At 41.9% G+C, this 119,198-nt stretch overlaps 2 protein-coding genes across 3 annotated transcripts; one reads left to right on the forward strand and one right to left on the reverse strand.

Moving 5' to 3' along the window:
• The first annotated feature begins 3,948 nt into the window (after nucleotides 1–3,948).
• On the forward strand, nucleotides 3,949–21,521 carry itpka (inositol-trisphosphate 3-kinase A). The gene is made up of 7 exons (XM_023828238.2): nucleotides 3,949–4,837; nucleotides 15,271–15,367; nucleotides 15,554–15,767; nucleotides 17,598–17,802; nucleotides 18,011–18,112; nucleotides 18,205–18,276; nucleotides 19,655–21,521. Exons 1-7 carry the CDS (start codon nucleotides 4,169–4,171, stop codon nucleotides 19,856–19,858), a joined length of 1,563 nt encoding a protein of 520 aa, XP_023684006.1. The 5' UTR covers nucleotides 3,949–4,168; the 3' UTR covers nucleotides 19,859–21,521.
• Nucleotides 21,522–25,948: 4,427 nt separating this feature from the next.
• Nucleotides 25,949–86,371, reverse strand: ltk (leukocyte receptor tyrosine kinase). Of its 2 annotated transcripts, none has more exons than XM_023828237.1 (29): nucleotides 86,067–86,371; nucleotides 63,899–63,997; nucleotides 61,393–61,539; nucleotides 60,958–61,183; nucleotides 59,400–59,539; nucleotides 59,141–59,269; nucleotides 54,815–54,961; nucleotides 54,100–54,200; nucleotides 53,729–53,886; nucleotides 52,913–53,007; nucleotides 49,043–49,141; nucleotides 48,428–48,602; nucleotides 47,653–47,803; nucleotides 46,625–46,756; nucleotides 45,990–46,146; nucleotides 44,168–44,350; nucleotides 43,136–43,234; nucleotides 42,540–42,692; nucleotides 42,098–42,208; nucleotides 36,645–36,831; nucleotides 35,383–35,473; nucleotides 35,071–35,135; nucleotides 34,635–34,764; nucleotides 34,146–34,243; nucleotides 33,491–33,583; nucleotides 31,863–31,964; nucleotides 31,246–31,380; nucleotides 30,870–30,960; nucleotides 25,949–27,380 (listed from the first exon to the last, which is right to left on the reverse strand). In XM_023828237.1, exons 1-29 carry the CDS (start codon nucleotides 86,119–86,121, stop codon nucleotides 26,430–26,432), a joined length of 4,500 nt encoding a protein of 1,499 aa, XP_023684005.1. In that variant the 5' UTR covers nucleotides 86,122–86,371; the 3' UTR covers nucleotides 25,949–26,429. The 2 variants fall into 2 exon arrangements, with proteins under 2 accessions (XP_023684005.1, XP_023684004.1); XM_023828236.1 differs by having other exon boundaries at nucleotides 61,393–61,542.
• Nucleotides 86,372–119,198: the final 32,827 nt, after the last annotated feature.

Genomic DNA, 119,198 nt, shown 5'->3' on the forward strand with positions numbered 1-119,198 from the left:
TGCTTATAGGTAGACAGGAATTGACGTTTCTTTAAGAGCGTTAAAGGCAAGGTCAGTGTTCTCTGAGGTGAGCTGCTGACATTTGCAGTGGTTTCTGCCTTCTCATGAACTTTCAAATCCTTCCCAAGGATGAAGGATGATTAACCTGCTGTCTTGTCGGACTAACTCGTCTGTTATATGTATGTCTTCTTTTAAGGCTCCCAAGTCATGCAAAAGACCATATAGGACAGATTGGTGTTTTCACTACATCCAACAGCATTGTCTTCTGGGATAAGCTATTTGAAATGCAGTGTGAATATATAACAAATTATTAGTAATGCTTTGTAGATTCGGTTTTACCAGCCTTAACATTTTTTACCTTAAAAATGCTCCTGTTGTTTGTATTCATCTGTGGTTTGCATGCCAATACTATGTACGCAACGCCTGTTGTCTTGCTTTGGTCCACTAGGGGGAACTATGAATATGACATCGAGAGACAGGAGTTTACCTCCGTTCCATAGGGACATTTAAAACGAGTATGTAATGAATGTATGTACTTTGCACCATCTGAAGAATCAGTGACGTGTCAGGTAAACCAGCCACCTTGGCAGGCCTGTCGTCGTAGCAGCCAAGCCTGTTTGTGGGAATCTGTGGTCTTCTCTGAAAAGCTGGTGATTCCTGCTGCTGTCAGGATGCTTGTGATAAGTGAAAGGCAAAGAGGCGGCATTTCAGTTCAGGGGAGGGTCACTCTTTCAAAGAATTTCAACTTAAACTGCAGATCCTTGTCTTGCCCCAAATTTGCTTACATCCTTCCATTGAGGTCATAGCAATAAATATTTAACGAGCGGGAACGTGAAGTAGGTATTAAACTGCATGTATATTCCATTAAGACCCCCTCTCAGCAACACTACAATGTCACAAACATCCTGCATTACGAACGATACACATATTATTCATATCGCACACTTCTGTCCTTGGATTGGCTGCTTGGAACAGCTACCATTTTAGTTATCAGACATCTATGTGCATGCCATAACAGAGAAACTAATTACCAGCAGTCGTTACTCTTGGGAACACAGTTTAAAATGGCAGATAGTACAATAGCAGACTTAGGCCGACAAACCAGTTTGGAGTATGATGCATGGTTACCGAAATAATGCTGTTGCCTGACATAGTGTGTAATATGTATGCCTTTGGCCGCCTGCCGTGGATGATTCAGTAGCTACACTCATCACCAGGCAAGAAGTACGGCACAAGGGTGTGGTAGCTGAAACAACAGAACAAGTGGAAAAAATTAATCGTAGATGTGCTGCTGTACTCAACCTTCTCACTCTCTTTTTGGGTATTTATTCATAAGTAAACATAAAGAAAAAATCTATTTTAACAATGCCATTTTAGTTGGTTCATATCTGTAAATATGTTATTTAAACACGCTAACAAGTATAATTTAGGCACATATCCATCCATCCATTTCCTGTAACCTCTTGTCCCATTCAAGGTGGCGGGGGGTCCAGAGCCTATCCCAGATGCTACTGGTGCAAGGCAGCTATGTACACATGACTTTTAATATTTAAAAATTTGCCAGGTCAAAAGAAGTTGACTGAAAGGTACTTTTGCGGTCAGGTTTGCGTGAAGAATATGTTAAATATGCAAATGTAGTGTTTGACAGGATGATTTTAACAGAAATTTTGGCACTACTCAACTACAAATGCAGTGATAAATCTTTAGTACACCCCCGCCCCCCCCCCACCCCCCACCCACCCAGTCAGGCAGAGTAATTAAACATTTCAGGAAGATACTGGGAGGCCCCCACAGAACAGATCAGGCAGTCGTTGAAATGTTTTCAGACAAACCTGGGCGATCTGGTGACAACAGTTAGAATCATTCAATTTAACACCGGACTGCGTCCACATGTTGCCCTGACTTGTCATTTCTGGACAAAAGCGACCTTTTCAGTTCACCTTTCCAGGATATCTGTTGACAGCAGTCGTTCACACCCTTCCGCATGGCTCGCTAGCTTTGTTGACAAAGGGGCAGAGTCATGGGCAGGACCTACCTGCTATGGAAAATCCATCTTCGCTGACACACTGCAAACACTTGACCTTTACCTGGGAGCTACTAAACTCCTTTAGCCTTGTTCACATGCTCATTTCAGTGTTTTGTATATTTTTTTCTCAAACACAGGCCATCCCATTACACACACTTGTACATACCATCATGTCTTCAAAGTAATGCTTAATAAATCAGTTTAATTATGTGTAATTTTTAACATATTCTCTATTTTTTATCTTAACTTTCTGTAATCGTTGTTTATGCACAGTGACGGAGCTGTTTTGCCACAATATCATTTTACTGCCATATGGGGCATCGTTAAAGATTTTGGGCCCCTTGACAGCATATCATTTCGGGCCCCCAATTCAGACCAATCCAGTTATGTTCCAAATTTTTAGGGACCCTTGGAATCATCCGAACTTCCCCCTCCCATAACAGCACCTCTTATTGCCATTCCATGTGACAAATAAAAAAAAAATTGCATCTAGAATCTAATTAAGTTTAATAAATAAAGGTGCCATTTTAACAAATAAGATCTAACTTCATCAGAAATATTTTCACAAAATGCTTGAAATATAGCTGTATGTATTCCAGAATTATTGGCCAATCTTAGAGTTTCCATTTAGAATTAGTGATCACCATTTACAGTATCTCATAGCTTTTCATTCAACAACACCCACTTGGGAGGGGCAAGAACGGTACTCTCCCTCTGTGGTGTGTGTGCTGGTGTATTTCTAGCCCGTGGGATGTGTCTGATGATTGTTCCATGCCTGAGGGAGAGCGGTATTTCCTCACTTCCACATGAAGCCCCACGGGGGCCCAGCTACGCAGCCACGGCTGGGTGGTGGTGGGGGTGGGGGTGGTTGTCAAGCACCACCCAAGGAAATGAAATTTGGTCCGGCTGACGTGGTACTGCTGGGATCACACAAACCCCTCTCTCCCCAGCCCAAGGACCCCACCCAAGGCTGCCCTGTTTTTAAGCTTGGCATTTGTTGAGCCTTGACATGGTTATTATTTGCTGATAAAATGCTTTTATTGAGGCGTGTAAGAAGGACTGAACCCGGTCAACAACATTCCTGCTCGAGATCGGGAATGAGAGAATAGATAATGGAAATAGATGGCTGAGATGAAGCAGAATCCCCCAGTTATGTGTCTGACTCAGAATACAGACAGAAGATGGGATCCTCTCACGCAAAGTCCCACTAATGACTACAGCACTGATTTGTGTGGCTGTAAAGAAATCCTGCAATGTCCTGCACCATCACAACTGAATATTTATGTTACCAGCAACCACAAGCACACTAAACAACATTCAGATGTTTTTTAGAATATAACTTGAGTTGTAAATATATTTTAATGTACATTGTTCCATGCAAAGGTGTTCATATTTTTGAGGACTGTAGCCTAAGTCAAGAGAGAGGTTTTTCATAAAGTAAACACGTAGATCAAGTGTAGATGATTAATTAACATTTGGTTGCACCATTAACACTGGGAGTATTCGTGAGAATATGCAAAAGTGGAAATGGCCTTTGTAGACTATAGCCATGGATTGGCCAAGTCTGTAGAAACTGTCCATAATGAAGAATGAAGTTTAAAGTAGTACAATGAACCACTGATCAATGTCACTGTAGCTGAGGCGAAGTTGAGATGAGCGACATTTATGGAAGCCGTTTCCATATCCCATCATTTTTCCCTGAACCATAAAAGAGAAGTTTAGCGAAGTCGATGATGCTGACGTCGCAAATAAGAAAAAAAAAATGGAATCACAGGTGGTCAAAAAAATCGATAAACTGAGAATATCTAAGTATAAACGACTATTGTTAGAAATATCAGCCGAGTTGGATTCCTCTGTTCTCCGATAAATAATGGGTGGTTATTAACCGTGAGTCACCGGGCTAAGCCGTGCCTTTTCCCCAAACCCTGTTTACACACTCTTATGATTTTCAGGATCGGTGGTAATTTAGGGCTGGCTCAAACATCGTGAAGTGCTAGACCAAGCCGAGAAAGAAGCCCAAGAGGAGTTTGCGGCGACCCAACAGGTCCGTGCGCTAAAACCGAAAGAAAGACACCGAGTGAGAGAGAAAAGAAAAGGCGCTATATAAATAAGGAAGACACCCCACGCACAGCGAATCGCGCTATGCTACACACACTCGGAGCGAGGAGAGGAGCTCCGAAAGCCAGCGGGGGAGATGACAATGAATCGGACGTGAGAAATTCTCTGAAAGACGGGGAAAGTGAAAGGGAAGGCGGGCGTTTGGACAGCGCGTCCGATCGAGTTCGCTTTACTGCCGAAACTGAAGCGATCGTGGAGAACCATGCAGTAAAAGCGGGAGTCGCGGTGCAGGTCCGGACGTCGCTCTCTCCCGTCGCAGCCGATAAAAGCCGCCCTCGACACCAACGAGGCGATCAGGTCAAGCAGATGTCCAAAGAACGGCAGAGACTGGCCAGGGAGAAGAGAGCTAGTCGAAAGTCACCCGAGATCAGCAACGGAGTCAGTCCGACTACAGAACTAGCAAACCCCATGGTGGAAACGGCCACAATCGCTTCAAATGAAGACCTAAACTGTAGGGTAGGTTGTGTTCCGCAGGTGACCATAACTCCAGAGGAGGGTGATGGTCCTCGGGAGTTCCAAGAAGATGACTGGAATGATCTCGATGGTCCTCTTCGGCGAAAACAGTCCAATTCCTCAGTGTCATCTGCCGGCTCCTCCACGGTTCTCGAGGAGTCTGAAGATGACATTCTTAGTGACAACGAGACCAAAAGCAAAGGCATCGTCACTTTAGAGCCGGTGGAGGACTCGACCACGGTAAGTTTTCATGTCGTTAACCATATTCATGTTTTCAAATGTATTTTTTGTGAGATTTAGGTCCAGAAGGTCCACACATATAAAACAGGCCCTATATAATACCATTAAAGAACATTTTACCGAAGTTCTAAATTCTAGGACTGCATGCATCTCTCACTGTACTAATTTTCATGAACGTAAGGCAACAAGCCAGTTTGTTACTAACATTGTTTCATCGTGAACAAATACAACCATAATGGAATATTCCGCTTTGGATCTGTGTATTCGAACCATGTTGTAGATCACACTAGATCCGACTACACGGTGCAACTTCAGCCAGTGAACAGGTTGTTCTTATTCGAAGCACAACTTGGAAATCAAGTGAAGGACGTTTTGGACGTTTAGACCAAGTGTGTATAGAAAATGGATGAATGGATCCTAGAAGCAGTTATGAATTCAATAAAATTTACATCATGTGAGGAAAGCTGAATATACTTCGAAACCACGTTTGTTTCCACTTTGAGTTAGATTGTTTTTTTAGAATAGACCCCCTACAGACCTTCAGAATTACCTCTCGTCTTATTTAATGGTTTTGGCAAGTCGCGTTCTCACCATAACTGTCAGATGTGGTCATGCTGGTGCAATGTTGAAATCAGTGTTTTATTTTCTCGCAAACCAGCACTGAAAATTGTCGTTGCCTCTAAATTAGTTTGTTAGTCTTTCAGAACATTCGTTGTATCATATAATAAGGACATCACCTTTTATCCGAGTAATCTTCGAATATTCATAAGTTATTGTCAGGGATTTGATAGTTTCTGTTTTTCTGAATAATTTTTACTTTTCTCAGAAGAGTAATTAAATAAATGACCCAATTATTTTGCCACATTGCCGAACAATTTGAGACTGTTCACACTGCTGACGTTGTATATCATATGTTAGACGTAAATGAATGTTTTATTTCCAAATATTAATATTTATGTTCTAAATTAATCAACAATTCAGTGACAGTTATTAGTCTTGAACAATTAACTCGGGCACGAGTGACTGTTTTCTTACGATAAACTGATCATTGAATTTCGTTAACTGGAAGGGTGAGACGGGAGGGCCTCTATACTTAACGTTGTTCCAGATTGCATAACAGCTTGCAAAGAAAGTTTTTATTTATTTACTTATTTTATTTTATAAAAAGTCAAAATATTATATGTGTGTTATGAATATATTGTTACTATATAGTTTACAGTTAAATGTAAAGTTTTAAAATGTATCTAATTCCCCGAGATACAAGAAATAACATGGAGAACTCATATAATTAAGGACTAAATAATTATATTAAGGACCAATATGAATCTAAATCAAATGAGGCAGAGTTATCTGAAGAATCAATCGCTACCCAGGCAATCAGCCTGCGGTTTCTGGAAAGCCCGATTTGCATACCGTCATGTCTGGTTACTGTGTTTTACAATGTTACCAAAACAGTTAACGTTTTTGCTGGGCTCTACGAAATGCACATTAGGTTTGTTATTATACAATTTTAACTTATCTTATCGTGGTGGCTCAGTGAGTAACAAATCCCGTGGGTCATGGCTTCGATTAACACCCCCAGGTCTGCGAGCCTGTGTAGTTTTCATGTTCTCTATGTGACTTCGTAGGCGAGTCGTGAACGGCTGCCCTGTGAGACGCTGGCTTCCTGTCAGTGGTGCCCCCTGTCTTGTGCTCTTTGCTTCCTGAAATAGGCTCCAGCTTTACTGCAATGCTGAACTGAATAAGTGGTTATCCAAATGACGTGAATGGTATTTCTTGAATAGTTGGCCTTTCCCCCCAAAGGATCTCCTTTCTGTTTGTTTTCGTCTAAGAGATACTGTATGGTGTTGTTCCACAAAACTGGGGTGATGTGTCAATTCATGCAAGGCACGCTGAAGGGCTCGTAGATTTGCTCCTTTTAAAACATACTGTTGGACTGCCAGAGGAAATGCAGAAAAAATATTAAAAAGTATTTCCCTAAAAACGAAATAATATACATTAAAATGATTTATTAAGAGGACTAGTAGGAGTCTAGATCAGCATTCGCAAACAGGCACACTTAACTTTAGAGTTTTGTGTGTTATCCAGTAAAACCAAATACTTTTTTGGCTATGCTTATTTGCTTATTGATAAAAATGAAATGTCTTTAAAACATAATAGAGCATAGCAGGCATTAATGTAAAAAATTAGGCAGCAGTGGTTGAGTAGCTGAATGTCATACAGATATAAGACAAAAACACAATATGAAGCTGATATTGAAATGACGCAGGGCTGCAGTTTTTGGTAGTGGTTGGCTAATGTGCTGTCAGGTTTTCCGAAGTTGTTTAGAGCAGGGAGCAAAAATGTGGACTGTCTGGCAGGGAGCTAGGAGGGAGCAAAAATGTGGATTGTTGGGCAGGGAGCTGGGAGGGAGGAAAAATATGGACTGTCGTACAGGGAGTTTGGAGGGAGCAAAAATGTGGACTGTCTGGCAGGGAGCTGGGAAGGAGTGAAAACATAGACTGTCTGGCAGGGAGCTGGGGTGGACTGTTGGGCAGGGAGCTGGGAGGGAGCAAAAATATGGATTGTCATGCAGGGAATTGGGAGTGGGCAAAAATGTGGACTGTCTGACAGGGAGCTGGGAGGGAGCAGAAATGTGTACTGTCTGGCAGGGTGCTGGGAGGGAGCAAAAATGTGGAATTTTGGGCAGGGAGCTGGGAGGGAGCAAAAATATGGACTGTCATGCAGGGAGTTGGGAAGGAGCAAAAACATGGACTGTCTGGGAGGGAGCAAAAATGTGGACTGTCTGGCAGGGAGCTGGGAAGGAGCAAAAACATGGACTGTCTGGGAGGGAGCAAAATGAGGACTGTCTGGGAGGGAGCAGGGAGGGAGCAAAAATGTGGAACTGCTGAGGGCTCCCAAGGACTGGATTGGGAAACACTGGTATAGGAACTGCACAGGAAAAGTCTCCACTGGAAACCTGAGCTTCTTCTTCTTCTGAGTTCAGCTTGAAGCCGCATTCTGCTCTCATTATGACTATGTCATCCTGGCATTCCCGGCTGCACGTGCCCATTGTTGTTATGAGCATGAAGTCACCCTGTTTATGCATTGTCAGTTCATTGTCTGTTCAAAAGGTTCCCAGGCATTGCAGAATGAAAATGGACACTGAATGAGAGGAGGCGGTCAACAACTATTTTTCCCCGAGGGCCAATTTCCATCAGCCTGCGAAAAAATAAAAAATAAAAATGAGCAGTGTGGGTTTGCACTATCCAATGATTATGATCAATTGGTCCAGATTAAATTGTATTCTGTCCTGGATGTGGACCATAGTCTGCCAGTTGGGGGCTGCTGTTGTAGACAGATGTTTAGAGTTTAACAAGGCAACATACAGTAGCAGCCTTCTGCTGAAAACAAGTTTGACCCTGGAAGACTAAAAGGTCGCTGTCTGAGCTCTGAGCGATACAAGCCCAAAACATCTGGTTCTCTGAAAGGTGTCTAAGGTCAATATGTTACAAAGATGTTAATGTCTGGGCATCAGGCACCAGCCTGACAAGGGTTAACCGTGAGGTACAAATTTATGGTGTGCAGGCAGTCCTTGGATTTTTGTAAATGCAGTTTACTTCTAAAGGTGACTTGATGCTTTGTGCTTCCTGTATTTTCCATTTAATTTGTCGCAAACTACAAAGCTTCTGGCTCTAGACAGATCTTGTCCAGTGAGTCATTCGGAAATGAGCCAGAACGGCCCTGTTTTTCCATGGAACTTCATTTCTCTGTCGGCGGCTCAGGTCCTCTTAAACCCTGCTCTGTGTCTTAAAGGGAGAGAGTGAGAGGAATAGGAGGAAGAGGTGTGTGTGTGTGTGTGTCCGTGTGTGTGTGTGAGCGGCTTTACCTATCCTTATGGGGACATAATGTCCCCATAATGTGATAAATATCCGTTTTTTTTCCCTTATGGGGTCGGTTTCCTGGTTCCCATAAGGGAAAACTCTATTTTATAAAAATCGGTGACTGCTATGAAAAAACTAAAAATGCAAAAACTCTTGTATTTTGTTAGGTTACTTATGGTTATGGTTAGGGCAGGGTGGGGGTTAAGGTTGTCATAGTTAGCGTTAGCATTTTTCCCATTGAAATGAATGAGCGGTCCCCATAAGGATATGTTTACCCTACACGTGCGTGCTTGTGTGTGTGTGTGTGTCCGTGTGTGTGTGCGTGCTTGTGTGTATGTGGTGGGCACACAGATGACTGCACTTGAGTACCCACTGTTGACTTACCTTGTGCTTTCTCCACACCCCCCCCCCAAACTCCCAAACTGGTGCTTCATACTCTTTTTTTGGGATCCTTAAAAAAATTGTATTTGGAAGATTTTTAAGTCATATGAGCACTGACCAGTGTTTTTACATTTTTCTCTGTAAAAGTACAATAAAAAATTGTGACGGTAAAACAGCAAAGTCTTATATATGGTGCTGATTTCTATGAGTTCTGTTTCTGCAGAAGATTTGATGGACTCGATGTTGATTGTTTTAGCCTGGCCTCGGAGGTGATGGCCTACTTAAGGCTGGGACGTCAGGCTAACATTTTCCACCTGCCTGGCAGGCCTTTAGTCAAGCTGTTCTATAAAAGGGCAGAAAAGATAAATATATCCAGCCATGGAAAGTAGAAAAAAAAAGTCACAAAGTCGCTTTCTGGTTAGCCTTAATCTGTACATTATTAAATTCTTTAGCTTGCTTTCTTACATGTTATATTTAAATGTATATAAGTATGAATCTAAAATGCATACACCTATATGTCCATACATATATATACACACACACACACACTCACACACACACATACTTATGTATTTACTTTTATTATTTTGGCATTTGTTTTCCATTCCCAGTTATATGTAATCTGGTCCAGAACATGCACTGCAAGCTGTGAATTCTGATAACTGATTGGTGGCTCCTGTCTCCACTGACTATTCACCGTCATTTCTCTGGAATGAAATATGCGTATGTTTTGTTTCCTGGCATTTTATTCACGTTACTGCATTTTGTGAAATCTGGAAAACAGCTTTGATCATTGATTGAATGACTTGTCAACTGAATGCCGTGGTCCGTTGAAGAACAAGGGCGATGGACTTGTCAGATTTCCCCTGACAGATACTGATCTGCCTTGTAGGGTTAAACAATACAACAGTCAGCATTTGGCAGAAAGGGTTTCCTCTTGTTTTTCTAGCCAGTCAGATTGCTAAAGATTGACATTAGCTTGAGTGAATTACTTCCTCCTGTCAGCTTTCTGTTCTAGGGATCCTCTGTTTATTACCACACAATTTCATCACGTGTATGGGAATTTTTTTTCCCTATGCTAATTCTTTTGTATGGTCTTTTTCAAAGCCCTAGCATTTAATGTTTGGTTGCTCTTCCTGAGTTTTTATGGCAGCATTGTGGCTCAGCCACATGCATTTGTTAACACTCAGCATTAAATATTAATGGCACGGTCAGAAATGTGATACACGCTTTGATTGATCAGCATCTGAATCACTTGAGCAGGAGATGCTAATGTAGCGAAATGTTTTTTTGGCCACTCAGATGTTTCATCCGAATGATGCAAAAGGCTTTCAATTCTCCTTTCTCTTCCCAGCAATTAGCAAATATTCTAGGCAGAGCATCAGACAGGGAAAATTGCCCTTTCGTTTGTGAAAAGCGTAACTGGTATGCCAGATATTTTTGAGATATAAAGACACTGGGTGTTTGTTTACTGCGGATTCCAGAAACCACAGTTGTAAATTATGCTGGATTTTTCTGATAAGCATAGTGAGCAGCGTTGCACTGGTAGAGCTCTGGACAGCCCTAGATTGTACAATTTTGCAAGGCAGAGGTTGTGAGCATTAATTCTCTGAAGACATTTAGATGTTTAAGGCAGTCAGAGTATAATCTTAATTGCATAAATGAGGCCCTGTAAAAGAATAACAAAAACCAGGGACAGTTATCAGTTTGTGGAAAGCAGCAATCAGTCTTCAGGCTGTGCGCTAGTCCTGCTCTGTAAGCCGCGTGACAGGAGTTCATCCAGCAAAGGCCGTAAGCTGCCGGTATGGTTATATAAGCATGACGAGGGAGACATCATCCCAGTAATAACATTTGTGCTTTTTTCCATTAGCTCAGGGGGTAGCCTGTAATATTCTTATTTATTTGGGGTTTCTTGGCTGCCTTGCCTCTCCGTTCGACCGCAGAGTGTATTGGAAACGCAAGGCTGATGCTTCCTTGTGATCTATGACAAGTTTGCTCTGCTAGTGAAGTGTGAAAAGTCACTTGGATGACGACGCGGGGAACACCCACCAGAACGCTGAGCGTACATGCCCCGGCGCAGTTAAACACTTCATCCTTAGCTGATAAATCAAGCTTTTAATAAATCGAAATTAATTATTTGGGCGTTAATGATGTACCCTGGGATAATGTTCTCACTTTAAGACCTAAATGTATAGTGATTTAAGAGCGATTTATCAAGCCATGCAGTTAGTATTGTGCTGCTTATGCTCATCTGGAGTATAATTATCACTTTTTAAAGGATTAAATATGTACTGTAATCTTACAGTTTACTGTGTGTTTATACAAGTCACTGTTTCCTGGAAAAGACCCCCAGATCTTCTGCACAGCTTTCTGCCACTGTGTGATGGTGAAGACTGCTCTACAGAATGTATTCAAGTCAGTTAGAGCAGCTAAGGTTGGGGGGGGGGGGTTGTGGCCATGTTCTGATAGGATATAAATTGGTTGGACTAATTTAAAAGTTTTTCCTGTATCTCTGCCAGGAGAAAACAGGTGTAATTTGGATGTGGTTGGAGCTGCTTCTTGTATAACATGTTCATTAAAAAAAAAAATGATTTCACAGCTTGCAGAGGGATGTGCTGCTATAGCCACATTTTAAAACCACACATCTAAAAATGATGATTGAATTTCTCACCAAGCCAATTAGCTGTGCCGGCCAGGGCCAGCGTGGGGCTGAGCTGAAACAGAGTGAGATTATAAATTCATTTGGTGTGGTGGGTCTCTAGGGAAGAGAGAGACCTTTGTTGAAACATGGGGAACTGAAAATGAGCCGCAGTTGTTTATGAAACAGCCTGAAACTGTCACCGGTCGTGCGAAGTGTCAGGCAGTGGGCATTATGTAATTAATCTTGTGTGTTGGACAGGTAGCCATTCATGCCCCTCTCAGACTGGCGGAGGGAGAGCGGGCGAGCAGCATCGCCCGTGTTTGTCCTCGCGAGCCTCTTTGGGCGGCAGTGATAATGTGCGCTGACACGTGGGCAGATGAGTCTTGGGGTAGTTCCTTATCTGTCCCTTTGCGTGGGCGAAGGCTCCACACACAAGCTGCACAGAGGGCCCAGCTCTTACAATGCACATCAAGCCTGCTGCGCTGACATTTAGCTTTATGTGGCAAAAGCTGAGCCAGGCGAAAAAGTCAAAAAATGATCACGGGCCATAAAAAGTTGTCTAATTACGCGATCTGAGCAGTGTGGGCCAGCGCGTCCCGCATTTATGCAAGGATTGTGTATATCTCGATCGGCTGCTGCACCAGTAGCCTTTGCCTGTGACATTTGCAGTGTATCCCTACAGTGAAACCATTTTTGAGCTCATGCTTGCATTTCTTTTGGTTGCCTAGTGACAATGAGAGAACATGGCTAGAGAAGATCCAGTCCTCCTCCTACCAGCTTTCGCTTTGCCGAAAGGGCTTTGCACGGGGGGGCTCTTCTTCTGCTGAGCTACATGTTGTTCTGTGTGTAAAGTTTTGTGTGCGTGTGTATATTGCACACCCCACCTTTTCTACTTCGTAATATTTCACCCTGACAGCAGTGGTGTAGTGCAAGTATTTCACGTTGCGGTGGATGGTTCTGCTGGCTCGGCGGGTGTACCCCCTACCCGCAGTTCACCAGCTCGAATCCTGTGGCTGCAGAGTCATCATATCACCGTCTGGCCCCCGGGCGAAGCCCTGAACCCTGACTGAGCCCGATAATTTGCTGACCCCGTGCTTGGACCGGAACCTTCATCCTCACCATGTATCTCAGAAGGCAAGACTGTATATGTGATGAGCAAAGAACTCCTATGTATCTCTACATTTACTTAGAAGAACAGAAAATAACAGCATCTGAATGTTTAAGTAATGGGGGTGGACTTTTCATGCACTCCCTGTGTGGCGTGGGTGTCCTCCTGCAGTCCAAAGACTTTCATTTAGGTTCAGTGGTGTCTGTAAAATGCCTGAAGTGTATAATGTGCATGTGTGTATTTGCTATGCAATGGACCGGCATCCCCTCTAGGGTGTAGCCCAGCCAAGTGCCGTGTGCAGCCTGGGGTAGGTTAGAAGATGCCTGGATGGCTACTTTATGAGGATATAAGAGCACTGAAGTCTGCTCATGCTCCACACATGGAGGTAAATCATGAAAAGCAAACCCAATTGAACTATACCCTCCTCAGCCACTTCATTAGGTGCAGATGCTTGTTAGTGCAAACAGACTGGTTATCTAAACAACCGATGACGTGGCTGTAGGAATCGGAAAGGCTCAAGAGGTTCATTTGCCATGTGGCTGAGCATCTGAACGGCCGAGATGTATGACCCGAGCGACTCTGAACTTGATGTCATCATTGGGGACGGATTTCCAGCATCTCAGAAACGGCCGCCTTCCGGAGATATTCAAATGCTATGTTAAGCGTAAATTAGCAACAGTGCATGTGCAGAAAGACTTCTCTGAACACACAACTCGCTTATCCTCGAAGCAGTTATGGAGGCAAATGTTGCTCCTACCCAGTAGTTGCTTGGTATACCTAATAAACTGACCAGTGAATGTACTTTTGATTGACAGCTTCCTGCATTGAACCGAAGATCCTACCTGTGAATAAAATTGCAGCAGTATGCAATTATTCAGTTGTAATTATAATGAATCCATCTGTTTTTAGTAACCCATTAATTCATATTAGCATCGATGGAAACATTCTTTTCTGAAAAGCAGTTGGGAAGTGTTCTATGAAATAAAAAAATATCGGTCAAGTGCTAGTAATGGATGTTGCCAATTTGGACTGTCTGATCATACTGAAGATACTTTTGATGATTTTTACGCTGTTTTTGGCCATGCTCACATTCATGCAGGTGAATCACGTTTCCGAGGGGATGCCGAGGGAAGTGACGCGATACATGCCAATTAGTGACCTTGGTGGCAGCGTGGCCTCCCATTGTCCAGGCGGCGATAACTGATTGCACATCTTGAAGGCGTAACCTGTGGTACATTTAACGTTTTGAAAGCACAAACTGCGGTAAACTCACTGATGAAGGAGGAGGACATGACAGGCACAGTCGTGGGTATAGAAAACATTCTGATCGTAAGGGAGAACAGGTTACCGAGTTCCTAATGGCGATGAGCCTTAAGAGTTAGCCTGCCCGAGGATCTCTCTATGCACAGTTATGAGAAAGTGCTGGTATAGGCGAGATTCTGGCGATTTACTCACCGTGGTGCTGTTGCGGGTGCAGACTGATGGGATGTGTAAAAAAACGTGGGCAGCAGAGAGCCAGTGTTACTGTCTGGCTCAGTTTTGGAACACAGAAAAACTGAGAGCATCAGTTGCTACGAACAGATTACTAACCACTCAAGCATGCTTACAACTTCAGGGAACTGCTCGCTCTGTTTTGAGCAATGTTCAAAGTAACTGGAAGCTATGGAACTGCTGCAAATGAGATGTGCTGCTTATGTTTTCCAAATGACTGGCAAATCTTCCCATTTCACAGTCTCACTGATTCCCTGGAAGTGAGTTGCCGTTAATCTCCTCAAGCAGCAGGCAAGCAGGCATTGACTAACTGCAGTGTTGCCCTGACTTCCCCCGATTTGTAATAGCTGTCTAGCTGATATACTATAGGTCGCCCAGTTTCTGAAAAAAAAAACACACACACAAGCCTCTTCATAAGGTCATTGTCGTGGCAGGCTTCAGACACACCAGAGCTCACAGGAAACTCTTCTACGATGCTTGTTTGTCTGAATAGCGATTCCAAACCCTGCACTTGCTGCCTGCGGTGTGTTGTGTGATTCATCTGCTCGTAGTGTGAACCTGCATGTTTAAGCTGTGATCTACTGCATTGCCTCAATATTGGCCAACACACTGTCACGTTAGCCATCCGAGTCCAGCTATGAAATGGATGCGAGGCATTTTATTGTTTGTGTTTTTCATGCAATGCAAGTGGAACAGCAGTGAGGGTTTCTATAAGTGTCTTTAGTCAGAGTTTCCATGGAGGACTGGTTACTTATGCACGGCATGCAGTGGTATGTTGGGGCAATTCAACTTTGGCTCAGAAATCTGTGTACCTACAAAACACGCCCTTGGAGATGGGCCAGTCAATCTAGCATCTAGAAAAAAAACAGGCCTGCAACCCCCTTGGGCAATTTTTTCATGCTTCTTTGAGGCTTCCCTTGACTCAGCTTGCTTGTCCTGTTTCCTTCAGCAAAACAGATCCTGGTCGAAGATTAAGAGCCTCGTCCACTGGCCGTTCGTCTCGCACCGTAAGCGACTGTCCTGGATTCAGCTCGCTGGACACAAAGGTGAGGCCTCCTTCCTCGCTCTTCTATGATCACCTGAAGTCACAAAATGATGTGCATAAGTAAAAGGGTTCCCACTGACTCATGTTAAGGAGTTATTGTGTCTCCTGGCTGGACAATAAGTAGAAATGCCTCAGGCCTTTGCCTGCAGCTGTGCCCCCCTGCAATAATGTGCCCCGGACCCCACAGGCAGCTTCAAGGCTGGTGAGGAGGGCACCATTCTGAAGAAGTTCTCGGAGAACGAGAAGCTGTGCTTCGAGCGGCTGAGAGGGGAACGCCTACAAGACTTTGTGCCCAAATACCATGGCGTGACAGAGCGTGACGGCGAAGCCTACCTGCAGCTGACAGACCTGTTGTATGATTTCGACGGACCCAGTGTCATGGATTGCAAAATGGGCGTGAGGTATAATATGCGGTGGGGGTGTTCACACTGGAAAACTCGTGCATTAAAAATGCAGCACTCTGTGTAGATGGATTACCTTTACAAACAACTGGCAGGCCCCCACCAGCACTAACCGCACTGTTTTCCTGCAGAGTTCACATTGATCTAAGATAAGGGCCTTGGGGAACACCTACATAAATGGAGGGGGCCATTTAGCTGGGGAGGGTTTGAGTACAACCTCTTAAAGAGGAACTTTTAAAGGGGCCAGAATGCATGACTCAAACCATGAGTGCAGAGGAAGGTTTCAGCAGGGGTAACACCGCTAAACTCCCATCAGTCTGTCACCCCGGATATCTGAGAAGATGCAATGAATACGTTGTGGGGGTGCCTGCTCGATTTAACGAGGCAGACGGGGAGCTTGGAGGTGGGCAAGCTCGCTGTCATTTGCCCCCAGTGAATGATTCTGATTATCAGTGAGGCCAAGGGAACTGGCAGTTGTTTTTTTCTCTCGTAATCGAACACCTGTCCTCTCAGAGGCCTTGTGATTACTTCCTGCCCCCCGAGGGTAGGGCGGCATGGTAAACGGGTCTTGTTTTGCCGACTGCACAGCCATGTTTCCTGTGTGGAGGGAGAATGGGTTCAGGCAAGCATTCACACACACACAGACACACACACACAGACACATACACACACACACACTCTCTCTCACACACACACACACACACACACACAGAAACACGGTTGCAGTTACGGGGTGTCCCTTTAGACTTGTTTTCACGCCACACACACAAACAAACCCACACGTGTCACCACACACGTACGCTTATGCACACACAGGAAAAGAAATGTCAGCTTAAAGAAGGCTTCCCTCACGCTCCTGGTCTTTCACACACAGTCACACTGGGCACACACGCACACACGCACACACACAAACACACACACACCCATGTGTTTACATAGGCGGGCAGTAGGATATATGGAGAGAACTGCACACGGACGCACAGAGCAGCTTCTATTCATGCACACACTAACGCAAACTGGGTCCCCTGTTACGTTTCCTTCTTTGACATACAGGAAGCTGGTAGGGTTCAGTGGAGACAGTGAAACTGAAGAAAAACAAACAGTAGAGCGTTGCGTGTCTTTTGTAACAGGAAGGCTGTAACAGAGAGTCTGTGTGCGTGGCTGAAGTGAGGAGTTTAATTTAATGATACTTTATTGGTCCCACATGGGGTCATTCTCGTTTTGCCTATCCTAGCTTGCTCTCCATGATGCACATGTAGGTGAGAGCATGTTCGGCAGCAAAGGGCAGCCATCTGCAGCAGCACCCAGTGCACTGGGGGTTAAAGGCCTAGCTGAAGAGCCTATAGACATGTGACTATTCTGCCGAGGCCGGACTCCTACCTGCAGCCTTCCAGTCACCGGCACAGAGGCTTGGCCCGCTGAGCCACAAGTACGGAGGGAGCGATGGTGCACGGGCCGAGCAAATACAGCAAGCCAGCACACCCCGCGCGTTCACTTTGGCTCGGTTCTTAGAGCTCAACTCAAGCGGCGCTTCGCATTCTTGCAACCGGCTGCGACATGTTGGCACCCTCAGATCAAGTGGGTGGGACAGGGAGCCAAATGTTCTGTGGCGAAACACATTCAAAGTTAAAGGTCATTTAGGTCTATTTTGGTGTGGGGGGGGGGGGAAGCAAACTTCTCCACCCACCCTCATCTCACTCAATCCCGAACAACTGAAAACACCCTAAGCAGTGCATGGCTACATGCTAGTGTGGGGCAGGTATCTTGGGCATCCCTGAGTGCATGAGTTTGCCCTGATCTTTACCGGCTTTGGCTGACGTGGTCCTGCAGGACGTACCTGGAGGAGGAGCTGGTGCGAGCCCGGGAGAGGCCCAAGCTGCGCAAAGACATGTACGACAAGATGCTGGAGGTAGACAGCGACGCCCCCACGGCGGAGGAGCACCAGCAGAAGGCGGTCACCAAACCACGCTACATGCAGTGGCGGGAGACCTTGAGCTCCACCCACACGCTGGGTTTCCGCATCGAAGGCGTCAAGGTGAGGCCTGATGGACTGTGCTGATGTTGCAGAGTGAACAGAGGGTACAGTTGCACAACTGTCTCTAAGCTACGTAGCTCACAGCGTAGGCATGAAGAAAAATTCAGATGAACTTTAGAGATTTCAGTAGTGAGAATCACTTCGGTGCCTCGGTTGATAATACCTCTCAAAACTCAGCTGACCAAGACTGACTCAATGCCGCTTCTAGAAACCAGATGGTACCTGTAGTACAGACTTCAAGAAGACCCGGTTGAAGGAAGAGGTGATGCAGGTCTTCAATGATTTCGTGGCTGGGAACAAAAACATTATCGTAAGTTCCATTTTCACAAGAGTCACGTTGAGTCAGGATTTGTACCTTTTATCGTCACCTAAGAATTTGTGCCTTTTTTGTCACCCAATCAGAGGTCCTATCTCAGAAAACTGGAGCAGATACAAAGTGTTCTAGAGGATTCTAAATTCTTCACGCAGCATGAGGTAGGATGAAATATTGGAAGTCTTTCGTTTTACAGGCAGTACAGCTGTCATTGTCCCCAGCAGTTCTCTTTTCTAATTCGGGTGAAATCCTGTCGCCCTTTTCTGAGGCAATCTTCAGGATGGTAGTAAACAGAGTATGTCACTTCTCAGAATAACTGCAAAAATGAATTATATGAATCAGTCTTGGTAGCATTGTAGCCTTACACTTCTGGGCAAAGGGCTGATGTTTGCAAAATGACTTATGGTGAAGGGAAGGGTTTCGACTTTATGTGTGCCTCCTGGCATTTGAACCTGCGACCTCTGCACCGTTACTGTACTATATTTAAAACAACCAATCTATCAAAAATAAAACAAATAACCTTGTATTGAAATGGACCACAGGTGCATCTAATTATAATACACATTGATATCACATTGACTGGTGTAGAAGTCAATAATGTAATATCTTCCAGTAATGTAATAATATGCCAATAGTGAGATACATTTCTCAGTAATTAATGTAATAAAAGTCAATAATGTAATAATTGACCAATAATGTAATAGCTTATTACATTATTGGCAAAAAGTTATGACGTTATTGGTTCAGAAAATACACTGCCCGGCCAAAAATAAAGTCGCCATTTGAATTTATATCAGCAAATACTTAAGAGCCAATGACTGGATCATTATTAAAGTTCAGAAACGTTATGCAGCAATAAAGTAAAGTCAGCTGAGTTCCTGAATCTACTGCACGGTTACACCTCCATCCATCATAAATGGATTTTTTCTTCCCTGTTGGCATGGGTATATTTCAGGATAGGAATGCCGAGATTCATTGGGTTTGAATCAAAGAGTGGTTCAGGGAGCATGAGGAATCATTTTCACTCATGACTTGGTCACCACAGAGTTGTGACCTTAACCTCATTGAAGGTCTTCGGGATGTGCTGAAGGAGGCTTTATGGAGTGGTTCAACTCACTTGTCAGTACAGAAACTCTGTACTTAATGCAAATTAATGCAAATCTGGATGAAAATAAAGGGTGAGATGTTGCATAAGCTTGTGGAAACAATGCCATGAGAAATGTGCACCATAATCAAAGCTAAAGGCGGTCCAACTAAAAATTCAAATGGAGACTTTTTTTTTGGTTTGGCAGTGTATATGACATTATTTGCCAATTATTTCATTATCGACTTTTATTACATTAAGAATGGGAAAATTATGACCATATTGGTAGTTATTACATTATGGGCTTGTACAACTTCTCACTGGTCGCACAGTATGTTTTATGGACTGCTGTTGGCCTGGCGAGCTGCAGCCTTGACTTGGCGATGGCAAGGAATCTGCGTTAGTGTCAGACGGTAGCACATGTCTGACAGTCGTCCTTCCTCCACTCTGCCAAGGTCATCGGAAGCTCTCTGCTCTTCATCCACGATCGCACTGAGCGGGCTGAAGTGTGGCTCATTGACTTCGGCAAGACCACTGCGCTGCCAGAGGGAGAAAAACTAAACCACCGCATCCCATGGCAGGAGGGCAACCGTGAGGATGGCTACCTGTTGGGACTCGACAACCTGCTCCAGCTACTGACGTCTTTGATGGAACCATGACATCCAGCTATTGTCTATCCTTTTTATTATTTGGAGAAGAGTAGAGTTACTAGAAGGAAATAAGTCTTGGGTAGTGGTAGTTTTTTAAGGGCTGCAATTCACACATCCTGAAGGGAGACCATAGAGACATGTACTACATGGCCACTAGAGGGCACTATTTGCATTTTACGAAAGTTGTCAGATTGCATCTGTTGAACTTTAGGCCTCTTATTGCCAAATAGTCAATGTGTTTCCATCTGTTACTGGATAAAGATAATGCTGTCACAAAAGTGTTTATGACATTTAAAAGTTCCATACGAATTAGAGGTCAACTTTAAAATTTTATACAATACTCTCTAATTTTATTTTCCAAAGTGTATTTATATATTTTGGTTTGCAGGATAAAATCTGAAAGAGCTGTGTTCACAAGTAAAGCATTTAGCAACAGCACACTGCAGTAGTATATCTGTAATCATTAACAGCTGTCTGAATACACATGGTAGCTGTAACTGTGTAATAATGTGTCGAACCTGCAATTAACCAGCCTTGAAATTATTGGAACAAAAAAAACGATACGTGACCCTTGTACCTAAGAGGCCACTGTTTGAAAATGTTACCTTTGTGCCAGCTTTGCCCTCTAGAGAATAGACATGAAAATCTTTAAACGCTACGTTAATAACCGCACTGTAAAAGTAATTACGGGTAGCTGACTGAGTGCGAGGACACCCATGGGGGGACATGGGGGACCCAAAGCGAGTGGCCATTTCGGCAGCACTGCCCAATCAGGTGGCTCCAGAGCGGTCCAGGTGGTGCTGGCTTGTTTCCAAGACGACGTGTCTATTTTATGCCAAAAAGAGGTCTCTATTTTCAGGCAGCAAAAAAAACAACAAATCATGATATTGCATAATATTGTGAAAGATTATGACATTTACGGTGGATTGTAAAGGAGTGCCAATCTGCTCCAGTGTATATACTTGTTAAAATCAGATACTGTACATAAAGAATTTTATGTTTACAGCCTAGAACACTACATTTTACTTCCTTGTAACCTGTCTGATTGCTTCTTTACCAAAGACTCAGTTTCCAGTTTTGTACCATGTTTGTAAATATTTTAAGCTTTCCTTTAAAAAATAGATGCTGAAATAATTGACCTGTCGATCTTACAGATATTGAAGGGATTTTTTTTTAAATGACTGACTAAATATGTATTTATGGGGAAAGGGAAAATAATATATCACAATTTTCCTGCTTGTATCATCTCTGAAAAGCCGTACTTTGTGGAAACATTTATAGGCTAGACAAATATTTAATATATTTCGAATATACTTTCTGTGGCCTATAATGCCATGTAATATACAGATTCGATCATTGTTAGTGGTTGCCCAACTTCTATAATGAACCAGAAAGTGAATACAATCATGATATACCTATAAAACATTTTCAAAATGCCTTTTTACAGATGTTTTTAATACGGTTTATGGAATTTAAGGCTATTTGTATGTAACTTTTATTTCCCATCCCAATCTGTGTAACGAAGGGCTGCACACTTATGTTAGTAGGGTTATTGCTAGTTAACTGGTAAACACTAAATACTGTTGTACTGGCTTGACAATCATAGCAGGGACTCTGTGTCTTTATGTTTTGTTCTTCAACCTTTTCTGTAGTAAAAAACCATTTGAATTTATTTGTGCTCCTTGTTTTTTTATTTTGCATCATAAAAAATGTAACCAGTCATATTCCAGCAAATTTGATATCCTTAGTCACAATACTGCACTGAGATTGAATGCATAATTAATGAGGCATTTCAGTGAGGAAATATAATTAAAATGTACAGGTCATCATGAGATCATTTCAAATAATTTTATTTCCAAAATCAAATTTTTCTTTATATAACACGTTCGATAAACTTTTGTGCCAGTGCAAATGTTCAGAAATAGAACTGCATTTTAAACCAGCATACACTGCATTTTTGTTCACATCAATACAGAACTGGTTCAATGAATTGATGCCTAATCATACCGCCAGTGTTTTGAAACATTAAGCACATTTATAGCATATAGAAAACACTACTAGATTTTAACGAAACGTAAAGAAGCCAGTCTGTGTCAAAACCAGCAAAAATCTATGGTTGAACTGAAGACTTTCAGAATTGGTGAGTTATGTGACTTTTTTCATTAAACAAAAGTGACAAATGCTGACAACAGTAAAACGACCCTTACTGAACTGGAGATAAAATGTAGTTTTTAAAAAATGTCAATTTACTCCCCTTCTGGTCTAGTCCGTTCAGCCTGTATACTTTGTCCATCCCATGACGGCCAGATGTTTGCGTTTTACTAGATTGTATCGGCTCATACTGGGTTTTAGTGACCTTCCAGTGAGTGAAAACGAGCAGTGTTCAGGACACTGTTGGGCGGCAGGCTACATTCATCTTTTATGTCCCACTGACCGACTTTTATAATAAAAGTAAAAGAGGATAATTCAAATTGCTCCCAGGCAACTAGGAGAGCAGCTGTGAGCTTTGCTGCTTAAAGACAGAACACACAGCAGTTAAAAGACCAAATGGGAAATGACCTAATTACTGAAGTGCCCCAGTCTTTCCATTAGTCTGGCTTTATCTTGTGTTACAGAAGAAAGATGCTTGTACTGTAATCGCCAGAGTGTGAAATGGCACCATGGCACTTAAAATGAAGTATCGATTAGCGTTAACAACATTCTGCCTGGTGGGATAGCTAGACTATGAAAACATATTAAGAGCAAGGTCGCTCTGGATATAAAGACTTGTTTTACATTTTTGGACTCTTCAAATGGGATTTTTTTATTTTTACTCTTCCTCGCTAACAGACACCAGGTTTCATCTGAGAAGTTATAATTTTTGTAAACTGTTTAATCTACTGGCCCACCACTGAGTAAGGCAATACAAGGTGGATGGACAGAAGGATGGATGAATGGATCTACCACAGCGACAATGCTGGTCCTGGGCTCACCCAGATGGAACCTAGCCCCGCCCACTGAGTGTTCAAAGCAAGCGATACAGTATGATAAAATGATTGTGTCTGACAGGTATGTGTGTGTGTGGTTAGACCAATCGCAGGAAATGTGTTGCTGAGAGGCAAATAGCTTTTTATTTCTCTTTGTTAATTTGGTCTTAGTAATGCCACAGGTAATTTCCAAACTGATAAAAATATATACGGTAGGTGAGTCTGTAGTGTGATTTTGTCACCAAGTGAATTGTTCTGGGACAGGCCCACCTGATTTTCTACTGACCCACCCACGCTATGATCTCTGGCTCTGCTGTAGAGATAAATTGATGGATGAATGGATGGAGATTTAATTTTCCTTTCAACAGTTCCAATTACAATACAGAATATCTGCATCACTAAAATAACATGCACAGCCTCAGAAAAAAATGAGACCATTTTGTTTCACTCATTTGCGTCTGTGAATAATATATATTTTTCTGCAAACTGCAGCCTGGTTCTTCCCTGTTTCTCATTAATGAAGGGCTTCTTCCTTGCTTTATGGGACTTCAATCCTGCTTGTAGGAGCCTGAAACAAACTGTCCTAGCAGTGCACCTCACACCTGCACTTAATGTTTCCCATTCCTTTTGAAGGTCACTTGATTTCATCCTACGATTCATGAGAAACTGTCTGATAAGTTAACAGTCATCTCTGGCATTAGAATGTCGCTTCCGCCCTTTACCTGGCTGGTTTCTGGTCGTTCCCAGTGTCTCCTGCTTCACCTTATTCTTCTGTACTGCTGTCTGTTGAGCCTGGAAGCAACCTGCTGCTCAGCGTAGCCTTCTGCCAGCAGAACCACGATTAAACCAGGATTTAAAAATGCAGATATATTTAAAATGATAGAGTGGTCTCTTCATTTTTTCCGCAGCTGTATTTCATCAATAAAAAAAAACAATTACCAAGAAAGCATTATTTATTTTTTATTTTTTTTTAAATGTGTTTGGCAGACATCAAAGAAAGTACAAAGCAATGCTGAAGAGTATGTCAATTGTGAATCCTGCCCCCTGGTGAATAAACTGCAGTACTGTAGTACCCTACATCTCTTCCATAAGGCGAGTTTCAGAATCAATGGTGATCACTTCTGGGGCACAGATTACCAAAACCTGCAGAAATACACAATATAAATATCAGACAATAGGATGACTACAAGTGCACCACAAATAATGAGTACATTATGGGGTCTGGTGATTGGCTTATTTTTTTCTTGCTCTATAATATATATTTAGGATTATTGCTATGCTTTGGCTGCTTTCTGCAATTCAGAGTTTTCAAAAATTCTATATAAAATACTAATAAAACTAAACATATTAATGCTGGACAAACACAGACAATTATTATATCACAGAAAAGGGCAGCCATCAATGTTGGACATTCATGGTCAAAATAACACATGTAGAAAAAGTAATAAATCTACAGCAGTTTGTTTTACCACCACATAAATCCCCTTTTACACTGTATTCCTAAACCAAAAAACCCAACCTGCAGTCTCTACATCATCACTCCTCTGTCGATCCAATTCTTTAGACTTCTTAAATCAGTCACTAAATCAGGGTCCTTAAAATGTTTTAAAATGGGAGTAAGATGCATTGTCATCAGGCTGCACAGCTTCTCTGTGCCTTGATTGCACTGCTCTTATATTAGCAGGGAAACATATTACGGTTGTACCTGTCATAAATGATTACTAATCACACAAGCTCTGTTGGAAAACGGGGACTGTCGAAGTATATCTGCAACTTACACAATAATCACATAAAAACACAACAAATATGGAATATATTTAAGAAATAAAGAGTTTGTGTTATAAAAACTGTTCATAAAAGGGTATTAAAACACACCAATTGCCTCAAAATTTATCAAGCGTATTTATGGAAATATTTTATCAGAGCAATTGATGCGAAGACCCTATGTTGTAACCTAAAACAGACATTGGAATTTTCCTATATTAATAACAGGGGATGATAGTCAGGGCTACTTTGGGGTACTGATGAAAAATTCACACTTTATGGGAAATTCAGAGTTACAAGTACACCGGAACTTCATGTATTTGCAATGTGGGAGAAAACACGTAGTAAAGCAAGGAAATGCGCACATTGGTCAGGGGAATACACTACTCAGTCAGCCTCAGTTTAATGTCCAGACTTCAAACTGAATATCACAGGATCCGATTTTTAGAAATGTTCATACTGCCAAGTATATACTTCAGGTGCACGTAACACAACAAAGGAAAAGAAATGATTGTACTTATTCACAGAAGACGCCTTCTAAGAAGTCAGTCAGATCTTTTATCCCTGGATTTTATGCTGAGGTTAAATGAAATGATTCCCACTTGTAAACTCCCACAATCCTCCTGGGCATCTTCTCGTTACAGGCCTTTTCATCCTCCAACTGTGCAGTCTTCTATCCGCCCACATTCTTAAAACCTCCCCTTCATTATTTACAGGGAATTAAAGACATGCCCTCCACCACAACAGGCCAAGAAACAAAACAGAACATGCTATTTTTAAAACAGCACACAAATGACTGGTTAATCATTGAAGTTTTTAACTGTGTCTAAGCAAAACTCTTAAAAGTCAAGTGGTTTCACAACAGAAACTTGTAGGCCTTTCTATGCATATTTTCTTGGCAACAACATCCCTGGGGTCTTTCTCTTGTAACTTTCTGGTTTTACATGACGTGGTTGGCTGGCCTCATGCTGTACGAAGACTGTGGAGGAACCTCGCCCATGGACTCTGTTGGGGCTGGAGTCGTCAGTTCCTCCATTCCATTCGCTGCTGGGGTTTTAGTGGAGACTCCTCTGCAGGATACAGCAGTAGTCTTTCCTTCTGCTGCATATGATGACATGAGCTGCAAGCCAAACTGAAAGCCAACTCTGGAATTAGCCAGAACTTGCCATTTTAACTCGCTCATGGGAATATTACTTACACAAAAATGTTCCGAGGGCAGAAGGAAATTTTTTTTTTTTTCTGGGAAATAACCAATCAGATTGTAGAGGAGGTGGGTCCAAGCAACTAGAGGAGGCAGGACCAACCAATCCGATGTCATGGTCCTGCCTCCTGTAGTTGGACCCACCTCCTCTATAATCTGATTGGTTATTTCTATTTTTTCTTCTGCCCTCATAACATTTTTCTGTATGTAAAACTCCCACAAGCTAGTAAGACATGAGTCCTTCACTGCCTCGATCATGGCCAGACAACCTGCATTCTACTTGACCAACCATCAGAAGTTGCCTCCCATAGTGCAAAGAGATGCAGTTAGGCTCATAAGTATCTCTAAATTGCCTGTAGCGTATGACCGTGAGTGAGTGTGTGCTGACACGTGCCCCGTGATTGACGAGCATCCCATCCAGGCTGTACCCCAGCCTTGCTGCCTAAGCTGCCTGGGATAGGTTCCAGGCCCTCCCTGTGGTCCTGATCATGGTAAATGGATGGACAATGAATGGCATGACAATAGTTCTACAAAAATGGCAGAAAAAAGTAAGCGATGGCTGATAAATAAAGCGGCCGGGACCCATTGCAGCGTGAGGTGTTGGATGGATTCCAGTGTATCCCAGTATATTCAGTGTCATTCTGTGGCGTTAAACTGGAATGACGGTAAGGTCCTCAGAGAGGGAGAGGCCAGAGTCCCTATCGCGAGTAGGCTTCTCCGACTTGGTGTACCGCTTGATGTCTTCATGTCCATAACTGGCGTGGCGCTTCACATGAGGCTTGGAGATCCTTGATGCGGAGATACCTGACCAGGATATGGATGGACCAGGGTTTGAACTGGCTACTGGGACTCTGGTGACCACTAGGGGGAGGTTGTTAGCCTCATAGTTCTGGTCCTCGTAGGCATAGTTTACAGTGCCACATGGAAAACTCTGTAACTTGGCCAGCTCCGTGCCAACAGTGGAGTTGTTCTTGATTGGACTAGTGGTGGCAGCTGAGCTGGTGGCAGCATTGAGGCTGGAAGGAGGCAGTGATGAAGGGGAGGATGAGGAGGGGGAAGCCTGAGAACTGGTCGGGGATGAGCTTCCATTGCCATCAAATCCAGAGTCATCCCGTTCAGGGGCGGGGGTCGCTGATGGGCTGCTCGGGGTGCCAGACAGAGGCATGGACTGAGTCTGTGACAGAGCTGTTTTTCCCCGTCCAAAGCCATCCAGCCCCCAGGAACCGTAGGTAGGGTTCCAGAGGTTCTTGGTCTTGTTCTTAAACTTCTGGCCACCAGAGGAAGAAGCCGTGACAGGCAAGTGCTGGTCTGGGTGAAGCCAAGCTCCAGATCCGGCCCCTAGGGAAAGAACAGGCTCCACCCAGGTCACCTCCGATGCCCCCGCTTGTGAGTGTGCCTCAGGCTGCCATGGCAGAGCTTGCTGCAGAGACACAGGTCTGCGGTCTTGAGGGAGTGGAGGGATGGTCCAGGGCAGGGAGGGCTCTGGGGTCAACAGAGGAGTCAAGGCTGCAGATCCCTCTGTCTGGGGGACAGTATTGACCTCCTTCTCTGCTAGGGGCCCATACTCTACCGGAAGGGATGCATTGATGACGTCAGGGTCCTAGGAGATGGAAGGAAGAAACAGAATCCTGACATGTCACAGATCCATAAATCACTCATATCCTATTATCGGAACTACTCTATGACAAGACTAATAGGGGCATGTATTATATCTGACAGGCTTGAGGTGACACTGGGACCATGATTTAAAAGGTGCTGTAGTGCGTCATTCACTGGCAGTCAAGATTCCAGCTTACACTAATACGAACTGCTAACTTACCTGTTGGGCAACGCTTAACATTAAGTGCACCTTCATAATGCATTCACAGAACATTCAGTGCACCTTCATAATGCATTCATAGAACATTCATAAGTAGCATGCAAGTACACCTTAACGTCCAAACATCCCTTAACAGATTTAATATACATTAATAAAAAACATTACATGATTATACAATTATAATGTTTGTTATTATTATATAATATTTGTTATTAATGTACATTATAGCTGTTAAGGGATGCTAGGATGTTAAGGTATACATGCATGATGCTTATGAATACTTAATGAATACTTTATGAAGGTGTACTGAACGTTTTATGAATGCAATATAAAAGCATTATGAAGGTGCAGTTAATGTAAAGCGTTACCACATGTTATTATAACATACAGTGGCAGGCAGAATATAACAACTGCGGTGACAAATAATCACAGGGTTATATCTAAATTCATATGCTAAGACACACCACAAAATTAAAGGCAAAAATAATTAACCTTTGATCTGAATCTAATCTGCAGGATTGGCACTGCAGCCACCGGAAAGAACTGACACTGGTCCATTCGGACTAGTGTGGTGCTGAGGTATCACCAACACACGGCTGCACTCTGGTTCTCGTCCCTGAGATGGTTTGTTGTGTGGTGGGTGCTGCAAGGTGATGTCATGTGCTGCATGTGTGGTGGGTGCAGCAAGGTGATGTCATGTGCTGCATGTGTGGTGGGTGCAGCAAGGTGATGTCATGTGCTGCATGTGTGGTGGGTGCAGCAAGGTGATGTCATGCTCCTTGTCTAAACCTTACCTAAATCTAAAAAATTTTCATTCTTACAGCCACATTTGGAGGTTATGTCCCGATATAATTAATTCAGAAAACATGTGTTGAACATTTTTTTTTTTTAAAAGCCCATTTTATTTTATTTGATGTTTGAATGATTTTATATATCAGCTTACAGCAGCTTCAGGCTAATGATGAAAAATTAATGTGGTCCCAGCAGGCCAGTTTTTCAATGGCCTTCAGCCATCATTCATGCAGAGGAGGTTGACATACAACAAGTGATATCGAACAGTACACTTAAGCACTAACTGGGTACATTGGTGTTTTAATTCCTGCCCCGTTATCTTACAAACGGCCCAGTTCCCATAAAGTTTCACCAAGGTTCTTACCCAAAATCTATATCCATATGAAAAATGGAAAAATCACTGTGGACCTAAAATTGGCTTTTTGGGGTTCATGACAATCACGTCTTCCCACATCCAGCTACCAAGCGCTAATTAACACTGCACAGGTGGGAAAATGGAGGGAAATGGAGGGAAAATGGAGGGACTTCTGGAGTATAAGTGGTGTCTTTAGATCTGCTTAGTTCCCCAGCCTCCCAAGCTCTCGTGGCGGATAATTTATCTGTGTTTAGGCTATTCTCACCCGGTCTGAGAAACAGAGTGATGGATTTCCTCAAGGTCAACAGGATTTAACTTGAGCAACTGTTTTGTAGATGGTTTCACATATCACTAATTACTGACAAGTATCAACTGTTTCTCATTTACTTTGCTGTAATTAATGCTCTTGCTGTTGGATTAATTTCTTTATCCTTCTTTTTGCTTCATTTACACTTATGTTCTAGAATAAAACACAAAACAGGCAGCCTTACAAAATAACTGTTTGCATGTTTCTCACATGCTAATTCCCATTTGGACACTTGGCAGAAGAAATTTCTGCTGTAGTACTAATAATATTTGAAGTTTTACAGTATCTTTGATACATGTAACTGTTTTCAGTATGCCATTATTACTGTGTACAGACTGTCCCTGGGTTAAGAACATCCAAATTACGGACAACTCATACTTACGAATGGACTGCCATAAAGCCTATTATATTAAAAATAACAAACACAACAGTGCGTAATAACAAACACGACAGTGCGTAATAACAAACACGACAGTGCGTAATAACAAACACAACAGTGCGTAATAACAAATACACACATGACTCTATGACACTCATGAAAACATTGCATGGCTTCAGCAGTTCATCAGCTTGAGGTGCAGTACAATACCGTATGTAGTTACTGTATTATTATTGTATAATAATTATTATTATATACTGTACAAACTGGAGACTGACTGTATAAGAATTGCATTTAGGAACTTCACCTGTCATGTATGGTTTTGCAGTCTATATGGGACATAAATAAACTAGAATAGAAACTAAAACGAATCATTCTCACATAATAAAATGAACAGTGCACCTTCTCTTGCCTGTAGCATGGCTGTATGGGGGTTGGTGGGGATATGCTAAGACAGCCTACACATGCTTTGTGGAAGGCGAGTGTCCACGTGTCCCCCCACATACTGTGGGAGGGGGGGGGGGGGCTGTGGGAACTTGGGCTATAGGGGCTGCTGCTTGCCTGGTTCCCCCTATGAATAAAACCAGAGGTGCCTAAACATGGTGGCGCCGTCCAGGATGGCGGACTAGAATGTTACGCTTTTGGTCTCGTCGGATCAGCATGTCCAGATAGCAGCAGATATGAGAATCAGCACCTTCAAATCTGGGGCCAGGAGGCTTTTCCCCTTGGACAGAGGATTGCTTCTTTCAGGTGAGGGAGGAGAGATTTGCTCCCGAGCGAAGGTAAGAGGACATGTGAGACCGACGGGCAGATTGAGGAGGTCCATGGTGGTAAAATGAGAGTTAAGTCATCGGACGTGATTTAAGATTTACTGACCATCAGCATCTCTGATACTGGGGAAAAATAAGTCTGATCTGATCTTAACATACTGCCATCGTTGTCCTCTCCGGGAGAAGCAACATGCAAGATGCAATGAAGATGAAATCAAGTCTGCAGCAAAACTTCTGTTTTATAGACCACCTACTCCTTTCACTATTTTTGCATTCAGCCACCATAATGCTGTGCAGACATACTAAAGAGAAAAGGCACCACTGCCTCCCACACAATACGAAGGACCGTGGCTTTACCCAAGTCCAGTTTACCTCCCACTATAGAGTTTAGGATGAGGTATATTCCAGTGTCCTGATTGTTCCAAGTTGCATGATATTCCTCTGAGAGGCATAATCCATGTTTTACTGATTTTCCATACCATTGTTTCCTTATCTAATAATTATATACAGTATGCTTACCTTCCAGCTTACTATGCATGCACTACATGCAGATACCTCCATGTTCATACTGTGTTAATACTGTGTGTCTTGGTACACAGCAGCTTAATATGCTAGAAAAGCAAGAATCGTGTATGACAGGCACTCATTAGATGAACTGGGGGCTTACCTGAGTACAGTAGTTCACCCTCTCCAGAATGGTACTGAAGTTGGGCCTGTGCTCTGGACAGTGCTGCCAGCACTGGGTCATAATTCGGTATCTGTGCCACATGTCACACAACACACAGCTTTGAGCAGGAGCCTATAAATATCTCCATAGGCTTAAGAACAGCTCTGGGCCAAGAAAATGTGCTAAGCAGGTTACTTTCTCTGCAGAGGTCTTTATATCTGATGTATTACCAAGCAATTCCTCTTTCACATTATACTGTATAATATACATATAAGTCAGTATGGAAAATGATCCAATGTCTAACAGCAGTCTAAATAATAATAATAATAATAATAAAATAATTTTGTCACAATAACACATGTCTACAGAAACTCACACAGGCCCAGGGCAGTTTTTTGGGGGGTCCATCCTGCCTCCACTTGTCACAAACTCCAGCACTTCCTGGTTGGTCTTGCAAGGGTAGGGCATGTAACCTAAAGAAAAAATCTCCCACAACAGTACCCCAAATGACCTAAAGGGGGAGACAGAGGGAAGTAGGTCAAGTCTCCCTCCTGTATTATTCCACGAGGAGCCATATTGGTCCTCTGTGCTGGGGTTAGTTGTTACAGCCATCCACAGGCAAGTACTTTTTGAAGAAAAACATACAAAAATATGGAGCATACAGACCCACTCACTTTTTAAAGTTTATACGAAAATGCAAAAAAACCTGTTCATTGCAACATCTGTTATTTGAACTAGACTACAATTAACTAATGTGAAAGACATGATTTTATACAAGGGTGAATGAAAGAAACAGCCATGCAAATCTGATGTTCACTGGAATGATTTTGAAGTGTGTGCCTTTAGCAAGCCCTAAAGTTTGCATTACCCTGTATGAGGCTACTGCCCATGTAACAAATGTGCTGTAATAGAGGTACCCTACTGCTTTAATGGAAGAAGGAGGTGCAGGTGTGAGGTTCCTCAAAACCTCCTCGAAGCTGCCACTGACATTACCATGTATCAGTCTTGCAGGTGAAGATCCCTTCCAAAAAGGCCTCTGGCGGCATCCATTTCACAGGTAACATGGCATGGCCACCCTTCCGGTAATAGCTGGCCCTGAGATCACAGCAGAATGCGAGTTTGTAGGTACAGATTGCATCATTAGGACAGCCAGATCTGAGTGTATCAGCACTGATTCTGCGGATAGAGTGGATCCTTATACAGGTACATGGAGCTCTGGTTCATTGCACTTACACTAGTTACAGGGATTCCCTGAGCTGTTTACACATGAAATCACCTTGGGTTTTATTTTTTTTTATTATTTTATTTTTTCTGCCCTCTCTTTGGAGGACAACTTTATTTTAAATTAAAGCTAAAGTGTAAAGATCTTCAATTCCAGTGTGGCCACTCCAAACTCACCCGCCCTAGTACCATGATTATATATATATATAAAAAAAGGCAAGGAGGACACAGAAACAACAATCATAAGAATAACAGACATCAATCACCATGGGGAAGGGAAAAAAAAGGTAAATAGAAATAATAATAAGAATAATCATAAAGGTGGGATGGAGAAAACAAAGTGCAGGGGAATGCAGAGTACAAACATAACTCTTCCCAAAGTTCCCTGGATCACCCGCCAGGGCCCCTCTCCGGCGCAGCAGAACCAAGGACCACCTGGGCCATGGCCCACAAGAGGAGGCCGCCCACACTGGCCAGGGCCGCCTGCATCTCCCCCATGATGGATCTTCCACACGGTGGGCCCCCCACCCACGCAGGTCCAGAGACAGAGAGTTAGGGGAGGCCCCTCAGCCCCCATTGCATCCCTGTTCCATGTTAGTGCAAAGTGTGTATGTATATGTGTGAGAGAGTTGTGTGTTCATGTCTACAATGCATTAAAATTAGTGGGTGCAGTTCGGGTATGAGGGCCCCACCGCTGGCCAATGGCGAAGGTCCCCATCCCCCTCCCCGCACCCCAAGGCCCTAATGCAATATGGACCGTGTCAGCAGAGCAGTCGAGGAATGGGCACCCCCCACTGCTGGCAGATGGCAGAGCCCCACCTGCCTCAACCCACCTCCTCAGCCCTAGTGTCATGTGGTGTCTAACATGCAAGTAAAAATTGAGGGGCAGTGTCTCAGTGCACCTCCCCACTGCCCCTCAAAGCCCTAGTGCTGTGTGAAATGTGGTGTCGGGCCCAGGGGAGCAATAAGGGCGTGCCAGGAGTGCCCCCCCCCCCTCCCCCCGCACCAGGGCCAGATCCCCAACTAGCCCCGATTATTCCCAATCCCCGAGGGGGGGGTGGGGAATAATCCCCCCCCCCCCCGAGCACCCCGGCCAACCGGGGTGCTCAGGGGCACCTTGGATTTTAAATTCCATTCACAGAAGAGTAGCTCATTCATTGCTCCACAGAGCATGAACAGATCTAAGCATACTGATGCATTTAACTCCAAGCAGACTATCCAGCGAGGAAAACGCCTTTATGATGGCGATAACTTGCGCCATATGTTAGCCTGTTCTGACTCAGCATCCCCCCGTGCAGTTACTGCATGGTTCCTTCCAGCTTAGCTCTGTCATTGGCCTTATAATCCCAGCACAAAGAGGGAGGGAAGGCGAGCAGGAAATGCGAGGTCGCATCACACACCTGTATATATCCCGCGCCATGCCAAAGTCTCCGATCTTGGCCACCCTCCTGGGGCCAGAGCAGGTAAGGAGGCAGTTTCTGGCAGCAATGTCTCTGGAATAATCAGGAAGATTAACTCACTATCCCTCATTTCCATCCATCCATCAATCCATCCATCCATACATCTATCCATCTTCAAATTGCTTTCCCTGGTGAGGGGCATTGTTTTCCACATATTATACATGCTAAAATAAGAGGATCACTGATGCTTGGGAATGGGCTGCAAACACAGCCCCAGGTTCTCAGAAGCTATATCCGAGCTCATGCTGGCTCATCGAGCTTTGATATTATCTAATGCAGGCAGACTGTTTTGACAGGGTCATTGTGATCAGTACAGAGAGGGTGAAAGGCTTTATCTCTCCACCCTAAGCCCATCAAGGGCAATGTGAAATATTCAAAAGAAGACACTACACTCATCTGTCACTGGTTTGAAAAAGGGAGCAGAATAACCATGTCATTATTATGTCATTGCAACTTAGGAAAAAAGTTGCATGGCTTCAGAACTCTGGGATAGACATTTCCTGCTCAGACTTGCAGTAGTAACAATCCTGGCTGATATGCTAGTTATATTCAGACATGGGCAGTTTGGATAGGTGAACCTGCTGAAGGGCCCAACCTGTGGATGAAGTGGTTCTCTTCCAGATAGTGACAGCCAAAGGCAATGTCCCTGGCCATGTGCAGCAGCTCCAGCATGGACAGGGAGGAGACCTTGCCCTGGAACATGTGCAGACCGTTTGGAGAGTTACACACATATTCTACCACACACACAAGCACATGCAAACACACATACAGAGGATAACAGTGACATGCTAGCACACACAGCATCGCAATGCCAGACAGCAGCAATTAAAGTGGTGCACTTCTACACCACTTTTATGTTCCTTAAGGCCGACTGACCAGGGGCAGACTGTCTGGTAATGATGGCCAAAATGACACTTCATGAACCATTCGCTGTATTTTTTGACCCCACTAGATGGTGCTCTGCTCAAAGCATGCCCCTAAGCAAACCAAGAGCACCATCTAGTGGCGGCAGAAAATACAGCATATGGTTCATGAAACGTTGCTTTGGCCATCACGACTGTCTGGACCATGATGTTAAACTTACAGTCTTGGGCCGGTTCTGCCTGAGGAAGCTCTTCATGTCACCACCGGTCATGAGCTCCAGCAGGATGAAGCGTGGCAGGGTCTGCAGACTCACACCAATGCAGCTAACGATGTTCTGGTGGCTGAACTTACTGCAGCGGGGGGCAACGACATGCTAGTGAACATGGCGTTACCTTACATACTGCTTCATGCAGGTCAGCAAGCTACATGTTAAATACCTCCATGACGTGTCTGAGACTGTAATAGTAAGAAGTTTGTCAAGTCTTCCATAAAAATGCGAAATACAGTCCAAGGCTAATTGTGCTAATTGTCTATTGAAAAGAAAATGCTTACAATAGGACACACTAATCTGTACACTTATTCCCTTTGTCACATGTTTTGCAGCTGAAGATCCCTGCTTTTGAGTGCGGTTCCGATGGACTTTTTGGGTCACACACCTCATAATCAGCGCCTCCATCAAGAAGTCCATTTCATCCTGCTCTGAGCAAACCTCAGGAAGAGTCTGTTGAGCCACAGATTGCAGAATTCTATGAAGGCAGGTAACCCAGCCCCACGAGTACCAGCAACACCTTTCAACAATGTGTATTTAATGAATGCTTTGGACTTTCTAATGAATGTTTCTTTTATGAATAAGGTTATTATTATAGCCAGCGGTTTCAGGAACATTCCTCACACACATTCTTCTCTTTGCTGGGTAATGTATAAAAAAGCATTAATTCAACAGCTGTGTCATTGGCTGATCTACTGACCTTAATGGCAACTTGCATGGCTATATTGTCACCGCCAAGTCCCAGCAGCTGGCCTTCGTACACCTCACCAAAGGCACCGTGGCCCAGGGCCCTGTGTCCACAGAGGGAGGGAGGGGAGAGATGGGGTCAATGCAGGTCGCGGCACACTGATTAACACAGGATGCAGAGTAAGGATCCCGCAAGACTCATGCTACTGTACTGCCAAACATTAAAGTTGTCTAAGTACAAAAGGTGTTCGTAAAGAAGAAGAGCACAGACAAGGGGGCAAGTTCATTTACCTCCGCGACGTGGCAAAGCCAGGTCATGGAAAAGTACTGCATGGTGCTGAAAGCACCCCCCCCCCAACACACACACACACACACATACACACACATACACACAGGTTCATAATTATATCTTTGTGGGGACTCTCCATTCATTTCTATGGGGGAAACTCTAATCCCAACATGATGACCTTAACCTTTACCCAACCCTAAATGTGACCATAAGCAACCAGACAAAATCTGAGACTTTTAGCATTTTTACTTTTTTGATTGCATTTACAGATCAGTGTGGGGACCAGAAATATGGTCCTCAATGTCAAAATAACATATTTGTATCACATTGTGGGAGACATTTGGTCCCCATAATGTAATATAAACCTAATCCACAGACAGACAGACACACACACACACACACACACACAATACTGCAAACTTTGCACAACCTCTACTTGAGGAGCTTCTTTTTTCATATTTGTATCATATTGATATATTTTAAGTATATTTGTCTACTGCATTATATGTTTATATGTTTACGTTGCACTGTGTGATTTTTGGTATTGTGTCTTATTTTTGATTTGTATCAACTGTGCCCAGACGGAACATGCAAAGTAATTGTATGGTGTAACTGACTGTTTTAGCATGCATATGACAATAAACTTCTTAAACTTAAAAACGTAAACTTAATATATAAATCATAGATACTGGGTTCTAATTATTCATGTAATTATTAAAATTTTTAAACTATTTTCCACGCCCTGTCTAGTGTGTCCCTTGCATTGTGCCACGTGATGCCTGAGACAGTCCTGAATAAGTCACAGACAGTCAGATGGATATGTCCTTAAAGAGGTCAACAGTCTGTCTGACAAAATCAATATGGCTAAACAAATATTATAGCAAATGTTTTACTTTTTTGGAAGTTCCAGTTTTTATTTCATGCCTAAGGTCACCTTTCAGCACCTCCTGGCCGTCCAACTCCTCCTCGTCAGCAAGAAGAGTTACCTGAGCAGCGTGATGTTTTTGCGAGGCACCTCCTTCAGCTCACCCAGGGAGGCCACCTTGCCAGCGAAGCAGTAGTTGGGATTGTAGTCTGTCATGATGGTGGAGGTGCGGATCTTGCTCAGCTTGTATTCTGGACTCTGCAGACGCACTCTCATTCCTTGAAGCCGGTTCTTCTTTCGGTAATAGACTACAAAGTGAGATGTGGGAGTTACAAGATGTGTTGAGAAAAGGGGGGGCAGGACTGACTGTGCGACAGATTCGACCTGCTTCATTTGCTTTAAAATGACCTTGGAGAGCTAAGCTCATGCCCTGGTGCACAGGAACCTCCTAGTCTGCCCAGCTGAGACTTACATTTCACAGTGGCCTCCCATTAATACAGCAAAAATGAAGAGTGGCAGTGATGCTAAGATCAGCCAAAGATGTTATGACAGGATTCGCCAGTTCCAGTGCTGGAGGGGCAGTCTGCAACACAATTGCTGCTCAAACAAACCTACTAAATCTGACAATTAGCTGGTGAGCTGATTAAGATGTGTTTGAGCAGGGAAATTTGCAAACTGTGTTGCAGACTGGCCTTCCAGTACTGGAATTGGGGATCCCTGCTTTATGAGCTATACATGTACTTCATTCAGAGGCGGACATTTCAGGTCCAGAAAGTAAAAATCCAGACCAGGATTTTGTTTCAACCAACCAGTTGAGTACTCTGTGACTGTGACTCTTTATGCTCAACTGGTTGGTTGAAACAAAATCCTGGTCTGGATTTTTACTTTCTGGACCTGAAATGTCCACCCTCTGACTTCATTCCAGGTGAATCAGACGTGACAGGGAAGTGCATATGGAGGATGAGAAACATGACTGAAGGACAAGCAGGTTGCTGCTATTCTGAGCCTCATGTAAGGCAAGTTAGGGGTACATGCTAGAATAAGGCTGCAGATGACCTTCCTGAGTCCGCTAGCACAGTTCAACCTACATGTGGCCCTCTAAGCTAATTGCCTGGGGGGACTCACCCTCTTTGGAGGCTGGCCGCATCCCCAATGCAGGTTGGTAGTTTGCCTTGGGGGGGGCGATGCTTGGAGGTGAAAGATCCATGTTGCTGTTGGGCCTCGGGTGCAGACGGGGGAAGGGGAAGGGACTGATGCTCGACTGAGGAGCTTGCATAGACTACCAACCTGCATGGGGGAGAGCTCAGGTGGGGAGACACTGTTAAATGCCTGAGCACTCCTCCCTCTTGACCCTGTAGACCAGTGTTTCCAAATCCGGTCCTTGGGGACCCACAGCAGTCCACATTTTTGCTCCCTCCCAGCTCCCAGTAGAGGGCAGAAATGTGGACTCTTTGGCAGGGAGCTTGAAGGGATCAGAAATGTGGACCAGTTGTGGATCCCCAAAGACCAGATTGGGAAACTGCTGGAGACATCACAGTAATACCTGGCTTCTCTGGAGAATTAGGATGGTAGAACTTTGACAATAAGAACTTTATGCTAAGGCAAGCATACCAAAGCTGTTACTGATGAGCAAAGCCTCGTCCTATCAGAGCGTCTTTGCATGGTTTCCTCTGACTTTCACCATTTGAGACACACAGCTGAAATAACATGGGAAGACAAAGGAGCTGCTGCTGCATCGAAATCCATTCAGCCAGATGTGAGTCAAAGGGATCCTGAAGCTAGTTTATGTCTAGGGTCATTTAAGAGTGGCTTTGAAGCCAGAACTGTTTTTTTTTGCTCAGCTGATACACATATTTACTCTGGCTGAGGGAAAAAGTCTAGATGATATATTTCAAATGCATCTTCTGTTGTCCTGGAAAATGGGGATTAAATTTGGGAGCATGAGAGAGAGTCAGTCCAGCAGGGTGGGTAATTGCTGGAGTCGTCCACTTTTGATGGGGGATCCTGACTCAAGTCTCTGGAGGATGAAGACCCTAGGGCACAGGAGGGCAGGACACCTGGACTAAAGATAGATAATAGTGACCCATTGTCAGCAGTCAAGCGAGCACAATGGCAGGGATAAGGTGATTTTTTAAACTTTCACACTTCCAGGACATAGATCTTTCGACTGTCAAGCTAGGACATGACTCATGAACTGAAGACACAGTAGCCACTAAGCTAAGCTAACCTGCCTAATTTTTTGTCTGTTTTATAGCACAAACTATGTGCTCTGTCCAACATATGAGAATGTCTTAGCTCAAGAAAGCACATTCAGCTGTAGATTCCAAATAGACTGGATAGCTAGGCACACTGCAGAATCAGCTCTGGGGTTACTAGAAAATGATCTGACATCTTTACAGAGAAATTTTCATGCACATCAAAAGCCTAATCTACCTCCAGCCATTTTCTGTACCTGCTTGTCCTATGCATGGTTTGGAGGGGGGGGGGTCATGGAGGATATCCCAGAAGCTCCAGGCACAAGGGACAAGGGAATGTGTCCATGGGACACACCCGCACACCGTTCTCTCTCACACACCCGCACACCGTTCTCTCTCACACACCCGCACACCGTTCTCTCTCACACACCCGCACACCGTTCTCTTTCACACACCCGCACACCGTTCTCTCTCACACACCAGCACATCGTTCTCTCTCACACACCCGCACATCGTTCTCTCACACACACCCGCACACCGTTCTCTCTCACACACCCGCACACCGTTCTCTCTCACACACCCGCACATCGTTCCCTCTCACACACCCACGGGCATCTTGATAGCTCCAGTTAACCTCAACATGTTTTTGGATGGGGGGGGAGACTTGAGTACCCAGAGGAAACCCCACAATGACACAGGGAGAACATGCAGACCTGGAGCCATGGTGGAGACTCAAACCCTGTTCCCAGAAGTGTGAGGGGACCATGCTAACCACTGCGCCATCACACTGCCCAACTCTGTTCCTTAAATGGTTATCTTCATTCCTCAGCTGATATGTGTACCCAGAGCAAATTTTATCCCATTGGATACTGGAATTGAACAATTCATATTTAGTACCATAGTGAGGAGTTACTACAATGAAGCCTCTCCTGGGAGCTCAACCAGCAACCTTCAGGCAAATATTCAACCACTGTGTGGAATATAAAAGGTTATTCACATTAGATATATAGTTACAGCTCATAGAAACCCCCTTTTGAAGAAGCTGAAACGACAGTTTCAACTCAGACCTGTTTCTGGTGGGCTTTATTCAGCACAAGAGACAGTAGGACAAGGTTTCAGATGCTTTATAGTGTCACACATGTTTGACTCTGCCCGTTCAAACAGCTGTGTAATGCAGGGGAAATGTGCTGGGAGTTTTCTCAAACTGATCAGTGCTCTCAATCTATGCTCTCAGTCAGCCATTTTTTGAAGAAGCAGTGCTATTTTTATATTACACACCAGAACCATGGCAGAGCCACCCAATATTAAATCATATATAATTTCTAACAAGACCTCTTTTGTACCGATAGTGAATAAACAGTAGATTGTACTTTTGTTTCATATGTTCCAGTAAACAGCTTAATCATGTATAACAAGCTAAATAAAACCTATATACAGACAGTTTCTGTACAACATTATTCAGCAACAGCTTGTGATCTTGTGACAGTCACAACTCCAGCTATTAATTCTGGGCTGCTTGGAAAAACAGGAAGTCAGAGACACCAGGAATGTCTCCTGGCTTGTTGGCAGAACTAGTTGTTGTCTCATGTGAAAAGTGACAAAAACAGAAATATGTAATAAAGCTGGAGGATGGGTCTATGTTGATCATCACAAGCTCTGAATGTTTACTCACTCTCCTGTCTTTAATGTCTTAAAAAAAAAGTTCTTTACAAACATCACAGCAGCAGTCATAATTTTCATATAAATCAGAAGGGTTCCATTGTATATCTGTAAAAAACTAAAAATATGATTCTCTTCCATTGTTTCCTACCCCTCAGTAATATGTAAGATGTAAATACAACGTGCACGGAATAGTCTTCTCTAATTCCCTAGAGACTCCTTAAGGTTCTGAGTAGTCAGAGAACAAAACAAGCTCTACATACACACACACACACACACACACACGTAGGGTAAACATATCCTTACGGGGACCGCTCATTCATTTCAATGGGAAAAATGCTAACGCTAACTATGACAACCTTAACCCCCACCCTGCCTTAACCATAACCATAAGTAACCTAACAAAATACAAGAGTTTTTGCATTTTTAGTTTCTTCATAGCAGTCACCAATTTTTATAAAATAGAGTTTTCCCTTATGGGGACCAGGAAACCGGTCCCCATAAGGGAAAAAAAACGGATATTTATCATGTTATGGGGACATTATGTCCCCATAAGGATAGGTAAACCCGCTCACACACACACACACATACTGTACACACACACACACACTATTCCTTTAGTTACAATGAAAAACAAAGGACTGATAATGCAGAGTAAATAAGGTGAGTTTGATAATGCAGAGTAAATAAGGTGAGTTTGATAATGCAGAGTAAATAAGGTGAGTTTGATTAATGATGGCAGATTATTGTGTCCGTACTTCATTCCCATCCTTAATTTTTCCCCACTCACACTTTCACAAAAGCCCCAAGATGCCTTTTAGTGCATGAGATACATCTCTAATGCAGTCGTCGCACCTTGACTTTGTCCCAAAGTGTAGGAGTGAAAATGGTTTTGCCCTCATCTTGCCCCAGGTATGACATGACTTTTTTAAAATTTCTGTAATTAATATCCACTCCCCCTCCACAACACTCCCATAAAACATTATTCAATTGTTGATGTTTTGCCGTGATGTAATATTGCATACAAATCTTTGCCTTTATATAAGCTCTAGTATCCAGTTTCCATGTCATTTTGAGTTTTCTCTAAGTGGTATCATTGATTTCTTTAATAATAAATAAATAAAAACCCCATAATATTGCCAGAACTCTTTGATAATGGCACACTTCCTTTAAACTGCATAATATATCTCAGTATATGCAAACTGCTGTCGAACTAAAACGAACAGGGCCAATCTTCTTTGAGATACGCTACGAGCTGGTATGAAAACTAGTGACCTTAAGAAAAATGTGACTAGAAAATCACTGTTTCCTTGAGGTGGATTTGGTAGGTTGAGTAAAGACCACATGGTTTCACGGTTGTTCAAATGAAGACCAGAAATTTGCCTAGAAAGGAATGCTGCATTACTCTTTTCTCATTAAAAAGCCATAATAGTGACCTGCTCTTGTCAAGCTGTGACATTAACTTAGAAGTTGTTTTTCTTTCCATCTCATTGCCTGGTTCCAAAGTATGCAGGCTTGGATCACAGACTTCCTCTAGGAGAAATACAGCAAACTGCATCAAATTGCAACCTAGAGGCTTAAAGCCTAGAAGAGGGAGCAGACACGGGGGCAGATTTGAGAGCAGATGTTAAATGTGGGGGGGGCGGGGGGCTGGGCGTGTCTCAGAGCCGATGGAAGGTGGACGGGACAGAGGTCACGCAGAGCTGGAAGAGTCTCTTACTGAGTGTGAGGCTGGCACAGGTTAAGATGATGACAGTCACCGCTGTGGAGACCACCGCAGCCAAGACGAGCGGCAGAGATGGATGTCCTTCGAGAGCGAGGCCTGGGGGGACTGTGAAATGTTATAAGAGAAATGGTAACCACCATATAGCTTCATCTGGAGGGTAGTAGAAGGTGGAAGAGAAGCCATAACAACAGGCAAATGAACATTATGAATCAACACTCATGGTAAACTGCTACATGCTAAGCCATTGCACCAGACTCTGCATAGAGCCTGTTTTGCAGCTCTTTTATAAATGATGGTGGTTGCCCATCATGCTCTGTGTGAAGCCCCCAGCATGATTTCATCACCCCTGTCCTGTAGCAGCACGCACACAATGCAAATCAGTGGGAAATACAAAGTGGCAAATTCTGCCCGTGGGGGAGGAGGTGAGGGGGCTCACCCACGCAGGTGACGTTGTCATTGGCCAGCACCTCCCCATGTGGGCAGAGGCAGATTGTGACCTTGGTGTCCTCATTCCTGTGGCAGCTCTGGGACTGACAGTGCGTGCAGTTCAGCTGTACCTTGATCTCCACCTCGCCGTGGCTCTCCATGGCTTTCGATGCAAGCAAGAAACATGCAAGCAATTAGCCTTTTCTTCCGTAATCCTGTTATTTAACAGTGGCAGGATAATGAATGTGAAGGGAACCGCTTCCATAAGATCCATGTCCGGATCTTCTTTCTGCCCCTAGTATTTTTACATTTCAGTAACTGATCACTCTCTGTACTCAAGAATGCTGCTTTTGCTTGGCCCCTCGTGTCAGAAGAATTTTCTTAAACAAAGAAAGCACATCACACTAGACAGATGGCCATTTAAAACTGCATAGCATTACCACACGATCTGCACTCATTATGAATCCCACATTGCCCGATTTACTCAAAAATCAGGTCTGCCTCAGCATCTCAGACGAAATAGTCTCAGGTGGCGGCTGCATAAAAGTGGGCAAATTGAAGAATTGGCGGAGGTCTCTTTGGGCCAGTGAGGTAAGGAAGCCTCACCTGCTAACGGGAGGAGAAAGATCTCCCCACTGGGATGTATATAGGAGACTCCTTCCTGGCCATCTGCAGTGATGTTATCAGTGAGGGATGTATCCCCACCTACGATGGGATGTGAGAGTGGAGCAGAGAGATGTTTCAGTAGTAAAAATGGACATAAAGTATCAGTGTTATTTCATGCTCGTATTTCAACAAAGCAGATTTGGAAGGACTTTGCTCAAAGCCTGAGCAGATGCTCTACAAAACTTGAAGATATTTTCAGAGAGCTGGAGGTTTATGCACATTAAATAAAATGGAATTCATGTCTGACTAAGCAAACATTTGAATATGATAACGTTATACTGACCCTAAAGCCACAATGATGCACAGATGTTACTGAAATATCATGACAAAATGACACACAGGAGCCAATATTCACAATTATAAATTCAGCTTCACTAATGAGTAAAATCTGCAGAGCATGACTGCTCTGATCCCCCTTACACCGACCTTTCTCAATAGGCCCTTTTACGCTAACAGTTTTCATGATACTCCGAGCAGATCTGAGGCTCCTCCACTCCAATCAGATCCTTGAGAAGCTGTCCCACTTGCAATCATGCCACTTATAAGATGACAAGAACGGCATTCAAAGAGCCGCATCCTAATTTGTTAATGGAAACAGCTGTGACCTATCCTGCCAGAGCAATTATCCAATTACCCAGAATGCATTTATTTCTGTGTGAGATATTTGTTCTGCTTACAGCAACCATCCAGAAAAATAAGACACACACTTTAAAACAGTGACAAAGCAGTAACTATGTTTTAGCCTGGATTCCTCAGAGATACATTGAATCTTCTGTTACTAAAAAAACACCACGATGCATTTAGGTGACCCTGGGGAATGACTTTTTTGGATTGATATTTTGATATAATTCTAGATGTTCTTGAGGCATTGGACCAGGAAATCAAATGTCTTCTTTTCTGGTCTGAGCCACTATGTGTTGCTCTGCTTTCTAGATGCACATTTCGATGTGTCCAAAACACTGGGCAGGTCACCTCTGTATCCACCTCCTCCTCCTCCGGCACTGCAGGCACCTCCTCCTCCTCCAAATCCTCCAGAGGTGGCCCAGGCTAGGCTGGACAAGGCACTGGGGCAAGAAGTACCCCCCTCTGCCCCCTCAAGAAGAGATTTTCCAGCCCTGGCAAAGTTTGAGGCACCCATCCATCCTCCACCACCCCCTGCAGGAGAAAAAGAAGCTGTTATCTGTACATGCATACATACGTACCGCACCAGAGCAAATCAATAAATGTTACTGGAAATCTTCGGGTCTAATGGGAATGGTCTGAGAAACTTTATTTCTTTCGCAAAGCTTTGGGGAACAGACACTCAGAAGTCTTTCATGCGTCTGGTGTTCTGTTCCCTGAACAACAAGTGCATGCATCTTTTATAGCCAAAATACGACAGTTTACAGACAGTAGGGAGATCTGTAGACACCAGTCACTTCTGTTAAACTTGATCCATTATCAGGTTAGAACAGAGTTAACCTTTTCATGATCTCTCTTGTGATCACATCACCTTGTTCAAACAAGTTTGTCTCACTTCCCCATACGTTCCTTTAGTTCTCTTTTCACGTAATCGTGACCCCCCCTATAGACACTTTTCTTATGAATGCCTTACTTCTCGGATCAGGTCTATACCTTGACCTTTTGCAAATCAAGCTCTTATGCCAAAACACGTTAGTTCCTCTTACCTGAATCACAAACTATTACTTAGGCAAGCTTGCATTATATGTTTAGTATATTAAATGTTTCAAGGCTGAAGTTAATCATTACAATCATCATATTTAAAATCAACAATATTATCACAAGTTTCATTATCAATTACTGATTAAATTAGTATTGGAAATTGGCATAATCATGGATTTTTCGATCACACCCTCTCTGGCTTTTTTTTCCAAAGACGGTTCTGCTAGCTGGGAATCATACATTTGTCTAATCCTGGCTGTGTAGCTACAATGCATTTTTCTGTTCTTCACAGCAGATCAGGGAAAAAAGCTTTTAATTAAACACAGTGAATTTATGCAACCTCTCGCTCACGCTGACAGAGTAATGGGTTCAAGCCCCGCACTAAGAAGAATGACTGCTGGTGTTTTGGCAGAGCAGTGGATCCCTCAAAGGGCCAGTGATATGCAAGGATGAACACTCATCCGCTTGCCTCATCCCAGAATGACATCTATGGCAGCATGGTCAAGAAGGCTGACCCAAAGTGATTATGCTTCATAAGCCTTACACATGGTTATCCTATTCTTTTTGAAGATGCCATTTCAAGTAGGATGTTTGTATCTTGCAATTTAAGCTCTATACTTACTCAGTATAACCATTAAAGTAATTGAGGTATATTATTTTTGCTAAGGACTTGGATTTGAACCAGCACTTGTCAGGCTAAATGAACAATGTGATGGCCAGATTATCCCCAGTTGTCACAGACAGGGCTAGTCTGTCCTCTAGGCGATACAGGCACTCATCTAAGGTGTCACTTAAGGCAGGAAAAGAAATCAGAAGCAATACATCTGCTTGCATTCCATGACATTACAGTTATTTACACTGGTTTTAATATTTCACTACTTTTCTTGTGAGAGCTAGCTAGTTAGCAGCCAGATACCCTGTGCTGCTGAAATGTCTTTAATATAAACGAATAGACCAAACTTGGCTTTGGCTGCTCGGGGGGGGGGGGGGGGGGAGAGGGGGGGTTGCATTTCTGCTGAATCTCGCCTACGGTGCCAGAACACCCAAGACCAGCACTAGCCCTAGAAACACAATGAAAAATATATGTTTTGGAAAATAAGTAAATAAAAGGATGCGATGAAAGAGGGCGGACCTGCAGCGCCGGTTTTGCCGTTGGTCCCAGATGCGACTGTGTGGTTGTCGTACTGCTCCAGGTTGATGTGGTCCAGGCTGCTCTCAGGGTCTTCCAGGTAGGCATTCCCTCCCCCGCCTGCCGCAATGAGAAGGGGCACTATGACCCCATTCTCAGCCTGGGAGGGAAAGTTCAAAGGCTAACTCACCAACTGCCAAGAGGAGAAACTTTCATTGCTTGAAAGTTGACTTGTGTACCTTTGATACACTTTAATTCAATTTCAATGCAAAGCTCTTGGACACATGCTATAGACTCAGCAGCGTTAACCTGCTCACTTACATACCTGTCATAAGAAGAAATACAGTGATTAATGGTTCCAGTTTGGTGCCATGTACAAATAAAGCACATCAAATATTTTTCCATTATTAAGAAACTTTTGATAGCAGAACCTTTCCAACCCCCTGCTCCAATGTGCTTTCAAGTAATTCTCGAACCTTCAACACCCTTAATCATGACACTACTGTCTTGAGTCTAGCTATATTCTCCACTTTATTAAAAAATAATTTCAAGGGGTCTTAATATTAATATTGAATGTATTTGGGACAAAACAGGATGAGTGACTGATCACATCGCCTCCATTTATAAAGGGGTCTTACCCAGTAGATGAAGGTGGCCCCTCCTCCTCCCCCTCCACCACCAGCCCATTCTCCTGCTATCTTTCCGTCTCTGACCCCATCCTCAATCATGGTGGACTCGCCCAAGCAGATCTTCTGTGAGAGATGTTTCCTCTGGGAGAAGACAAAAGGTGTTTCTCAAAACCAAGAACGCAAAGATAGTACTTATGTTCTTGGCTAGAGGGTTCTTGCAAACTTGCCTCCCAAGAACGAACCTGGGATACAATGAATCATGGGACTGTTCTTGTTAAGGAGGATGCAACTGAAGCATCCTTCATATTTGGGGCAGGGCAAGGACAACAGACATGGATTTTTACTGTCCTCTGTACTTCTGTACTTAGTATTGGAACTGTACTTCAGCAATGGAATATGCCATTAAATGGGTACGCGAGAACACAAGAACAGTGAAGTACACATATTGATAAGCACCCAAAGACATGAATGGAAAAATGAGAACAACACGGGCAGGGAACACAAGAAAGAAGAACTGGAAGCAAAGATGGATATATACGAAGTCAATATGTCAGAGTTTGCAAATAACTAATAGCTATGGGGGTTGGATAATCCATGTCAGGGAGGACACTTTGAGCTAGTACAATGTTTGTAAACTACCATTTCAATTAAAGGGACCAGGATTTCACTTAAGCACTGAATTCTTGTTGTGTGCAGATGGGTCAGTCTCCTAAAATCATGCATGTGTCATGAATGTAATGTAAAACAACTGATTCAGTCTTTCAATAAAAGGAACAAACCAGTCAAAGCACAAGAAGAACTGAACTATATAGCCAAGGACAGGAGCCTTTCAGTTTTAAAGTAGTTTGGAAAACCTGAAGTAACTCAAAGTATCCACCCTGATATGGATTATCTGGTCACCCTACTAATATATGTATGTATGGATGGAAAGATATATATTTATACAAGCAGTAGTAACAGTGTTAGTATTGTGCTATTTGGTCAATATGCTTTAAGAGAATGGCATGGATCCCTTCTCATTCTAGTCTGGTACCTACCCCAGGACAGGCATCTTCTCCCTGTTGCCCCACCAGAACGTACAGGATGTCCCCCATATTTAGGGTGAAAGCAGCTGAGATGAAAACGCCGTGGGATCGACTGTTGTGGTTCCTGGCCCCCTTTCCTCCCGCTGCCCCATAAGCCGAGATCCTTAGGTTTGTGCAACGATGAAGAACAAAGGAAAAACAAAACTCAAAAATGATACAGGACAGAGCACAACACAATAGGTTCCCTAAGAATAACACAACACAGCAGCTTTAGTCTTACATCATACAGGTCCCCATGCAGAAATAACTAACTAGAAATAATGCAAAACTAAAAATCTGCATGAAATATATTCAAATAAATCTATCAAACCTTGAACAGAAACCAAATAGCATTTATGGCAATCACATAAAACATACCATAATCACTTTGATTGCCCTTTAAAGGTATCAGGTCACATTTTTATATTTCCTAAAATGCACAGGGAAACAAGCATCTAAAATCAAAGATGAGCCTTTACAAGCTGGATTTGACTTTCTCTTGTCCCATTGAGCTCATGGGCATCTTTCAGGTGCCACAGAGAGTTACTGTGGTTTACTGTGACAGCAAGTTAGTAAAAAATACAAGAAAACCAGAGGTGGATACTGAAGCCCAGAAAGTAAAAATCCAGGCCAGGATTTTGTTTCAACCAACCAGTGAATGTGACTCTTTACACTAAACTGGTTGCTGGGAGATAAATCTCCTACAGAACAACAGTTTCATCATATTTTCCCAGACTTATATACTTACAGGTAGCGGTTGGTAGAGGGCACCCTCCACATCTGCACCCCCTTGAGTGGGCCCTCGGTGCCCACGATAACGCTGACGTTGGTGTTCCGGTAAGCGCTATCACACTGTGCCTGGGTGGGGCCTCGGGGTCCACTGGCTCCACAAGAGGTAAACCACCAGGTCGTTAAGGTTACCTCTGAGAACAAGCAGCGTGGTAGAGAACAGAAGAATGGGCTTACTTAACACAGGTTCTCAAGAGAGCCAACAGTATAGCAATGATACAAGACCACATGACCTCAACTCTTTACTTAAAGTGAGACTTCCATCCACCATAATCACTTAATCCCAACCGGGGTCAGGGAGCCTGTCGTGGGAACCACCACTGGGCAGTCGCCAACACACCACAGGGCACACACAGGCACCTGCACACTTACGGAGCCAACTTAGATTTGCCAATTAACCTATCACACACACTTTTGGACTGTGGGAGGAAATGGGGAGAGCATGGGAACTCCACACAGAAAGGTTCTATGCCTGCCGTCATTTTTTGGCAAGACAACAGCAGCTGCAATAAACAATTTTTTGAGCTTTAAATGGACTGGAGGTATTTAAAATCAAATAATCAGATGCAAGTACCTGAAGCATCAGGATCTTTATAAGGGCTGAGAATGTCCAGGTCGCCAAAGCCATCCATCTTATGCAGAACACTGTGACTGAGAAACACTGGGTCAAAACCTTGGGTAGAAAAGAGGAAAAACATAAAATATTAGGCCATAGAGATGGTCAGTACCACACGGGGAAAGAGAAAGCACATTTAGTTCGTGGGAGATGCTGATGAAGCCATCGTGATCGGAAAGAGGTCCGTCAAAGGAATCCAGGGTTCATATCCTAGCCTCAAGCAAAGGAGACTGAGGGGGGACATGATCCAGGTCTATAAGATTCTAACAGGTTTGGATGCTGTTCAACCGAATAGTTACTTCAACATTAGTTCAAATACAAGAACTCTTGGCCATAGGTGGAAATTAGCGGGAGAACATTTCAAACTGGATTTAAGGAAGCACTTCTTTACACAGCGTGTAGTCAGAGTATGGAATAGTCTTCCTGATAATGTAGTGCAAGCTGAATCCTTGGGTTCCTTTAAATCAGAGCTAGATAAGATTTTAACAACTCTGAGCTATTAGTTAAGTTCTCCCCAAGTGAGCTCGATGGGCCGAATGGCCTCCTCTCGTTTGTATAGTTCTTATGTTCTTATATTCTTAGTTATTTATTCAGTGGAAAATGAAAGATCCATCTGCTGGCCATATTTAATAAGAATCATAAGCATATATGTCGCTGGTTATATAAATTAAGTTTGTTAAATGGCTGTGTCCCATTTTGATTGCGGTCGATCCCCCCAATAACTAACAAATAACTAACAAAACGACTCTTTTATCCTCCATTGTGTTGGCGTAGCGGTGTAGTAAGAACATAAGAACATAAGAACTATACAAACGAGAGGAGGCCATTCGGCCCATCAAGCTCGTTTGGGGAGAACTTAACTAATAGCTCAGAGTTGTTAAAATCTTATCTAGCTCTGATTTAAAGGAACCCAGGGTTTTAGCTTTCGCTACACTAGCAGGAAGACTATTCCATACTCTAACTACACGCTGTGTAAAGAAGTGCTTCCTCAAATTTGTTTTAAAATGTTCTCCCGCTAATTTCCACCTATGGCCACAAGTTCTATTATTTAAACTAATATTGAAATAGCCATTTGGCTGAACAGCATCCAGACCTGTTACAATCTTATATACCTGGATCATGTCCCCCCTTAATCTCCTTTGCGTGAGGCTCAACAGATTCAGCTCAGCTAACTCTCCTCATAAGACATTCCTCTAAGACCAGGAATCAATCTTGTAGCTCTACGTTGCACCCTTTCCAAGGCAGCAATGTCCTTCTTAAGGTATGGTGACCAAACCTGCACACAATATTCTAGGTGGGGTCTTACCACGGAATCGTATAATCGTAGCGTCACCTCCCTTGACTTAAACTCCACACACCTAGAGAATTATGTAACCCAACATCCTATTGGCCTTTTTTATTGCTTCCCCACACTGGCGAGAGTGTGACATGGAAGCATCAACATACATACTGAGGTCTTTCTCATAATCAGCTACCTTTAATTCAGTGGAACCCATAAAATATCTTTACTTTATATTTCTGCTCCCTGCATAGATTGCCTTACATTTATCTACGTTAAATTTAATCTGCCAGGTATCATCCCAGTTGCTAATTAAATCAAGATCCCATTGTAGCCTCTGTGCTGCTAATTTAGAATCTGCTACATCACCCACCTTGGTGTCATCTGCAATAAATCTGCCCATAGACAGCACTCCACAGGCGCCGTTGGTCTGAACCAACGAAAATGAGACATGAACATAGTGTACACAATCTAGAAGATGCCCACTGGACGAGACCTCTTAGCCTTTTACCAAACTCAATAAAAATCTACCAATAAAAATTTGCTGGGATGCAGCATCTGTTAGACAGAAGGACGAGATTTCCGAAATCGGCGCACAGTGCCTGCCATGATTGAGTATATAGTTTCTTGGAACTATACTGAATGCATTGGAATCACTCCTGGCTGTTGAGCTTTTATGGGAATTATGGGATTGCGGGCAAGAGACAGTGGAGCCTCGTTTCAGAAGCAATCAGAAAGCGGCTCCATCACTGGACCGCCGGGGGAGCTGTCTTGCCCTTGCCGGAGACGGCAGTTAAACTTCAGAATCACACAAGCCATTCTCAATTTAACAAGCGCTCATCTTTGTCAGTCTTGTTGTTCCCAAGAAGGGGGTCTGATGTGTGAAGTGCTCCATTAGGCCTTCAGCTAAAACGTCTGCTTATGGCTTATGGATGACATAGCCTACTCATTTTCACCATGCCCAGCATGGAGAATCTTTAAAAAAATGCAGGTGAAAATAGTTAATGTGACATTTGATAAAAACCTTTTCATATGATGCTCTCACAAAGTCTAGGGATGCTTGTATAATTCAGTGAAAATATTTCAGATTTATTGGTTTTATAAAAAAAATATATATTTTGTTTTTGTTTACGAAAACAAATAAAATAAATAAATATATCACGTTAGAAATGATCAGTAGTTTTAGGTACAACATACATTTCAGGTAGTAATAAACTGAAACCTAAATTATTGTTCTAAAAGAGCTGTTAAAAAGTTAAGTTAAAAAGTTCATTGACAAGCTGTCTGTCATGCCCAGCTCGTCCGATCCTCCCGTGTGCCACGCCCCATTGCTACCTCATGTGGAATCCCCGTGTATTTAAGTCCGCGTTAAAGTATGTTTCCCCAGTCCGGTCATTGACGTCCGTCTCTTGCTTTGCCTCGTGTTTCGTGTTGTTTAATAAATCCCTAGTCTACCCGATTCCTCGGCTGTGGCTCCTGCTTCCCTGCTCTAAAGTCAGGACACTGTCTCATTGGGTGATTTTTAATTGGCAACACCATTACAATAACACAAAACACAAAACATTTGTGTTTAGTATCCCTTTGGGAGCCAGTAATTACTATTGTAATTAATTTCAAAATAGCAAGAATAGAACTGAATGACTCAGTAAAAAAAAATTATGACACTTCATAGAAAAGAAAATGTCTGTGCAGATGGACAGTTATGTCAAACATTGCTTTGCAATAGATTTTTTTATGACATCAAATCATTTGCACAAGCATCTTAGAACTTTCTGTGAGCACTGTTCATATTACCCCTTGATCATAGTATATCAATCCCAGGTGAAATGAGCCCTCAGCACAGGTCTGGACGGCCAAATCACTGGACCTATCCTGGTACAGACACCTATGACTCTGCATTGCTTCTGATGGAATAATGGCAGTCAACACTCTCTCTACCTCTACTGGGGAAAAAGATATAAAGGGAATCTGAATTCGAGGCTCGCAAATTCACATCTAGGGCACATACTATGAATCACGGGTGGAACTTATTACCATATTTGTATTGTTAACAGACCCCAGTATCCAAACATCTTTTTTGTTATATGTTGATTCTGCCTGTTGCCATACCATTCTTTCCTGCCTGATTTAAATTAAGTGATAAACAAAGCAGAAACAGCTAGCTATATGTGCCTCTGCATTTTCCCCAATGAACCATAATGAATGTTCTCAATACATGTGAAAATATGCTGAAAATGAAACATTTTCAAACTGATATTGATAATTACTTAAGTGAACCCAGAAGACCTGCCAGAACTCGAATTGGATATCTTTGCTTAAAGCCGTATACACAGTAGTATGTTAGAAACTGTACAAATGCAACTTTATTGGCCAATTTTGAAAAGATCCATTAACATTGAATCCACTAATCCTTTCATCCATCCGTTTTCGAAACAGATTATCCAGTGACTGATCACAGGGCTTTGAGTAGCGGCAGCAGGGCACGAGGTAGGGCAGCACCCTGGATTGGGTGCCAGTGCAATTCAAGGAGAAGGTGACTCCATACATACCACTTTCAAAGCAGGAGATACCCAAGGTGATGTTGTCCAAAGCAATGTCAGCTACAGAGCCTGGGCCCCAGTGGGTCTCAACATGAAGCTGGAATCTGAAGGGATGTAAGATCATATAGGGCTCATTAGGCCAGAGAGATCAATCAATGATTCTGAATGCACAGCCCTAGTGCTACACCAGGCACCTGCAAACCACTGTCTGCCTGTAAAAAGAGATGAGTCAGTCCTCAGAATGATACAGTTTTTCTTCATGCATGTTACTATGCAATCATGTAAACTTCACTCATGCAAAGCAGAGGTGGAATTAAATGCCCAACCCTGTAGGTGAGAGACAAGAGTATTACCCGTTCAGTCACTGTGCCTGATTACCATCCACCCACCTTCTGTACCTGCTTGGCCTGACCAGGGGTGCGAAGGGTCTGGAGCCTACCCCAGTAGCAAGGCAAGGAATATCCCAGGATGGGGCGCCAACTCATCACAGGGCACACTCACACACCAGTCACTCCTATGGGCAATTGGGTAACTCCAGTTCACCCTAGTACATTTTTGGGCTGTGGGAGGAACCAGAGCACCTCAAGGAAACTCCACAACAACACAGGAGAACATGCAAGCTCCACACACATGGAGCCATGGCAGAGACTCGAACCTCAGTCCCAGACGTGTCAGGCAGCAGTGCCAACCACTGTGCCACTGCACTATCCTTGCACAGTAACTCAAATTATTTATTTTGTATGCAAAACTCACGGGATACAATAGCTCAGCAGAACTGGACAGTAAGCAGAGCTGAAAATAGACTGCAATAAGATGGTACAGTACCTGTTTTGGACATTGGGTAGTTTCAGCATAATGCTCATCCAGCTATCCATCCAATGGCCAGACCGTTCCCAAAGTGGTACTACTGCAGTACCGTTTCCCTCCACTGACAGCAACACTGTGCAGATGACGTCCCCATAGATGTAGAGGGAAAGGTGCATCTGTACAAGCAGAGCAGAGACAGATGGGTGAGAGGCAGGTGAGACTTTTGGAGTTGGTGAGCATCATTCAGTTTATACCTTCTAGAATAGGTAACTAAGCAGTCTTTGTTAATTGGTCAACAATTATGACCTCTATTACCAGGTCATATGAGTTTAATCAAATAGTTTTAGCTGTATACTGGTGTGTCAGGTCCACCTGTCAGCTCATCTCACCAGGCATTCCGCGCTGCTGATCATCGATGGGAGCAGGGGACCGTGAACAACTGCCTTGCCACCTGCAAAGTTGCTCCTCACCCTCAAGAACAGGAAGTGATCTGTGAGGATGGTGACACAAAAACCAGGGTTGGAAAAGCACCAGGCACCCTGCATAAATGGGGTTTTGTGTGAAAATGGATGCGGGATTAAAAGGTCAAACTCCAAAGCACAGATTATCTTGTAAGAATAATAATACAATCAGCAGGCCATACATTTTATTTAGGATATCTGACTAGCACAAATAAATATAGAGAAATTCATTTTGTAACTAAAGTACAGATTTTCTCAGCTACACTGTGTACTGTCATGTGGAGAGGTCATAAATCTCAGAGTAATAAAAAGAAAACATTGCAGCTTTTCAAGGTGTTTGATGAAAATGTTCCCCTGTTTTCTAAAAATAAATCCTTCAAAGACATTTAAGAATTAATGGATAACTGGCTGCCATTTATTATGTTTGGCACATGAAATAAATTGAATGTAATATTATTTATAGGCTTTAAGTAGAGAGAAAGAATTTCACATGACTCTAATGTTAGATTAAGCTTATTTCAGTTATGTAGAATAACACAGAACTGAAAGACAGGTTAAGACAGCTATGGTGAAGTTCCTCAGCCCTCACCACCTCGGCCCAGTCACCCAGATCACAGGGCTGTTCGACATCCTACCATAGTACCTTTTGTTTTCTGAAGAGCGGTTCCCAACAGATCTTCAGCAGCCAGCTTTTCTCCACTGCTCAGAGTCCACGATGTGGGTCCGCTGGACATGGTCCATCCACAGAAACCAGCCTCAAAGGAGCAATGAGACCCCAGGGGTAGAGTGTCTGCAATGGCATAGGTCAAGCAAAAGATGTAAAAAGGTTATTGGGCTCTCACGAGAAAGCCTAATATTCTTAGATAATGCCCTAATACAGGGTTTTCCCAACCTAGTCCTTGGGGACCACCAGACAGTCCACGTTTCTGCTCCCACCCAGCTCAAGGTGTGGACTGTCTGGCAGTGAGCTGGTAAGGAGCAAAACTGTGGGTGGTCTGGGGGTGCCCAAGGACCAAGCTGGGAAACACTGCCCTAATACCCTCTCACCAAGCTGAAAGAACCACGCTCCAAATAATAAATGAGGTTGAAGGATGTCTAGGGAATGCATGTATGAGAATTGGTTTATGATTTACAACAGCCAAAAAAGCTAAGTCACCCTAGTCCAACCACCATATTCATCCCTGCCACTCACACCTTAACAAGCCACCGTAAGTGTTTTTTCTCGTAAGCCATGGACATTACACAAAATATCCCCTTTGTGGCTAAAGGGGCAAATGGAAGTGCAAGACTATACATTCACTCATTGTTTAGCAGACCGCTTGGTGTGTCATTAGTCATGTGTAATCCCAACTATGTGTCAGGGTCAGCACCTGTCCCAGCCTTTCGGGTCTCCTCCCCATTTGGCCAGCAGGTGTCGCTGGCCATCCTGTCCTCCCCGTTGTCCAAGTCTTTAGTGTGTTTCCCCAGCTCCCTAGATTGCTGCATGGTTCTATAGGCTGAGTGCTTGGCAACTAGCCTGTCAGTTGTGTGTTCAAGTCCACTCACCATTGTTTTGTATTTAGTAGATTTTGTTCCCTAGTTTTTCCTTTGTATTAGTTTTTCTAGTTCCTGAGTTTTGTTGTTTGCATTCTATTTTGGTTTTGTGCCCTGGTTTGTGTTTTACCTGTCTTTGTTATTTCCCTAGTGTTTAAGCAAAGATATCCAATTCAAGTTCTGGCAGGTCTTCTGGGTTCACTTAAGTAATTACCAATATCAGTTTGAAAATGTTTCTGTTTCCTAGTTTCTGAGTTGTATGATTTAGTTTATTAGATCCATCTGTTTGCTGTTCCCCTGAGCCTCTTGATTGTTCTCACCTGTCCTGTGCTTCCTTGTTATGTCATGGCCTGCCCGGTCGATCCTCCCGTGTGCCACGCCCCCTTATTACCTCGTGTGGGATCCCAGTGTTCTCAGCTGTGTCTAGTTGTTGTTAATCAATTGTGGTATTTACTGCTTCTGAGTCTGTCTTACCCCTGTCCGGTCATTGATGTTCGTGCTTGTGCTGTGCCCTGTGTTTTGGTATTTTTCCCGAATAAACCCCAATTTTACCTGATTTCATGGTTTCTGTGCTGCTTCCCGGCACGCATCCTTAACATGTTAACCCTTTGTATTCAAGTACCTGATCCTGCTCTGTTCCCCGTGGAGTCATTGGCTGTATTTTCTTGATTGTGTGATGTTGGTTATTACATGTGCTGCCCTTTCTGTTTCCCGTGTGACCTGTTTCCCTTCTGAGATAATTTTTTATTATTAGTTATATTGTTCCCCTGTTTAGTTTTGACCCCTTGTGGTCTTTTTGTTTGTAGTCTTCCCAGCATTGTCATTATGTGTTAATAAACCCCCTGTTTTTGTGGAGCCACCAGTGGATCGTCCTCTTCTTTTTCTGCCTGTTCCATGCCCCCTTCCTGTGATATAAACCCTTGAGTTACTGACACTATGACTAGGCAGAATATTGCTGGATAGGTAACCAGAAAGCAAACTAATAGTATTAGAATACTCTTCTCCTATGGAAAAAGTTAAATGGAGTTAAAAAACAATATAACTGCAGTCTGCAGTGTTCAGAGATTAACATTGCTTATGTCCTTTTTCTCCTGTTTTACGTGTATATGCTGGGTAAGTATAGTTAGAGGTACTTCTGCCCAAATGTGGGCATACACAGAAGCATCTGTGGAAAGGCATCATGGGAAAGATGATCAGGTAAGTCAGGTGACCAGGGTCTTCGATTGGTGATTCGTAAGTGGAGTATTTCCATTAATGTCCCTCATTCCCAAAATGATTATGTATGTATATATTGTACTGCTTCTGCAGATATCCCCAATTTCATGTTATTTCAATGCTATGCACTTTTACCAGGAAATCTGGTCCATGTTTCTGCTTTTAGTTTTTTTTTTCCTATAGATGAAAGAGTCGGGTACCCTATCTAACAGTGCCACATGGTTCTGATCACTGTGCTGACAGTGACATCTTGAAGTCAAGATCTGTGCAGTCTGCCACTAAGCAGAGGGAGGAAATAGCTCCTTTCACTGATCTCTCTTCATCATTGCTGTCTTGGAGACATTTCTGACACTGCAAAGGCAGTGGTTTTTAGCAGGCTACTCCATTATAAGGTAAATTAACAATTCATCACACCCTTAAATATTTATGTGGTGAATGTTGGCATGTACTGTTCCATCGTAACCCTATCCATCTTCTTATCAGAGTATTCAGTCATTAATTAGCCATTTGGATTTGTTCAAGTTCATGATTGTAAAATTTCTTTCCAACTGCAGCTTCAGTACCATTCTAGATCAAAGTTTATCTTTTTTAATCTTTTTTGATTGATGTGGTATTATGAATGTGTTTAAATAAGTCATTTTTCTCAATAAAAAGTGTAGCTGAGTTGCCAACGAACAAACAAAATTTATTCAAAATATATACACTATATTGCCAAAAGTAATGGGACCCCCCCCAAATCATTGAATTCAGGTGTTCCAATCACTTCCATAGCCACAGGTGTATGCAATCACACACCAAGGCATGCGGACTGCTTCTACAAAGATTTACAAAAGAATGGGTCACTCTCAGGAGCTCAGTGGATTCAAACGTGGTACCGTGATAGGATGCCACCAGTCAAATAAGTCCATTCGTGAAATTTCCATAATACTAAATATTCCACAGTCAACTGTTAGTGGTATTATAACAAGGTGGAAGCAATTGGGAACAACAGCAACTCAGCCATAAAATGGTAGGCCACGTAAAATCACAGAGCGGGGACAACGCATGCTGAGGCGCACAGTGTACAGAAGTCACCAACTGTTTGCAGAGTCAATAGCTACAGACCTCCAAACTTCGTGTGGCCTTCAGATCAGCTCAAGAACAGTGCATAGAGAACTTTATGGTATGGGTTTCTGTGGCCAAGCAGCTGCATCCAAGCCTTACATCACTAAATGCAATGAAAAGCATCAGATGCAGTGGTGTAAAACATGCCGCCACTGGATTCTAGAGCAGTGGAGACGTGTTCTCTGCAGTGATGAATTATGTTTCTCTGTCTGGCAATCCGATGGATGAATCTGGATTTGACGGTTGCCAGGAGAACGGTACTTGTCTGACTGCATTGTGCCAACTGTAAAGTTTGGTGGAGGGGGAATTATGGTCTGGGGTTGTTTTTCAGGGGTTGGGCTTGGCCCCTTAGTTCCAGTGAAAGGAACTCTTAATGCTGCAGCATTCAAAGCCATTTTGGACAATTTCATGCTCTCAACTTTGTGGGAACAGTTTTGGGACGGCCGCTTCCTGTTCCAACATGACTGTGCACCAGTACACAAAGCAAGGTCCATAAGGACATGGATGAGTCAGTCTGGTGTGGAGGAACTTGACTGGCTTGCACAGAGCCCTGACCTCAACCCAACAGAACACCTTTGGGATGAAATAGAGCGGAGACTGTGGGCCAGGCCTTCTCGTCCAACATCAGTGCCTGACCTCACAAATGCTCTCCTGGAAGAATGATCAAAAATTCCCACAAACACACTCCTAAACCTTGTGGACAGCTGTCCCAGAAGAGTTGAAGCTGCAAAGGGTGGGCTAACTCCATATTAAAGCCTATGTATTAAACATGGGATGTCATTAAAGTTCATGTGTGTGTGCAGGTGTCCCAATACTTTTGGCAATATAGTATATAATTTCTATTGGAAATGAGTGCCTCTAAACTACCCTTTAATAACTGTTAGTCCGTGTTTGTGTGAGGTGCCATCACCTCTAAGGTGTGTCCTGCCTTGTGTCTTGTGGCTCTGGGTTCGGCCACAATGCAATCCTGCTTCAGACAGGAGGTCATTAAAGATTGATAGATGTATGGACTTTTTAACAAGTTTCTGCGTAAGCATGAGCTTAAAGGTTGATTTGTGAGCCAGTCTTCGAAAAATCTGTTTTACTACTTCACACTTTACAGCATTTTTAGACTCACCACACACAGGACCCTCATCTTCAGCCAAGGGACAGTCATTGTGGAAGTCACACACTTTGCTTTTGTCTATGCAGTCCCCAAATTTGCAGTGGAAAGACATGTCCTCCATGCAATCAACCATTAAGTTCCCTAAGGCGACAGTGTGGATGGGTGAGAAAAAGACAAAACATTGAATGCCCTGGAAAAGAATCTGTACTGTACATCAAATAGAACATTTGATGTTTCTTGTTCTTAATGCATCCTGGCATCTGAGACTTACCTGCATCACAGTCTTTCAGCTCTAATGAATCGATGGCAAGTGAACTCCAGTTCTCCACACCACAAGTAGAGTACAGCAATATCACTTGAAAGGGCTTTTCCTGTAGGCCAATATGGGCTTTAAGCACCTCCCACTGTTCTCTGCACCAATCAAAGAGCAACAGTCAGGTTGAGCTGTTTAATGCTGCACCAACCGTGTGTTATTATTGGTATCTTCTCCCAGTTTTGTTTTGGTTCTTCTAAGGATTAAAGTACGCAATCATCATTTCCCAGACCTGCAATTTGTGTGTCATTGTACTGTAAATGTGTGTGTTGCCAAAAACTCCAACACTGAGTAGCAATCTTGAAACACGTCTATTAATAACAAGAATAATAATAAAGCTGAAATACTGATGAATGAAGCCAATGAATAATGAGGCCATTGAACTAGCTCAGCCATGGACATTGGCTCTGTCAATGTGAGAGGACACAGGCACACTGAGGTGGGTTAGGTGCAGTATTTACATTGCTGGTGCTGAAAATTTTGTTTATATGGGCTGATTTACAGTACATCCACTAACAAGCCTGGAAGAGGCCTGTGAATATAGCTTTCATTTATCAATAATTTTTGGTGAGGCAGGGCAGCATGGATGTTGGCAAGGAGGGCCAAGGACACAGCATAACCACTATCCCACCCTAGCTTTATTCTTGGAATGAGAATCATTCATCCTTTGTCTGTGAAGCCCTGGACTTAACAAGAAATCAATGGTAACGACATCATCCCATCAAAGAGTACACAGGTAACAACTGGTGTGGTTTATCTCTTTCTGCCAGGTAATGTTATTCCAGAGGGGCTGCGACTCTCCACCCTCATTACCGTGGACAACAGGGCTGATATTCAGGGTTACACACTGTCTCTAGTCTGGGTGTGGCTAGATGGGAAATGAGTATGAGAAATGTGCATTATGCTGAACTGGCATTCAAGCAGGAACTGGCTACACGCTGTCTTGGTGTGCTCTGCTTTCCAGATTAAAAACCTGATTACCATTGCCTTAACTGGAAGCAATGGATGGACAACCAGTCTGTTCTAATAAGAGAATGTTATGAAAAAGATTCTTTTTGTTCGTCACGGATTAGTCACAAAAATGCATACAGTTGAAACTATATCTAAAACAAAATAAACTCTGCTTCAGATATTCATGTTACGCTCCAATACATTTGCAAATGATATCTGGAGTTCTTGAAAGTCATACTATCAGCATCAGTGCCTTTTAGGTCATAAAAACAGGCCAAAAGAGGTGACAGAGTGAAGGACTGCAGCTAACATGGGGGGGGGGTGGTCTGAAAGCATTCTTGAATCTGTAGAATTGGAGCAGATGTTCCTGAACTTACATACACAGGATGACCAGTCAAGTAATCAAATGGGCTATTAAACAGAAGTGGAAAGTGATATCATTTGAAATGGAATTCTCCTATCCACTTATCTAATGCAGGGTCATGGTAACCCTGGACCCAGTCCCAGCTCAGGCTGTGCACACGCAGTCCACTAGAGGGCATCATCTCTGCTGTAAATATTTTACCTGGTACTGTGTTGCCCTTGGTGGCCAAGAAATGTTGAGCTTTTGGCTACATCAGAGTCCATCGGTTTGACCTGGACCGTCAGGTTCCCCAAAATGCCCACAGTCTGGTACCGGGCGAGCTGCAGCTGACAGTGCGGCCCACTGCTGTGCAGCACTGGACTGGCTATGAAGAACTGGCAATGTCCTGCTGACTCTGCTGCAGTGGCCGTCAGCAGAAGGAGGTGCCCTAGTGGTGTGTGAAAGGGCTTCAGTCAACAGATTAAATTTGCGGTCAGAAAAAAAAAATACAAAGGGCAGGTACCCAGTGTGTAGCAAAAGTGTTTCTTCTCCCTGATACCAGAGAAAACATACTGCCATTTTTCAAATGGGAACAAAGATCAATCAAAGCTCCATATTATCAAGGGTTCATCTGGAGTGACTGCCAGTCTTTCTTACCATTTGCATCTCCGACTGAGTGATCAGCAGGCGGCTCAGCCCTCTGCGTGTCAGATGTGCGCCGTTGTGCCTTTGTGATTCGCCAGTCCCCTCCACTGCTGTAGTTGGACAAAGTCCATGAACACGGTGATTCCAAATCGCAGGAAGCTGCTGCAGAGAGAAGCAAAGACAATGAGTAATTATGATGGTGGGAGAGCCATTTTAGTTTGCCTTTTCCATGAAGTCTATGTAGAAACATATCCTAGTTATTTATTCAGTGGAAAATGAAAGATCCATCTGCTGGCCATATTTAATAAGAATCATAAGCATATATGTCAACAAACCCCGACAATTAGGCCATTTGAGTCTTTAGCATCCAGTTTTATCCATACAGCTTCTGTGCTTTTATTTTTATCAGTGAGATCCCTTGCCTGCAAGTTTTCTTTTACGTATACTGCAACACCACCTCCCTTCTTGCCTATCCGGTCTCTACGGAACAGCGTATAACCATCCATATTATATTCTTCCCCATCATTGTCACTCATCAGTGTTTCAGTTATTCCTATAATGTCGTAAGTGTCCGATGAAATTAAAGCCTCTAAATCATGAATTTTGTTTCTAATGCTCCTAGCATTTAAATACAGACCACAAATGGTAGGCCTTTTACAGTGCTCACTTTTAATATTTATTTGGGCTTTCCGTCTCTCCCCACATAAATTCGTAACTAACGACAGCGTCAGCTATAACAACCTTTAAATTAAACTTTTCAAATAACCAAATTAACAATTACTTACCCGAGATTAACTTCCTGCCGAACTACGTTTAGCTAAACTAAAGCGAAGTTGCTCTAGGGAGGCTGAAAAACCACAAAAAAAGTTTCATATGAAAATGTGAGAAGTTTAACCATCAAGTTTTTTTGCATCTTCCATTTATTTAGAATAAAGGTCCCAGTTCGTGGGGAGCGGTGTGAAAACGACACAGGACAGTGGCCAGAAGCTTCAAAAGTATCAGGTCAAGATGGCCCAGAAACTTGTAAACAGGGACCAGGTTCTGTGGAACTTAAGTGTGAAAGCGCCTATATTGCACTACCGCTGTTGAGGACATTTGCAGTGGTACTCTGGATGAAGTATAGCCTTATTCATCCCCACTTTCTGAGCCATCTCAGTAGGTGAAGGCACTGATAGGCTTTCATGAGGATTGATCTGCTGTTCTCTGTCAGGCTCTGCATCTCTGAGTTCCCGAGGCTGAGGAATCCAGAACTGCTGATAGTGCCCCCCGGAGACCTGAAAGTGGTAATCGGTGTGTGACAATAATCCCGTCTCTTTGACTGATGTTCCGGGGTGAGGTTATTGTTGTGGCACCGCTCTCCAAGCACCACCAGCTCAGTTCTGCATGAATTCTTCGTTATTGGTGGTGTGACCACATAGTGAGGTATCATCAGCAAACTTGGCGATGCAATTGCTTCTGCATTTGGTTACACAGATAGAGTATAAAGAGGGAGTACAGCCTTGCTCTCAGGCAGCAGACCTGGGTGGCTCCCATGTTTAACATCGGACGGGATGTGGAGTTATTCCTGGTGCTAATCTTAAGGATCTTTGCCCAGTTATAAAGAAAATGCTGATTAATAAATGTATGGTGACATCCATCACAGAATAAATTGAAAAGTGGTACAATTCATAACATCAAGGACTAAATGACAGGATTAAAGGATGACTCTACGATATGGTGAGTGATGATCAGCTCATTACTAAATACCAGTGTTTCCCAATCTGGTCGTCAAGGACCCCCAGTCCACATTTTTGTTATGTGAGCTGGAAGGGACAAAAATGTGAACTGTCTGGCAGGGAGCTGGGGGGGAGCAAAAACATGGACAGGCTGGGGGGTCCCTGAGGACTGGGTTGGGAATCACTGCAATATACCAAATGCCTTTTCTCAAACACACTGTAGTTTTTATTCAAACTGGAATCCCATCCAGGGGGGGCTCTGCCTTGTTCCTTAAGTTTACCTCTCCTCAATCAATATTGTGCCTTCTTCCCTACAAACATCAGAATGAAGCATTAAACTTGCATTTCTTCCAAGATTTACTGCTTGCAATTGAGCATCTAAAGTTATATAGCATTTGTATTAATATTTTATGGTATCGGCACTGTGTCAGAAAATAAAAGAATAAAAAAGTCATATCCCATATTATGTGAACTTTTAAAAAATACTATCAAAATAAATTCAATCAACACATAAGCCATCAAATAATCCAGTGGGCTATTACATGGAAGTTGAAATGAACTTTCAACTTAAGTTTTCTTACGCACTTATCTACCCTACGTCCACGGTGACCTTGGATCTCCGGTTCAAGTAAGACCCAGACTGGGCATGATAGCAATCTATCACAAGATATACTCTCACAATCACTCATTAAAAGCAATTTCGACACACCAACCAACATATTTTTGAACCTGAAGGAGACCCACACTGGAGGAGACCCACTGCTGAATTATTCTGATGACAATGCCTTTATACGGTGACTTACTGTATGACACTTCCCTTGGGTTCCATTGTTGAGGTAATAGTTGGCCTTGGACGGTCTCATTCAGCAGTATGTCCAACAATGCAAAACTGGAACTGGTGGCTATTGGGGAAAGAGAAGGTATCAAACAATTATCCCATATAAATCAATCATTGCAATTGTTATTATGAGTTACAGCAGAGTCTTGGTGTTCAGTGGTATATGTAAAATTGTTTTGGAAACTTGCTATTCCATGCACTCAGGCCAAGAAATGAGCGCAGAGTTGCAGGATCAGTAGGAGGCAGAGCATGCAGGATAGCAGTGACATGAGAATCATCTGGCAGCAGACCCTCTGGACCGATCTTTTGACCAAGGAAGCTCAGAGTAGTTTGACAGAGTTGACATTTGTCAACAGTGAGTTTCAGTCCCGCGTTGTTGATTCTGTGCAACACAGCACACAGGTTGGCCTCATGTTCAGCTTCTGAAGTTCCATGTATGATGACATCATAAAGATAGCATTGCACCCCTTTTTGGCCACTTAGGATTTGTGTCACTTTTGAAACACTGCAGGTGCTGAACTCAATCCGTATGGAACTCTGCAATACTGGTACAGTCCTTCATGCGTAATGAAAGCAGTTACAGATGCATAATAAAAAAAAAGCTTCTGTTTTATAACTTTGGTACTGATAACAGTTTAACGTTACTTACACTGGACTGGCCTATGTTTGGGGTCTGTGTTATTATATCATTATGTCTTAATGTTTTAGGTGTACACATGGCTTGCTGCGGTGCCATATAGGTTGATGTTAAAACAACTGTTGTTTGTTGTTATTGTTGTTGAAATAGCTTTTCTGTTAAAATAACATTCTGCTCATTCAACTATACTCTTATGAAACTTTTTAGGAGCACTGTTGGAATATTTTGGAGGTGGGGCACAACCAATGCCATCTGCCTCAAGTACCAGTGCTACAGCTGATGATGATATTCCACGTGAGTTTAAAACAATCCTAGATCAGTTTGTTTATACCTTTTTTGTTGTTCATTTGTTTGTTTTTGGCAGACAGCATCAACTTTCAGTATGAAATCTAACATGGCTACATTTATTTTATATTATTATATTTTTAAAATAATTATTATTATTTTTATCTTTAATAAAGTACATTCTCTGCAGGTGAGGAGCACTCAACCAGCACCTTTATCCACTGATCCTACAGTTCCTTCTACGTCTGTTTCAACCTCAGTGGAGGTGGCAGGTAAGTTAGTAGCACTGTGTACTTGCTCAGTTTACTGTAGAATATCCTGTGATTAATATTTCTAAATATAATTTTTAATTTAATTTCCATATAGATCATTCTAGTTCTGTGGCCATTGGGATCGATGTCACATCTACTCCCTCAGCTACTTCCAGCCTACACCATGGATCAGCAGCTCCTCCAGTTGACCCAGCTGAGTGGTCATCTATCCTGTCTGACTCTGAAAGGACTTCAAAAAAAATAAATTAAAGTGGTTGAAGTGTTTACAGTAAGAGCATTGTCTACTAGTTTATTTTGCCACTTTTCAGTACACCACATTAAGTATGCCAACTGGTACTGCAAGACTTTGAATGTTAAAGTGCAAATTAACACCTGACTACTCCTGTGGGTTTGCTACTGTTACAATTAAAGATCATAGCAACGGTAAAAACACTGGTACGATGTAAGCAACACATCTACAAAAAAATAAAATTTATATTGGGTGTGTTAGATTTATAGTGTGCGAATAATAAAGGATTGACAATAATTAGTCATATTGGTGGCACAGAGGGGCCCCCAAATAAAATTCTGCTTAGGGCCCCCTGAAGGCTTGGGCCGGCCCTGCCGACCGGGGTAAGCGTCGAAGTTTCTGCTGTATTGGCTTCACTTCAGGTCGCGCCTTCACTTTGTGTATGAAGTCCTTTGCACATCCGAATGCAACTGGAGACTCACATTCCTGTTTGCAGTGAGTTGTCAGAGCTGAGGTTTGCTGAAGTGTAGCACAGACCTTGGGAGTCTCAATTACTAAGTGCCCCCCTTTTATGTGTAGCTGGACTGCAGTCACCAGGTCCATGCCCAGTTTGGGTGTCCCTGTTCTCACAATGTAGAGATCTGTGGAGACACTCTTGCCGTTGTAATTAATATCAGCTCTAAGACATCCTAATACATTCAGCTTCTCTTTGGAATATGTAACAAGCTGAGCAGCAGGATTACTTAACTGAGCCAAAATTTGTGCTGTAAACATGCTCAGGCAGTATAGAAACACCAGACCCTGTGTCTACTAGTAGCTTAACAGTACATGCTTGTGCAGTATTTGATGTGCAGTGACAGTAACAGTGCACATCAGTTTAGCTGGATCACTATTGACACAATTTTCAACAGTTAAAACGCACATTTCAGGCACAGTCACTTCATTAACAGGTTTATGGGAAGATTTACACACTCTTGAAAAATGTCAGATTTTCCCACATGTATTACATTTGCAGTCTTTTGCGGGGAAGGATTTATCATTGGCTTTGTGAGGTTCTTGAGTCCTGTATATGGAGCACTGGGAGAAACCATTTTGACAATTAGTCAAATCAGGATGGCAACAGAACCTGAGGCATGATTATAGAACATGGAAATGGTTCTTATGGTTGGACTTTTCTGGAGTTAAAGGCCAGACAGACACAGGGTCACAATTTTTCCCCTTGTACAGGTCAGGTTGGGGAGCATGCACTGGTACAGCGTGTCGCTGCACCCACCCCAAAATGAAACACCTCAGTATCCTGGCTGGAGAGCCCCAGGCTGACACATGGTCCAGTCCCACCCTCCGGAAATGTCCGTCTATCTGCTGCAGCCAGGTGTTATGGGCCTCAGCAATGAGGATCCTGCGAGCTGGATCACCTTCAGGGAACCGCACCACAAAGCCATAGAGACACAGTACCAAACGAGTCCAGTCTTTGCCTCAGCTCACTGGATAGCATCCATGTCTCACAGCCATACAGCAAGACAGGGACCATCAAGATTTTAAAGACTTGGACTTTCATCTTCTTACAAAGATATTGGGAGTCCCACACAGCCCTGTCCAGTGACCTCATGCTCTCCCAATCCATCTACTGACTTCACAGGAAGAGTCACCACAAACATGAATGTCTCTGCCAAGGTAAGTGAGCCTCTTGATGAGGTTGACACTCTCCTAGCAGACAGATGCAGTGCTGAAGGCCATGCTGAAGGCCAATGCTGAAGGCCATGCTGAAGGCTGTGCCCATGAGGGCATTAAAAGGCCTGGATCTTGAGATCAGAGCCTCCATTGACTCCACAAAGATCACAGCATCGTCAGCAAAGTCAAGATCAGTAAATCTTTCCTTACCAACAGATGCCCCAGAGCCGCTGGTCCCCATGACCCTGCCCAACACCCAGTCCACGCAAGCATTGAACAGAACACACCCCTAACCCATGCAAGCACTGAACAGAACACACCCCTAACCCAAGGCTGTACAAGAAGCAGAAATGATATGGAAGATAAAAAGCAAAGCAAAACACTTCCCTTTATGATATGATTAGAGATAAAAGTATTTTTGATGTCAGCAAAATCTTTGAATAAAAAAAAAAATCATAAAAAACTGAGAATACAAAATTCAGTAATAAAATGTATTTATTTGCATGCATTCAAAGGCCCCTTTGAAATGCTAAGACATTTATTATCAAACATTTCGTGGCCAAACATTGTCCATTAAAAAGATAGGAGGGTTTGCTTATTGCCTATCCACAGTATATATAAATGATGGCCAGCAGCATCTTACTGTGTTTTGATGGTAACCGCCAGAACTACTTATGTAAAAAAATAGCCAGCATCCTAAAGTATTCGGTGCACACTCACAAAACGTTGGACAAAGAGTCAGACTCATTTTTAAAATTTGTTTGCAGCTTTGATTATTTCCAAGTACTATTGTCCTCATTTAGAGAGCCGGTGCAATACTGAGCCGCGTGGCAGGAGATGACGTCCTTTGGGTTAGAAACAGGTCCGAGGCAGCCCTCATTGTCCAAAGGTCTCTGCACAGTAGCTTGGCAGAGAAACACGTGCCTCAGAAACAGAGGCACCCAGCAAGCTAATTCCTGAAGTTGTCTTCCATCCTTGCCCACATTAGGTTGCCAGCCAAGTTTTGGATCATTAAATCCATTAATTAAATTTAATGAATTGGCTTTAACCTCCCCTTGAACTGCAAACAGGGTCTCTTTCGATTTGTTGTTGAAATCAGTGTCTGAAATTTGGCTGAAATTCTCCACTGCTAATGAAAAGCAATGAAGAAGAAAAGCAAACTGGCAGTCAACCACATGGAGCTGGTTTACATTGTTCATTGCCACAACTTAACTACAGCTGCCATTTGAGAGAATAATCTCATTTTGATCACAAAGGCACGCTTCGCAAAGCATTTTATATGGCATGTTTAAGTCTCAGAGAAGAAGTACTGGGCATAACTACAATGTAAATGTAACCCCTTACAGACAACTGCAAATCATATGCAAAGGAAGTACAAATAAAAACCACATGATATAGTACTGAGGTATTATATTAAAAGTGCACTAGATTATGGATTGAGACGATGTAAATTGGTGTAAATGAGATAAAGATCTCCAGTTCAAAAGTTCTACATGAATCACCTTTACCCTCATTCCTCTCAAAACCAGTTACCTCAGGAACCACAGGTCAGTTTAGTAACATGACTTATAGAACCATAATATAGGTCATACACTCATATAACACATATAAGAGTTACCAAGATTTATGTCATAAGGTATAAATGCACAAATACATAATGCAGAAATATAGTTGTACTGCAATCTAATATAGACAGTCCCTGGGTTAAGAATGTCTGACTTACAGACAACTTCTGCTATCAAACAGACTGCCATAAGGTCTATTTGTCACGCCCCGCTCCGTCCGCTCCTGATGTGTGCCACACTCACCTTGTTACCTTGTGTTCATCCCTGATTGTTCTCACCTGTTGCCTGTTCCGTTTGCCTAGTCTTTTGTATTTAGTCCGAGTCTCAGTCCGTCTTCCCCAGATCCGTCATTGTAGTGTCCGTGGATGTCCCTGCTTGTCTGTCTCTTGCTGAATAAACCCCTGATCACCCGTGAGTACGGCTTGCTCTGCTGCTTTCCTGCTCGCCTCCCTGCCGACACCTGACACTATTATATTAAAATTTTGACTTAAATACAAAGGTTCATAATAACTTACTCTGTGACACGCATGAAAAGAGCTTGGCTTCAACGATTCCTCTGTCAAGGTACATTACCGTACTGTATGAGGCTACTTTTATTATCACTATATTATTATTATTATTATTATTATTATTATTATTCCAACTTACCTACAAATTCCATCTAAAGATAGACTTAGGGAATCAAATCTCATTTGTAACTAGGGGACTGTCTGTAACCAGCTTTGCAAAAACTGTAATGTAAGGTGTATTCAGGCATTATTGTGCAACATTTAAACAGGATTCCAAAATTTCCATCTATCCATCTTGTAACTGCTGACAGGGGGGACCCTAAGGTCTCTTCCTGGTAACATAAGGGTGGGGTACCATGGGCACAGCCACAAGACTCAGGCGGAGCATGCGAACCCCACATACGGAGAGTGGAGCTTGGATTCCCCAAACCAGGAAGGTGTGAGGCAACAGTGATACTCACTGAGCCATCGTGTTGCCTGGTTCTAAAGTTTCATCAAGGCAGTGTTTCCCAATCCCGTCCTTGGGGACCCGCCGACATCCACGTTTTTGCTCCCTTCCAGCTCCTAGTAGGAGCAAAAACACTGTCTGGGGGTCCCCAAGGACCGGGTTGGGAAACACTGCAATAAGGTATTGTGTTTCCACACCTGAAGCTTTTCTGCTTCCTCTTAATGCATGATATTTTTTTTTTTTTAACTGGTATTAAATAATACAAAAATACAATCAAAAATGAGATATCAATGAATCACATGAGAAATAGCTGAAAGTTACACATATGGTCAGTGGGTATGTAGTTAAGCACTTATAAGGATTTTTATCAATCCTGAATTGGAGAGAAAGTGAGAACATCTCGAAGCCTGCAGAGATTTATGTTTTAAATCCTACAAGTTCTTCTGGATGACATGACAAGCCTAACAATAAATCTCATTTTATTCATCTAGTCATCATAAATAGATTGTTTCATACTATTTTCACTAGTTTTTCATTTCCTCCCCATGACATGCATGACTTTGAATTCAGATCTTTTTTATAATCAAAACCATTGCAATGAAATTGGAAGCACACTACATCTGAGTAAGTTCTATTTGAAACCTTCTTATTTCCTTTCCAAACAAACACCCTGAAAGCACATTGAGCCTTTTAAAAGGCTCCAGTGAGTGAGGCCTCAGTCCAAAGAAGCAGAAGCGGGGAAATCAAGCCAGAACATCTTCTTGTGGAGTGTCAGCTGCAGGCAGTCCACAGCGTCATGCTGATCCACAGCCATACACTGCAGATCCATACTTCTCAGTGTCTGTCTCGCATCTGGGGAAAGTTTCCTGTACAGCATGCAGAGCATGACCAGAAGGATGTGATGAACCTTCAAAGACCTCAGTGGGCCTTTGAACAGTGGCCCAGTGGACAAAGCGCAATTAGCCTGTATGTTATGCCACACTCAGGGAACTTGGTGCAGCTCATTTTATTAACTCAAGTATCCGACAAAGTGTACAAACTAAAAGGATGAGGTACATAGACTAGCATGAGATGAGGCAAACTAGAAACTGGAGACGGGACAGCAGTGAACAGGGAGCTAGAATCTGTGACTCCAGCAAACAGAACAGGCAGGATGGCAACATCTGTGGTACGTCTGTCACATTTTTCTTATTTAGCACCCAGTCAGTCCCTTGAGTAACTGGGGGTTGAGAGTCTTGCTCAAGGATCCATGGTGAAATCATTGTGTCGACCCTAAATCCAGACCCACAGGGAGAACTTAACTTTGAGGGAGGGCCCGGGGGTTCAAACTCATTATTTAACTACCTGGTTGTGAGCAAATGTCATATTAAAACCCATAATTTTATGGCCATCAAATCACAGGCACAGCATCCAAGCCTGCTGAGCTGTACCCCGCCCTCATTACAAGACTGTGGGACCCCCCCCCCCTGCTGTTAAACATAATTAAAATACTAACTGCATATTCCATATGGCAGTAATCATAAAATCAACCTTTTGTCCTTGTGACACTTTCACATATCAGGGGGGGGGGGGGGCTATGACTTGGCTCAAGATCAGCAGTGAAAAGATGAATGAAGTGTTTAGAGCAGATAATCAGGAACATCTGCATTACTGCTAAAATAATGGTTTAAAAATACTGATGATTTGTAGCGTAGGCACTGCATATACTGATGGATCAAAGGGTGTTTCTGTGTTTTGCTTTGGAAAATAAGGGCATTTATCTGCTTTTTTTATATTTATGCTGGCAGTTATAAAAACAAATGTAAAACTCATTATCTTGTAAAGTCTTACCGAATGCCATTGGATAAGGTGTTTCATTCATAACCATAATCCCAGTCTCGATTTTCTAATGATACACAAACAGAGTGAGCCAGCATACACTCTCAGAAAAAAGGATAAAAATGTGTACCTTTGCTTGTCACTGGGGCTTGTAATGGTACCTTTTAAGGTACAAAATTGGACTCTGAGGAACATCCCACAGGAACAAACAGCATTAATGTACCATCAATGGTACAGAAATGTTCCACAGAGTCCTTTTCTGTACCTTAAAAGGTATAATTACATACGACTGAGGGTACAATTGGCAGAGCCTTGAAGGTACAGCCCCAGTGATAAGCAATGGTACAAACTTTTACCCTTTTTTCTGAGAATATACATATCTCAGAAACAGTGTTAGTTGATCAGAAATTACTAGAATCATTCCTCCTTGAAGAAACACTTTGCCAAAAGTCTTATTTGTGCAGTGATTCCGTAATTTCAGCCGAGCCGAGATTAATACCCCTCTTGTGGTATGATGGCCGGATTTCTGAATGAGGGAAAGCGGGAGGATGCAGGATCCTTTCAGCCCTAATAACCGGATCTTGCTTTCAAGAGAAGTGATTTGAAAAATAAATCCCAGACAATCAATTTTCTGGGCTTATACTGTATGTGAAACACATAACGTAATAGTCGAGCTGTGTCCTAGTAGATCACAGTCTGTACCTTGGGCACTGTTCTGCCATTGTGGAGACAGAAAGGTTTTAGACATAAACCAAAAAACTGGACTCTGATCCCTTTGTGGAGATAATAAGCAGGATCATAGCCAGACATTCTAGCTGCTGCAGGGCTTTGGGCAAAGCAGAGTGGAGTTAAAGGATGGAAACCACTCCAGCCTTGTCCCTGGAGAAAACCTGTATTCCCCAGGCTGAAGCTGGACACCAGGCATGAAAAACCAGCCTGGAAGAATGAGACTTGGGGCAAAGAGTAAAAGAGACCCCATTCCTGTGATGTCATTGTCAAAATAAGGCCACATGATGTGATGGTCACGTTCAAAGATGCTGCCTTTCATAGTCTGCAAGTTTGAAGTTTATTTTTCTCACACTTACCTCTAAATAACCAGCTGAGCTGTCTGTCTGTCTGTCTGTCTTACATGTAATATTTTTCCTAGAAGCCCTTGGGCATATTACATTGCTGTTTATAAATTTGCCCAATTTAAGGTTTAGGCAAAATGATCAATAGCAGCTCTTATTAAGACAGACAATAATAAACATAGATTATTATAGAAAGCAAGCAGAAATAGCACCAAAGGTCAAAGGTCTTCTCTCCAGGGGTCACCCCAAAATTAGCCGGATGTTGTGTTCTATCTGGTGTTCAAAGCCCCCAAGAGTTAATATGGCAATCATGTGACTCCCATCTGGAGCCCAATTTCCCGCTGCATTTACAAATAAAGAAGTCAAAGAGCACCAACAAATGGGTCCCTGAGCTACAGTGTAACAGATGAATGGAAGGGAAGGGAGGACAGTGAAAATGCTGATGGTAAAAACATGGTAACGTCACCAAGCAGATCTGATGGCTCCTTCAAAAGGCCGGAAAACAAATGAAGGACTGTCTGCAGCCTGAAACTAAATCTGCATTGATAAAACAAGGTCACATTGCCATTGGAATTGAATTGAATTATCATTAGGAGCTTAACATATATAGACAAATAGAGACAGTTTACACTGAAAAGTAACCATTCATGCACCCTGGCAGAAACATACACAAAACACAACAAATAAAATATGAAGCCAAAATCAGCAGCAGCCCAAAGCAAACACAAATATTCTATTATAAATATTATAACTAAGGGTAAGTCTAGTCTGAATGCTGACCATTTGAGCTGGCAGAGGCTAATCGCAGGCTATAGAGGCAGATCAGATTGTGGGGTTTCACCTATAGTTAGAAAGGTGTGATAGACACAGTACAGATATCCAAACAGATCCACTTGGCCCCCTACAAAACACTGGAATCTCCAAAATATCAACTAAAATTACACTTACACAACACTCTTCATTCACATCAGCGTCTGGATGTCCTCAGATGTGCCTTATGGTTTCCACAGCTGATTCCACAAACACCTTCTTGGGAACCGCAACCATAGCACCAATTTTAATGAAAGTAACAACACTTTGAAATTACAGTGTAAAAACTTGCATCTGCTAAAGTGAACTGCACCATAAAAATGTCTGCAGTGGTACCTTTGTCTGAAGTCAGCAATCTATGTAAATCATTATGGCGATATTGGTACAATTAGTGAAGAAATTGGAAACAGATCCTGGGAAAGGCAAGATGGAGATTTGCCCAGAGCAGCAACTTGGGAGGGGGCACTGACTTAGGAAACCGTTGGAAAAAGTGGGAATGTCAGATCTTCACCCCCTCAGGTACTTGGCTTCGCCTCGAGAAGCATAGAAAAATAGGTGACCAAATCCAGACTGAGCCATAGGTAGTGTAAACGTTAAGCATATGACCTTTAACCAGATGACTATCAGTTCTATACTCCAAGTTCTACACTCTTTCTGCTGTAGCATCTTTGAACAAGAAACTGAGCTACTTTGATGAGAACTTTACAATGATGAATTAGTAAGATAAAACTTTGGGCAAAGTGGTCCAAATGCCACCTGTACAAAGCCAAGGGCCTGAACATAAGCTTCCGCGTGTTTGAACAGATAAACTCTCGAAGCACTGCCGGGTTGGACTCCGGGGGCTGCCTGCATAAGTGGCTCTCAATCTCTCCTAAGAGAGCCAACTCAGCCTCTGCTGTCGTCACACCTCATTCAATTAATCAATTCATCATCAGGCCTTTAATTAGCTAAACCAGATGGTCTGATGGTGGGAAGAGAATAAATATATGGGATGACTGGCGGTCTCTAAGGAGACATTCGAGAATACATATGAGGAACAAATTCCCTCGTTAAATATGTCAGCACTGGGAAGGGCTAAAGCTTTACAATCATACATTCTGCTGTAATAAAAATGTGAGAAAAATAATGAACATTAGAATTAGCAGAATCTTGCCTAGGGCGCCAGAACACCCAGGCCTGGCTCTGGTGGGAGACTTTCCTCTAAAAGCATCTTTGAGTTTTGTACTTAGGGGACAGGCAAAAATTCCCTGCTGCATAAAAAGTGTCCCAGTCAGCGAACATTTGCAACAGCAACGGCTAGACTTTGTGGTTTTCTATCATTTACAGTATATTGCATTAATTAATCAGCTGAGTGCTGTGAGGCTGTCTGTGGCCCTTATAGGACACCACGTCCCCTGGTGCTACAGAGGCGAGTCTCAGGGTACAAAATGCCCTCAGTGTGGGTATGGATGGACCAGAGATAGACCAGATCTACACAATAAGCCAGTGCCCATGAATCGCCCTTTTGGTAACTGCAAAAAAGTCAAATAATTGAATCTTTATATAATTGGTTGCAGCTAGAGCCAAATTAAGGCTTTAAGTCCCGCCTCATTCTTATTTCTGTCTGTTTCCATAAATCTCCTAGTGTTCAACTGGACCCAGGCAGCCATCCTTACAGAAGGGGACCTGTGGACCCAGTTCTACCTTACAAACCTCTGACTTGTACCAATAGGCAATTCTAGACCCAATTTTTGAAGGCTTCAGCAACACTCTTCTTTGTCTCAGCATTCTTAAACAGTTATTTTTCTAAATCCATTTAGCGGTACCCGTACTGGGGGCTGACCCCCTAAGGGTCAAATCCTGGATTGGGCCCTGCCTGTAAGGAAATTCTCTCATGCATTCAGCACAGCAACAGAAAATAAAGCAATAGCTTTGGATGGTTCCACCAATTTCAAGAGTAAATTCCAGTTAAAATCTGTCATTCATTGTTTAAAAAATGCATTAGTTCACAAGATCCCATCAACTAAGTCATGTATCAATGTTCACAATAATGGTTGAACAGTAAGACCTTCAGGACTTTAAAGACAAGCCTCAAAATTACATCTTAAAAAAATAACTGCCCAGTAGTTAGTGTTACCTTTCCTGAAGCATGAATATGTCATTTAATCTGTCAATGACTTATAAAGTAACTCACTATTAAAAAACAAAGGCAGGAACAATTTCATACATTACCAATACCTATTGTGGAGACATTGGCATAGCTTGTTGAACTCCTTGTTGAACACTGATTTATATTCTGTTAAAATTAGGATTTTTTGTTTTTCTGTTGTATATTGACCAGTGTTGGGTAAGTTACTTTAAAAAAGTAATTAATTACTAATTACTTAATCAATGTTGTATTTAAAATACTTATCTAATTACTGAAAAGTAACTTAATTACTCAATAAGTAATTTAACTAAATACTTCTTAAAATCCCTATAAACCTTGAGTGGACAAACAATAGAAATTAAACTCTTTAAATAATAAATAATAAAAAAAAAACATTTGAGTAAAACATGAAATAGTTTAGCCTTTTAGCTTTCTGAATCATCTTTATTACATTCTATAAAAATCATTCTATAATAATTAAATTTTTTAGTAAGAAATGTAATCTTCTTTAGGTAAGAAACACAATTCCTGAATAACAAAAAAATATTATTCTGCAACATATCTGAATAACAAAAAAGCTTAACTTAAGAAATGTTAAACATGACATGTATCAAGCTGTAAACATGAAACTTACTTTCAAAGCAATGAGTACCATATTCATACATAATGTATGTAATCATGTCATGTGTTTCAACAAAGTGAAGTTAACTGTAACCTTTAGTTAACAAACAGAATTCCTCTGAAACTTCCTCAAACCAATGAGCACCATATTTCATGCATACCTGTACTCTATGCACTCATATGTTTTCCAAAAACTTTTTTTTGCACTACTTAGCTTCCTTGTTTCAGAAAAGTGAAGTGATGGGAATATTTCCATTTCGTAAAACAGCCACTCGCTTCAGCCGAGTCCGACATAGTCCGCTTTAGAATACGACTATGCAGCAAACTGGCTCGAAATCACATGCACCTGCACTACCGGCAGAGTTTACTTTTACCTTTAGAAGATAAATGAATAAAATTAAATAATGATATTCAGCAAGTTTATTTTACAATTTAACGCAAGTACATTATAAGTAACTGTAATTAAAATACCTAAAAATGATCAGTTACTCTACTTTTTCAGTGGAAAAGTAATTTAATTACAGTAATGTAATTAATTACTTAGTAACGCGTTACACCCAACACTGATATTGACTATGTGTGACATATATGAATCTATAATAATGGTATGATCGATATTTGCATTTTCCTGGTCTAAAAGATAAAAAAAAAATCCTGTTTTCAGTCTTTCAGTTCTTTTCCCAGCATCAAAGGGAATTAATTCAGTGCATGTGAATGAGTATGTATGAAAGTTTAAGTCTGGATCTGGTGTTATATGGCCTGGTATTATTTCCGTTTTTTCTACAAAGTTACATCGGAAGTGTTACAGGAGCAATGGTTTGACATTTCTCTTCATTTGAGGATTAATGAGTAAAAGCTGGGAAATAAAGGGCACATTTTATTCAGTTACACTGCAGCTTATAATTTTTGTTGATGACACGTGTTGGCAGGGTGGACGCTAATGGTTTGCAAAACTGAGTTTTGCAGCTAGAATCTCACATAAGAATCAAAAACCCAGGAGCTGCTAAAATCGCAGAACATCATTATTCCATTATGTCAACGACACCAAAGTCAACATCAACTGCCATGATAACATTTTTCTCAGACTTAATCAAGTGCTTTGTGGAGTATCTGAGGAGAGTCACATCTAGTGGTCATTTAAACTGAAGTTGCAACAAGAAACAGGGGCTGAGAGGGTCATGTGATTAGTAATAACATCTCTCTGTATGCTCTTACTATCTCCTTGGAAATGGCCCCGACACTGTCAAACTCTGCCTTTTCTCTAAGGGATACACCAGTCCACGGCAAAAGGCAGTTAACAAAGGCAATTCTGATTAATAGCAATTCTCTGCTCAGATTCATAAATGGATAATCTATCAAGATCATTTTTGTTGTTTTCCAAATTTCCTTTATCATACTCTTTTCCATACATTCAATAAAGAAAATATATAATCTGCATGTCTCCTATTTCATTAGATTATCTTCAGAGAGGATTTTTATGGTGAAAACAAAGCAGAGAGACAGCTCAATGACTGATTCACATACAGAATCTGTTTTGGAGAAGTCATCGTTTTAACTTTGACATGATACCTCTACAAATATTAGATGAGGCTCCTTTGCTACAGAAAAAGCAAAGACCAACAAGAAACGTCTAATCACATCGACCCTTTCCTCCTGAAAAGTTGAAGCATGCCACCCTCTACCAAGAAGACAAACTCTGTCTATATACTGTATTCTCTTTCCAGAAGCCCATAATTTTAAGTGAGGAAATGGCAAGCCTGCCTATGTCAGTTACTTCTTATGGAAACATGGGGAGGGATTAATTATATGTATGCAGTCCCACATGTAAGTATGTAAAGGTCTTTTCCTGTGGCTCTGGTTTCAGTCTGACATTGGACAGCTGTGCTACAGGACTCCTCGTTTGGTTAGTATGTAAGTAGGGACGGCATGGTGGTTAGCATCTGAGCATCTGAGGAAGGTTTCTGACGTGCTAGACCCACCACATGTGGCATCAACAATCACAGCACCTTCACAACGTGACCGAAACTCTTCACACTTTGCTGTATATATTCAGCTGCAGCCACATGTATAAGCAGGTAAGTGTATCAAATAAACTGATTATTGAATGTAAAGCACTTCACACCTTAGGAACAATAATAAACTTCAAAACAGGTATGGTAATAGCTCTGCAGTAGTAATGATGACCAGTTATATTAAAAGATTTATTCATCAACATATCACATATTTGATCATGAATGAATGTTAAATTTGCATTTATATGGTGCTTTTCAAGACACCCAAAGCACTTTACAGAACCAATGGGGAGCCTCTTGAACCACCACCGCTGTGAAGCCCCCACCTGGATGACGTGATGGCAGCCATTCTGCACCAGTGCGCTCACCACACAGTAGCTAAGGTGGAAGGGGCAGGAGAAAATTCACCAATTAGATACAGGAGATGATTAGGAGGCCAGATTTGAAAGGGCTACAGTGGGCAGTTTTAGCCTGGACCACCACCTACTCTTTTGAAATATGCCCAGGGATCTTTTATGATCTCAGAGAGTCAGGACCTCAACAAACACAAAACAAATCAGCAAGGGATGGGCAACAAAACAAAATCCCCTGTATCTCCTATACCCATGTGGGTGTATTTAATCACAATAATAACAGGTGAAAACATCACATGCTTCCTGGAAACCTTTCTTCAAACATGCCCAGAGGTCTCAAATATCAGTTGAAAAACGACAGAATTTCACAGCCTGAGAATAACAACTAAGCTGTCACATTAACCCCTTCAGGAGAAACCTATGCCAAGATAAAAGTGCTGAACTTTAGGGGGGTAATGCAAAAAAACCAGTCCACAAATAACAGAGGCAGAATACACCTCTCTGTGTGGATTTCAGAAGATGCGAAGATGAAGCCATTTTCTGCAAGTACCTTGAACAAAAATCATTTTTCGATTATCTCTACTGTCCCCATTTCAACAGCAGCTTAAATTTTTGTGGAACTTTTTGCATCCCTCCTGATCCCTGTTACCCCCAGAAGCTCAAAGCATTTCCCCATGCAAACATTTTGTTCACTGGACTCATATCATGTGCTTCTGCCCACCTGACCCAAGATGCTCTCACACAATAAAATATAAAACCATGTATATCAGCAGCTACAGGGCTTTTGTTTCAATACATATTCTCATTTGATATCAATTAGTCTGTTTGATAATAACACTTCAAATAGACGACTTGAAAACACAAAGGCAGTATCTTTCACTGATTAGCTCAGAGAATATACAGTTTTACTTTTCACAGTTATACTGAAACAATGAAATTTTCTAAGGTGCAATTAGTTTGTAAATGAGAGATGCCAAGGAAGCTTGCATGCTATGCAGCCCACAGGAAAGGAATTAAATACAATAATTACAAAGCTCTTTTCAGTGATTTGGCTCTATTTTTAGGTACAAAAAAGAAATGCTGGTATTTGAATGGTTTAATGGTATTATTCAGACTCCTAAAATGCTTGAACTTTATTTTACTGAGAAGGTTCTACTCTTTCTTTCAAATCAGTCATAATATAAGCAGTAAGAGGCCTTGCGTTTTGTCCTACGTCATTTTAAATACAGTCATGTGAAAAACAAAGTACAGACGTTCCTCTACTTACGAACTTTCAGACATACAGTACAAACGAAGAGGATTGTAAGTCCAAATTGTGTTCCTTGGGCTCCCGTTTCCTGTCTGCAACATCAATTTTTTTTTTCTGTGCGCCAATTCCGCCTAGTACGACTTCTGGCCGCTACTCCCACCCCGCAGCAGCGTAGCGTGCGGACTCCCAGCATCCTAGTTCTTTGTACTTGCGCAAACCCTTAAAATGATGCTGAATAACGACTTACGAACATTTCAAATTACGAACGGCCATTTGGAACATCTCATTACCAGGTTCTAAAATGATTTAAAGCTAACCGCAGGTGTAAAACAACACACAGCAGATTCCATTACTATTTATATAACCAAAAAGAAGCCATGCGTGAAAAACTAAGTACACCTCATGATTCAATAGCATGTCGAACCACCTTAAACAGCAAGAACTTGAATTATGTATGACTTTATCATTCTCTCACATCATTGTGGAGGAATTTTGGCCTGCTCTTCTTTAAAGTGTTGCTTCAGTTCATTGAGGTTTGCAGGCATTCATTTATGCGTAGCTCTCTTAAGGTCCTGCCATAGCATTTCAATTGCGTTGCGGTCTGGACTTTGACTTGGCCATTGCAACAACTTGATTCCTTTCTTTTTCAGTCATTCTGTTATAGGTTTGCTGGTGTGCTTGGGATCATTATCCTGTTGCATGACCCAATTTTGGCCAAGCTTTAGCTGTCAGATGGCTTCATATTTGACTCTACGATACCTTGGTATTCAGAGGAGTTCATAGTTGACTGAATGACTGCAAGGTGCCCAGGTCCTGTGGCTGCAAAACAAGCCCAAATCATCGCTCCTCCTCCACCGTGCTTGACAGTTGATATGAAATGCTTGTGCTCATACGCCGTGTTTAGTTTTCGCCAAACGTGACGCTGTGCATCATGGCCAAACATCTCCACTTTGGTCTCATCTGTCCAAAGGACACTATTCCAGAAGTTTTGTGGTTTGTTCAGGTGCAACTTTGCAAACCTAAGCCATCCTGCCATATGGCTGTAAGATAAGCATGAAATGATTATGATTTAACAGTGTAGTGGTGACAAAGTCATCATGTTGAATCACGTGAAATGCTTAGTGGGTACATCCTCTTCTAATGATGCTGGGCTCTATTATTCATTATTTGTCGTCATAGAAGTATTGTGAACATCACATTGTCAGGCAGCACCCTAATATAACTGACCTGTTGATTCCTTGATTAGGAAGTCAATGATTCATCAGGTGCTGCCTTATGGGGCATACTGTGACCAGTGCATTAATACTAATTGTTACACAATATATTGTCATTGTTAATTCAGGTGTTCAAATCAATTGCATAGCCACAGGTGTATAAAAACAAGCCCCTAGGCATGCAGACTGTTCTACAAACATTTGTGAAAGAATGGGTCACTCTCAGGAGCTCAGTGAATTCAAGCGTGGTACCGTGATAGGATGCCACCTGTGCAATAAGTCCATTCATGAAATTTCCTTGCTACTAAATATTCCACGATCAACTGTTAGTGGTATGATAACAAAGTGGAAGCAATTGGGAACAATAGCTACTCAGCCACAAAGTGGTAGGTCATGTAAAATCACAGAGTGGGGACAACGCATGCTGAGGCATTCAGTGCGCAGAAGTCACCAACTCTCTGCAGAGTCAATAGCTACAGACCTCCAAACTTCATGTAGCCTTCAGATTAGCTCAAGAACAGTGCATAGAGAACTTTATGGTATGGGTTTCCGTGGCCAAGCAGCTGCATCCAAGCCTTACATTACCAAGTGCAATGCAAAGTGTTAGATGCAGTGTAGACGTGTTCTCTGGAGTAACAAATCACGCTTCTCTGTCTGGAAATCCAATGGACTAGTCTGGGTTTGGCGGTTGCCAGGAGAATGGTACTTGCCTGACTGCACTGTGCAAAGTTTGGTGGAGGGGGGATTATGGTGTGGGGTTGTTTTTCAGGGGTTGGGGTTGGACCCTTAGTTCCATTGAATGGAACTCTTAATTCTGCAGCATTCAAAGCCATTTTGGACAATTTCATGCTCCCAACTTTGAAGGAACAGTTTGGGGATGGCCCTAAGCTGTCACAAGAGTCTGGTGTGGAGGAACTTGACTGGCCTGCCTGTACAGAGCCCTGACCTCAACCCGACAGAACACTTTCGGGATCAATTAGAGCAGAGACTGTGAGCAAGGCCTTCTCGTCCAACATCAGTGCTTGACCTCACAAATGCTCTCCTGGAAGAATGGTCAAAAATTCCCATAAACACAATCCTAAACCTTATGGACAGCCTTGCCAGAAGAGTTGAAGCTGCTATAGCTGCAAATGGTGAGCCAACTCTATATTAAAGCCTATATTTTAAGAAATTGGATGTCAGTAAAGTTCATGTGTGTGTAAAGCTAGGTGTCCCAATAGTTTTGCCAGTAAAGTGTACGTGTTCTCCAAAATCAGAAAAATATTACATGGTGGCAACATCAGAATCAGCAACAATGGATTTATGGAAGTGACTGTTTTTGAGCTGCACACATCTGTTTTGACTTCAAAACTACATTAGTTCCACCAAACTCCGCATGAAGGAACATAATACATCTTCCAAGGGAAAAAGTGGTTCACAGTTAAAGGCACAATCTATCACATTTGTTCTCAAAATCATCACAGATTAACCATTGGAGTATTGGGGTTCATATTATGAGAAGTTTTTAAAAAAAATCGGATTGCCTAAATCAGGTCTGATGCTATTTTATGATACTAGGGGGGTTTCTAGATGCTATTTATTCTCATTAGCCCAGTGCATTTCTTAAAATAATATACAGAAATGTGCAACATAAAACTCTGATTTATGGTTTTCCCCACATGGAAAAAAAAATAAAAAACCAAACAAAAAGAAAGAGGCCAGAATAGCGAAAGAATGAGTGATTAAATTGTCTTCAGGAAAAATAATTTAGTTTCATTGTCTGGATAACAACACCTTGTGCAGAATGCTACGCTAAAGGAGAATACAGATGTGCTGGTTGTTTCTCATTAAGCTGCCTGCCTTAGAATGAAAGTTGATAGATATCATGTGAAAGTCCTCTGCTAGGGTTTCGCCAAGATAGACTGGAGGTTCATGTGAATATCGATGTGAGTTTTACTGAAGTTTTTTCTTTATTTCTTTGCATATTATGACTGCATTTTAGTTCCTTTTTTTATCTTTTTGTGAATTTTCAGGTTGATTTTCTCATATCTCATTCCGCCTTGCTGTACTATGAATGCTCCTTAGGTCAACTCTAGCTTCTGAATGTTATCCTTTGCATGCTACGGTTCATGCAACGTGGTGACGGATAACCAGTAGCCACTGGCCACTTGCAGGTACCTGTCAGCTCTGTGGGAAGCACTCATGGGGCAGCCTAGGGTGAGAATGCTCAGAAAAATGGCAGACCACAATGATATAACCCGGTTATCTAACTGAGACATATGCAGCAGTGGCTCCTAAAGGAATTCTTGGTGCTGAGCCTTCTGGGTGTCAAGCCAATCATAAAATAACTAGGGAACAAGCTGGAATAAAAGGCATTTATCTCCCAGGGGGGTCAACTAAGTTTTAGTACATTCATGTCTTAAATGCTAAGACCACTGGACACTAGGAAGTTGTATCTTTATAAAGTAAGCTCTGTATATTTACAGAGCTCTGTATCTTAAGCTCTGTATATTTCCTGATGTATATTTACGTACACATATTTAGTCGACACTTTTACCCAACACAAAATACAATTGAGAAAGCAGGACCAACCAGTCCCTGGAGCAATTGGGATTAATGGTCTTTCTCAGAGACCCACTGGTGGGATCACTCTGTCTACCCAGGGATCTGAAGAACGGATGACCTTCCAATCACAGCCAAAAAGGTCCAGCCCACTGACGCACACATCGCCCCGCTATGCATGTAAAGTTCATAAAATTTTGAGTACATCAAGCTACACAGGATGACTGTTTTGAATAAACTGTACACATAACTACTACGAGAGTATATGTTGTCTTTGCCTAACTATTCATTGACAACAAGCCTGATCTAAGACAATGTTTCTTTTTTCAAAGGTAATTGCCATCAAATTGAGGCATTTAAGATTCTGATCCCTCATTGGCTGATAAATAATGATGCTCATGATTGAAACATAGAGTGATTCATTCATCCAGAATCTTGCACTTATCAAGCCCCAACAAAGGACTTACCTTTTTCAATCTAATCTCAGTTCCTTTATTTCCTGTGCAGGTTTTGATACATATGATGGTATCTTCCCCCTATGTCACATCATTGTACTCACAATAATTTAAATTCAAAGAACAATGACATTTTATGAGGTTCACTAAGACTTATTACTCAAAACAAGTATATATATGATATTGATTTCACCACTGCTCCAGTGATACACATACAGCAGCTGTTTTCTCTTTTAAAATTACTATTGACATTTTAAAATACTGAATGAATCATGCTCATGTGTCGTATCCTTATGCAATGTGGCAAAAATCTAATCAATTAAACTGAGATAAATAACTGTGTAAATTTCTAGTGAAATTTACTACATAAAACACCCAACATTAGTGGAATATAAGAGTTTAGGGATAAATATATTCATTTATGTAACATATGGTTGGCAATTAAAGAATGGTCTTGTTCAATCCTGGACAAAATGGTGACATAAAATGTTTGCTGTATATAAGGGAATAAATTAATATGCACAAATCACTTACCTAAATATATGCGTTTATAGCAGTTGTGGCTTAAAGGTTAGGGAAGCGCACTCGGGATTGAAAGATTGCAGGTTCGAATCCCTGACCACCAAGGTACCATCCCCAAGCACTGCTCTCCGGGCACTGAATTAACTGCCCCCTGCTATGTGGCATTGTCACATATGGGTTAAATGCAGAGGACACATTTTGTGTGTTGACAATTAATCTCTAAATATTGGCTATTTTATTATTATATACTATGTGTTTATAATATAATTCTCAGAACCATATGAATTTTAAAAGTTCCAAAAGTTTCAGAGAAATTAAGATGCTGGAAACGCAGAATAATTATATATATATTATATATATATATGTATATGTATGTATGTATGTATGTATGTATGTATATGTGTGTGTGTATATATATATATGTATATGTATGTATGTATGTATGTATATATATATATATGTATGTATGTATGTATGTATATATATATATATATATATATATGTATATGTATATATAGCCTATATATAATTTATTTATTATTATTATTTTTTTTTTCTAAAGTCACAATGTGACAAGAAATTACATTTCAAATTTAGCCGACTCTCAGCGTCACCTCCCCACCAGACAGCTGTAAGAAATGTACTGCTGACCAATAATCCCACTTTTTCTCTGGAAGATTTGTTTGAAAAAGCAAAAGCAAGAACACATTGTGTAGAGTAGACAGCAGAAGAAATTTGTGTGGGCCTAAATAATTATTATAAACTGAGGTTTTCCTTTACAAAATACAAATACAGTATACAATCAGGTTACATTTATGTAGCTTAACTTAATTGTTTGTCTGTGTGCCTTCATCTATCAGGGAGAAGTTGGAGTGAGTTAATAACAGTTATGCCAAGAAACTGTTTACTTTTGTAGTATCTTGAAGGGCTTAAATGTCATTAATGTAACTTTTATCATTGATACTGTATCTTTAGAAACAGGAAACCAAAGGATGTAGCCTAAGTGCAGTCATCAACATTTCTATACCTGACCTCCAGTTTCTAGCAACTTTGATCAGATAAATTTATTTACTAAATATTAACGACTGAATGCAAAATATAGGCTTAAACAAATATAATTAAACAAATTACTATGTTTATAAAATGAAAGAAGGATACAGGATAACCTTCAAGCAGAACATATTTTCCATATCGAATCTAAGTAAATGAATTATATAAATCAGTTCGGGGCATGTTCAGTAACATCTGATCAATGAAATACGGTAACTTTATTTCAAGATAAAGGCGAGTTTTGCAGCGGTCTGAGCGGATTAAGAAAAACTAAACGCTCGCCTGTGAATCATCCATGTCTTAACTGAACGTGTCTCTACTATTTAAAAGTATACACAGAATATAATATTAACATTAATGCAAGCAAAATAATAAAAAGAAATCATTAAGTTTAAAATACAGTACTACATTAAATACTTTCGGTACATATGTTAATGTAAAGTTTTTTTGGATTAAATATTGAAAACAACCACAATTTTACGAAGCACCATAACTTTTTGTCAAGCACTTAACGCTCACCAGAGTTCATAATTCTACTCCTCATAAAGTAATTTTCATCAATTTCGCTTAAAAACATCCAAGTATGGATACCAGTAGCCCGTAGGAAGAAAATTTGTGCAGATATTATTGTAACTCTATTAACTGTAACTTAAGATAAGAATACCTATACCTACCTATTGGGATGCACAGTAGAAGATTGATAAACGGATGCCTCCCGCAATATCCCATGGCTCCTTAATAAGGTTCACGGACTCGGTTTCGGTAGCTTGAAGACCTACTCCTCAGATAAAAGGGCACCTCTGCTCCCTTTCGGTGTTACTCATGGCGTTGCTGATGCTGAGGATCTATCCTTGAACCGAAAAGCTGTCCCTGATCCGCCCTTCTGCTCTCTCTCTCTCTCCCTGCCACTTTATCTATGCACTTGGTCCTAAAGCCTGACTGGCGGCAAATAAGCTTACAGAGACGTTTTGTTCCTATCGGTCCCACGAACAAGTATAGTCTGTTTGTCCTTCGGGGAACAGCATTTCATCCGCAGTTATCGCACTAACGAGGTATTAGAAAAAAAGAATAAATGCATTAAATGATGCAAGACATAAGTATCCAGTGAGGGGAAATAATTGTCGTATAGAGTAAAACAATTGAAAAGTAAGTAGTCTATATGAAAATATGAGTCTCTAAGAATTATTATGGTACTCTTAATAAATAAATAAATAAATAAATAAATAAAATAATATATTATAAAATCGTTATTCTTCATGAAAATAACATAACAAGAGCTATGATTGGTGCTGCACTATGAAATAGTTGCACTACGAATAGTAATGATGCTGTATAAAATATAAATGCTTAAATGTGAAGAAAAAAATGTTTCTTGCTATAGTTCGCATTTTTCTCATTTCATACGTTTTAGCGTCTAAAATTAGGGAACAGGTGTGACAGATGTTCCATTGTGTTGTACATTCATGTTTAGTACATATTAATCCCCTGAGTTTTGCAAAATATGCATTTTTCATCCTTAAAAATCGTAAGGCAAGCATCTATATAAGCATTGCTTTCCCGGCAGCTGGGAACATTTTGTCAATTTCCACTCCTCTCCCGAAACAATATCCACAAATTTGCCATGTATAACACAGAATGTTTTGTGTGTGCAAGACACTCTTCGATAAAACCTTGAATGAGCCTGCTATAGGATTTCTGCTCCGTGTGCCACACGTGTAAGCTTTCCTGACCTAGGAAAAGACTGGACTCCTGAAATTACAAGACACCATGAAGACATTGCTGGTGTCAAATAAATCCTGGCCATGCTTTAAGATAGGAACTTCTGAGAGCTTCTGCAAGCTCTTCAAACAGTTTTCTGGTTTGCCCCATAGTTTATTGAGCAGGGGGTTTGGGGGACATGATAACTTTGAGTGAGTGACACACCTACATTTTGTTAACTGGGAACTGAGGATCCCTGTGATGAATTTTTCAGCCCCACATACCCATGGGCCACCAGGAAAAGACCTGTTCCAGCCATGACTAAACCAGCTTCATGCCAGTGAAGGGATTAGTGACACTGTGCCAGTTTCAGCACCTATCAGATTGCGTTTGTGCCCTGAGAAGAACTGAGATCCCATTCAGGGTGTTTCCTGTAGTATCCGTGTGCTTGCTGGCATAGGCTTACTGTGACCTATACAGCAGAGGGGGTTATGGGAAATGGTCAATCAATCAATTAAGCTGGAATACCAAGAATTCCTGCATTAATATCCTGGGAAATATTTAATAACAAGCAATGGTATTTTGTTAAATAATACACTAAGCTTTTGCATTTCTTACTAAAGTATTTCATGACTCCTACAGACCTGCAGGTTTTAATATCACCCAGAGAGGTTTCAATTAATCTCTGGTTTCTCCTTCTCGTGTTCATAAATGTAAAAATTCTCTGCAAAATTCAAGGTCAGCTGAAGGACAAGAAAAAAAAAACTATGAACAGAGGAGATACAGGCAGTTTATAATGAAACCACAAATAAACTAGAGAATAGTTTATCAGGTGATTAGCGGTTGTTATAATGATGTACTGTAAATATTTGTGTGAATACTACAAACTCAACAAATACAGTTTATTTCAACTAGTAACATTAATCTAGAAGTCTGGCAGTTTTTTTTTCAAAAAAATTACATCTGCGCTACTGCCCCCCAAAGAAAACAAATTTTACATGAAAAAATGAGAGGAGCAATGTTTGTTGTTAGTGAAATGAATCACTCTCAACCCGATTCTTGGACAAATTAGAGTGATCGTTATAAAACTGTAGTAAGCCTAACATTGCACATTTCTTCCTTTCATGACTTTGGTCAAGCTCAGTTTCTAAAGAACTTTACATCGTAAATATGAGGGGAAAAAAAGCATCTGCTAAATAAATAAATGACTTTATAAATGATGAGCGAGTGTCGCAACTCGGCATGTTGTAGGCGGAAAATGAGTGACGAGCCACGGGACGCCTCCGAGACAAAAGGGTTTTATTAACAAAATAGAACAAACCAGGGAAAACCATAAAATACAACAACAAACAGGGAAAAATAAGAATCAACTAAAGAAACTACAAAGTAACACAACTAGGGAAGTGGGCTAAACAGGGAGTACGACTAGGAAACCAAGCAGAGCTTAAAACACACAGTAACATGGCACACAGACATGCACGATGAAATAACACAGCTGGGCAAGCACTTAAATACACACAGAGCCGGGCTAACGAGGGGGCAGGAGGGAAACATGAGCAGGACAACCAATCAACAAAGACACAGCGCAACAAGAAGCAGGTGGAGCTAATTAACAATAAGGAGCGCAGAACTAGGAAGCTTAACAGATATTAAACTAGGAGACATTAACCAGACACTAGGAATACGATGCAAAGATAATTAACATGAAGTAAAAGGTACAAAACAAATCCAGAAGAGAACACAAGGATGGTAAACCTAGGACAAGAAAACTAAGACAGAAAACAACAAACACTGGGGAACAGAAAACCAATAACTACTTGGAAACTTATGAGGCTGATCTTTAGCCAGCCTTCATGGAAGGTGTTACCAGGGGGGCTGCAGTCGCTAAGCCACACGCTCAACCCATTGAGCTATGTGACAGTCCCACGAGCAGAGAAAACACACAGATGTTTAAGGGCTATATGAAAGTGAGGGGGGGAAGCAGAATGACCAGCAATTCCTGCTGGCCAAACAGGGAAAAGTCACAGAGGATGAGGTCAGACGGCACTGACCCTAACAGTGGTAACACTTTCTATGAATGTCATTATAATGCATTCATAAAGCATTATAAACATGAGTATAAATATTTATAAAAAGGCATAACACATTATAGCCATGTTTATTATGCATTATGAAGGCTTTATGAAGCTTTCATCTATAACGCCCTATAGATACCTTTATAATGCAGAACAAAGTATCCTTAATCTTTTACCGACCATTACAATGCATTATGAAGCATGTTTAGTGCAGTATTGATGGCAGCTTTATTAGAGTTTGTGAAGTATTATATTCAACACTATAATGCCTTCTGATTGTCAATAGATGATGTTGTAATGCTTTATTAATTCTTATACCGAACCTTATAATGAATTATGAAGGTATCTATAGTGAATTATAGATGAGAGCTTTAAGTAAAGCGTCACCAACATTTTTTAAGTGATAAAAATACATTTATTACTTGTACTAAATATTTATTAAATAAGATATCGTAGATGTGTAATTATTCATTCAATGCATGTTTGAAAAAACCCAAAATATTTTGTCTGGTATTGTGTGGATTCTGGTGTCTGGGAGAAAATTTAGATTAACCAGAAATTAGTGTTACATGATTAGTAATTAGGTGCAGGTAAACTGAATGAATGGGCTGGTCACCTGGCCTGTTTTGCATTTAGAGCCTGAAATGTTACAGCTGTCCAGGAAAATGTAAACGTGCCTGTCATGAGTTTCGGAGCCTATGAGGCTTTAAATGAATTATTGTCCTGGTAATGTCTAACCACCAGCCCCTTTATGTAAACCCATGAAAGGCAATGAGCTTCTAGCAGTGGTGAGGAGGGTGTTTCCCGCAGCATATTACTTTAAGTCACTTGGTTCAAGATTCTGTATGTGCAAGATTTGGATTTAAAAACACACACACACATTGTGTTGTGTTGTTCGTGTCATGTCTACCACAGCTTCCACATCCACAACTGAAAGTCCGGACTTAAGGTTTTTGTTCATGAACAAACATTCTGTCTTTGTCAATCTGTCAAAGTTAAAAAATTTTTTGAAAATATACCCATGTATATTGTATTTTAATGACTATATGTTTTAGCATAATATGCCACATGCATTCATTATGCTTTAACACCATACTTACAAAGTTGACCCTTAGCAACTCAAGTCAATACTTGCAGCTTCAGCAAGCTAATGGTGCCATTTGTGATGGAACTTCTCAGGCAAAAGTCGCTAAGCTAACACAGCTCACTGCAGATCTACAGCTTTACAGTGTTAGGATGAGAAACATCACCCAGCACACTGCTATCACCAGCATTCTGCAAGCTGAAGGTCTGTGTCTACCACAGTACACACACATACCGCTTTAGGTCAATTGCCCCTACATCACAAAGATAGAAAAAACAATAATGTCCTTAGGGATCATTCCAGAAGATCCGTGGAGCCAGTCTGGGGTTCAGTTAAAGCATAGAAGCGACCCTTTTGTGACTGCACACATCTCTCAGGATGACCAGAAATTAAATCAACAAATTTAATTATGCCAACGTCACTGCTTTAATGCAGTATAAGAATTTATCCCTTGTTTCAGGGCTTGTTAAGTGATACATTTTTCCCCCCCATGGGGTTTTGCTCAGTCAATGTAGGGGGAGGATTACACTACAAGGGAAGAGCCTTTCAATAACTCAGCACACGACTCTCGCCTCCAGGCCTAGCCTCCTTAATTAGAGCATTGTGATGTGTCTGAGGACTATAGACAGTAGGCGAGTTATCTGTCGGTATTGTGTGCAAGCGTCATGCATGCTTTTGAGTATCGTCAGTGCAGCAGTTGGCACTGCTAACTGATCATGCCATTCAGTGTAGCTGCTGCTTTTGATGAACATTGCCATTTGAAATCTAATCCATGGCAACCCTCAACTGTAGTGTGAGGAACACAGATGCTTGTGTTGACGTCCAGTCCCAGGTTTGCCATTTCACTACTGGGGCACAGCAGAAGCCGTGTGAGCAGTAGTGCTCACACCTTGTGCACGCATACAGTAAAGGCAATCCCCAGGTTCCTAAGTCCGTCTTAAAATCAAATTTATACGTAAGTGGGAAAAACAATAATAATACAGTAGATAATAATGATGTTACGTCCTGCTGGCCATGTCTGCCAGACCCTCCGTCTCCACCCTGACGTGACCCAGATGAGCCGTGCTTGTTGCTTGTTGCCCCCCGTTAGTTTTTGTATTTAAGTACCTATTTGTCTCGTTAGCCCCAGTCCCGTCATTGAACCCCCTTGCTGCTTGTGTACTTCCCAATACTAGTCTTCCCGTTTTGACCCCTGTTCCTGTCTTGACATCAATAAAACCCCCTTTCTTATTCACCAAATGCATGCCATAAAATCTGCTGTTTTATGTCATGACAAAGGATACATTATACAGTAATAATATGATATAAAATAATATAAAAGTAACTACATTCAGTACTGTGCTGTACATCGAGCTGATGATCCGCTGAAGCCACCCAATGTTTTCACAAGCATCACAGTACTGTGTTCGTTTGTTATTGTGGATGATTATTTAACTCAATTTTTTAATATAATAGGCTTTATGGCAGTTTCTTCGTAAGTACAAGTTCTCCATACACACACGTTTTGACTCTGGAACTGAACGAGCGGTTACAGAAGATGGATGGAGATATACTGTATGTAATTATGTTCATATTACAATTTTCCGCAACATTAAGCCTGTACTGGCAACTTTTTTCTCACTATGAATAATCAACCATCCATATATCTAAATCTCTATCCCATCAGTGGTGGTGTTTGCCTACACTCAACGCATGCATTTGAGTTGGCCCCAGAGGTTTGGGTGCCCCCTGTTGGCCATAAAAGGTCACTACACTAAATATTAAATACACATGTTCCTTATTTAGGAGGTGCTGAATGAGCATGTTCTGTTAACCAGCTTGCTAGTGACAGTCTCCTGACTAGCATTACTAGGAGGGCTTTATTTGGGGGGGCAATTTAATTAAAATGACTGAGAACACAGTATTTAATTAGTGGAAATTTAGTGCTCAACTCGCTAGCAATTTATTTAGTCTTTGAAACATCTGGGGGGCCAAAGTACCTTTTTAATGGGGGCCCCAGAAACCACAAACACACCCCTGTATCTAGTGCAGGGTCACAGACCTGAAGAAGCCAGGGCATCCAGGGGAGACCTGCCATACAGAGGACACAGAGGCCCCTGCAGTGTACCACACACAGTTCAGGGGCCACATCTGGACCACCAGTGTTGGAGGTGCAAAGCAAGAGTGTTATCTGCTGTACCATGCAGGAGGGAATCAATCATATCAATTCTGACATTTTTTCCACATGACTATATATTTACGGACTTGTGCAAAGCATTTCTTAAGCATCCAGTTAAGTTAAGTATATGCTAAGTACTAGCAGTGCTGGTCAGCTCATTGGGTGACATGGCAGGCCACATCCCACAGAGCAAAGGTCGAAGGGCTGACCCAGGACATGCCGGAGAGGCTACATCTCCCAGTATGCTTGCGACGTCTGGGGATCCCCTAGACAGCTAGCGTCTGCGTCTGTAGATAGAGAGGTGTGGCCGCTGGCACCCACTAAAACATTTTCACTTTGGCGCTGCTATTTCTTAAATCACTAGAAATGTTTTATTTAGGTGTATTTTTCATGGAAGTACAACAAAAAAACTTCTGACTTCCTGCCTTGGTGGTTTTGGTAATTACGCATATTTTTACACCAGATGTGCTAGTTCCTCACTAGCAAGTGCTTTCGATTAGGAAGCCATTGTGTCTTTCAGAGCAAACATCTCATTTCTGAGACATCCCCACTTAAACCAATAGGAGGTGTGATGGCAGAAATTGTAACGCAGTCCTAAATGCAGAGCTTTTTTTGCTTCACCTACACACAAAAGCAATGCAGTCCAAGATCTGTCAATAATACCGTGGGACACAAGCAGATAGTCGCCATTTTGCATTTGCATTTGCTCAGCAGGCAGCAGATACTACAATTGTATTTGGTTTGGGCAACCAAGAGGCTCCACTTATTGTTCTCCTTCTGTGGGATGTTGGAAATAAATGACCTGTATGTTTTTCAATGTTTTTCAAAAAACAAGATTTGGACCTAGTCAATACAAAGGGGAACCTGCAGTATTGTTGGGTTCTTCTTAGATGACAGATGAAGCAATTGGGGGGCTTGCCAGTTGATCAAAGCAAGGTGTACCCTATACACCAGAGCTTCAGGTTCATTAACTGAGCTCCAGACAGCTCCTTGATTGCTGTATGTTTGGGATACATTATATGCCTCACTTGTACATCCAGACCAAAGTGTCCAAATAGATAAACATATGATATTGTAAAGTATAACTGTGCACCAGCTGATTACAAGTCGGCCCACATCTTTTTCAGTGGACCAGCTGGATTGGCTGCTCTTGGTAGTGCGCTAGGTGTCTGTGTGCTAGTTTGTCACGCATGACGTGTTTGGGGGTGGCTATGGTAGATTTAATTTGCCATTCCAGACAGAGTAGATGATTTGACATGAGAGTAATTACAGGAATTGAAAGTGCAAGTAAACTAAAAAGAACTATCGAATGGTTCATTGACTTTTGTTTTGCATTCACAGAAGCTTTAGAAGAATGGTACAATACTTCATTATATCATGAAAGCTCACACATAATTATTATTGATTTACAATAATGTATTGTACTAGCATTTCAGAATAAACTACAATTCAGAAAATTATTCTTCTGTTTGCTGTTTGTGAGTTGCTGTTTGTATTTACATACAAACTTTAAATCACTAATAATGAAATTACATCACTAATAATGAAATCACATGACACAAATTGTCTCAGAACATTGAACAGGCAGCTAGTCTGGCAAGTCTTGGGCTCTTTGAGTTTACAGTCCGCTGTCCTTATTGACCTTGAGTGGACATAACTGGAAACTGGAATGCTAACCTTGGGTTTTATCACAGTCAGTGAAGGAACAGTCCATTAGTGGAAAGACTCCTGTTTCACTTGAAACATACTTGCATATGGATCAAACCTTGATCAAACCATTACCCAAGACTCCACTACACTCCAGCTTGTAACATTATATTTAGGAAAATGTGAAACATCATTTAATCTTGCAGTAATTATAATGACCATTTTCCCTCAATGTACTTTTTAAAACAACAATCAATAATGGCTCAAGGGAATGCTTTCAGTGGAAAAACTTTGATCAATGAAATGCTTAATGTGTGTCATTTAGGATGGTTTCTCTGGCCATTGAAAGAATAATCAGTGATGTGAACATGAAAAAAGTTGAGTTTGGTAGTTTTTTTTATATATGCAAATATATTTCCAAAACCATAGACAACAATTTTTACAGACCCCAAGAAGTGCAAAAGGCAGATCACTGAGGTAAAATAAAAACGCAAAAAGCAAGAAAAACGAACTTATTTGACCAGTCAGATTACACATTAGTTCCATATTTTTATTGTTTATACCACAAATATAACAGCACAGTTTCAAAATAACATCTGAATTCTGGTGAAATATTTAATATGAAAACCTTCCCAAGGCAGTACATCACCTGCCATCGTTAGAACATAACTGAAGATAACGTCGCAGAGTTCACAAACATCGATCCATCACGTGTCAAAACACGTAATTCGGTTTGAAGGATAAAGTTCCATTTATAATACTTGTGGCAGATACTATCAGGCACATAAGTCAAGAAGGATTGATTTGTGTGAGTATTTCTGGAATATTCTGCTTGCTTTCAATGGGGCATTGAATGCTAGGATCCTAAGTTTGGGAGCAGCGTGTGACTTATTGAGGACGAGGAAGGAGCATTATCCTTCTAAATTTGGCTTGTTCATCGCTATATCCTGAAATTTTTAAGCAATGACCATATTTACTACAAGTATTCACATGGGTCATTACAAGTCTGAGATGGAAGGGAATTCAAAAACCATGCAAGCCCACTTTCTCAGGCTTCTTCCATTTATTGCAGATAAATGATATCAAGTACTCGGATTTCCTCCCAAAGGTTGAAGTCAACGTGAGTCTCTACGTCGCCCTGTGTGATCCCACTGACATGGATCTAAGGTTACAGAAAATACATGTAGGAATAAAAAGTCTGAAGATAATTACATGTGACAAGCATTTCATGCATGATGCAGCCCAGACCATCCCCAGCTCTGGCCAGGGTAAGCAGGGAGAAGCCTGATCCGTAACTAAGTGCTGATTGTGTTTTACTCTAGTCTTAGTACTTTTCCATATGCTAACATGAGCAAATCCTGGTTTTACTTTGACCTTTTCCCACAGCAAACAGTATATAATATCTGTATCTTAACAAACACATAGAGGAGGGGTGTTCAAAATTAATGAAACGTTACTTTCCAAACACCTCGGTATTCACAAATGAAACTTCAGCTGCAGACAAAGAAAAGTAACTAAGCTGCTAAATAATATCAAGCCTTTGGGCTGATAAGCACTGACATAAAGTCTTATATACTGAATCATTGCAACAAAGGGCAAGTCTGTAGAACAGAAAAAGATTGTAGATAAATTGGAAAATGGCCAACAGAGGCCTTCATAATTTCCTACTGGAAAGTCACTCATGGCCCCTGAACAGGCTCAGTCAGACTGGAAAGCTCTATCCTGAGGCAGGACTGTACAGTAAACTATTACCAGGTACTAAAGAAGCAATTTATAATGATCAGCTCAGCGATATTACTCTCTAAAAATTAAATAATACTCTTCAGCTGTGCTGATGTCTGCTGGGTGAAGGAGAGCCATGAAGGAGAGAGAAATGCTTTATTTCTGATTGTTCAAAGACGGCAGCAGCAGGTGCTTGCTACCCATCCAACTGAGTGACACGATGCATATAGAATAAATTGCAAAATTGATTTGATTTGGGATTTCTGCAAATGAAGGGGTCAGATTCACAAATGAGTTCTTTAAATTGGAAACATTGAGACAGGAATGAGATGTAAGGATGAACCATGCAATGGTACAACTTTCAAGCCTGTGGGATGTCCTGGCAGGACTGTAGCAATTCAAAGGAGGCCCAAATGGAAAATGAACATAAGTCAATCTCTCTTGAACACATTTTCCAAAATACTGCCTCCTACTCCAATCAGAATGGACCTCACAACAGAATGACCTCACAAACAACGATGTCAAGACCAAATGACGCGTAATTACAAGTGTCACATTTGGTACTTAGAAGCTTTGCTTGGTGTCTTTCAATTATGGGTAAATACTACTAACTCAGGAGTCCTGAAAGGATGGCACCAAACTCCTACAGTACACAAAATGGCTGAAAAAGAAGACAGGGAAATGGACAGCTACTGGGTGCAGCTAAACTGGCATCTGTGGCAACCGTGTCCCATAATATCAATACACTGTTGTTTCAAATGTCAGACATACGTATTCGGTTTGCTGAGGACCATGAACTGACGTAGCATGTAAAGGACCATAACCTAGATTATATGCCTGTAATGTAATACAATGTAAAATGTAATTTTACTTATTAAATTAGCTATGAGATGCATTTGGATTATTTAAAATGGTATCTAGATAAATATTACCATGTATATAAGAATTCAGGTGATGAAGAGAAATGTCTCCAAAACAAAGGCCAGTTTAAACGTATTTTTGCCACACGGTAAATATGACTCAGTGTTTTTTCTTGCATGATTATAGCCACATTCATATTAAAAAAAACATTTGACATGTAAGGCACTCAAGGGAAAAGCCTGTAAGAAAAATATAGAACTTTTACATGAACTTTTCATTTCATCATATGTGATAACATATGACTTTAGTAGGACATACATGTTTATTGCTTGTTGTTTCTTGATAAAAATGTATATTGCTTTTATATTATTCGAATGAAAGACATGTATGACCTCTCCACATTCAGCTGGTTAAATTAGACATTAGAAAATTCATGTAATATTCTCAGAACACATTGTAGATCAATCTGAATCTGGTCAGAGGGGACATAAATGTAGTAGTACATGCTTACTTAATGCATTAATTAACCAGTAACCAAGTGTTAGTTATGTACTGATACCATGGTTAATCAATCATGACAGTTCATGTATTCCATTCAGGTACTTTGTTATTTAACAGTTAACTAATTAGTTAATAATGGTAAGACTTCACTTGGGGCATTTACTACTCAAGATCAAATCATGAATTAATATATGTTTTCCTATGAAATACATGAATTGTCATGATTGATTAATGATGAATGAACATGGGATCAGTACTTTACTTAGTTACTGGTTAATTAATGCATTAATTAAGCATGTACTACTATATTGCTCATGTCCCCTCAAGTAGTTACCTGTCGAACACACACTTGACAAAACATGAATGTAATAAGTATTTTATATGAATAAAGTACATATATGACTAATCGTATACATTTAATATGGAATGTAGGATGTATGTTTAATGGTACGTTAATTTGATATGTAATTTACCTCAATAAAGGATATATATATATAATATAAGGTTAATATTGGTTGTATATTTATTTTGAGTGTCATATAAAATGCTTATATAATTTGGGTGAAATGCCTACATATGTTATATGTTATTTTTAAAAAACTTTTCCATATGACGATTTCAGTGAGGTGCTTAGCTTTAGCTTGTTCTGATCTCAGTTTTGGATCAAATAATGTTCATGGTAAACCTCAAGGAATTGGAAAAGAAATCCGAATTTTGTTTATAAAAATACCTCAGAATACAACAAAGTGGCACATTGAAGATTCTCAGATGCTGTAGGCTTCTGATTTCAGACTACCACAGCCATCCATTAAAGTCTAGCTCACCTATGAATTCCATCCATCTGTCTTTCCATCTTCCATATCCACTTATCCAGAAGAAGGATCAGGAGGTAAGAGACACCGTGTATGAGGTGTGTCCATAAGTAGCAAAATGAAAGACTAATTTGACAAATAAGACTTGACCTGTATGTCTTAATTTTCCACTGAAGCTCCTGTAGGTACACTGGGCAGACTGGCATAGAGGAAAGACTCAGAAGCTTTGACCAGCTACCTTCAATAAGCCATGTAACCCCAACAACCCTATTACAGCTGCACCCCCACTGTTTAAAGCTACACTTAAATCATTACCAATTGGGTCTGCTAAGTCAATGCTAACTTGTTTTTAACCCACTTGACACACATGTGGGTGCAATTATACTTGGCTTGCAGACTGCTGGAGGGGTCACACCTGGTTTTTAGGACAAGGTTATTAATCCAGTTGTTAGAACATCAGAAGCAGCAAACAGGGATGGAGATTGGGAGGAAAGGGAATGGGATCAAGGAGGAAGGAGAGTGATTCACCCATCTGGATGAAGTCCTTTGAGCACCATTTTCCTGACAGTAAGATTCATATGAAAACCCTCATCGGGAACGTTTCTAAGTTGAAACTTTAACAAAGTAAATAAATCTGCAGTAAAGGGGAAAAACAGTCATTGCTGACAACTGTGAGTAGGATTAATGTAGCTATTCATGTGTCTGCTTTATAGTTTTCAAGGTTTTGGGGGAAGGGTGACTCACTGGCACATTAATGCTGTGCTTAATGAGACAGCTGTGCCTGCAGCCAGATGTGTCGCCACTGCAATGGGACGCCCCATTAAAGCCCCATGTTATCAGCAGCTGGGGGCTTTTTCGTGAAACGGGAAAACACTCACAATGCCTGGCTGCGCACGCTCAGTGATCACAGAGTAAACAGACAGAGTCATGCCTTTCTTAATGACAAGTGGTTGACATACAAAGGCATTCTTTTTGAAGGTCAGGACCTGCCTGTGTTGCATTATAGGTAAATGGTGAAGCATCGCTAAAAATAAGGACACATTAATTGGACATTATCAAGACTTTGGGAGGAACCTTAACGCAAACTGCAGCTGTATACTTTTAAACCCCTGCCCTCACACAGAATGCAAAATGTGGTAGTACTTACTAAATTACACTGTGTATTGCTAAATGTGTAAAGAATTCTCTGAAGTCAAGAAGCCAACCTTCCAAAAAATGTGAACTGGACCTTCTGAAAATGAGATTACAATATGTATATTGTATGATAAGATGACAAAAATACACAATCAGTGTTTAAAAAGGTCAATTTATGAGGGCGGATGAGCCTCTCACTTCTGTTACATAGCAAGTCTTCCCCTGATGCACTACGACCTCCGGCTGCCAGAGGGAGCAGTCTGCAATGTAGCTTCTCTCCAGCTAATAAAGAATGTTCCAGTACCTGATCTCTAAAACCAGAGTAAATTGCGTAATTACACACTGCTAATTACTGGGCAGGCGCCGAAATTACTTTCATAAACATTCCTGTTCATTAATTGGTTAATGTAGCAGTTTAACTAATTTTTGTTGTGTTAATTTTTCCACAGCAGAGGGGTATGAAATCAGAACTGCCCATCATATGAAAAAATGGTTAAGGCAGATTAATATCAAATTTATATTAATGATTTTCACTTGAGTTACTTAGTATTCTGTTGTCACTCTGTATTTTCCTTGTTGGACTAGTCCAGTATATTCCTCTCCTTAAGCATAATTTGCTGAAGTGTGTCCTCATGTTCTTCACTTATTTTCCATAAAAGAGTAGATTGCAAGATTTACAGGAAATGCTGAGGATGTTGAACTGTCAGAAGCCTCAGGAGACTATTAATGAGATCCCACCATTGCACAAGAAAACACATAAACATGCATTCAATGAACTTAGGAAAATATACACAACAATGTTTACACGGATCCTAGGTGCACCTACAGCCAGGGGCGTAAGTTTCACATTAACATTGGGAGGGGCAGTATATCGGGGTCAGAGGTGTGACGTCACGTCGCCTTATAAGGCGATTCTGTAGTGCGCTGTATAGTTAGTTTTTTCTCGTAAACTATTATCTTTCCATTTTACTGTTATTCATCTTCACTAATTTGGTAGCTTAACTGTGTTAAGTGCAGCATTGTTCATACTGAATTTGCGGGAATTATTAAAATTACGAGGCGTACACACAATTTGCGAGACTACGTCATGAATATCAGGCCATTCATTGTGGAAAAATGACCTCACCTGAAGGTCCACTGTAATGCCCCGTCACTCTCCTGCACCTGGTCTCTCTCACAAAGACATGCTAACTGTCCATAAAGAAACACAACACACATAAAATAGCGACTAGAAGATCTTCTCCTAGAGACCCATAGACGTAAATATTGGAGTTTTACTGAATCTGTATGTAATATGTAATGTGTAATGAGATATATTAATTTTATGTGTTTTCTGTAAACCAGGCATTATACGTGATATTATTGGGTGGGGGTCGTACCCCCCCCCCCCCCCAAATCCACGCCTATGCCTATCTCGTACAGGATCCTACAATAATTATGTTACTATGAGGAGTCACCTGAGATGTGCCATTGGGGTCAATTTGACCCCAGGGTAGGAATGAGTGATAGGAGTGATAAAAATAACAACAACAATGCAGAGATTTGTGATGAAGCCATAATGCAAGTGGGTGGAATTTTGGGCCAGTCAGATGTTTCTGTTCTGCTAACCATTATAATGATAATATGTGTGATTTCAGTGATTTTAAACATATCAAAGTGCTTCTAAGTAAACTGTTGCCTCAGTCCTCCAGGCTTGGAACATGACACTAGAGTGGCCTGTCTGGTTTAAGGCCCTGAAATAGTATGGCGGAAAACAAAAAACATCTTGTTGCCTTGTTTCCAAGACCTCCCCATCAGTGTGTGCAGGAGGATGGATGGTGTCAATTAACTAGTGCTAATTTGGACCCTCAGTCCTTTAATTCTGAGAGCATGATCACTACACAGCCCCCTCCGATAACCATGACAAGATGAATCAATGATGAATTTAGCTTGGGGGAGAGGGTGTTGGGGGGGGGGGGTTGCAGTCTGCTAACACAGGCTTCACTCCTTACATCCCTAAATGCTGTTTGCTAATTCATTAGCCCTCATTATTTGGGCATTTTGCAGCTGAGGGCAGATTAACACGCCTTTGTCCCTTTCAGGGAGGCACTGATGACCATAATGGTTTTATAGACATTGATCTACATCCAGTGTGAATTATGGGAAGTGCCCCATGTTAGTTAATTCACATTTAATGCTTCTGTTAAGTGTTACCGCCTCTCTGGTTTTAGTCAATGGTTTTTATGGGTCGATTGTGTCCCATTCAGTCTGCTGAAGTGTCTGTATTGACTAGGTTAAAGTGTGTATGACTGCATTACTATAACTTTGCTCATTTATTTATAAAGCTACATCAAAGTAACACAATCAATGACTTTTACAGTGAAACGATCAGTGTATATTCCACATGCAAAGGTTTTTTTTGTTTGCCACTTTTATGGTTACGGAACAACACTAAACATGTTTTGCCTTTTAACAATGGATGCACCACATTAATGTGTTTAACATTTACAATAAAAATTCAAATGTAAGCACAATGAAAACTGTAAGCCTTTCAAACAGAAATAAAAGTAGATTCCCACTGCCAGTAAAATTGCCTCTGGGGAGTCTGTTTGGGCTGTGGGTGTTAATATTGATCTATTAATTAAGACCCAGTGTTGCTCTCCTTTCACAGGAGAAATTAACCAACCATTGTGGAATAAGTAGGTTAAATCATTGAATCTTTTCTTAATTATAGTAAGATTATTAAGTGCAATCAATGTTGTCTGCTAAAGGTGACATTCCTGTCTTCAGTCTGGATCTCCAGGCTTCCAAAGGCATGTCCATTGTTGTGATGATTGAGTCCATCCATCCACCTTGTTGCTGACTGTCCTCTTTACCTATAGATTTTCCTAGTGGACCTACAACAAGAATCCCGGTTAAATTTGATCATCCGCTTGTTTGTTTTCCATTGCAAGTTCAAATGTGTTAATACGGTTACACCACATTATGCACGAAGAAATAACATTCTAATGCATAAAAAGCAAGTGTAAGGTGGCCCATTGCAAATCTGTGTCTCCATTACAAAATGGGAAGACAGAAATACCGTTTTGTGAAAGCAGACAGAGGTCCTAGGGGCCAGATTCGAATGATATGATGGATGTTCTGCTGAAATCATGAATTTGGGCCAGAGCTTAAAGCTGACAAACCCATTAGTTTCGGTCATCTTCAACAATGAGGGATGTAAAAAGGAAACAATTCAGATGTGGGAAGACATCTAGCCAAGATATGACTGTGGCCTAACTGGGTATCAGATGATAAGTGGAGTATTAGAGGCATGTTATGGGCGAAGGGAAAAGAGGATGGCAGATTTATTTGTAAATAGAGCTGTAGTCCAAGAGCTATAAGTGTCAGTGCCATAGATGTCACTTCTCAGATATTATAAGCAGAGATCAACAGGAGATTATCATATATCTCACTGCATTGCTGACCTTACAGGGGTCAAACTGCTACATCAGGAGGTACCACTTTAATGTAACAGTGTTCCAGCAACATCCAGCTGTCATCCATAGGGTTTCCCTGTTTCAAAACTTACTATTTGAACATCAAAATCTTTCTGGAAGTGCTTGCCTATACCCTTGAGTTAAATTTCCAGCTGTATAAAAGCAGAAAAATGATCATTTTGAGAAGAGAAATTGATAACCAAAAAACATCTTGCTGCCTTGTTTCCAAGTGCTTGTGCTTGAAAAGTCGCTGGTTTGAGTCCAGTCTTGGTAGAACAGTCACAAGCAAGGCCCTTTAATCTCCAGGCCCACTGCTGAGGGTGGCAGCCCCTCACTTTGATACCCAAGCCTGCTCTTGTTTGTATGTGTGTTATGGAGAGCAGGATGGGGTAAAAATAATTTCTCTACGGTTATTAACAAAGTATCATTCTATTCCAGGGGTGGGGAAACTGTTCCATTGAAGGTTGGTGCGGGTTTCTGGAATGACCTCACAATCAGCATCAGCCAATAACAGTGGGTTCCCAGAACTGAATTGAGGACCACTGTTTTATTATTGCCTGATTGAGAGATCATCCCCAAAACCCGCACTGTCCCTCCGTGGAACGGGTTTCCACCGCTGCTCCATTCTATGTTTGTACGGCTATGTGTTTGATTACCACCATATAAATGTATCAAAAATGAAATGTAGAGCAGTGTTTTGCTCAGACTGAAAATCACATTAAAATAAAATCATTTGTAGCTTTTACACAGCACAGCTGCCATTTTGGCCCACAGGAACACAAGCCAGACACCCATCCTTCAGCTTTGATGCCACAAACTGGCTCATGTCATGAAAGCACATGCATTTTCAAGCATAAAAGATGAAAAGCGCGGCTGGTGCCGCACATTCATTCCATCTCGAACCCAGCACCTGCCCTGCCTGTCAGCCCACTGCAGCATTATTCACTGGGACGTGTTTGCACACATTTTTCTTTCATTTCTCATTGAGGACAATTACTACTCGTATCACCCTGAAATAGCTAGATCAGTTCAGCACAGAAAAGCAGAGCACACTATCAGTGATGAGAGATTACACAGCAGGGGATTCTGCATGGTAATAACGGCACAAACTGTTTCAGATTCTGAAGTAGACACATCTATGGCTCAGATAAAAGTTGAATCCACAGCATGTTCTCAATAGCTGTCTCGAAATTTGACATAGCATAAATTTATATCACAACAGCACTTAAGAACATGAGATAAGAATTTTATTTCCTCTTGATTTACTCTTAAACTAGGACCAAAGTGCATGACTGTGCTATGGATGGGAACAGAACCTGAGAGCTTTATGAAAGACGGCTGTACCACTTCAGCGACAGACAGGGGGAGTCTGAAGATGAAAGGAAAAGAGGAACTGTTTGATCTTAATAACGCAGGAAGAGTACACAAATACAAAATGAAAATCAACAAAGATGACCCCAGGTTAGTTATTTTTCAGGAAGCTGGAATTGAGATCTTGAGGGTGGGATAAACAACAATCCTGTGACTATCTCAGTCAAGCGCTTGTCCTGAGTTGCATAATTTCATTCACTTTTCGGGTAAGGTGCGATCAACCTTTAATCAAAAAACAAATCCAAAAATGTAGACTGTGATGTTTGGCCATGATATAATAAGCACCAGTCAATTGCCAAGCAAGTTCCTCTGGTGAGAGCAACCTGAGGGTTCAACGAATAGCAGCTAAGGACTAAAGAAGAAAATGCACCCTGTGACCCTGCAAAGCATTCTACAAGCAGATCTTTTTTCCCCAAAATCAAACTAGTCATTCATTTTGCACTTAATTCTGATCCTCATAATCTCCAGCCACTCAGGATGAAGTCACGACAGTCATTAACGCATATCCATATGGATGAGATGGGATTATGGAAGGAAAACAAAAAGGTTTTTTTTGGTCGTGTCTAATCTGTGAGCAATGAATATGGAACAGCTCATCATCGCAGATTATTTAGATTAACATGCAAATATGTACTTTCTACAGTCATATGGGTCATTGAGAAATGCAGGGTGTTGAAACTTTGAGTTGTATTATTTTTGCCTAGAATGGAATAGTTCATATAAAAAAGTAAGCAATGGTATAGCTGAACTTAATTTACCAGTGTAAAAAAATACTTTATTCACGACCCCACTAATAAACGTTAAAACTTGGATTGGAAAATTAACCGTTATTTTGCATTAGTATTTTTAAATACAATTTAACTAGATTCTTCAACAGGTAAGGACTAAGTAGCTCATCCAAAGGATGTTCTGTGTCACCTGCTGCCTTTAGGCCATGGGCTCGCTGTAACCCTGTACTAGACAAGCATTTATGGAAAACAGATGGACAATATCAACACAATTATTATCCAGTTTATTTATCAAGTTTCAGCAGTTGAGGATAGCAGGGTCATTTGAGAGCAGCGATTCACACTGGAATGTGTTTTTCTGCACAGAGCAGTAGGTGTGCAGCAATGGCGGTGGCAGCAGCAGAAGTGGCAGTGGGGGTAGCGGTGGCAGCAGTAGAGGGGGCAGTGGGGGCAGTAAACAGTGGTAGCAGTTGAGGTGGCAGTAAGGGGCAGTGGTGACAGTGACGGTGGCAGCAGCAGAGGTGGCAGTGAGGGGCAGCGGTGGCAGCAGCAGAGGTGGCAGTAGGGGCAGTGGTGACAGTGACGGTGGCAGCAGCAGAGGTGGCAGTGAGGGGCAGTGGCGACAGTGACGGTGGCAGCAGCAGAGGTGGCAGTGAGGGGCAGTGGCGACAGTGACGGTGGCAGCAGCAGAGGTGGCAGTGAGGGGCAGTGGCGACAGTGACGGTGGCAGCAGCAGAGGTGGCAGTGAGGGGCAGCAGTAGCAGCAGCAGAGGTGGCAGTAGGGGCAGTGGTGACAGTGACGGTGGCAGCAGCAGAGGTGGCAGTGAGGGGCAGCGGTGGCAGCAGCAGAGGTGGCAGTAGGGGCAGTGGTGACAGTGACGGTGGCAGCAGCAGAGGTGGCAGTGAGGGGCAGTGGCGACAGTGACGGTGGCAGCAGCAGAGGTGGCAGTAGGGGCAGTGGTGACAGTGACGGTGGCAGCAGCAGAGGTGGCAGTGAGGGGCAGTGGTGACAGTGACGGTGGCAGCAGCAGAGGTGGCAGTAGGGGCAGTGGTGACAGTGACGGTGGCAGCAGCAGAGGTGGCAGTGAGGGGCAGTGGCGACAGTGACGGTGGCAGCAGCAGAGGTGGCAGTGGTGGCAGCAGCAGACATGGCAGTGGGGGCAGCAGCAGCAGAGGTGGCAGTAGGGGCAGTGGCGACAGTGACGGTGGCAGCAGCAGAGGTGGTAGCAGCAGCAGACATGGCAGTGGGGGCAGCGGCAGTGGTAGCAGTGGAGGTGGTAGCAGCAGCAGACATGGCAGTGGCGACAGTGACGGTGGCAGCAGCAGAGGCGGTAGCAGCAGCAGACATGGCAGTGGGGGCAGCGGCAGTGGTAGCAGTGGAGGTGGCAGTAGGAGTAGTTTTTGCAGCAGCAGGTGGCAGTGGGGGCAGCAGCAGCAGAGGTGGCAGAGACGGCGGCGGTTATTTCAGTCTCTGAGTGCAGGCTGCTGATTCGAAAGTGCCTGTGTGTACTGAGCTCCAGCCTTGCGTGCCCGTATCCACTCCAAGGCATGAGGAGTGCCATGCCAGGCGAGACACTTAACACAGCCAGCTTTACATCCTTAGCCTGGTTTCTCACATATGCTTCATAGAAGCTTTTTTCCAAGTTAGATGTTATACACTTTACTGGTACATTTTTACAAAAGGGGGCAGCACTGTTTTCTCACACCTCCAGGGTTGGGGGTTCGAATCCCACCTGTGGATTTGGCACATTCTCCCCATGTTTGAAGGCTTTGCTTCGAGTCCAGCTTCCCCCCAAGGTCCAAAGACATACAGTTAGCCTAGCTTTGCATTTAGAAATCGCCTTTGTAATTTTTTGCACGTGTGCCCTTTGATGTACCTTCATCACATCCAGGCTGCACCCCTGCCTGCCCCCCGTGACCCTGGCCAGGAAAAGTGGTTGGAAGATGGGAGGATTATTACCAAAAGCGAATCCAATTAAGCAAACTCACAGAAGAGCAGAGCAGATCACAGCGTCAAGCCCTGAAGGTTTAGGAGTTAAAAACTTGGAAATCTAATTGGTGACTGATTTAATAAATACAATAAAATGCACATAAAGCAGGAACTGCAAACTGAGTGAGAAACTGCATGTCACACTGGCATTGCAGACCAGAGAGAGGAACCTCCATCCCTAGCTGCACAGTTGCAACAAAATGCACTGCAAAAATTTCATTTTGGCGTTCATTCATCACATCCAGGTTCAAGATGAATGTTTTCTGAATGGGTGAGTTATGCAGGGGGACTATTAATACAAATAGAAGCATGCAGTTAGATTAATTGGTGCCTGTAAATGGCCCATAGTGTGTGACTGTACCTTTGAGTGTGTGCCCTGTGACAGGCTGGCATCCCTTCCCGGACATTCCCGTGTCATTCTGGTGGTTCTTGGAATTGGCCCTGGGCCTCTTATGACCCCGTGCTGGATAAGCGATTATTTAACAAAGATCAGCATAACCGGTCCAAGTGGAAATGCCAGCGCGGCTCGTTCTGGGTCGCTATCCTTTGCCCCGTTTCTCTCTGACACACACACTCCCTGCGCTGCTTGTTTTCCAGTCACCACCTGTTTGCCTTTAACTCAATGGCTGCTTTGTTCGGGGCCCTAACGATCAGAGCCTCATGTTCTCCGACTAATATAATCAGTCTATGAGTTACTTTCCTGGGTAATGACATTAGGGCCTGGTGACTCTGATTTAGCCCACTTAGGCCAGGGCACATTAGCCGTTTGTAACATAGCCTCAGCTGGCCCACAGCAGCATGGAGGACTGAGGGGGTCCGGATCTCCACACGGCACATTCTATAATAACGCTGATAAACAGCATCACTCCGGGTTGTCGCACATAAGCAGAGTATGATTCGTGGGGATTAAAGCCCAGAGACACAGTCTCATCTTGACCAAGACAACCTGAGGGAAGCTGAGCGGTTTTACAGAGTTTCTGTTGTATTGTATTTATTGGGTTGTGAGCATTCATATATCAAACACTGAAGGCCAAAAGAGAGAATCTAAAGTAAAACTTTGCCAGCAAATCAGAACAATTGTTTTCTACCTTTTATTTTATTAGGAAGTTTCATTGACAATTTGGCACCTCCTCTCCAAGAGAGGCTGGTGAGGTACTCCAATACTCATAGTTGCAGGCACAATAAAGACCATAACAGAACATTCTATCCCTCATGATATACACTTGTATTTAGCTAGCACTTTCTTCTAAAACAATGTACATTTTTTTAAGAGACAGAGTCAGACAGCCCCCAGGGCAAATGGGGGGTTGAGCCCCTTGCTGAAGGACAGGATGAAAACTTCCCTTACAAAATAAAACAGGACCTTCTTGTTCTCAACAATAATTGTATTTTTCTTTCAGGTTATTTCCGTATTATTTGACTCATGACTGCAATTTATTCGTTAATCACAAGTGCTCACAGAACGGAAAAGATCAACAAAGTGATTTTAAGAAAAAGTTTTCCAGTCCAATTGTGAAAAATATTTTTGTGCCATCTGTAATTACAACTGTTTCTGACTTGGGTGCTAAGCAGCACAAATATCTAAAATTACCACAGCACTGTGGCTTCACGTGTCCACAGCTGAGGCTCTAATCCCGGCTCAGAGTGTGTGCTTTGTGTCGTTTGCATTTAGATGTTCTTAGTTCATCTCACAGGCTAAAAACATGCAGCTGGGTAAGCTGACCGGTTTAAATTACCAAGAGAATATGATGTATGCATCCGGTGTTCTGTCGAAAAATACTACCTATCGAGACGTGCTATCGAGCCTTTCTGCGCATGTGCAGTTCCACCGTTTTAGGATTAGGGTTAGGTTTTAGGGGTTAGGGTTAAGGTTAGGGTTAAGGTAAGGGTTTTAGGGGGGTTAGGGTTAGGGTAAGAGTTAGGGTTAGAGCTATCGATTAGCACTACGGTAGCATTTTTCGACAAGGCAGCATATATCGACAGAACACCGGCAATTGCCGGGTATTCCTTCCAGGTAGTTGCTTACCATGGGCGTCGCTAGGCCATTTTTAGGGGGGCTTTAGCCCCCCTAACATTTGTACTCAGCCCCCCTAAAAATTCTCCATAAACTTTACACAAATTGGTGATCGCCCACGTCCCCTTTAAATTTCATATGAAAACGATGGCAGACTTCAACTCCGCCCAGTCTTTCAGCGCGGTCTTCAACTGAAGCATCACAGACTGCAGCATCACAGAGCGAGGATTAATCCAAGGTGTGTGTTTTTCGATAAATTGTTATATCTGCATCAGTGCAGTCCTTTTTCATAAATACAGTTTACAAAAAATGTCAACATTTTCGCTGTGTTACGTCATCACACCAGCTGTTTCCTCTAGCGAAAATGAAGCCCTTAATACTTACCCGATTAACCTATAGTCTACTTTATAAAACAATGATGCTGTTGCTGTTTTAATTGGAAAACCTAACTGTCTATATAAAACATTACACAGTGCATGGCATTAACTGCCATAGAGTTATGCACATAAATGATTAAAAACAGTGACAGACAGCATTCAATGCACTCTTTTTAACTGCATAGCAGTGTGATTTACAGCCATAGAAAAATCCTGTTTTTTTTTGTAATAAATATTGTATTGTATTAAATAATGTCCCAGATCGTGAAAAACATTTATTAGCCTTAGAGTAGGGTTTTTTGTCACTTTGATTTAGAAAAAGTTACTTTTTTAATGAATAGAAACAAAAAAAAGAATGATATAAAAAATATGTTTTGTTTAATTACATTAAAACAATGTTTGTCTATATTAATGAATTAGAATAAATAGTCTAGTAGATATACAGTTTTAAGGGGCTGAATGTAGAACCTACTGTCTTATTTATGAGGAATCGGGAAGACTCATTTGAGTACTGATTCTGAACAAGCCAAATATGTGTTAAACATCTATGGGGGCTGACCCACCCTTAAATGAAAATCCTAGAAACGCCCCTGTTGCTTACCTTGTTCCCAGAGCTGCTGGGATAAGATTCAGGCTCTATGTGACCTTTTACTGATTAAGCAGCATGCTTGGGTAGAATAGCCATTGGATCACAGCATCCCCAACTCAGCAGGTCAGTTACTGAAAATTGGTGGATTTAGAGACACATTAGTGCTCTTTGTTATTTCCAACAGAGCCAGCTTGTCCCATTCAAAATTTTATAATGCATTCCAAAGAATATTTATTTCAAAATTAAATTGTGATGGAATAGCTGTCAAACTTGAGAAAGGCCCTGTACAGCCACAGTAATAAGCTAACTGTGTGAGCGGATGCACGCACAGACCCGCACTCATCTTTCTAGGGACGTCTATTCCATGAGTCCATGGGCAAAACAATGACAACCTTAACTGCTACCCAGCCCTAAACATAACCAAACAAAATACAAGACTTTGGAATTTTTAGTGTTGATTGCAGACAGATTTTTGTACAATTGAATTTCCCCTTTTCCAGTCCCCACAATGTCAAAATGACAGGTTTTATGACATTGTGGGGACATTTGGTCCACACAATATAATGTGTGTCTGGGTCAGACACACACACTGCGGGCACAGAGGTCTCCAAACATTTTTTATGCTTATCAGTTTTGTACATATTCCCTCCTCTCCTAAATACTCCAGCACAAAGGAAGAGTGGCTCTATAAATAGTTCTGCTCCGTGGGAGACAAATGAACCGGCTGCACTTTGCTACAGACCACTGACTGCACCATCCTTTGAACTCTGCCCTGCGCCTTCGGCCCATTACCACGTCACCCTACATTTGGTGGCAGCGGTGGGATGGCGGTCGAAGGCGGCTGGGTACACCAAGACTGGGGGGGGAGCAGGAACTGCAGTCAGACAAGGGCAAAATCAGCAAAGGAAGGAACAAATCCCTGGGATACTGCGGACACTGAGACGACCACTTGAGAGGAGGAGGTCGCTCACCTAGCAGCAACCCACCATGGCACCTGTCCAATGATGGTGAGCAGTATTCATCCCCAGTTAACACAGCGACAGGAGCAGAGAGAGCTTGTGTCGCTCCTCCAGTAATTCATGACCCAGCAGAGACAAAGCCAGGAAGGACTGAAAGTAGGAGCAGTGGGGGGGCTTTACTTACCACAGGCATGACTGTAACCCAAATGGTGTTTTGGGCCACTATAAGGTACTCCCTGTGAATGCCAGCACCCAGTGCCAGACAGAGCGCCACCACCAGGCTACTATTCAAAACCAAGGACCCTTTCCTACCAGTAGGGGGTAAGCATAGAGAACCAACTCCTGTAATTGTAGAGGATGGCCCAGACATAGGCTTGGCTCAATATCCAGTGAGCCTGCAGGCTGGTTCCTTTGCTGATGGCCAAGGCACTGGCGGCATACTGTACTTAGTGATGAGTAGCAGTCAAACTACAGTGACCACAAAGCACTGCTGGCAATGTTTGACATTTTACCAGAGACTTAGCACCTATAATTCCAGTTCCCCACCACACCTGTAGGAAAGATGCCACAAGAAATTTACAACAGGTTGAAGGGCCTGTTTTGCTGCTAGGAGCGTCCATATCAAGGAGGAGATTGCAGATAGGCTCGTCCTGAAACAGCTGTTGAAAGTCTTTGCATCAGAAATGCCTGCCAGAGTGTAGGAGCATGTCCCCAAACAGGAGCATGTCCCCAAACAGGAGCATGTCCCCAAACAGGAGCATGTCCCCAAACAAGAGCATGTCCCCAAACAAGAGCATGTCCCTGCTGTGTCATTTCCCTGCTTGAACAGCAAGGGTCAAAGGTCACCCCCTTTCTAGTATTTGAGTCCTTCATGATTATGACCTACACCTGAACTTTTTAGTCCTAGCTCTAGTGTTTGAGTTGTTAATGATCTGCACCTGTGCCTTGTTGTCCCTAGTCTTCAGTGTTTGGTTAATTGTTATAGCTCACACCTGTCCCTTGTTTGGTCCTTGTTTCCATGTATATACATGTGCCTGCCCTTGCCTTTTGCTCTTATTGGTCATTGCATTGGTGTCCTGTGTGGGGTTTATGTGTTACCATCTTATCTCGTTGTACATGTCATAGATGTTTTGCTTGTGCACTACTCTGCCTTTTTGTGTAGTGTCCAGCCTTAGTTTATCCTTTTCTAACTTGCCGGTGAAGGGAGAAGCCTTCGTAAATAATCCGAGACCAAGAACAACAAAACAGGTTTGGTGATTTTTTTTTTTTTTTTTTTTTTGGACTGGTGGGCTGGTATCGAAGGTTTACACCACGTTCTGCCACCTTGGCCACTCCACTCACCAACATCACTACAAAATCTGCCCATGATACTGAACAGTGGACTGATGTATGTGAAATGGCCTTCACAGCCCTCAGGCACCTAGGCATGCAGGCACTCAGGCACCTGATATTGCAGCCCTAATGTTTTCACACACAACGTAAAGCAGGAGAAGTTAACTTCATGGCAGAGTATTTGTCCTGATTATCAGGCTGCACTGTGGAAAACAAACAAAGCTGCTGTATTGTGCTGTGAACCACTGACCACGTCTTCCTTTGGCCTTCGGCCCTTGGGGGTGTCACAAAGTAAAATAATTATTTATTCATGTATTTATTCAACATATTTAAAAATGACAAATGGGACAAGAAGCACTACATTGGTAAACACAAGAAAGCACTATGGAGCGAATTTCCGGTCACTCCACTGTGGAGTAGAGTTACTATCCTATAGTACTGAATATGTCAGTGAGGGTCAGGGAAGGTAAAGCTGTTTTCATCAAAACAGTCAGTGCTGGAAAAATTAATTTCCTTGAAATGAAAAGGGTTGATTTGTTTCTCAGTGTGGGATTTCATATTGTCATCCTGACAAAAATCAGAAGGGAAAGATGTAAGACTTATTTTTATGAGTTTAATTCATCTCTTTGATGTCAAGTCTCTCATCAGCAAAGACATATTGCCAGTGTGTTTAGTACTGTTTCATTACCCACCCCCCCTTTGGGAGGGACACGTGAGTTTACAGCTCTATGTCACTGGAAAAGCCAGCTTCATTAAATACAGCTTTGTTTTTAATGTTCTCATATGCCTTGATATTACCTGGTTTTAATGTAACTCCTACTGCCTTAAAAACCTTAACAGCATTTAATTTCACAGGCTAACATTTAATTTTTCTCAATGCAGTTATAGGCTTATATATTTATTATTTGTCCTGGTAATCATTGTTTATCGACATTCTGAATGAACCATCACTAACACTGGCAGATATGAATTTCCTGTCTTGTTTTCACGGGGGCAAAGGCCTATAAAAATGGTCTAGCTGAAGTTTAGGTGGTTCCAACTGACTGCAGATAGCACTAGTTCAGGGGTTATGTCCAGAAGTGGGAAATGAGAAGACCATGGAGTGTTGCGAGGTCAGAGGTTATTATAATCCAGGTTATTATATACATCAGGAAGTATATCTCAGCATCCATGGCATGTTTGAGGTTTACAATAATAACTGAGAAATCACCATAGAACATCATAAAAAGACCAACAACTGAAGTCTTATAGTCAAGAAAACAATCATCTGGGTGTTTTTCCCAGGAGGCAAGAGAAGACGAAGTAAACAAGCAAACTGTGATTAGATATTTTACACAGATATATTTCAGCGGTGGCAGTTGTGAAAAGCAAGATAATGAGAAAAACAGGAAACCATTGCTCAGGCATATTGATGCATCTGCTTAAAAAAACTATGAAAAAGGTCAAAATGCCTGATGTCTAAGATTGCGAGGTACTTTTGATGATAAATTTAATACACCAAACTTGGTGTAATATGCAAGTCTCAAGCTCAGATGTGGTGCATGTTCCTGCATTCTGCATGATCCTGCAAGCCTCTGCTCTGCATACAAATGTCAGAATGTTTCTTCATATGAAAGTGACTATCAAACCTTCCACTGGCCCCTTGAAACCAAATTGCAATTTATATACAAAGAAAGCTAATGTATAAAAAACTAAAAACATATCATTGACATGATTGGTTACTTACCTTAAAGTTATGCACTGTAACGTGTAGATCATTCCTTGTTCATTTGATTATTTCATGGTCAGACAAAAATGATGAACTGCTGTTAAAATTAAGGATGTATTAAGGAGGATTAAGGAGGTAATGCTGTTTAATTGGGCCTAGATTACCCCAGTGAAACTTTGGCCTTAATATCAAATCAGACACTGCAAACTAAGTACCTAAGAAACAATTTGTGAAGAATTTGAGTCTTTGTGTGCAAATGGTCACAGCACCAGGATAAATGAAACATGCCTGGGTACAGCTAGTTCACCCCAGCCAGCGAGTCGTACCCTCTGGATGTGCAGATGTCAGCCAAAGACACCGTATACAATCAAAGGAACCATCCAGGAAGACATGCTGTGCTGTTTATTTACTGTCAGTGCTCAGGAAGGAAAGAGTTAGAATCCATCAGTCATTGGTTTGTGGCAATAAGTCCAGGTATGATTGGTTTAGTTCTATCAGTAAGGGAAGAGAATGTTAAAAGAAAAAGTTCCATAGGATTGATACCACGCAATGCTGCTTAAGATGTTTAACTTGGAGGTGCGACTCTCATAAAACAAATGATGTAACCAAATAAAAGTATTTCTTATGAAATCTGTGCTAAACTTATTCAAATAATGAATCCTGAAGAGGAACACATAAGTTGGTTTTATATAATTTTGGCAGACATCAAAACATTTTAAAATTAGTCAAATGTTCAAGGATATCTGGAACAGTTTAAAAGCTGAACATTAGAGAAAATGTACTGTGCTCTCAGGATTTGGTTACTGAGTCTTCTTTCTGATTAAATAAATAAAAATTGTGTAATTTTCTGGAAGTTTCTTGACTAGTGTTATGATGACGGTAATGCAGATTGTGTAAGAACCTAGACACTGAAAAAAAAGAGGTTAAAAGTGAGCATGCTGCTACGGGGTTAACTAATGTGGTTCAAATCACTACCATAAATGATGAAACCGCATGTCTTGTATGTTTACTTCAAGTCATCGGCTCAAACTACACTTAAAATAGCCCTTTAACCTCTAAGCGTTGTTCAGAGTCAGGTTACCGAGGTAACAAGCTTTGAGGGGGTGTGTTAGAGGGCTGGATTGCTGGGTTTAGATGTTTTGCCTCTTAAAGGCTGTAACTGCACAGCTAATCAGTTCAGGAAAAAACACAGTGCGACCATCAATCCAGCTTGCATGGCTGCCCAGGAGAAAAAAATGTTAATAAGATGCAACTGCCACCAGATGCCAGTCCTCCAAAAATCACACACAGAAATCTGAGATGGCATCCCTGGACTAAGTTTTCCTTAAAAAAAAAAACAGGTGGCATGGAAGCCATTCTGCCTGACAGCATCAGTCCTTGAAAACTCACTGCAAACACAGACTGGAAGTATAATTGGTAGTGAATAGTGAATAGAGTCAAATGCAGGCCGCAGAGCATACAGAAGACTCATACACATACTCTGCACATATAGGCAGATGTAGATCTTTCAGACCTATAAATTGCTCCATGAGAGATGAATCACAGGCTGACGCTTGGCTCACGACATTACATACATATTGATTTTCAAATGATCTTCATGTTGGTGTAAAATTATGACACTATTCCTGTCAATGTGTGCTAGATTAGCCAATTCAAAAGTCACCCCAGTGTTTGCAGCAACCATCCAATACCTCCATGTATTTTTGACTCGACCACTACCCCCACCTTGTATGGCTGATCAATACTTTATTGGCTTTTTAAAATGAATCTAATTCATTAGTTAATTGAGCTAGCTGTGAAATGCAACAAACACATGGAATGGCTGGGGTGCCCCTCAGGAGAGGTTTGGGAACTGAAATGTACATCTAGTCATCCAACTAAATATCAGTACATTTTTGGAGAATGGAGGAAATTCTTAGATTTTCTTAGTTTTTGCTATTTTACTCAATTTTCTTAAGTTCTAATGTGGTTTTAAATTGTGGTTTTGTTCTGAGCACATATACCCTTACTGCTCAAATAAATCGATTTAAACATTTACTTTGACACTGTATAAACACTATATTGCCAAAAGCATTGGGACACCTGCCTTTACACGCACATGAATTTTAATGACATCCCATTCTTAATACATTGGTTTAAATATGGAGTTGGCTCACCATTTGCAGCTATAGCAGCTTCAACTCCTCTGGGAAGGCTGTCCACGAGGTTTAGGGGTGTGTTTATGGGAATTTTTGACCATTCTTCCAGGACAGCATTTGTGAGATCAGGCACTGATGTTGGATAAGGCCTGGCTCGCAGTCTTCGCTCCAGTTCATCCCAAAGGTGTTCTGTTGGGTTGAGATCAGGGCTCAGTGCAGGCCAGTCAAGTTCCTCCACACCAGACTCGCTCATCCATGTCCTTATGGACCTTGCTTTTGCTTTGTGCACTGGTGCGCAATCATGTTGGAACAGGAAGGGGCCATCCCCAAACTCTTCTCACAAAGTTGGGAGAATGAAATTGTCCAAATGGCTTCGAATGCTGCAGCATTAAGAGTTCCTTTCTCTGGAACTTAGGGGCCAAGCCCAACCTCTGAAAAACATCCCCACACCATAATCTCCCCTCCACAATGCAGTCAGGCAAATACCATTCTCCTGTCAACCATCAAACCCAGACTCGTCCATCAGATTGCCAGACAGAGAAGCGAAAGTTTGTAGAAGCAGTCTGCATGCCTAGGTGCTTGACTTTATACACCTGTGGCTATGGAAGTGATTGGAACACCTGAATTCAATGATTTAGAGGTGTGTCCTAATACGCCTGGCAATATTGTGTGTGCAGTGTGTGTGTGTGTGTATATGTATATATATATATATATATATATATATATATATATATATATACACACATACACACACACACACAAACACGCACTGCCTGGCCAAAAAAAAAGTCGGCATTTGAATTTTTTGTTGGGCCGCCTTCAGCTTTGATTATGGCGTATATTTGTCATGGCATTGTTTCCACAAGCTTATGCAACATCTCATCCTTTATTTTCATCCAGATTTGCATTAATTTCTCACCGAGATCCTGTATTGACAAGTGAGTTGAACCTCCATAAAGCCTCCTTCAGCACATCCCAGAGACCTTCAATGAGGTTAAGGTCACAACTCTGTGGTGACCAAGTCACACGTGAAAATGATTCCTCATGCTCCCTGAACCACTCTTTGACAATTTGAACCCATTGAATCTCAGCATTCCTATCCTGGAATATGCCCATGCCAACAGGGAAGAAAAAATCCATTTATGATGGATGGAGGTGTAACTGGCCATTCAGTAGATTCAGGTACTCAGCTGACTTTTCTTTATTGTTGCATAACGTTGCAGGACTGTAATAATGATCTAGTCATTGGCTTTTAAGTATTTGCTGATATAAATTCAAATGGTGACCTTCTTTTTTTGGCCGGGCAGTGTATGTATGTACACACACACACACACGGATGGATCCTTGTTATATTAAAAACTACCATTATAACCATATAGAAAAACTGTAAGATTCTGAAAAGTCTTTTATGGAATGTAATGGAAAAAATGTGAAATACTGTCTTGCCCAGGAAGCTTTTCAAAAAGATTAGTAGAGACTGTGTAAAGGATGTTTTTTTAAAATATGAAATTATAAAGATATCAGACTCGAATACAAAGGGGCAACTCTTGTATTGTGCTTAAAGTTGAAGCAGGATGGGAGTGTCAACATTAAAAATATCTTCATATTTGGTGGTGATGTTTCATATTGTCCCTCAAGTGCAGAAAGCTATTTTAACCTCAGTCTGTGTGGAATGACTCAGGCCTGTATAGAGCTCAACTATAGTATGTCAAACATTCCTCCATCCATCCATCTATCTATCTATCCACCCACCCATGAAACCCAGGAATATCAAATATTAAGGTGTGAAGGCTGCCTCTTTGAAAGTAGACATCGCATGTTCATAAGAGAAGCAAGATTCCAGAATCTCATTTCAGCAGAGCACCAGTGATTCTGTAGTAAAACAAACAAGAAATTCAACTACGCATCTTAAACATGTTTCTGCAGTCTGGTCAAGATCACAGTCAGTTATTATGCACTGGAAGGTACTAAAAATAAAATGTACAGGTCTCAGGAATATATTTTCTCCTTTTTATGCAGAATACTTCAGATTCACTGGTTCCTTGTGGGTAGCAGGTAACAGAACCCAGTTTGTTGAGTCAATTACATTCTATTATTCCCATAACGCAATACCCTGTTTTAAAATAAGTATACAATCCATTTCAGATGTATTGAGTACACACACTGTTTATCAAAAATGGCAGAAACTCCACTTTTAAATCTTTAATATCAGGCATCTTATGTTGATGTCATTGACAGATGTTTCCGTCTTAAAAATATCCAAAAAAAACCTCTATTTTCATCAATCTTGGAATCAATCAGAATTCATTAGTCCAAAGAATCTAGAATACTGAATCATCAAATTACCAAGTATACATGGAGGAAGTCCCTGAATTCAGATTAGACTGTGTATCCTTTGCTCACCTCTACAAGCACCAAGGGCCACTTGAATTTCACTTATCTTTAGTTTCTCAACCAGACAAGAACCAGGCCTAATGATATGTATCTGAAGGTGTTAGTCACCAGGGGCCTCATGTATAAATGGTGCATACATTATACATGAGGCCCCAGATCACCAGCAACGTGGGGAGGGGCCATAGCAGATCAGGGTGGAGTTTATGAGGTCACTTTGTCATTGTGACTCAGCAGGTGTGGTCACCGAAAGGAACTCAGCTTAATGAGTTATACAGCTGGACGTCTTACCTGCTGCAATTCAGGTTAAAATATCTAGCATGTAAGTACAGTAAGTCTCCAGAGGCTTCTGGCAAAAGTCCACTGATGTGCCTTGCCTTCTGTCCTCCCAGGAGAGAGATTTTCCGAAGGGATTATGACAGCCAGCAAAAGCACGCGCCTAAGAGACTGTCAGGAGACAAAGGCCGTCTTCCCCAGTGCAGGAATACTTTCATGTGGTCACACTTCCCATCCCAAGGCACTCCTGCTGCTTTTATCTGTGCGAGTCATGTTTTTTCCTCAAGGCCGGTTCTGAATAACAAGTGGAATGCTTTTGATTCGAAAACAGGTGAAGGGCTTTCATCTCTTCCACTTCTGCAGATGGGAGCACTGTTGGGTGTGTTATTTAGTCACAAAACTTAATTTAGGGAATCCTTCACTTTAACATTCTACAAAATAATCTAAGAGCCCTGATTCGTAAGACAACCTGTCCTGAATGTCATCATTTAGAGACGTTTTGCCTGAGTTACTCCAGTCAGCTTGAAATGTTTCAGAATTGGTTTGAGTTACTGTAATGGGAGAAATTTCTCTTTCTTGTTTTTATAGTTTACCTCATATGGGCCAGTTTTGGAACCACATACATTTTTAAAATAGAGGACAGATGGATGTGAACGTCTCCTGTATCACTGTCGAGTCACCGTTCATGAGGCACTCACTGGCATGGCCCCAGAACATCTCCGACCAACAGGAAGCGACAGGCATGATGTGGCAGAAGAGCATGAGACAGTCAGCAGAGACCGA

Source organism: Paramormyrops kingsleyae, chromosome 14 (assembly GCF_048594095.1).
Source record: "Paramormyrops kingsleyae isolate MSU_618 chromosome 14, PKINGS_0.4, whole genome shotgun sequence".
Lineage (NCBI taxonomy): Eukaryota > Metazoa > Chordata > Actinopteri > Osteoglossiformes > Mormyridae > Paramormyrops > Paramormyrops kingsleyae.

Bases quoted from the DNA above. Each gene is read 5' to 3' on its own strand.
- itpka (XM_023828238.2), top strand. From the start codon at position 4,169: ATGCTACACACACTCGGAGCGAGGAGAGGAGCTCCGAAAGCCAGCGGG. The intron at 4,838-15,270 runs GTAAGTTTTCAT...TGTTTCCTTCAG, and splicing joins CGGTGGAGGACTCGACCACG to CAAAACAGATCCTGGTCGAA. The intron at 15,768-17,597 runs GTATAATATGCG...GTGGTCCTGCAG, and splicing joins GATTGCAAAATGGGCGTGAG to GACGTACCTGGAGGAGGAGC.
- ltk (XM_023828236.1), bottom strand. From the start codon at position 86,121: ATGGGATATTGCGGGAGGCATCCGTTTATCAATCTTCTACTGTGCATC. The intron at 44,351-45,989 runs GTCCGCCCTCTT...TTTCTCCTGCAG, and splicing joins CGGCAAAACCGGCGCTGCAG to GGGGTGGTGGAGGATGGATG. The intron at 33,584-34,145 runs GTTGGGCCCTTC...TGATTATTCCAG, and splicing joins GAGAACCACTTCATCCACAG to AGACATTGCTGCCAGAAACT.